This window comes from Thermobia domestica, chromosome 16 (assembly GCF_964235325.1).
Source record: "Thermobia domestica chromosome 16, izTheDome1.hap1.1, whole genome shotgun sequence".
NCBI lineage: Eukaryota > Metazoa > Arthropoda > Insecta > Zygentoma > Lepismatidae > Thermobia > Thermobia domestica.
In genome coordinates this window covers 53,792,487-53,936,665 of record NC_137469.1, presented here as the reverse complement: position 1 = coordinate 53,936,665, position 144,179 = coordinate 53,792,487, and positions in this window count along the sequence as shown.

Genomic DNA, 144,179 nt, shown 5'->3' with positions numbered 1-144,179 from the left:
CGGAAAATAGCGGAATTTCAGTAAGGGTAGCGGAACGTAGCGGAATTTTGACTGCACAGTAGCCACTTTTCGAGCTTTGGACCTGGCAACACTGTACTGTGTTTACAATATCTGCACATCTTGTAAACTTTTGTAGATGCTTCACACAGAGTTCTTAGCTCTTTCAGTCTTTATGTTCATACCCAATCAACAAGAGGTTTATCTGATTTCTTCTTATACATTTAAATTCAGGCAAAGAATGAAAAAATAATTCAAACAGAAATTTAAAAAATGGTGGAAATGCTCAGGAAAGTGCCCGAATGACATATTAAGTCACCAGAAAGCCCAGCGGTGGAAAATTTTTCTGACGTCATCAATATGGCTACCGTCGCTAAACGAGTTACCCAGATAAAATGAGTTATCCTTCAATATGGGAAAGTAATTTCAGTATCAGTTTTAAAAAAAAACGTAGAGAAGACAGTATTTTATATAGAGACGCAACTTTTCGTAAAACACATACGTTTAGAGGTATTTAGCTCCAAAAAATATTTTTCCTCCTTAAGTTTGAGCTTTTCTTCTCGTCGGAAACTCATGTGGTTCGCATACCGCATTAAGCTGTGGGTCCACGTCTCACATAGACTAACTGCTAAGCAGGACGCTTACTCAAATCTAATCCAATCCAATTTTGAACTTTAAATTTTTCATAAACGACGAGAAATATAAAAGTTTGATTTGAAATAAACCTAAAACACCATTATATACAGGGCTGGATTTAGCATTTTGGCGCCCCTAGGCCCAATAATTTTTTCCGCCCCCTAGTCTGGTTAAAGTTACTTTCCTAAAAACCTTTATTATTAAAAAATTACAGATAGTTCTCCCGTGTTTGAGATCAATGTTGTAACGAAGTCTATGCATAATGTTGAAAAATAGTTTAACTTTACCAACAATTATTTGTTCCAATGAACTTCAAAATCAGAATGCTTTATTAGCCTGATTTTTTTTAGTCAATTCAAAAAATATGTTAAATTATGGCTATTTTATTTCTAGATATTTTTTTTATTTTTTCTCTCGGCCGTGCGCCCCCTGGGAGCTTGCGCCCATAGGCCCGGGCCTACCGGGCCTATTGGGAAATCCGGCCCTGATTATATATATATATATATATATATATATATATATATATATATATATATATATATATATATATATATAACAATGGTGCTTTTATATTTTATAAGATGAGTTCCACTGATTTAAAAAAGCACAATCACGATCTAGCATAAATATACAGCTTTAGTGTCGTTTTAAATTACATTATTTGAAAGAGAACGTTTGAAAGAACATTATTTAGTGTAAAGAAAGTTTTTCTGTATAGCATATAGAGTATTTTCTTCGCCCCCAAAAGTCCTAATTTGCCTGAACGTAAGAACTCCTTGGATAGGTAAACTCTACTTCATATTTTTCTTACAATATATTTGATATGTCACCTATTTTCAGGTATGTTCGGTTATCTGTGTCAGATTTACAATGCCTCCATCAGGGTGTAAATGAACTTCTGTTTTCCTCTTTCAGTGTTAAAACAGGCAGTTCTACTACACTGTCTACTTATCACTGAGCACCAAATACCTGTTCATCTGCATCCACATCAGCGTGAGCTTGCAGTGTTACAATTACAGGTGGTTACTTGTAGAAAGTGATTTAAAGTTAAAGACTTTTCTGTTTTAATGGGTACTAGAATATTTCCAGGGGATCACCCTTTCAACCCCCGAGTTCAGCTGGCAAGCAACATCGATGCTATGCTGATGACCTTGCTGATACCCAGGTAAATGATGCTAATATGCGGTTTTAGATGTAGGTGGAAGTGCAGCTAACTGCATTTCATTATGTACTTGGACACAAACAATTGCTTTCTCAAAACATAATAGTAACTAAATTCATTCAAGGATGTGATATTGTGTGATGCCTTATATAGAGGTAGCAGAAACTATTATCCCCCTTTGGAGATGGTGTCATGTGAAAATCCAAGAACATTGAATACAGATATCCAATAGTATAATATAGGCCTTTTTCTTACTCTGTCGAAAGAATGTCGGGTTGTACCCAGTAACAGCGTGGAAAAAAAAAGCAGTGATTGCTTAATTTTACCTATCTCCTGTTGAAGATGTTGACAACTGTACTTCTGAGAAGGTATTCGACCTTTATTTATTTTTAAAAACAAGATAGTTTTGAATGAATTGGCAAATTTAACAAATAGAAGAAGAAGATCCACAACTTTACCCAGAATACACATATTGTCGTACCACGTGATATTAACTTGACAGCAATGCTGCCTTTGAGTGTGTCTGAATCAATATCCCCCTGTTTCGCTGTTACATAGGCATTTGGAAATTTCTGAAGCAACTCTGTTATTAGTCGTGTTTTGTTGTGAGCATTGGTAACGGACATATCTTCGATATATTGGTTTAATCATATATTATGTCTGCACACAAACCTCGTCTGATCGACGCAAATATTTAGCTGATTTTGTGTGTGGAGTGTTGATCATATAGCTATAATTCTTTTCCCTTCTGCATGAACACATTGTCAAACACTGACATAAGATTAGAGGATGGATCATACTGCTGGCATTCAAGGAAGTCTTCATCTCATATTATGATACACAGTATGCGGTTTAAAAAAAAAAGTTGAGAACTGTTCAGTAGCATAATTTCATCTGATACTGTTGTCCTTTCTCTTAATATTTACACCGCCGAAACTAGCTCCTGTCACTCTCTGTGTCAGTACTTTTCCAACATCATCAGCATAGTCACGATTAATCTCACTTCCACCCGTCAGTCTTGGTGTGAAGTTCTTGCTGAATGAAAAAGGTGGGCGCAGCCTAAACTAAACTAAATCATTGTCATCTCGACAACCTATAAGCTGCTCACTGACTACATAATTTTTCTATGCATTCATAATAGTATCCACACGAGGAATTAAAAGTATCCACCGTGGGAGCTCACTACAGTGAGTTCTCTATGCGTTAACTTCCTCGCCCTCCACAGGATCCATTAATGTGTCCTCCACTGTCATATCAGACCACCCACTAGACCAAAATTTATCGTGCGTCTGTTTATGAAATATCCTTGCAGGCAAACTGCTGAAATTCCTGTACCTTCATCTTTTCCTTAAAGTTGGCCATCTGCTGCAAGTACCGATGGCTGGATTTTGCATAAACAAGAGCTGAGTAGAATTCTAATAAGGAATTATTTCAGTAATATATTCCAGAGGTAATGACCAATCTCCTTATCGTTTAGCTCAAATAACTTCACGAGGAATACTCACTTGGTGGAAGTGCTGCCTCCATAGCTTAGTTGTGCGTCCACGAAAAAGTATATCTTCCAGAATTTTTCCCATCTCTGATTTTATGCTCTGGGTTATTGTGTTTTCGTTACCATTCTCTAATACATGCTTTGAATCATGTGACTCTGTGATGAATTTAAGTATCTGTTCGGTAAGATGATCATTTTGGGCTTTGACAACAGATACTTCATCCAGCATGACCAGTGCTAATGTAGAGTGTCTAAGAAGATTTGTTCGCACTGCTCAAGCATTTACGTGTACGATAACACAGTCACACAAAAATAAAAGTTCTGTGCCCCGGACCCCAGGATATGGTCTCAATGTTACACAAAATCAAAATTTCGAAACCCCAGAACGATCGATCGTGTCGATTTTTTTAAGGGCAAAAAACTTTAGCGATTTTAGATAGGAAGGAAAGACGTAACATAGCCATACAAAAAACTAAAGTTCTGTGCACCGGACCCCAGGGTATGGTCTCAATGTTACACAGAATCAAAATTTCGAAACCCCAGTACGATCGATCGTGTCGATTTTTTTAAGGGCAAAAAACTTTAGCGATTTTAGATAGGAAGGAAAGACGTAACATAGCCATACAAAAAACTAAAGTTCTGTGCACCGGACCCCAGGGTATGGTCTCAATATTAAACAGAATCAAAATTTCGAAACCCCAGGACGATCGATCGTGTCGATTTTTTTAAGGGCAAAAAACTTTAGCGATTTTAGATAGGAAGGAAAGACGTAACATAGCCATACAAAAAACTAAAGTTCTGTGCACCGGACCCCAGGGTATGGTCTCAATGTTACACAGAATCAAAATTTCGAAACCCCAGTACGATCGATCGTGTCGATTTTTTTAAGGGCAAAAAACTTTAGCGATTTTAGATAGGAAGGAAAGACGTAACATAGCCATACAAAAAACTAAAGTTCTGTGCACCGGACCCCAGGGTATGGTCTCAATATTAAACAGAATCAAAATTTCAAAACCCCAGGACGATCGATCGTGTCGATTTTTTAAGGGCAAAAACTTTAGCGATTTTAGATAGGGAGGTAACACGTAACACAGCCATACAAAAAACTAAAGTTCTGCGCACCGGACCCCAGGGTATGGTCTGAATGTTACACAGAATCAAAATTTCGAAACCCCAGGACGATTGATCGTGTCGATTTTTTTAAGGGCAAAAAACTTTAGCGATTTTAGATAGGAAGGAAAGACGTAACATAGCCATACAAAAAACTAAAGTTCTGTGCACCGGACCCCAGGGTATGGTCTCAATGTTACACAGAATCAAAATTTCGAAACCCCAGTACGATCGATCGTGTCGATTTTTTTAAGGGCAAAAAACTTTAGCGATTTTAGATAGGAAGGAAAGACGTAACATAGCCATACAAAAAACTAAAGTTCTGTGCACCGGACCCCAGGGTATGGTCTCAATATTAAACAGAATCAAAATTTCAAAACCCCAGGACGATCGATCGTGTCGATTTTTTAAGGGCAAAAACTTTAGCGATTTTAGATAGGGAGGTAACACGTAACACAGCCATACCAAAAACTAAAGTTCTGCGCACCGGACCCCAGGGTATGGTCTGAATGTTACACAGAATCAAAATTTCGAAACCCCAGGACGATTGATCGTGTCGATTTTTTTAAGGGCAAAAAACTTTAGCGATTTTAGATAGGAAGGAAAGACGTAACATAGCCATACAAAAAACTAAAGTTCTGTGCACCGGACCCCAGGGTATGGTCTCAATGTTACACAGAATCAAAATTTCGAAACCCCAGGACGATCGATCGTGTCGATTTCTTTAAGGGCAAAAAACTTTAGCGATTTTAGATAAGGAGGAAACACGTAACACAGCCATAGAAAAAAACTAAAGTTCTTTGCACCGGACCCCAGGGTATGGTCTCAATGTTACACAGAATCAAAATTTCGAAACCCCAGTACGATCGATCGTGTCGATTTTTTTAAGGGCAAAAAACTTTAGCGATTTTAGATAGGGAGGTAACACGTAACACAGCCATACAAAGAACTAAAATTCTGTGCCCCGGACCTAATGGTATGGTCTCAATGTTACACAGAATCAAAATTTCGAAACCCCAGGACGATTGATCGTGTCAATTTTTAAGGGCAAAAAACTTTAGCGATTTTAGATAGGGAGGTAACACGTAACACAGCCATACAAAAAACTAAAGTTCTGTGCACCGGACCCCAGGGTATGGTCTCAATGTTACACAGAATCAAAATTTCGAAACCCCAGGGCGATTGACCGTGTCAATTTTTTAAGGGCAAAAAACTTTAGGGATTTTAGATAGGGAGGTAACACGTAACACAGCCATACAAAAATTAAAGTTCTGTGCACCGGACCCCAGGGTATGGTCTCAATGTTACACAGAATCAAAATTTCGAAACCCCAGGACGATTGATCGTGTCGATTTTTTAAGGGCAAAAAACTTTAGCGATTTTAGATAGGGAGGTAACACGTAACACAGCCATACAAAAATTAAAGTTCTGTGCACCGGACCCCAGGGTATGGTCTCAATGTTACACAGAATCAAAATTTCGAAACCCCAGGACGATTGATCGTGTCGATTTTTTAAGGGCAAAAAACTTTAGCGATTTTAGATAAGGAGGAAACACGTAACACAGCCATAGAAAAAAACTAAAGTTCTTTGCACCGGACCCCAGGGTATGGTCTCAATGTTACACAGAATCAAAATTTCGAAACCCGAGGACGATCGATCGTGTCGATTTCTTTAAGGGCAAAAAACTTTAGCGATTTTAGATAAGGAGGAAACACGTAACACAGCCATAGAAAAAAAACTAAAGTTCTTTGCACCGGACCCCAGGGTATGGTCTCAATGTTACACAGAATCAAAATTTCGAAACCCCAGTACGATCGATCGTGTCGATTTTTTTAAGGGCAAAAAACTTTAGCGATTTTAGATAGGGAGGTAACACGTAACACAGCCATACAAAGAACTAAAGTTCTGTGCCCCGGACCTAATGGTATGGTCTCAATGTTACACAGAATCAAAATTTCGAAACCCCAGGACGATTGATCGTGTCAATTTTTAAGGGCAAAAAACTTTAGCGATTTTAGATAGGGAGGTAACACGTAACACAGCCATACAAAAAACTAAAGTTCTGTGCACCGGACCCCAGGGTATGGTCTTAATGTTACACAGAATCAAAATTTCGAAACCCCAGGGCGATTGATCGTGTCAATTTTTTAAGGGCAAAAAACTTTAGGGATTTTAGATAGGGAGGTAACACGTAACACAGCCATACAAAAATTAAAGTTCTGTGCACCGGACCCCAGGGTATGGTCTCAATGTTACACAGAATCAAAATTTCGAAACCCCAGGACGATTGATCGTGTCGATTTTTTAAGGGCAAAAAACTTTAGCGATTTTAGATAGGGAGGTAACACGTAACACAGCCATACAAAAATTAAAGTTCTGTGCACCGGACCCCAGGGTATGGTCTCAATGTTACACAGAATCAAAATTTCGAAACCCCAGGACGATTGATCGTGTCGATTTTTTAAGGGCAAAAAACTTTAGCGATTTTAGATAGGGAGGTAACACGTAACACAGCCATACAAAAATTAAAGTTCTGTGCACCGGACCCCAGGGTATGGTCTCAATGTTACACAGAATCAAAATTTCGAAACCCCAGGACGATTGATCGTGTCAATTTTTTAAGGGCAAAAAACTTTAGCGATTTTAGATAGGGAGGTAACACGTAACACAGCCATACAAAAATTAAAGTTCTGTGCACCGGACCCCAAGGTATGGTCTCAATGTTACACAGAATCAAAATTTCGAAACCCCAGGATGATTGATCGTGTCGATTTTTTAAGGGCAAAAAACTTTAGCGATTTTAGATAGGGAGGAAACACGTAACACAGCCATACAAAAAAAAACTAAAGTTCTGTGTAGCGTACCCCCGGGTATGGATTCGATGTGTTTTGGTCTACAGAACCCAAATTTAGAAAGGTCAGAACGATTGTCCATGTCAATTTTTTTGTATGGGAGAAAAACGTATGTGCTGTCTTACGTACCAAAATTCACACGAAAATTCACTGACGTATTTGACACCAACAAATTATCAGAGTAACAGATTATCAATTGGTTCACTCTCGACAAAACTACCTGCATGGTATAAAGATAGTCTTTAAAGAGGCCTGTGAAAACTACTTGTCAATTTATTTTAAAATTAGAAACCATAGACGTACAATAGCGACGGAATTATAATTTTACCGGATAAATGACGGAAGATCATAGAAAAAATAGTGCATAATTGTTTCATAATGTTACCTTAAAATCAGAATTAATGTATTCTCAATTTTGATATACGAAAGCTCATTTCGTTTTAGACAACCTGCTATAAAGAAAGAGGAAATGTACAAAAGTGAACATCGTTTTCCATGGTGCTGTGGGTTTTGTTTCTTTTCGATATATAAAATTATATTTTGTGATTTATTATTGTTGATAGATTGAATTATATAGCCTATATATGGGAGCAGGGATTGAGTTCTAGTTGTCCATACCTCGAGTTCTGTAAATTTATTCTAATTTTAAGGGTAAGTTTTACAAGTCTTATTATAACTTATCCTCAGATTGACCTCGGACCCGTGAAAATCTTTGGACTTGTTCTACAGGAAAATTATTGATGTAGCATGAAAATTTGATCTTACAATTCATCTGTACTCTTTCTCTTATAAAAACATATATAGGTAACCAAAAAAAAAGTTCTGTCGCTTTCTGTGGAGGTCTGTGTTTCATCGCCCTCACACCGTGAGTTGAATGCGAATGGAGATAACCCGAAGGTCAATTGTTGGAATGGGAATTTCCAACATACTACCTGGTCTGGCAGTTCAGTTACACCGTGAACTCGAATAAGGACAGAGTGAACATGTGACCTCCACAAAGTGTCATAAGGACGTGTATGCTGTATGAATTCAACATTGAGGTCAAACGTCACTGCAGCGTGGCGGAAGATATGCCAGGCCTTTGGTGAGGGTGTTGTGACTACACGGACAGTACAGCGGTGGTTTAACAAGTTTAAGGACGGTGACGAAACACTCAAAGACGCACCACGTGCCGAAAGACCCACATATGTACAAAATGAAAATTTTCGGTTAGCAATTGCTGCGAACAGTGGCCAGACATATGAGGAACTGGGGCTACAATTCAGAGTGAGTGAACAAATCATTCGGCAACACCTCCATCAACTTGGGAAGTACCACAAGTTGGATCGATGGGTCCCACATGATTTGACTCCGGGCCAGAAGGCAACTCGAGCAGACACTTGTGTTTGTTAGTGTCTCGTCTGAAGAAGAAACCATTTCTGGACAAGGTGTTGACATGTAATGAGAAGTGCGTCCTGTACGAAGCTCCACGGCGCCGTCATCATTGTTAACATCCCATGAACCGGTTGAAAAACAGCCGAAATCAACACTGCATCAGAAGAAGGTCATCCTGTATGTTTGGTTGACTGCTCACGTCATGAGCACCGGGTACTGCTAACAGCGGGTCAGAGCATCAATGCATCTATACACTGTCATCAGTTGAGCCATGTTGAAGAAAACTCAGAACACTGGAGCCAGCACTTTTGAATCTCAAAGGGGTCCTCCTGTTACAGTATAACGCTAAGCCCCACGTGGCTAAGATGACTCGGGATACCATTCTACTCCTTGGATGGGAAACACTACTGCATCCGCCATACTTCCTGGACATTACACCGTCCGATTATCACCTGTTCCATTCCTTTGACAATCACCTTAGAGGATGCCTATTCAAATCTTTAGTAGACGTGCAAAATGCACTTGATATCTTCTTCGCTTCATGGTCCACCAATTTCTACCGCGATGGAATCCATGGCTTTCCAGAATGTTGGCAGAAGGTCGTGGATGCTGATGGAGACTATTTTTTTTTTTTTTTTTTTTTTATCTTCTAAATACGTCTTAGGTGACATATCAATGTTCGAAGGTGGTGGTTAAAAAAGCCACAGAACTTTCTTGGTTACCTTTATAGTTCTATCACGTTTATCTGCAAATATAGGTGGAAGTATTTTACAATTCTTTATCGTCCTTTTAAGTGCAGAATAATACCCGTTCAATACCACATAGACGTAGTGACTTGTAGTATTGGACATTACCACTGAAGCTTGGACTCCTCGCAACAAAAATTTCTAGGTGCATGCTTGATTGGGCTCCGAAATCTCTTAACTGCTTATGGTATCTGATTGCCTTATTGTTAGTCCGTCCAGCATATAGCTAATATAGGGACACCATAAGAAAGTTTATATAATACTCTTTTAGATTTATTTCTAATAAAATGTTTATGTTAATCGTTGTTTATTAGAAATTGAAAGTTCAAAATTGAAAAAAAAAATATTTTCTGAATTTTAAAATTTAGAGTTATACATCTATTTTATGAAAATTTGTGTCTGTAAAAAGTACTGTTTTCTCTATGTTCTTTAAACTGTCACCAAAAATAACTTTCCTACGTTGCTGCGTAACGAAGATATCGTTATTTTTATCTGGGTAACTCATTTTTCAGCAGCCACGACGCTAGGATTTCCGGAGACTTTTAGTTTTAATATGTTACTTTGGGCGCTCTTCTCAGAATAAAACCTGAGAGTTAAAAGCTCAATTACGTTATGGAACCTAAAACTGCTGGAGCTGTAGCTACGGGAATGTATGTTATAAATTCTTATACCTTGGAATCGAACCAAGAACTCCTTATATGAAAGATAAATGCTCTACAACTAAACCTCCAAAGGCCAATCATCCATAACTATATAGTACGTATCGTGGAATTTCTATTTTAAAAAAAAATACATAGGAAAATATTTTGATTGAAAGTGGGAACGAAAAAAAAAAGTATCAATACAAGTTAATATCTCAATTTCTGAACGGCTTTTCCTCAAAGTATCGGCCGTTGACATATTTGATCAACGTTAAGTCAACTTTTCCTCCCGAACAATGTACAATAAGACAAGAAGAAGAAAGCCTGTCGACTTTGAAAGTAAGTTCTTCCTTTTCTTTTTGCAAGTAACTAACACACACATTTATACATGTATACACACACACGCATTTTATATATATATATATATATATATATATATATATATATATATATATATATATATATGAAAATCGAAAGTTTAGAAAACAAAGACAAAACTTTCAATCTTCAGTTGACGTCGGTAAGGGTCAAAGTAAAACAAAGCAAAAAGAGAAGAACCATCCCTCAATCTTTTTTTTTTTTTTTTTTTTAAATATTGATCCCAGAAAGTGACTAAACAGAATTTCAAGTAGCAACTATCCATCATACGTGTAGCGTCTGTATGGAAGTCATTTTCCATTGTATTGTTATATGCGAGTGTGTATATATAAAGATCGACCGGTTACGTCGACGGAGCGTCTTTATTGAAACCTACAAACACTGTTCACTTGCTTCTCTTTTCGATTCTATTATGGTACAGTCAACAGCAAAAGTATCTCCCCTTCTGACTACTTTAAGCTCCTCAGACCTGAAGGCGAATTTTGGTAGCTGGAGCTACCGTTGGCTACGAGTTCATTGTTCAACACTGATACTAAGAAACCTCTCCAGGTCCGAATGGCATCTCACCTGGATGTCACTTACTTCTAGCAACCATCTAATAAATGTTAGTAATACTTTGTCTTTCGAAAGAAATTAACATACACCCCTGGCGCAAATCCCGGGGAAATGAGGGGGACATGTCCCTTCCAATCTTGGAACTGGGGGAACTGTCTCCCCCAATAATCCGATTTGAAATGTGTTTTTTGAAAAAAAAAATGTGATGATTTGTGTCCGATTGCTACAAAGGAAAGCGAGATGAAATTGATGTCCCCCCAGAATAAGCCTCAAATCTACCGACCTCCCAATGTTGAAGGCAACTCTCCTCACTGATCCTCCACAGGATTGTTCTTCAACTTCACAAATATTTTGAGCATCGCTTAACCAAAACAAAAAGAAAGGAAGAAAAACAGAAAGAAAGAATCGATCTTTCTTGTCCCCCCCCCCAATGTTGAAGACAGATTTGTGCAACTGACAGACACATCTATAATTGACAACTTAACTCGACTTACACGAGCACGTTTTTCAAGCTGGTGTTCTTCCATCTCGAAAAGTGTTGTCATCTACAAATATTTTTTTGAAAATTTTCAAGTTGTCTACGATTCGTTCAAGGTTAGGTAAGATGCCATTCGGACCTGGGAAGGTTTCTTAGCATCACTGTTGAGCAATGAATTCATAGCCAACGGTAGCTCTAGCTACTAAAATTCGCCTTCAGGTCTGAGGAGGATAACTTCGTTAGGTTGGATCCAGTACTTTTTTTGCTATTACGAAACCCTTGGACAGATGTATCCCAATTTGCAGCTAACATTTCAACCAGTAGACGACAGTTAATAAGCCTGTAAAATACTGCAACAGGTTATTGCTGAGGACTTGTTGCACGATGAAATATCTCCATTTTTGGAATTAATCTTTATTATTTGGAACGTGTTGTCCAATAAGTGTTACATATTACATGTGTTATAATTTATTGTGGGCATAATGTATTAATTGACTACATTCTATATTTAAGGAGAAAGGAAAAAGCACTGATCCAACCTGAGTTTAAAATGGTTTAAACTAACTAAAAATATCAAATCTCGAACGATCTATATATTAAAATGCTAGGTATATATGTTTGTGGTCAAGAAAAGTTTATATGTTTGTGGGCGTTTATATGTTTGTAGCCAATGCTTTTGACAGTGGTATTTCGGAAACCACAAGCTTTAGAAAGATGCCGTTTCCACTGATCGATTGCAAATTCTGTGCAGATTGTTCTGTTCCAATTGAATATTTTAAAAATGGGTGTTTTCTCTTCGTTACATTTCTAGGGATACACTGGAACTATTGAAATGTTAAAAATTAAAGCATTATAGCTTATGAGTTATACATTCCAGCATCACATATTTGTATACGAGGTTAGTATATCTTTCCGGAGTTTGTTTCATGGCCAAATGATAACAAAAAAAACTATGGAGAACCATTTCTCCAGTCTAAGATGAATCTTTATTGTTTGAAGTGTTTTGCCCAATAAACACCACATATCACTGACATTATAATTAATTGTAGTGTAATGTATTTGCTTATTACATATTGCATGCAGAAGAAAGAAAACATTAATTATACATGAATTAAAAACTCCAAACGGAAGTAGACTCAAATCTTGCAAACGATGCGAGATATTGAAAAAATCTTTCTTTTATCAAGTCGTTCTTCACTAGTATCTATAAATGGACAGATGTTGTGAGGAATGACAAAAAGATTCATGCTCATAAGTGAATATGTAAAGAACACAAGTTCTGCTAGCGGAAGAAAATAAGTTTGCATATATAAATCGTTGTCTACATTCATGACTGCACTTCTATTTCCTGTTATCCTCGTCATTCGAACGTCTCTTTCTTTCTCTAAGGAGAACAAAATCTTACATAACACACAAAGTATGAATTGAAATTCCAATTGCAACATGTTAAAAATTTTTGATCTGTGAGGGTTCGAATCCGAGCCGCCTTCGTAGGAAGCTGATGCGGCAAACACTTGCCAACACAGATTACTTAATTGTTGTTACACAAAAACTGTTAGCTAGTTGAAAACCTTTCATATAAGACTAATGCCTGTATGGAAAGACGATGATTAGTTGAGATACTCATCTCTTTTTTTCTTCATAGACGGGTTAAATAGATCTTTCTGAATTGGGAAAATGTTTCGAAACGTTGCTTAAATTGTCCGGCTAGTTTAATAAATAGTTGCAAAACAGTGGCGTCGGCAGGGGATGCACAAGAACCTGGAAAGTAGACTTTCGCACGATCTTTCTGTATTTATGAATATGGGTCAATTCAAATTCGGGTTTCAGTTACTCTGATCTGGCAACGCTGCCATGGAACGACGCCTCGGCTGTGGACCCTCTTCCAACTATCCTGCAAGCTCTGTGGGAAACAGCGTTGCCAGATCTAGCATAATGATGCTAGAACTAGCATAATTTGCCTGTCTTTAGCACCTAGCATCTTGCTTTTAGCATCCTGCCCAAATCTAGCATAATTTCAGTAAGTTTATCAAAAAGCCGTAAAACCTGGAGGTGAGAAAGAAGTTGGTCGTGGGAAGAAAAAGAACGGCAGAAATGTATCCTCTCCCATTGATTCATACAGTCGGTAAACCATACAGGCAGTCTTATTTTCCGAAGTAGGTTAGAAACGGCTTTGAACTTTTTTTTTTGTGGCTCCACCCAGGGTTTTCTAATCCTTTAACTGCGAGGCATGGGCGGAGATATGGGGGCCATTCTCCCCCAACTTTTTGACAACTTCACTATCTTTATTTCTGACTTCATGACCATCTTTATTCCTGAAATGAAAGGTCCGAGACCGACCAAAAATTTGTCCCCCAGCAGACAATTCCCTACTCCGCTTATGCTGCGAGGTAATTTTCTTTCAAAATATGTAAACAAACACTTTGCATTCCTTTATACGATATATACGCCATTGAGTCTGACAACGACTGCACTAGTTTAGTTAGGTTAAAGCTTTGGTGCGTGAAGTAATGAGTTCTATCCACGCATTCTTGCGCTCTGCGTATTTTAAGTTACGTTATCGTATCTCAGCTTCGTTTTTTTTTTCTTTTAAAACTCCTGAATTAGTAATTATGAGGATCTAGCATAATTTGACCGAATCTAGCATAATTTCCATCAGGTTTTGGAATAATTCCGAGCTATGAGTCTGGCAACGCTGGTGGGAAACTTTGCAGCAGATATGGATTGAGATTCCACAACAACACTTCAGGTGCCTCGTGGAGTCCATGCTGTGACGAGTACCCGCCGTTATCAAAGCGAAAGGTGGTATTACACGCTATTAGGTAGGTGTGTATAATTCAACTGGTGATCAGTTTATATTGTCTTCCTATTTATAACTACAATACTTCTAAGTTTAACAGTTTAATAGATGCGCAGAAGAATCTAAGCACAATTATGAAAGCTAGTACGTATAGTGAAATAGTGAAAATCAGGAAACAGGATATGATGGTATTTTTACTGTAAAACGGATACAAAATGCATCTCAAATAATTCCGGTAAGTATATTTTCCTTCATTTTAAATAATTAATCCCTTGTTTAAATCACCATTTTTATTTTTCCTAAAGTTATATTTTCAAGCACTAATAGGTAAAACTTTAAGGTACACTGAACTTATAGTAACGAACGCAGAGAAAGTGATCACTTATATAACCTATAATATTAGAAGCTTGATAACGAAACAATGATACTCTTACGTTTATTGGCTTAGGAGCCATAACGCAGAAACTACGTGCTGGGGGAAATTTCGAGAGGCGTACTGTTTATTTAAAATATCGGGAAACCAGCAACTAGAGTTTTGGGACTGTTTTAGTATAATATCAATACATATAACATATTCTAACAGTTTAATCTTTTCTTTTTAAAAAAATATTTAAGTTTGATCGATTTTTGTCATAATTGCACTGGACTGGGGCTATTTATTCAAAAAGGCAGAAAACCCGCAACTGGATTTTTTACAGGACAACATTAGTAAAACATATTCAAATAGATTTCATCTTCTTTTTGAAACGTTTATCTCAAACAATAATTTCTATGGACACATAGACATAAATGCAGAAAGATAGCGTGAAAGTCTACCTTCAAGGTTCTTGTGCACCCCCTACCGACGCCATTGTTTACGAATTATTTATTAAAGTAGCCGGACTTCCAAACTTGTTGGTACTTATCGGAAATTGCAATGAAAAGCCGTCTCAAATCACTAAATATCTTTTTCTTCATGTTAAATGATTCATTCATATGTTTCTTCAGAAATTGTGCGCAGTCCGATGATGTTTGAAGCTTCTTCATTACGCACCTCAACATTATTTATAGTGACAATATATACATCGTTTTAAAGCTTATGAAATTTCCAAGAAGTTTTATTCGAGCACATTTTTCATATTTCTACTCTTAAGTTTTATGAGGCAATGAAAAGAATATGTCCCCTAATAGAGGTCGCAATTTTTCACTTTATCCTAAAATTATGTAACAATGGTTACTCGGAAGAAAGTGATAATAACTTGTTGCATTGCCTATAATATTAGAAGTATAATAAAGAAAACATTATCCTTCTACGTTAATTAATTTAGAAGTTATGTGAAATAAACTAAGTGCATGTGAGAAATCCAAGATGGCAGACTATTTATTAAAAATGGCGGAAAACCCGCAACAGGAATTTTTTTTATTTTCTGGAGGTTATTGAGGAAGAGATCACGAACGAATTCCAGAAGGTTCCATCTTTGTATTCTAAATGTCTACCTCAACCTTATTTTGACTGCACTATTGGAGATATTTTAAAATACGCTTAGTGAACGTATTACCTAGTACTTTAATTGTAAGTGATTACCAAGCGGCAGACTCGGGTGCAAATTAATTTTCTTCATCAAATTTTATTCTTTAAGTAATTGTTATTATAATTCTATTACTGTTCTATTACTATTAATCATCATTCCAAATCCTAATCAATTCGCGGATTCTGTTTCACATAAGTTATTGTGATGTAATATAAAATGTGGTTTCACAAGTCATTTTTTTTTTTTAATTAACCTAACACCATTCGTGTCGCCACGTTTGGCCTAATCCTCGTTTCGCCTAACCAATTATCTGACACTTTTATGACAGATAAATGATAAGATTTGTGTCCGCCATTTTAGGCGAAAAAAGGATCCTCGTTTGGCCTAATCCTCGTTACGCCTAAAATGGCGGACATTAAGAAAAAATCGTGGAAATTCAACTAGAGGGAAATTATATAAGAGAAAATTCCCTAGTATATAAAGAACTAGCAGCGTTCACCCCGCTTCGCTGCGGTCACCCCGGAACGCAATAAACTTTGTTACTTAGATAATTTTTACTTTTTCGCTTTCAAATTGCAGTAAATGTTAACATTATAGCGCCTGTCATTTATGTTAACCCGCCGAGTGACCCGCTTCGCTGCGGTCACCCCGGAACGCAATAAACTTTGTTACTTAGATAATTTTTACTTTTTCGCTTTCAAATTGCAGTAAATGTTAACATTAAAACGCCTGTCATTTATGTTAACCCGCCGAGTGACACGGTCATGCGGGTTGCATATAAATACGTTTATTTTTACCTATGATGAACTAATAACAAAGGATTTGTACGTATGGACACTTGAATGGTCAATTATCTCAAGACACTGGTAATTAAAAATTAAAGTGATATGATAAAAACCATCTAGGGTCCAAATCCTAATAACCCCCCAAAAATAAAAGAAATTGGTTCAGCCGTATTAGCGTGATGAGGGAACAAAGGTTTTGTACGTTCTCTTTTATAATATAGATTAAGAAATGCAAAATATATAGATTAATATTTTATTAACTATTTTCGAGGAGTTAGGATTACCAAAACTTCTTTATGTAGGCCTATTTACTAGGACCACGGATATATACGAATATATATGAGTAGGTGAATAGCAAAACCCGTTAAAGTCACATTTTAAAATTTGTGACAAATCGGAAAGAACTGTTTAAACACATCATAATTGTAAAATAACATTAGAAACTAGAGAATATTAAAAATTAAGAATAATGTGAGTGTTGGTCTGTCGAAAGCTGTATAATCACACTAGTCTGTGAATTGCGTTATTGAAGAAAATAGTTTTGATTTAACAGGTTTTGCGTAATAACAGCTTTTGCATCTGGACGAGCGGCCATTTTTGTTGAGGCTCAAGATACAAAACCTGTCAAAAAGAAAGGGAGTCAGAGTCAGAAATCAGTATTATGCCTACTAAAATATTAGGTGGGGGGAAAGGTGTATTATCAACTATACATTGCACAAGATTGGCACAAATGAATATGGATACATAAATGCTATATTAATTTTGTTCTAAATTGAAAACAGTGGATCCAAATGTGCAAAAAATTGAATTATGTAACCTCGTCTCCATCATCATCTACTAAATGGAAATCCATATCGTCGTCGTCCTCTGGTGCATCACCATTTTCTCGGTTTTCTATTCCTCAAAAACCTCTTTGTAAAACGTGAGCTTTGAGCTGCTTTCAATCGTCAAACCCTTCGTAACTACAAGCGGTTAATTATACCTATTCGTATACATTTCTAAACCGAATGACTATATTTTGGAAGAGTTTGTAATCTTTTATAGACTAACATAGGGTGAATATTAATTTGCCAATTATCCCAATATATGAATTTGAAATATAACAAAACAAAATGTACTAATGTTGAGTTTGAGCAAAACAGTGGCAGAAAGAGAATCAGAAATGGTAAATAAGTGGCAAAATTTTTTAACATGTTGTACCAGAAGCATGTTATAATTTTGAATGATAATTGACACAAGACATTTTAAGAAAGAGGTTCTGCTGAAGCTGAAGAGACCGTTTACAGAAGAACCTAATCCAACAATGTTCTGTTCAAATTAAAGAGTTACCCTGAAATACAAAACAAACGACTTTTAACCGTAGATAGTCCACTCACCTTGTCTTTTTGGCTACATTTCGTTTCCAGTTTTTTGGGTATCTTGTACGTTTTCTAGACAATTTTGGTGTTGTCTGATAACAAAATTATGATCATTGCTGCTTAGAGTATCGTTTTCTTTCGATTTTGCGTGCATTTGTCTAGTAATATTACAGAAAAGCAAATAAGCACAGAAAAGTTTCACGAACAGTTAGGTTAAGACGTATAGTGTCTCCATTTTCAGTCCAAGGTGCGTGGTGGCTCAGTAGTAGAGCGTTCACCTCCGGTGCTTGGGGTCCCTGGTTCGATCCCAGCTCGCTCCATGTGGACTTTTGGTGGAAAAACACCGTGCTCGTGGGTTTTCTCGGGGTTCTCCCGTTTCCTCTCACTTTCTTCATTCCACCATTTCATTCATTTCTCATCATCACCGTCTCCTTTAGCTTAACCGGCATAAGCGTGGGATGTAAAACTAAAGATTTCATTTTCTTTTTTTTTCAATTTTCAGTTCAAAAATAAAAAAAAAATAATGAAAGCACACACATCAAATTCTGCCAAATAAAATTTCGAATGATTTACGAAGACTTGCAATAAATATTCAGATTACTAAACTAATCCTATACAGTACGAAACCTCAAATTGTTTGAAATATGGAATTAACCGGGTTTGATTCTGCTTTTCTCATTAGGTTATTTGCAGGTTTGGGATTTAACAGTTTATGAAACTGAATATGGAAGAGGGATTTAACTGGTTTTGCATCTGTATTTCCCAGTTCTTCACATAGTAGGGAATATTTTTTTTCGAAAAATTTCCCTCGTTTTATCTCTGCGATTTTTTTATAGTCCACCATTTTAGGCCAAACGAGGATTAGGCCAAACGAGTATCCTTATTTCGCCTAAAATGGCGGACATAAAGCTTATCTTTTATCTGCCATAAAAGTGTCAGATAATTGGTTAGGCGAAACGAGGATTAGGCCAAACGATGCAAGATCAACACCATTCAAGGAGTTCTGCAAAGACTAAAACAAACGAACGGTTCCAGGTTCCAAGTTCAATGCTATATAGTGGATAAGTTAAAACCTACCAGCCAAGTTCCCTTAAATTGCTTTCGGATCGTTAAAGATGTATGCTGTCTGCCGCTCTCAGCTTGGCATACGAGTGATACGACACACTTTCTGTTGATTAGGTCCCGGCTTATCTTGTAAATTGTTTGGTGCGTTTGTGCAAATTGTCTGCAGGACAGGTCCGAGACTATCGTTCTGCCTGGCGGCGGCAACTTGTGATGCACGACCAGGGCCGGATTTAGCATTTTGGCGCCCCTAGGCCCAATAATTTTTTCAGCCCCCTAGTCTGGTTAAAGTTACTTTCCTAAAAATCTTTATTAAAAATTATATCAGGCTTGTGTGTTGATTGCTTAAACACCACTCCACGGTGCAATTTTATCATTGCAAGTTTTTTGAGGAATTTACTTGGTGCTGGACTTAACAAAATACCGTTAATGTATTAACAAAAGATTGGTGAATAATTTTGGTTTTGTTCAATTTAGCCATTTAGGCAAATAAATAATTAAAAAAAACTGTAATACATTATAAAATAGTTTTAATCTCAGAAACACAGCTTACATGAAGTATTTTGATAACGTGACACAAAAACTTCAAAATCAGAATCCTTTATTAGCCTGATTTTTTTAATCAATTCAAAAAAAAAGTTAACACTTTGAAAGCCGGTGTGTTTGTTTTAAAAAATTCTCAGAAAACCAGCCATTTTTGGTGTTTTTCAATAAAGAATAAAAAAATATTCTACAGGTTAATATGTGTGTTTATTACACCACATGAAAGGTCAGTGCTTCCTCTACATTCACATACAAACATTACAAGCATACACGCGTCATAAGGCGAGCTATAATGGTTTATCTTAGATATGATTTTCGATGTAGGAAAAAAAGTCCATACTTTGAGTTCTTAAATGTACCTAGCCTTGGTAGGATAGACACGGAAACATTCTGGCATGCAGAGACCCACCGTTGTGTTCTTTCGCTTCCGTTTGCCATCATATACCTTTCCTACATCAGAACAGACCTTACAATATCTAGTAGGTTTCTCTTTTTTTCCGTAGCGGAAACCTTCTTTGCAAAATGTCTCCCGGTCAATTTGTTGGTTTCAGTTGAGGTTTGAGGAACTTGTTGAGCTTCAACACATGCTTTTTCACTCAAAGCTTCCCCCACTTTCTGCAGAAAGTCTGCTAAATGCACATTGTTCTTCTCTTGTCTACTTCTAGTTTTCTTGTATAGTATCCATGCATTTGCTCCTGGCATATTGAACAAGTGGACTAATAGTTTCTTCCACTTCTTCAGTTGCTTCCGATTGAAGGGGTAATACGCCACTAATTGATCACTTTTGTCCACACCAACTTTGTTTATATTGTAGTCTAACACTACGTTCGCTTTTATCTTCCCTACAGGTCCGTTCTTTGATTTCACGGCAACTTCAGTGGATGTAGCTTGATGTTTAGTTGAAAGCATCCCTTGTATCTTTCCATTTCACACACAAAAGATGATCTTTACGCTGAAACACCATATCACCTTTTTTCAGTTTCTTTTGAACAACTGTAGCTTTAGGCAAGTCCTTTCTATTTGACATACACGTTCCAACAGCCATTGTGTTCCTTTCCCACATATCAGAAACTTTAGGAGCAGTGTAGAACCGATCCATGTAAATAGTATGTCCTTTATCAAGATATTTCGCAAGATCAGGATCAAGTTCTGCATCGTCATGACCATCCTCAAATTCCAACTCTCCTTCTGATCCAGAATCAATATAAATTTCATCTAATAAATCGGCAATATTCTGGGCACTTAGTTTTCTTGCCATTCTTGTTCATTCAGTTTGCAGGGGGGAAAAACTCACGGAAGCACACCTGCCAAATAGCTCTCTGCAACATGCTACGAGCTCAAATGCGACTACTTATTGTTCTCCCTTCCTGCCTATAATGGACTTCATTTTTGCCTACCAGGATGTAGCAGCATGCTGAGGTATCCCTACAGATTCTGCAAAATCATCTTGCACGTCTCTGGCATGCAATAAGGAATCCCATATAATAACATTTGCTTGCACGTCCATAGAACGTGCATGGCCAGCTTGGCCAAAATACCGTGGTCGTACTATGCACGCGCATGGCGTTAAATGTGTTAAGTTATGGCTATTTATTTTTATTCCCAGATATTTTTTTCCTCTCGGCCGTGCGCCCCTGGGAGCTTGCGCCCATAGGCCCGGGCCTACCGGGCCTATTGGGAAATCCGGCCCTCTGCACGACCCCTCTCCATTCACACCAAACGCACAGCATAACGGTCTTGACCTTCAGTGTGGGCTTTCTCACAGATCTGAAGTTTTTCTACGCTTCGACGATGATTATTCTCTCACATCACTGTCATAGCTTATCCACTTTTCATCAAAATTCATGATCAAATACTTCAGAAATATCTCGATTTCGCAATTTCGTTACGATAACCGTTCATTGCTCCAATGTTAACATTGTAATATATACCTGTATTGCTCGATGTTCAACAAAACTCTGACCAACCTTTGAACACAAGAACTAGTTATAATGTCATGTGATCCGTCTTTATTGTGCAGAATATACATCTCTATTGAGTTGAAAGTTAAAGTTTAGTTTCGTTCCCGACTGTGCCGGACATTTTCATAACATGAAATATTCATAAACAAACACAAAAGTGAATATTTCAATTCTTTTATCACAATAACAAGTGCCTGTATCTCCTGCGAAGCGAATTTTCGGACACAGTATATAAATTTTTAATTTTGTTTATTAATACATGCTAAATATGATTAGAAATGATGGCAAGAAAGAACAAACGAAACCAGTAATCCTAAAAATAAATTGACCTTAAAAGTCCAAGCTGATAAAGATATCTTTTTGTTAAATTTGTATAGAAATAGTAAAAAAAAAATCTAATGGCGGTTCTGTAGGAAAATCACAACGGTAAAAATTTGAATCTTCAAACTAACTTTTCTAATGTATTAAGCTTCCTATACATTAGGTAATTAGAACATTAGAAAAGTTATCTTTCCTTAGTTGGAAACAATAAAAGATTATATTTTTACCAATGTGACATCCTCAAGAATACATTCTTTTTAAATTTTAAGTATGTCTTTTTATGCCTTATTTGCTCTCTGTATCTTCTTTAACCCATCATCAAATATATCAAATGTACGCTTTTTTTCTCAAAAGAATAATTATTAAACTGTGTTCAAAGGCTCAATCCTTTCGTTCATTAGTTAGAAACATTTTTTTTTTCAAGTTTAGAAAAAGCAAATATAAAAAGAAACAGGAGGAAAATAATTGGGATTTATCGATTAAAACTAATTTTCTCACACATTCAAAGACACACACACACTCACACACACACACAGAGAGAGAGAGAGAGAGAGAGAGTGAAATGATACATAAGCTCACAGACTGTAAATATAAGCTTTAAAATCTCATCTTTCTCCTCTTCTCCATCTTTTTGTATGTGGCATACCGCACCAATACGCTTCATAGAATAAATACATTTCTTTTTCATTTTCCAAAACCCTTCTTTTTTTCTCTGGATTAAACATGAGATTAGTAGTCAGAAATCTTTTCCTATTTTTTTGGCTAATCTATTGATACTATTTTCTCCCCCCTTCTTTTGACCAAAAAGAAAGAAAATATTTTTTTCCAATGTGTGGGAAAATAGGGACAGAAGTTCTCGGGGACAAACTCACGAATGATCCGTTGCAGCAGGAAAAATAATATAAAAGAACTTTTCTTTTCTACTTTTTTTTAGAAAAATAAAAAATATTTACTTCGTGGTATATATCTCTCTGAAGTTGTAAATGTCTGATATTTACTTTAAATAAAAGATACACCTTTCTTTAAAAAAAATCCTCTTATGTGCTGTACAACTAGATTTAAAAAAGGAAGACATAAAAACTGATACAAAGTAGAAGGAAATTGCATTGAACAAGCATTGCAACTATAGAATAAAAATAATACCTTATCATGAGTGTAATTCATTAACTTAAGTCCTTTGACGATTCCACACTTTTCTAATTTCACAAGAGGATTTAACAGTTCTAAAGATTCAGTTTTTGTCACATTAGGGTTCTGATAAAAAAAAAAAAAAAAAAAAAAAAAAAAAAAGTTTATCTCCATTGCATAAAGAAAACAATTTCGTGAGAAAATTATATTAAACGAGGCTTCATTCTCAGCTTTTGTTAGCAATTGTCTCTTGAGACACCATTACACGAAGGACAATATATGTGAATGCGAAAGCGTATGAATACTAATATGTGAATACTAATATATGTGAAAGCGTTAGTATTAATGATTGTTTTAGGGTTGGCAAACTTTAACCCACAAATCCCCAGTGTATCACAGGTGTCACATTGATTTCCTGTTGACCTTATAAAGTTAGTTTCAAACGTTTTACACAAATACCCATTGTACTTTATAAGCCACACATAAACCTTTGTAGCAAGCTTTGTTTCGTTCCTTTTCTTCAGGTTTTAGCAATTTTATTCAACTTTTCTTGTCAGTAGCTGCATGTGACTCATGGAGTTCTCGAGGGCCTTTCAGCTTCCGGATATATTTTATTTAAGTATTTAACTCCCTAATAATTTATTTTTCCTGTATCTAAAAGGGTCAGTAATTACTCTGGTAAAATAGTAATTGCTCATGTACTAAATTAAAGTTGTAAACTATGTCTGTTCCTCGTTGAGTCACAGGTGTCACATTGGGTTTCCAATTCATTCAAAAACATTTTTTTTTTTTTTTTGGACATTTCTGTTATCTAAGACCCTCATTTAGTGAACCATGAAAGTTTTGTTCAAAAATTCTTGCTTGAACAATGTTTGGGTTTTTGTGGGTTAATTTACTATTTTATTTTTTTTTTATTTCTGCTAAGGGCATTGTTTCCAGCTTCCTTCCTCCCGTGAGTTCGAAATTTATAGATTTTTTTCTATTTTACGTCCCACGATTATGCCGGAAAGACTAAAGGAGACGATGATGATGAAAAATAGATGAAATGGTGGAATGAAGAAAGTGGTAAGAAACGGGAAAACCCCTACAAAACCCACGCATACACAGTAAAAAATAGTTGTGGTAATTCAACTCAAATTTAACACAGGGCAGTGGTTCCAGCTTGACTACCACTATGCGGTGTTAATTCAACACAGACCCTGGGGTGTTAGCTTTTAACACAGGCAGTGTGTTACGTTTTTAACACACAACCATGTTGAGTGGTGTTAAATTCGGATCTGTATTAGTATTTTCGGTGTTGATTCGACATTATGTCAGGGTCAGTAAAGTGGGGAAAAGTGGGGAGTGTTACTTGTGGCGGTGTTGCACCAACACGAAGAAAGTAACACAGTGTATAGTGTGTTAATTATTTTGTGTTAATATTACACCATGTCAAGTATTAATATAACACAGTCCCTGTGTTATTTCAACATCATTTTCTTGTTATTTCAACACACAATCTGTGTCATAATTCAAGGTCAAAGCCGTATAAGCAACACCGTTTTGTTGTTAAATCAACACTCTATGTGTTAAAATTAAAGGTCAGACCACCAGATTAACACCGCTTTTGGTGTCAGTTCGACTCCAGTTCTGTGTTAGTATCACACCTATTTCGGTGTGGAAATAACTTCGTGTGTGGTATTGATGAAACCATTTTTCAGTTGGAAAAGCTAGTGGTGTGCAAGCTTACGATTACCGAAGATTCTACTTTTAAAATAAGAATAGTAAACTACAGAACACTTCATTTAGAAAATCTTCATAAAATTTTTGACGTCCTTCCCAACACTTATTGTAAAGTATTTCTTTATGGTTCGAAACACAACCTTCACCAACAACTTGTTCAAGAATGATAGGAAACTCTTACCTGCGGTATACCCTTATAGTATGTTTGACTCTTAATCGTGTTTCTAGTGGTTTTCCGCCATTTTTGAAACAGTCCCCGGTGAGCTCTAGTGCAGTATAGAAGTGACACAGTAATACGGTGTTGTTATTCGCTGTTAACATATTTCTTCAGAAACATTATGTAAAACAATTGAGAATACCTCGTGTGGTTTACACGTTGAAATTTTGCTTATTTATTAAAATATTTCTTTCTAATGTGTTTGACTGTAGCTTCAGACATAAGCTTTTATATGGCCAGCATATTTGGCAATTACGCAGAAAACAATACCGAAGATTCTACACTTGTGCTAGTTTAACACACAGGCTGTGTATTATCTCAACTACCGGCATTTGACACACAACCCCAAATGGAGAGCGAGTTGTTCTAACCACCTGTTTGTGTTATATTCTAACACAAATGTGTTAACACATGGGCATGTCGTTGAAATAACACAACGATTTTTTACAGTGTACCGTATTTCTCCATCACAAAGTTCACTTGCCTTGAGCGGGGATCGAACCAGGGACCCAGAGAGGTTTGAAATTTATAGAATCTTAAACAATAGTATAATAATATTCTAATATAAAACGTGAAACTTTTTCTTATATCGAAGAGTTTGCACCCCTTTCACTTCAAGAAAATACTGGAATAGCGATGCTATTTGCCACATAGATTACGCCACCTCTTAAGTATTCACAGCTTTCTGTATTATTATTATTATTATTATTATTATTATTATTATTATTATTATTATTATTATTATTATTATTATTATTATTATTATTATTATTATTTAACTAAAGTTTTAGATCTATGGACAATTCTTTTACATTCATTTAGTAACTTCGGTATTTGCCTTTATCACATCAGGAGTGCTAAAATTAAAAAAAAGAAAAAAAAAGAAAAGAAAGAAACAACAAACTAACAAATATTGTATCAAATATGAAGAAGGAAACTTATTAAATGATTATATTGATACTGTAGTACGGTTTTCCGAAATTACTTCTTATTATTACATATGTTAGTATAGTTTATGTGCGTGAAGAACAACATTCACTATTTTTAGCGTTGATACGGGGCGACGGCGGTTCTGATTTGACACGGTAACAGTGTTACCACCAATGTCAATAATTAAAACTAAATTTCGCCCGAGATTTTAGCGATTCCCAACTCGGGAATTTTTGTGGCAGCTCCAAAAACTCTCAAATACGGACATTTTCCTATTCCATGCTTTGTATGATACGGACACGGACAAGGACCTAAAAATACAAACAGTCCGTACAAAATACGGACGTATGGCAACCCTACTTAAATCTCCCGAAATTCGAACTTTTTTGGCCAATATCGAAGGAACGGTAGGAGAGACGCGAAAAATTCCATCACTTTTTCAGTTTTTGATGCTTTATCGAATGAAGGGCTCAAAATTGAAAAATTCGCAAATAACACACACACACAGACATACACATATATACATACACAAACATAGAGAATTCAATAACGAACTTTTTAAATTCGTTGAAAATAGAAACAAAAAAGAAAAAAGTGAACAGCAATGCTGAAGCTAAAGAAATATATAGGTGAGTTCCGTTTCGCAGTTTGAAAATACGATAGATTTCCAAACTACAAAAATTCAACACTCAAATTTAAAGCAATACATCCAGATGCGTACCCATGGAGGCGGGGCTCTAGTAGGCCCGGACCCCCCTCTTCCAAAACTTTTTTTAAAATTAAAATACATTTGTATAATTTCTCAATAAAACTATACTTGTTTAACAGGGAAATTATTGATGTAACATGAAACTTTGATCTTACACTTCATCTGTACTCTTTCTCTTATACAAACAATCTAGTTGTGAAAATATAGGTGAAAGTATTTTACAATTCTTTATCGTGCTTTTGGGTACCGTATAATACCCTTTCAATACTACATAGACGTTGTGGTTTGTACTATTGGACAATCCCCGCTCTCAAATCTTTGACCCCTTTCAACAAAAATTTCTGGGTTCGTTCCTCAATACATCTATAACTACTGGTTGCAATAGAGGAATAAGATCGAAAATCAAATCTGTTCCCCGAACGCTCAATCTATATCAAAAATCCATTACACGTTATCTTTTACGGTTTTTGCTGTATGAAGATTACTTTTGAAACCATAAGTTCTGATTGATGCCTATGACTTCTGTTTGCAATAGAGGGATAAAATCAGAGGTAAAAGATATTCTTGTGGTATTGAATACATATAAAAAAAACTGTTAGTCGATATCTATCCATTATGCGATCAGTAGTGTAATCGAAAATCTTAGATTTTCAACCCCCTATTCCCCCAGTTTGAACAGATAGTCAAAAGTCGAAACAAAAGGAGAAAAAGCGCTTTTCGATATCTTTCACGCATTTACTTCATGAAAATAAGTATTAAACAGGAAATACTAATAAATTTCAACCACTTTTAGTTTTGGTATAGTATTGCGGGTGATAGTGATATGTTCTCTTGAGCAAAATCGATAGCAAAAGATAGCATGCCGCTGTCGATTATTACCAGTTTTGTTTTACAACAATGAACATTGAAACCAGATACGGTAGATTTCTACCAAGCCCAGTTTGAATAGAGGATTAATGGAAGGGATGGACCCCTATTCTTGGGACTCTGAATCGATTGCAGAATTTGCACGATAGCTCACTCACTAGACTGCACTCGCGATCAGGTTCATTCTCGGTAACATGTTACATTTGTACCGTATACGGATGTCACTTATACCTGTGCAATACCCTATGCATTGAACGTACGGCTCAAACCCACATTTTATTGATAGACGACGTGTGCTCCGCTGGATGTCCGCTGGACATTGAGGAGGAAGCCAGCACTACCGTAACTGTTACATTATCCGTTGGTGTCTGCGGTCATTGGCTACGAAGTCTGTCCACGACTGTGCCCATCTCCTCAAGATTGGTTAATGCAACGTATGACGCAGGGTCACGTTGTGGATGACGTTGGTTGAAATCGGCAGTTCGTGTGTTAGCGCCTTGGTTCCTCGCCTGCAGGACCCCAACTTAAGATACGTGAAATCTGATTACGTATTTGACACGCTGAGAAAATTCTAGCCCATGGTGATACATCATACTACAGTCGATTTCATGCAACTTGTCCTTTCTGACAGTTACTTTCCTGTTTTCTCCTTTCTGCACGTGATCATAACAATCAGGCAAGAAGAACTGTTTCTATGGCAATAGCACGTTCAGCCAATTGAAGTGGCTCACTTTTCTCGCTCTTCAGTGGTAAAAATTCCACCCTTTCAGCACGTTGCCAATTTGAATATGAACAAATGCACATAGTTTTAGACGAATGTCAACTTGAGTACTGGATCTGCTGGTTATTGAGAGCATTCTTTTCAGTTCTCTTTTGTGTCATTTAATTTTATAAAACTGAGATTTACTTGCAGAGAATAATTTCGTGTTTTAATACTCGACGCAGAAGCTGGCAACACAGCATTGAGAATCACGTGCGCGAAACGAGCTGTCAAAAACGACAAGTAGTATGAATTGCAGTATAGTTACCTATCGTTCATAATTTAAAAAAAATGAATCCAAGATGGCGGCCATCCACGTGACATATTCTCAAATTACATCCATGTGGATTTTAAAAATAATGTAAGGGAATATATATATATATATATATATATATATATATATATATATATATATATATATATATATATATATATATATATGTGTGTGTGTGTGTGTGTGTGTGTGTGTGTGTGTGTGGAGAGAGAGAGAGAGAGAGAAATGCAAAGGAAGAAACAATTATGTTGCTATTTCCTTTTATATTTGTTTAAGATTTTCCTTGATTCGCCAACCTTTCTTTTCTTTGAAACGATTTTGAGCCTCCGCAACAGTGTCACGTCATTTTAGATAGAAAGCCTGAATAGCGGGGGGACAAAGGGAAGAAGAAACGGAGAAGAGAAGCTCCCTGGAAAAGGTTCCAGTTGGGGATCTGGAGCCTCCAGTCAAGCGGATTACTCAACCACTTTACCCGTGCACGTGGCTCGCATGATAATTGAGAATGATTTCTCTTGGTTTGGAACATTAAGCGAGAGGCGGTGGATGGGTAGATGCTTGATGAAGCACAAGAAAACGAAAACAATTGTTTGTTTCATCTCTGCTTCCCATTACGGTATTTATAACGCCATGAACAATACAGGTATAAAAACTGGGATATTCCCCACAGCATAAACATAAGCTTACGTAAACGAGGAAATTCTTTGTCTAGCTACTGATAGGAATAATGTTTATTACTCAATTATATCTTTGAGAAACAAGTACGTGTTTCAAGATTGCTCGAAGATCTTTGATTTATTAATTGAGTTTAACATCCCTTTCAGCAGCGAGGCTATATGAGGTGTGAACCTACAGCTTAACGTGGGATCCGAACCACATGAGCTCAGCTGGGAATCAAACCCGGTTCTCCCACGCCAAAGAGGAGGAAGCTCTTGATCAAAGATCGTCTGATTTCTCTAGGTCGTGTACAATATACAAGGTTTGTCCATTTAATTCGCAAACTTATGCTGCAAAAGAAAAACATTGGAATGCTGTTCTTGTCCTCTTCAAAGTACTTTATTCGTGCTTCTATATGCCGATTTCTACTTTACCGTCATTGTTGGAAATAGATCTCAAATGTCTGTTATGGAATATCCCGAAATTCCCTAGTTATGTTAGTTAACATGTTAGTCATCTTAATTGATTGTGCCATCTGAATATCCTAGATGATATCAAATCGTTGTCTTTTAAGATGAATTTTAGTGTAGTTAACAGTAAAAAGTAACAAGTAGTGGAACGGTGTACGACGGAGATGTTTCTCGTCAAGAAGTCTGACTCCATTCCTGAAATGTGGCATGCAGTATTGTCAAGGTCCAAACGCTATTGTTCAGATGCCCACTTGTCCGTCCGTTTATGATGAACGGAATCGCGTAATTATTGTAACACAACTGTGTAGATCCCTTATTGACAGTTTGACCACATGGAACAAACTCGTTGTGTACAATCTCAAACATGTGAAAAAACACAATCAGTACTTAAATTTGGAATCAGATCTTTTTTGGATCTTAGGGACCTCGGTGACTTCCATTGAGATGAAGTTACCTTGATTTAGAAGTCGTGTCCATAAACCCCGTGATACAACTATAATAATATGGGCCAGGAATGTTGGATCACTGACGGCTGTGTATTCCAATTCCCTTTTGATGGTGCCACATTCCCACAAGTGTCATTCTGGTTCTCTTTGAGAATGTTCAGCATGAATGTCACCAACACACAGTGTATCTGTATGTCTTCGTATAAAATACGGTGACATAAATCGATGGAAATGTTTAATTCTCCCACAGTTCCAGGGAGAGTAACTCAACGATCGGGTCTCACAAGTACACTGACCTGGGCAATTTTATCCTCATCCCGACTCAAGGATGGACAACCTGTACGGGGTTCTTCCTCTATGGACATTTTTTCAGCTTGAAAACAAGTAAATCACTATAAAGTTGTACGAATCATCGATGCATCAACGAATGCTACAAAGGGTGTTCAAAAATTTTTGCACAGTGGTCCCATTTTTTTATTTGTTGCAGGAGGAGAATGAATTTTTTTGTGAATATACTTGGAACATTTAGCTATACACTGAGCCTACGTAATATAGCGTCCATTAGCTGTGACGCATCTGGTCCAACGTTCTTTCCATGATGTAAATGCACTTTGGTAAAATTCTGGGGATTGAATTTTACACCATCGCTTGACACAGGAAATAAGGTCTTTCTCACTATAAAATGTTTTACCGCACAGGTGGGCCATCAGACGTGTTTTGCTCTCAGGTTCGGACAAAGACAAAAAAGTTTCATCCTGGGTAATGACGCCGTCAATACACTGTTTTCACTCTTCAGTAAAGGTCGTCATGAGACCCTCACACACATCCTTCCTCATCTTTTTCATTTCTCTTGTCAATAATCTAGGCACCCAACTTGCACAGATTTTTCTGTACCCTAGTAACTGTACCACTGATACCACACTACCCAATGAAAAACCAGTCATTTCAGCAAGCTGTCGTGTCGTCACACATCTGCCATTTTGGATGATTTGATTAATGGTATCCTTATTCACATCACTCACTACCGTCGGTGGTCTACCGCATGGTGGATTCTCCAGTAGAGAGAAATCACCTTCTTTAAACCTCTGCAACCACTGCTGGATACTGCTGCGATCCAATGTGTCCTCCCCATAAACAGGGAACAACTTCCTGTGAATCGATGTGGCAGAGTCATCGACGGTCTTGAAGAGAAACTCCATCACCGACCGTTGTCGCAACCTGACATCTACTTCACGGTCCATTATGGCTCACCTGCAAATAAAAGAAAATATTTTTATATACCGACTTATAGCTAAATGTTTCAAGTATGTCCACAAAAAATTTCATTCTCCTCCTGCAACAAATACAAAAATTAGAGACCACTGTCCAAAACTTTTTGAACACCCTTTGTACTTAAAATATTGCGTACGTATCTCTATCAATTTATGCCCCCGCCAAGTGAACTTTGTGGTGAACAAACACCGTGTGCGTGGGTTTTCTAGGGGTTCTCCCGTTTCCTCCCACTTTCTTCATTCCACCATTTCATTCATTACTCATCATCACCGTCTCCTTTAGTCTAACCGGCATAACCATGGGACGTAAAACTCAAAGATTTCATTTTTTTCTATCAATTTATGCAAATTTAAAACGAGCTTGAACAAAGATACAATATTTCTTTTGATCAGTTATTTCACAATCCGACACGGATTACACAAGACACTGCCTGCGATCACGTCTGAGTTAACTCTTCCTAGGCTCAGGTGAGTAATCATGTTGTGATTTCATCATAAGATGTTGCCACAAGAATCTGCAGTGAGGATTTCGAGATACAATTAATAGCTTACTTTTAAAAAAATCAGAATTCAATTTTCTACCCATGTGACTTTCCTTTTTTAGAAAAATCGAAAGAAGTGAGAAAACGAACTGAAGCTTACAGATTAGTACAAAATTAATCCTGCAATTTGAGAAAAGACAACTTTTTTGTGGAAAGATCCATTTAAGACACTTTCAAGAAAATTTTAGAAAGTCATAGAAAAATACATACGAGGGCGAAAGTGCAAAACCTCGTAACTTATCAAAACCAAATTTGTCAGGAGAATGAAAAAAGTTCTGCTTTTACATTATCTTATATGGGATACGAGGTTTTAAAAGTTAGTTTTTCACGATTTTTATTGGGATTTTGCTTACGAGCTTTTGCACACTAGTAGATTCAGATAGTGGGAATTGAATGCAACCAAAATCTAAAATTCCATAAAAAATAGAGATGCGAGGTTTTGCATTTTCACCATAACGGTAAGGGGAAATACCTCAGTCATGGACACTATTAAGAGCAGTTTTGACAAAATATCTCGTAGATGGAAGAGAATTGTAGTAATCATGTTGTTTCGTAGTGGTAGGCATAGTTTACACTTGCGTCTATTAAATCGTGGTCATTACTGCTATAGAAAACAAGTAGAATGTACTATTTGAGTTGTTTCTTGCATCCCTATTTTTGAAACCCAGTGATGGACATTAAAAAAGCGGATGTTCTAGTTATGGACACTCAGTGATGGACATACAAGGGAAATCTACACATTTTTGACATCTAACTTTTTGAGATGTAATTTAATACATAATCAGTATTTGTGCGTATGGTTTTTATTTATTTTGCACTTGAAAAAGTTTAACGAAACCAGAACTTGCGTGAAAACGAAATGAAAAAAGCCCAATTTTCATAAGAAATTGCATCTGTTTGGGAACAATTGGTCAAAATGAATACAACTTTTATTATTGAAAAAATTAACATTAAAGCAAAAGGCTATTCTGAAGGTTCCCGTACCATTTTCCGATACAAATGCGAAAGAAAAGTTGCTTAAGAATTTTTTTATGCCTCTGTTTGGAGTTCTGCTTTTTACGTTCCATTTTTATTTGTTCTGCGCGTCGCTTTTCTACTCCCTTTAACTCCATCACACGTTTTCCCTGTAACTTCTCCTGCTAACTTCTTGCTTTTTCTTTGTTTTGATTCACTATAAGTCGGTATTATTGAGATGTAACAACTGCAGAAATCCGTTCCTTCTTTCTTTTGGACAACTTCGGCCAAAAGAGAGCCAGCTCTTTTGAAAGGAGCTGGAACATCATGATCACATCATGCTGAATTGTGGGAGGTAGCTGATGAGGAAGCAACTGCTGAATTTTTGGCTTCTGTGGTTTCTGAAGAGGTGTCCCCTGTGTGAAATTCCGTCATCAAGGAAGCTACCGTACAGACGTCTTGATTTCTGGTTGATTCTGTAAGTGCAGAAGAATATTGAGCACGCATGGGCGTTGTTTCAGATATTAGGAACAAACTATTCGATGCATCATCTGCTGCGGTATTGACAGTTTGACTAGGGCCCAACTCTTTGAAAGATTCATCCAAATCTGTTTGTGTTGGATTTGGCAAAATATTGTCGTGGGTAGGTGCTTGAATTTCTTGGACAAGTTGAGCAACATCATTCATATGAGATATATCTTCGATTTGCACTGCCTTGTTGTAGCTTTGTGACTTTAATTCCTTCCAAAAAAAAACAGAGATGTATCCTCGTTGGGTCTATTCCAAGATCCCCTCCATACACACCACTATTGCTACTATATTGGTTTATTTCCGCAGAACAAAAAAAAAATTTAAGCATATATATTGGTCAGTGAGCGTGAGAATTTCCTTGGATGTTCACGTTTTATCTGCAAAACTATCTTTTTCCCTTTTTGCTAAATTTCCCTTCGAAATTTCCCTCCTCAAACTACGAACATTGCTCTGGTGCCGGTTCTGTCTCTGTTGCTGCTATACTCGTGATTCCAACGTAAAGAAGAAGGCTCTCCCTTTCTCTCGAAAGTATATAGCCCCTCGGCCGGTCTTTGTACTGCCACCTGCCAGGAAAGCTGAAGAACTGAAAACAGGGCTCATATTTCAGTGCGTGCCTTTAACTGAAATTGGGTTTCAATACATTCTCTAATATTTGTTAGTGGCTTGAAAAGATTAAGTCCTTGCCTAGAATTTTATTAATGAAACAAATAAAAGTTGAGCCACTTAGACAAATTTTATACGATAAGAAAATGTAATGATTGTAAAAATTGCAGGCTGAGTTGACCACTTGTGGAGGCAGAACAAAATTTTGCGTGACGACATACAGCTCTTCGATCCAATGACGTATGACGGTTGTGGTCCCTAGGGTCCTGACCTCCTTCCCGCTGAAATCTCAACTTCTGTGTAAATTTAGTCCAATCTTAGGAGAGATTTTACAACTTTTAATATAATTTGTATTTAGACTTCTTCTTCCCCCCCCCCCCCCAAACCTTTGGATCCCTCTCTAAACAAATTTCTGCATAAGTGTCTGCTTCCAATAGAAGTATATATAATTTCCGAGATGAGACAGTTTCAAGTCTTGTATCGTAGATAGTCCTGCTGCCAAGTTTTCGCTTCACAGAGACTTAGTCGTTTGTGCTGAAGAGTATCACAAGCTGTATCCGACTTCCATGTAGGATTGGTAATCCTTGATTATAAAATTACCAACTACATTGTGATCTTGCATGCTGCCTTTACATAGGCGTCAAAGAAAACAGTCGACATAATTTTCACTTTGTAGCACGCCTATTGTTCTGGTTTTGACTTTGAGGTTGAAAGTCGCCTAAAGATGGGTAAATCTCTGGAGTAGTTCTCACTTACACAGATATTTCTGAAAATTTGATGGGTATCAATAGTCAAGTGCTTCCGTCATTTCATTTCGATTTTTCAATATGGCAAATAGAAAATTCGGCTCGCACCGCTACACTACACTATTTTAATATCAGGGTGACCAGGAATTATTATCGCTCTCTGTAAGTGAAATTGAAGATGCATTACTCCACAACAGAAAAAAAAATTTCTATTTCAATAGAAAAAATGTTTTTGAATGTACCATTTCACTAGGGATTATATGTTATAAATGAATCATTAATTCAACACAATGATTCCTTAGTTGTGTTAAATTTTGACACATCCCTCTTAAATTTAAAAAAGTGAAGTGATAAGGTCAACTAACTGACATGGTCTTTATGAGTTGAAATATACCTAGAACAAGTTTAAGAAAACCGAATGCAGATAGTAGCAAATCTGGTAAAGTTAATTTGGTCAGAAAACTTATATATTCATAAAATTACTTACGTGAAAGCTTGGAGACAATATAATATGTTGTTCCGTTACTTGATATAAAGTCAAATAAACAGCGTTAAGCTTTAATAATACGCTGTTCAATAATTTGTATAAATGTCAAATAAGCAGCGTATAGCTTTTATAGTATGCTGTTCATTACTTCGTATAAATGTCAAATAAACAATATAAAGCTTTCAAAATACGCTGTTCATTACTTGATATAATTGTCAAACAGCGTAAAGCTTTTATAATACGCTGCTCGTTACTTGGTATATGTGTCAAATGAAAGGTGTAAAGCTTTCATAATACGCTGTTGGTTACTTGGTATAAAAATCAACAAAAGTTTTCATAATACGCTGTTCGTTGCTTGGTATATGTGTCAAATGAAAGGTGTAAAGCTTTTATAATACACTGTTCGTTACTTGGTATATGTGTCAAATGAAAGGTGGAAAGTTTTCATAATATGCTGTTCATTACTTGATATAAATCCCAAATAAATAACGTAAAACTTCTATAATACGCTGTTCTTTTCTTGGTGTATGTGTCAAATGGAAGGTGTAAAGCTTTCATAATACGCTTTTCGTTACTTGGTATAAAAATCAACAAAAGTTTTCATAATACGCTGTTCGTTGCTTGGTATATGTGTCAAATGAAAGGTGTAAAGCTTTTATAATACACTGTTCGTTACTTGGTATATGTGTCAAATGAAAGGTGGAAAGTTTTCATAATATGCTGTTCATTACTTGATATAAATCCCAAATAAACAACGTAAAACTTCTATAATACGCTGTTCTTTGTTTGGTATATGTGTCAACTGAAAGGTGTAAAGCTTTCATAATACGCTGTTCGTTATTTGATACGTGTGTCAAATGAAAGATGTAAAGCTTTCATAATACGCTGTTCGTTACTTGGTATAAATGTCAAATAAACAGTATGAAGCTTTCATAATACGCTGTCCTTTAATTGGGATAAACATCAACTAAAATTTTCATCATACGCTGTTCGTTATTTGGTATATGTGCCAAATGAAAGGTGTAAAGCTTTCATAATACGCTGTTCGTTATTTGGTACATGTGTCAAATGAAAGGTGTAAAGTTTTTATAATACGCTGTTCGTTACTTGATATATGTGTCAAATGAAAGGTGTAAAGCTTTCATAATACGCTGTTCACTACTTGGTAAAAATGTCAAATAAATAACGTAAAGCTTTGTACGTGGCTCAATATAAAAACTAATACAAATTCTCAATTTCAGCTCCTAAAATATTGCTTATGTCTTGGTTAAGGCTATGTGCACGCTACAAATTACAGTATAGGTATGTCTCAGGTACACAGGAGTTTGAAGTGACTGTGATAACTTTTAAGTCACCTTTCTCAGCAAATGAAACGTTTCGCTACTCATTGACAAATAATAAAGTTATCAATGTTTGTGCTTAAGAGTCTTCATCCCGGCGAAATTAAAATTCCGCTAATATTACAGTAATTATGTGATATCTTCAGATAGATAAAAGATAATTGAAATGTGGAACAAGAGCGCCCTAGACAATATTATTTTGCGTAAGGTACCGTTATCACAAGTCACCTAGTGGCTTTATGTTTTCAGCTGTTTAGAAACGCGAAAATAAATGCCGATTTCTCAAAATGGCTCGAAATCGAAAGCGGATAAGTGAGTCGTGATAACGGTTTCTCACGTAAAATGATATTGTCTAGGGCGCTCTTGTTCCACATTTCGATTATCTTTTATCTATTTGAAGATATCATATAATTAATGTAAAATTAGCGGTATTTTAATTTCGCCGGGATGAAGACTCTTAAACAGCTTAATGTTTACTATGTGTCTTGGGGTATTACAAATAACTCAGAGTGCATATATTGAAAGAACCTCTTGACGCTGTTCCTATTTTCATCTTCATTAGTTTATTTGCTCAGTTTAACACTGCCACGGTGTTATTTTCACACAGCTCTACACTGGTTCTGTGTCAAACCATTAACACTGGGTTTGTGTTAACCGCAACCCACCAAAACTTTAATGATGAAAGAACACGCTAAAGCAGGGTTTTCCAACCTATGGTCGGGACCCCTAGGTGGATCGCAAGAGGGTTTCATGGTGGGTCGCGAAGATAAGCGGAAGAGATAAATATAATTAGAATCTAATAGCGAATTTTTATACATACCGGTAGTGTAAAGAATAACAACAAATAGGTCTACTATATATTTTTGACAGTTGCAGAGTTGTTTAAAAATCAATTTAAATGAGAGAAGTAATATATAAAACTAATAAGAACTGCATATTGTAATACCAGAAAAACACAAATGCGACAAAACCTGCATATTGAAATACAATTAAAATTGAAAGCTAATGAGATGCCTGTGTTCGTTTGTTGCAAATGCCTTTGTTGAGTTTATTGATAAATCAACAATGGACAAATTTTTCTGTCGGCAATAAAAGGGACTCGTTTTGCTTAGGATCCTTTGTTGTTATTGGCAGAAATTGTACAATGTACACGTATGTGTGGACGAATAGTGTTTTTTTAAAAGCAAATTAGCCATAATGAAGGTAGATGTTTGGTGTGGGATTTTATGTTTGCCTGCAAACCTGCATATTGAAATATAATTAAAATTGAAAGCTAATGAGGTGCCTGTGTTCGTTTGTTGCAAATGCCTTTGTTGAGTTTGTTGATAAATCAACAATGAACAATTTTTTCTGTCAACAATAAAAGGGACTCGTTTTGCTTAGGATCCTTTGTTGTTATTGGCAGAAATTGTACAATGTACACGTATGTGTCTACGAATAGTGTTTTTTTTTTTAAGCAAATTAGCCATAATGAAGGTAGATGTTTGGTGTGGGATTTTATGTTTCCTAAAGTTTAAATGTAAACAAGTTGTTTTCAACAGTTTTGGTTATACTGAACACATACGCAACAATTTACCAAATTCACAACAATATGAGGTAACTCAAAGTGGTGGCCTCTCGAAAATTAAAATACTCAATAACTTTTTTTAACAACTGTTCAAGTTTCTTTAACTAAAATTAGAAATCACTATTTCTCTTGTCATGTGATCCAAAATTAAGGGAGTTATAAAGTTCTGAAATTTTCAAACGCCCTCTTTTTTAAAACAATATGACGGAGCGGATTCGGTTAGGTGGAATTTTTCCACTATATTTAACTGCACATTGAGCTATAAGTAAAACTGAATTCCTATAGAGAAAAGTTAGACAGTAACAAATTATAATTTTCCAATTAACTTTCGGGAACCGGAAGATTTTCTAATATTTCGAGTTGGCAAGTAAAAATTTACATAATGTTTCTCTCTTTCTCTTTCTGCGCGCGCGCTTGTGTGTGTGTGTGTGAAGTGCAGCGAACATAAATCAAGTTCATAGAGTACAAATATTCCATCCTATTGCCTAAAATGTAACAAGAAAGCGAAAAGAAACCTTTGTAAATTTATCAGTTATTTCAAAAACAGAAAATTCCACTATTTTTTCACACATACGCTTGCTTATGTAATGAAGTAACGTCATAAAGTTCCAGTTCCTTAAGAAGACTATTTTTCTAACAGAAAATAAGAAGAAATGCTTTGATGTTATTGTGTTTAAAGCTATGAGAATGATTTTGTAAGACCAAAGGTGAATTTTTAGGGAAGAATATATTAAAATTTTTGAAACCATTTTGCAGAAATGAAGAATCGTTAGATGTTCACTTCATGAAACTTCTTTCAGACAATATTCATTACAAATAAATTTTATGGTTAAACAACGATGCAGTAATAAGCAGAGCCGTAGCTAGAGATTTCGGCGCCAGGGGCGAAGTAAAATTCGGCGCCCCCTACACTCATTACACCAAGCTTTTCCTTCCTTCCTTTTCTCTTTTTCTTTTTGCCTATACGAGAAGCAGCTTTTGTTATTATGCTAGCAAAAAATCCTGTAGACCAACTAAAATTGTTATAGCCTCCACAATATAAATGCAACCCTTCCCCGAAGAAAGGGCGCAATCCTTTAGACGGGTAGACCGTAAAAAAATATTATGTCATGCTGATCTTTTAATCGTGCTATTTGGACAGACCATTGCAAGAGTCAAAAGCTATCATTTTGTATTCTTTTACAAATAAAAACTGTTTTCAAGAGGCGTTATTTTGAACTTTCTGTTAAACTTGACAAAACTAAATTTGGTTGGTATACAGATCCACTTGGAGATCAGTTATGGAAATTTACAGTACAACTATTTGTAACGTTTCAGACTATCGATAAGAAATGAAATTTCAATACATTAGAAACTATTCAAAATGGGTGACACAGCATTAATTTCCAGTAAAAAATTGTAAACTTTTGTTTTTTTATTTTGCATGTGACCACACAAATAGCATTTTAATTTCGATTGTTTTAATATCAGCAGCTAAACGGGTTGAATTTGCTAATGATAGATTTCTTTTATTACTTTTAAGTGTCGGTGGTGTGATATTATTGTTTCAAATGCACACGCCCCAACAGAAGATAAGGATGACGATATAAAAGACACTTTTAAAGAAGTGTCACAGGTATTCGACCAAGTCCCACGATACCATATGAAAATTCTATTAGAGGATTTCAATGCGAAGGTTGGGCAACAGGGTATTTTCAAACCGGTTATAGAAAAAAAAAGTCTACATAAGAAAAGTAATGACAACGGTGTTAGTTTCGTGAACTTTGGAACATCGAAAAACCTTATCGTGAAGAGTACAAAATTCCCACACGTTCATAAATACACATGGATCAAGCCAGATGGAAGAACACACAATCAAATTGATCATGTTTTAGTAGACAGTGTCTACAAGAAGCCAGTCTAGCATAATTGATGTTCACTCCTTCAGAAGACCCGACTATGACACTGAACACTATCTGGCAGCAGTGATAACAAGAATGAGAGATTATCGTTGAATAAAGAGAATATTCAACATCTGAAAACGGAGAGGTTTAGTATAAAGAAATTAGAGGAGAACCAGGCAAGAGTGGAATACTAGATTGAAGTGTAATAGATTCTCGTTTTTACAAGGTTTTAGAAAACTCTAATGTTGCGGGTACTTGGGTTTAAATGAAGGATAGCATTAAAACTTCAGCAAGAGAAAAAATGGGGCACGCGGAAATATGTAGGAATAAATTATGGTTCGACCAGGAATGCACCAAACTTACGGAGAAGGAAAAATAGAAGAAACTGCGTTGGCTACAAAATCCGAACGATATAACTACACTAAATTTCCTTGGCATCAGATGGAAAAGTTCCAAAATGCTTAGAAAAGAGAAACGCGATTTTTGAAAGCTTAAATTAATGAGCTTAAAGATAATAATAAAACAAAAAAAAAAAATTCGAGACATGTTCAAGGACATCAACGAATTTACGAAAAGGTGTCAACCTCGCGCGTATATAAAGTGGGACGACGGAACAATTCCTTCTGATACAGATAGCATCATGAATAGATCGAAGAAAGTCTTTGACGATTTGCTTAACACGCCGCCAAAAACTAATGTTCGTGTGGAAAGGGAAATGCACAGCACAAGAGTGGAAAGAATGAATGAGTGTTCCAATTCACAAGAAAAACGACAAAGCGGATTGTAATATTTAACGAGGCATTTCTCGTGAGTCAACATTCTATAAAATCCTCTCAAAGATTTTAGTAGCAAGATTGATCCCATACGCGAATGAAATTATTGGAGATTACCAGTATGGGTTTACACGAAATCAATCAACTATGGACCAGACATTTACCATTCGACAAATACTCGAAAAGAAATGGGACCCGGTACATCAATTATTTATTGATTTTAGAAAGGTTTACGATTCTATTAGGAGATACATATTACACAACATTCTTGCAGAATTTGGAATACCGAAAAAGCTAATAGGAAAATCAAAGATAAGAACCAGGGCCTAGAGCTGAATAGTATTTACCAGGTTATGGCGTATGCTGATGATGTAAATCTGATAAATGATAGGAGAACAATAGAGAAAAATACAAACATTATTAAATACTTGCAGGTTTAGGAGTACATGCAGAAAAAATTAAATACATGGAAGTTTACTAGAATCGCAATACTGCAAATTATGGATGCGTCAAAGTATCAAATAATATTTTTGATAAAGTGGATACTTTCAAGTATCTAGGATCAATATTAACAGACCAAATTTATATCCACGAAGAAATTAAATGTCAACTGAAAGTAGGGAATTCGCGTTATTATTCAGTTCAAAATCTTTTGTTGTCGCGAATTTTGTCCAGGAATTTGAAATTCAAAATATACCCTTATAGAACAACAATCATGTTTGTTGTTCTGTATTGTTGCGAAACATAGCCGCTTACTTTAAGGGAGAACGCAAATTGAAAGTATTTGGGAATAAAATCCTGAGACAAATGTTCGGACCCAGGAGGAACGGCAATCGGGAATGGCGAAAACTTCATAACGAGGTACTGCATAAAATACACTATTTAATAAACATTGTTAGAGTAATCAAGTCTAGGAGGCTCCGGTGAACAGGTCATATAGCGAGAACGAAAGGAAGTACGAACGCTTTCAAAGTTTTGACTGGACATCCAATCGGAAAATTACCGTTAGGAAGACCTAGACGCAGATGGAAGGACAATATTAAGATGAATCTCGTAGAAATAGAAATACAAAGTAGAAACTGGATTCAGTTCGGTTAAGGGCAGAAGTCATTGGAGAGGTTTTATGTATGCGGTATTGAATCTCGGGTTTCTATAGAGCATAGAGTGACTTAGTTTTTTCTTTTACGATAAAAATATTTTGTGAAATATAACAGAAATTCAGAAGGTTTGTGTTTTGTCTGTGTATAGACAGATAAAACAGAGCAGCACTGATACGTATGCACATAAAACATATCCTGGCGATACAACTAGTTGACAAAGAAGTAATCCCACTAAATTCCTTCAAATTGGAAGCATTTCATATGTCAAAATGGAATATAAAAATCACTGGTAGTGATTAGTCTTTGAAAAAGACGAAATTCATTGGTTCTGACCAGGGTTGGCTGATTTAAACCAAGGTGATTTAAACCATGGTTTAAACCTTGGTTTAAACCAGGTGTTTTTTTAAAAAAAAAAAAAACAACTGGTTTAAACAAAAAAAGAACGAAAAATGCTTTAAATCGTATGAACATGGTAACGTTTCCACATATCAAACAATCTGTATTAGTTTTATCTCCTTTTCACCTTTTAATCAAGGCGTCACATGTTCAATTCTCGTTGAACCACAACCCTTCTTTTAAGTGTAAACCAAGTAGAGGCTCGGATGTCACTTTAAGTGAAAGTCTTCTTCTGCTCTCTGTATTACATGAGGATATTAAGCTTAAACATATGTAACGAAACCAAATTGTATGCCTGAATGCCTGTTGTTCAGGGTTGCTTAAATATATTGATAGAAATTGGCAAGATTTATCGACTGCCTATGTAGCTTCCAACATGAGCTCGGATTGGACTTTCAGTTTTAATTTAATTGAATACTGAATTTGTAATTTAATACCTCAGTTTTGGCATACTGCTTATGATACGTGGACCATAAAATTTTACATGTCAAGCAATAACGAAATTTTTCTGTTATTGCTTTGCATTTACAAAGGATTTTCCCAATGGTTAAGGCAGGAGTTTCCCGATTTATATATAATTCTGTACAATGGTTTCATTTGTGCAACTATTTACCTTTTTGTCCTTCTGAAATTACTCTTGACAATTATATTAACAAGTATGTCAGGATCAGTACAACGTATTTTTATCAAGAGTCCTTCGTGAGTGAGTCGGCAGATTCATCGCATTTGTGGCCAATAGTCCCGGTTTTGAGTCCAAATGAAGAATAATTTCTCTCGAATGTAAGCCGAGAAGCGGTTTGGATTCCGCTTTACGCTTATGTGACTCCTTCCAGCACAATCTCATTGCTGCATAATAACACCAAGGCGAAACAAACTTATTTCTGTCCATATGTAATATAAATACATAGACCAAATTATTTATATGAAAAACACCTGGTTTAAACAAAAAAACGGGTTTAAACCCAAAAAAGTGTTTTTTGGGTTTTTCAATAAAAGTGATGGTTTTTGCCAACCCTGGTTCTGACCCTTTTAACCCTACTCTAAGATTTTGAATATGTTATTATTTCCCTTGTTTACCTTCATTTTTAATATTCCCGCACAAACAGCAGCTTGAGTGTATCTCTTCACTCCTCTCATTTTCATACCTTCATTCTCACCATTGTGATCAATCCGATTGGGTAGAATTGCGTGATTAACTGAGCAAACTCATCACCATCACAACGCTGAACACGTATTTCAAACTTTGACCGTTTCTGATTTTAAAAGCGCTCCTGCGTACACAATAAGTCATTACTCGATACCTTGTATATCACGTCGTCATTAACAAATCGTATATAGTAACTTTCTTTAAGTAATAAGTAAAAATTTGTTGTGACTCTCAATGAAAATTTTGGGTGCGAGTGGAGAGGGCAAGAAAATTTTTAATGAATGTATTTCTTTGCAGACTGACAATAATATTGATTTAATAGGGCGCCAATTCTTTTACGGGGCGCCGCGTAGTTCACTCTTTTCTCACACTTTTTTCTTTCTTCTTGCTCGTTCGGCTCTCCCTTGCTATCTGTGCTCGGCCCGACCGCCCCGCTGGCTCCCCCTTAGCTACAGCTCTGATAATAAGTGAATTATATTTTTATGAATCGGAAAATTTTCCGGAAAAGTTACATCACTAAAAATTATTCGGCGTAAGCTCTAAACTGTGATAAACAAAGCAACGTGAAACTAAATCTCGCTGATTTGCTGCTGTCCTACTGACGTTTGTACTCCTCCGCAAAATAGTTCATGTGATTGGATTATTACTTTTACTATGAAGTTCCATATAAAACTGCTCCATTATTATAAATGACAAAAATATAATACGGATTATTATCTAATAATACTGCAATCGATTGTGGCTAATGAAACAATAGAAATAAACATTAAGCATGCGCAGTAAATATGGCGCCAACTCAACTGTGGACGGGTGTTCTGCTTTTAAAGTCTGAAAGATGACTGGCATGAATCCCGGTTCCGCGAGTGTTGTGGTGAAATACCAACAAGGTAAACCTTTACTCACTAACCAACAATTGTGCGAAATTCAAATACTTTTTTTTTTTAATCTTTCGAGTTTCTTTTCTTTCTTTTCTGCTGCTGCTCTAAGTATCTGGACAACACGAGACAGAATTGTCAAAATGCACGTGTATAATTTGCTCCTCCCCGTGGGGATTGAGAGTGATACATCACTAGCCAATCGTATTTGTGACAAGCGGAAGGATACAAATATTTTGTTTATCGGAGTTTAGAGCTTACGCTGAACAATGTATAGTTAATAGCTATCTATTAGTAAAATAAGATTCATTACAGTAACTTCTTTATTCTTTTTTATTTTAATTTGCATGGAATAATATCACTTGTAAGCAGTGTGTCAAATGGTAAGAATTGAAGCTAATTTTGAACATGATTTTCTAAAAAGATATTTTTCTTTTATGAGCAATAAAATACTGTCTTCAAATAGCGTGGTCTCTGCGAAACAATAAATATTGTGCTAGCACAACTGTGCTTCTATGCTAACTTCAGTTCACGCTAGCCATCTAGAACTCTATGCAAACACAATGAAGAACTTGCTGCCAGAAAAACACGATAGTAGACTGCAAGTCTTTATTTGCAAACTATAAATGAGTTATACGTACTAAAGTTTCTTGTTTATTGGAGCTTATCAGTGCGTATAAGGAAGGCAAGGGGAAATATGCTTAGATTAACGTTTCCTAGCAACTATTTTTTTTATTAGAAATATAGATGTTCGATAAAGATTTAAAGTAAATTTAAAAGAGCGATAATAATAAATAGATGGAAGTACGTTCTATCTATTTTTTCAATATATTTTGTATGGAAATTTAAAAGAGCGCTAATAACCAATAGATGGTAGCACGTTTTATCTATCTTTCCAATATTTTTATGGGAATTTAAAAGAGCGCTAATGACCAATAGATGGAAGCACGTTTTATCTATCTTTCCTATATATTTTTATGGGAATTTAAAAGAGCGCTAATGACCAATAGATGGAAGCACGTTTTATCTATCTTTCCTATATATTTTTATGGGAATTTAAAAGAGCGCTAATGACCAATAGATGGAAGCACGTTTTATCTATCTTTCCTATATATTTTATGGGAATTTAAAAGAGCGCTAAGGACCAATAGATGGAAGCACGTTTTATCTATTTTTCCGATATATTTTTACGGAAATTCAAAAGAGCGCTAATGACCAATAGATGGAAGCACGTTTTATCTATCTTTCCTATATATTTTATGGGAATTTAAAAGAGCGCTAAGGACCAATAGATGGAGGCACGTTTTATCTATTTTTCCGATATATTTTTACGGAAATTCAAAAGAGCGCCAATAACCAATAGATGGAAGCACGTTTTATATTATATTTCCTATATATTTTGTATGAAAACTTACAGGAGCAGTAATAACGAATAAGTGGAAGCATATTTTATCTCTCTTTTCAATATATTTTGTATGGAGTGACAATACTCAAAATAATTCCTCGATATTAGAGTGATCAACATTCTAACATTACCCAAAATAATTAAATTATTAATCAAATAATAATACGTGCAGTTTCTTCATATTTTTGTTTGTTTTATATATATTAATTTTATATTGACACTCCATGCAAAACACATTGGAAAGATAGGGATGTCGTGTCGCCATACAAAGTCAATAGGCGAGCCTTTACACACAGCTTACGATATCGATTCAGTGTCACTTTGTACTTTATAATCAAGTGTTAATATCATGATTTATCCGTGACATATTTCTCAGCTGTAAATGTGTCTAACATTTTCATGATTCTTTAGTATTTTGTGGTACACTAGTAAAGGTGCCCGTTCTTCGCAAGATGGTGATCTCGCGTAACGTAGTTGCTAACGTTCTCGTTTTTGTTGCGAGAGGTCCCGCGTTCGGTTCCCAGTGGGGACAATTGGTGGAAAAAGTGGAAAAGGTTTTTCAAGCCAGCCATCCTGAGTGAAGTTTTGCTGAGGTTTCCTCATGCACACCAGGCAAATACCGGGATAGTACCAAACATATAGGTCCCAGGCTGCTTCCTTTTTTTCTTTCCCCGGATAGTGTTATCGCCGAGGGACGTCATCCCTCATACGTGAAGGCTACCAACATAGATGTCCTCATTGAGAAAGAACGTAAGTGGCGTACGTAGAAACGTAGGTTACATGTGTAAATGTTGTAGTTTTTAGACTTAACGAACAGCAAACGTATGACTGAAAAAGTATATTTTATACGTACTTTAGTTACAAGTGTTCTGAATAAACGTACTTTCATACGAACGAAAGAACTGTATATGGGTGGTCATGATCTCACATACAACTAGACGTATGTAACATACGTATACACAGGTAATATACGGAAGATCGTTAAATATCAGACATCCTGCAACAGCATGACGCAGCGTTTCCCAACCGGTGTGCCGCGGCACACTGGTGTGCCGCGAATGGGCCGCTGGTGTGCCGCGAGGAAATGAGAACAAAATTATTAATTATATAGGAACCTAATTGCAAGACAGGAAATATGCGTATTTAAATTTCACACTACTGTGAACCTCTACAATGAAAAAATACTGTAATTGTAATATATTATTGTACATACATTACTACTACATAGATTGTATTTCGAAAACAGAATTTTATTAATATTTAAAATTGTCACTTATATTAACCATGTTAATAAATTATGAGTTTCACACTGTGTTACTTATCTGTTCATTTTTAATGTTGAAAAAAGTATTAATTATCATTGTTATGATCATTATTGTTTCTTTATTGTTACAGATTATTTCGTAATTTGAAATTTTAAAATCTCATTCTATCCTTTCGACAAAGCAAACACTCATACAATTTACCGCAATTCTGTTTTAAAAGTACAAGAGATTTGTTTGTTCGTTCGTAATTTAGTGATCTTCCTTGTGAAAGGTTGGATACATTCTTCGAAAAAGAAAGTGTATTTTTTAAAAGACTGAGTTCTATATTTCATTGGAATTGTTTTCTATTTTTTAATTTGAATGAAAAGTAAGTATAATGATTTACAATGGAGGAAAACCAGTGATCGAGCTTTCTTCTTTGTGAGAAGGAGGTCAGTAATGAAAGAAAACAAATACGACGGTATTTTCTATTTACAAATAATAATAATAATAATAATACCTATGAGTGTGCCGCGAGAATTCAAGTTAGACCCGTAGTGTGCCGCAAGTTGAAAAAGGTTGGGAAACGCTGGCATGACGTAATACCTAAGGGCAGTGCGTATGTAGCATACGGATAACTAGAGCAAACCACATTATGCTTTATTTTTAGTTTAATTATGCTTTATTTTTCTTTCAAATTATGCTTTATTATTCATTTCAATCATTGTTTTACATAAATCGTGTATAATGTATAATATTTACTATTCATTAAATGTTCTAAATATCTTGATCTATTTATTTATATTTTATGCAACCAGTTTCTTTCACATTTAATGAACTTTCTACTTAATGCACTGTAAACAGACATGCTTTACTCAAGTCAGTTTTTTTGGGGCCGCGGTGGCTCAGTGGTAGAGCGTTCACCTCTGGTGCATGGGGTCCCGGGTTCAAACCCTGCTCCCGCCAAGTGCACTTTGTGGTGGACAAACACCGTGTGCGTGGGTTTTCTCGGGGTTCTCCCGTTTCCTCCCACTTTCTTCATTCCACCATTTCATTCATTTCTCATCATCACCGTCTCCTTTAGCCTAACCGGCATAACCGTGGGACGTAAAACTCAAAGATTTCATTTCATTTCATTTCAAGTCAGTTTTTCTTTATCTCTTGTATGCGCCTTAGAGGTGCACATATACAGAAAGGGAAAGTAAAAGATGCCGAAGTTCAAAAGGTACACATAACAATATAATGTATAGTTTTTGTGTACTTTTCATTGTTGGAGGAAAGTTTTTCTTCTATTCCTTTTTTCTTTTCTCCATACCAAAGGCTTACATAGAAAAGTTTACAGAAATAAAAATAAGCTTTTCATTGTTGCATTGTTAAGCTCTCAATGATTTTGCATTGTAAATATTGGTTTTAAAAAATATTAATACAGTATGTTATAGTTAAACAGAATTTTCCAATAATTGTGCTATATATTTTAAATTATGCTTTATGCTTTATTTTCTAAGATTATGCTTTATTATGCTATTAAAATTAGTTTCTTCTGGACCCTTAAGCAACCACAACCATGTTCAAGGTACCAACCATATGTGCAAATTGCTATTATCCTTTTTATGCTTTTTATGCTTTTGGGTTGCCCTATGGATAACATATGCTCCGTACTGATATATATAGTAAATATAAGGATTCCGTATATTTATACGATATACCGCTATCTTGATAACGGATATTTCTCAGTGCAGAGCCTAGAAATTCAAATCCTAATCCTATCTTCGCACGAGGTGAATCGTATGCCGTTTAGGATGTCTAACTTCATGGGCCTCTGACATGAGATATACAGTAAACTTTGAATCTTATCCTTAAGGATACACATACAAGGGTGCCCATCAGGGGGGTAAGGGGGCGCTCGCCCTCCCCCCTAAGAGAAAATCGTACTTGGGAATATCGAAAGTCCAATAGAATTTTTACATTAGTTATAGCAAAATTTGAAACTATATTTGAAACCTCGCTTATATTTGCCCCCCCCCCCCCCTTGGAAACCACAACATGAGCGCCCTTGTACACATATTAAAAATTGAAAATTATAAATACTCTACGAATCTTTTCCTTCAGTTTTTTAGAAGTGTGCCAAGCCAACGGTGTGAATTTGTATAAAGGAAGAAACTAACATTAGGGCTTTATGTCCAACATTCCAAGTCCTCAGAACACCATGTTCTCCGAATATCAATCTTGCGTTTGTTATTCTACGGTTATTTTCATCATAAGAGAGTTAAAATGCTGCTAATCTTTTTTTGTTGATATTCCTCTTTAATTTTTTTTAAATGTGTTTTTTTTTTTTTTTTTCATATCATCGATCCTTGTACCATTTCTTTAAAGCTTCTATCCAAAGACACGGTGATATTTTCCAGCTAATGATCGATTATTAAGTTCTAATATATATATATATATATATATATATAAATGTGTGTGTGTGTGTGTGTGTGTGTGTGTGTGTGTACACATTCAAGAGTTGCTTCTTCTTGGGCAAGACTAGGGAGAGAGAGAAAAAGATTTTTTTTTTAGAGAGAGAGAGAGAGAGAGAATAAAAGTGAAAAAACTCGTTGCATTTCTCATTTCATACGGAGAGAACCCGAAAAAGGGAGTAAGCGAGGAAGTATTTCTTTGCCTCTTGTCCGGATTCATCATCATCGTGCTGTCTGTCCCCCTTCTCACCCCACCATACTCTACCCCACCTTACCCAGTGTCTGCCTCTTTTCTCGTCTATCTCACAACTTTTTTTCCTTCCCTTTTCGTTTTTAATTTTCCTTTCCCGATTGCTAATTTCCTTTTCTATCTCTCTCTTTTACATCTCTGTTCTTCGTTTCCTCTTCGTACATCTCAATTTCTGGTCCTCTCTTCTTCTTCTTCTTCTTCTCTGGCGTTCCAGCGTTCCACATTTTCTTCCTACCCCCACAGTGTAGAAGCCCCACCGTGTAGTGTATCCTTGATGGCGGTCGTGCAGGAAATTAAAAAGGACTTCAAGAGGCGCCAACTCCCGCCGAGTGGTTGTCGTCATCCTAACCAGGGTTGCTAGCCGTATTCCAAATGTTTTGTTAATAGAAAATTTAAAAATAATAATATTTCAAAGGAAAAAAAAAAGATTTGTAATTTGAAGAGAAGTCCTTCTAACAGACCACTGTATAAATAGAAATTGAGGAAGATCGTAGTGGGATAAACGTCTTGTAACGCAATGTTGTACGGGTTTCAGGTAATAAATAACCGTCTCCTGTTCACTCCATTCTTAAAATATCGGTGTATTTATTAGATTTTGAAACCATACTACACGTACGTATGGGAAGTCTAAGAACGGCTATATCCGTCAGTATGTTGAAGGCAGCAAATCAAAAACGATAAAAGATGGTGAAAAACGTTACTTATGATATGATTTCACAAGAATAGGTTTCATATCCTTCCGTAAATCTCTATTCAAACAGGAGGTGACAGATACACAACTAGCCTAGTTGTGACCCGGAACAGAAACTCGCCTTAGCCCCCCCCCTCTCCCTGACCAACCAAATCAAAACACTCGCCGACTACTCCTAATATTGGCATGACACCTTCAAGTGATAAAACTTGATTTCAAAATTGCAGTTCATAATTTAATTTTTAGTACACGATAAAACGCCAAATTAATTAGTATTTGATTGCAAAATAATCTGAGAGTAGCATGTTTGGTATATTCTTTGAGTCTTATCATAACAACATCAAATTACAAAGTTTTAGAAACTATATCGGGCTGTGCATATGTGCACAATGAATCAATAACCTGTTGCTTTAGAAAAGTTACAGTCAAGCTGTTGTCTTCACTCTTATACTCGGACAAATTGATGTAAGTTAAATGAAAGCACAAAAAGGCTGAAACTAAAATTTAACTTTGTAGGCTCTTTTGGCTTCAAAACATTTTGCAATGTCCTGAAAAGTTAGCTTTGAAGCTAACTTGTGCTCTATGGTTATGGTCCTAAGGTTGGTGAGTCGTCATGGTCCTGTTAAGTTTCTGAGGTAATTTTTCATGATCTTCAGATAATTTTCCATGATCGTGATAAAATTCGTTTCCTTGCCTTATAGTGAAAATAAATATTTGCCTAGTTTTTGCGCCCCTTAATCCGGCTCCCGGGGTACAAGTCTGGTTTGCGCCCTTTAGTTACATCACTGGGAGGTGATAGAAATCAACCATTTGCCAGTTTAAAGTTGATTATCACAGAATAATGGTTTTCAACCTTGATTACTTGACGTTCCCTTCGTAAACCTTACGTATTTCATACTGCTCTTCCTTCTTGCTCGTTGGTCTTACATATTTCTTGCTGGACCCCATTTGCGATTTCAGATTGCAGCATTAAATTCTTAAAATCTTCAATAAAAATCATACCACTTAGCGTAACAACCCTTTTTGGGGTCCGGAGCAGCTCCAGCACCATCTGTTAGCGACCGGCTGAACTATGTGGTTAACATAGCGACGAACATGTGGTCAACGCGCTGCATCGCCCCGTCTTTAAGAGTCTTCATCCCGGCGAAATTAAAATACCGCTAATTTTACAGTAATTATGTGATATCTTCAAATAGATAAAAGATAATTGAAATATGGAACAAGAGCGCCCTAGACAATATTATTTTGCGTGAGGTACCGTTATCACAAGTCACCTAGTGACTTTATGTTTTCAGCTGTTTAGAAACGCGAAAATAAATGCCGATTTTCAAAATGGCTCGAAATCAAAAGCAGATAAGTGAGTCATGATAACGGTTTCTCATGTAAAATAATATTGTCTAGGGCGCTCTTGTTCCACATTTCGATTATCTTTTATCTATTTGAAGATATGACATAATTACTGTAAAAATTAGCGGTATTTTAATTTCGCCGGGATGAAGACTCTTAACAGATGGACCAGGAGCTTTCTAGACATAGTGGCCGTCACGTCTTTTGCTCACTGACTCCCCAGTTTGCCTCACAACGCTGGGTGGACGCCGAGAATTGGGAAGCCGGGAATCAAACCCGAGACCACGCGGACAGGAGTTCAACGCTCTAACCACTAGCCCACTATGTCTCCAATAATAATAATAATAATAATAATAATAATAATAATAATAATAATACCAAGGAATACGGAAGACAAAATGTCAAATATGTAGCGTCTCTGAAGTTTTCTAAAATTAAATATAAATTATAATTACAAGTAATCTCATTCATAATTTTACAGTTTATTTCTGTCATTAACTTGCACCCTCTTGCTCGCATCTCACGCCTCCTCAGGAGGGTGCGCCGCTTAGGTTGAAACCATTATCATAGAGGAGAAATGGTATCGAAAAGCTGATTTTTTACATGAATTAAGTTTCCCAAGAATAGATCTAATCTCCACCCTTATTTATTTACTGAAACCGGAGCTGGTAGAAATCTGCTACCATTTCTGGTTTTAATATTAAACTTTATAAAACAAAAAAAAAATGGTAATAGACAGCGAGAAGTGGTTTCTCTAAATAAAATCAGTATCCTAAGAATAGATTCTATCTCCTCTCTTAACTCTACGTTCTACTCAAACCGGAAATGGTAGAAATGGAATTGGTAAACTCGAATCATGTGCTAAAATTATTGAGAAAAGACAGCTATTATGTACGAGAAATCGTTCAGTGGTTGCAGATATCAGTCGGGGCAATGCGTCATACTATTGAAAGACAAATATTGGTGTAAATATTGCGTGGGAACAAATTGGTTTTCCCCAATTTCTCGTAGGGACAAATTCATTAGAACAAGAAGCAATAAAACTATGGAAGAGACGTTTCCAATCAGAATCAGATAGGACGGTAGTCCGTAGCCTGCAGATTTATGATCTTAGGAGTGCGATTCCAGCAAAGAAACTACACCTTCCAGCAGGAAAAATTTGAAAATGATATTATTGTGTTATAACATAAATACTGGACCGACGAACAATATAAGAGGTTGCTCTGCACCGACAAATCAAAATTTCAGGTGCGTAAAGTTGGCCCGCCACTTGTCGCCAAAATTCACCAAATTTTGACCAGCGTTAGTGCTACGTTAGTGCTGTTTTCTGCCGTAAAAAGTTTCGTTAGTGCTGTTAAACTTCACGAATTAGAGCAACTTCAAAATGGGCCCGGCCAACTTCACGCAGCCCGCCACTAGTCGCCAAACTTCACCAAATTTTCACCATCGTTAGTGCTACGTTAGTGCTGTTTTCTACCATAAAAATTTTCGTTAGCGCTGTTAAACTTCAAGAATTAGAGCATCTTCAAAATTGCTTTAGCGTGAAGTTGGAATGCCACTTGTCGCCAAAATTCACCAAATTTTGACCAGAGTTAGTGTTACGTTAGTGCTGTTTTCTGCCGTAAAAAGTTTCGTTAGTGCTGTTAAACTTCACTGATTAGAGCAACTTCAAAATGGGCCCGGCCAATTTCACGCAGCCCGCCACTAGTCGCCAAACTTCACCAAATTTTCACCATCGTTAGTGCTACGTTAGTGCTGTTTTCTGCCACAAAAATTTTCGTTAGTGCTGTTAAACTTCACGAATTAGAGCATCTTCAAAATGGGCCCGGCCAACTTTACGCAGCCCGCCACTAGTCGCCAAACTTCACCAAATTTTCACCATCGTTAGTGCTACGTTAGTGCTGTGTTCTGCTCCAAAAATTTTCGTTAGTGCTGCTAAACTTCACGAATTAGAGCAACTTCAAAATGGCCCAGCCAACTTCACGCAGCCCGCCACTAGTCGCCAAACTTCATCAAATTTTCACCATCGTTAGTGCTACGTTAGTGCTGTTTTCTGCCATAAAAATTTTCGTTAGTGCTGTTAAACTTCACGAATTAGAGCAACTTCAAAATTGCTTGAGCGTGAAGTTGGCCCGCCACTTTCGCCAAAATTCACCAAATTTTGACCAAAGTTAGTGCTACGTTAGTGCTGTTTTTTGCCGTAAAAAGTTTCGTTAGTGCTGTTAAACTTCACGGATTAGAGCAACTTCAAAATGGGCCCGGCCAACTTCACGCAGCCCGCCACTAGTCGCCAAGCTTCACCAAATTTTCACCATCGTTAGTGCTACGTTAGTGCTGTTTTCTGCCACAAAAATTTTTGTTAGTGCTGCTAAACTTCAAAAATTAGAGCATCTTCAAAATGCCTTCAGCGTGAAGTTGGAATGCCACTTGTCGCCAAAATTCACCAAATTTTGACCAGCGTTAGTGCTACGTTAGTGCTGTTTTCTGCCGTAAAAAGTTTCGTTAGTGCAGCTAAACTTCACGAATTAGAATAACTTCGAAATGGGTTCAGGCAACTTCACTCAGTTAGCCACTTGTTACCAATCTTCAGGAAATTTCGTCCATCGTTAGTGCTACGTTAGTGCTGTTTTCTGCCATAAAAATTTTGTTAGTGCTGTTAAACTTCACGAATTAGAGCAATTTTAAAATGTGCTCGGACAACTTTAAGCAGCCCGCCAGTCGTCGCCAAACTTCAACAAATTTTGACCATCGTTAGTGCTGTTTTCTGCCATACAAATGTCATTAGTGCTGCTAAACTTCAAGTATCATAATCAAAATGGCTTCAGCATGAAGTTGGCCCGCTACTTGTTGAAAAAGTTCACCAAATTTTAACCAGCGTTAGTGCTGCGTTGGTGCTGTTTTCTGCCGTAAAAAGTTTCGTTAGTGCAGCTAAACTTCACGAATTAGAATAACTTCGAAATGGGTTCAGGCAACTTCACTCAGTTAGCCACTTGTTACCAAACTTCACCTAATTTTGTCCATCGTTAATGCTACGTTAGTTCTGTTTTCTGGCATAAAAATTTTCGTTAGTGCTGTTAAACTTTACGAATTAAAGGAACTTCGAATTGGGTCCGGCCAACTTAAAATCTGGTTTAACGTCCCACGATTATGCACCAAGGCTAAGGGAGAACGGTCGTGCGGCCAAAGATTTGGGCCGTATAACAATACGGGAAGAGCAAATTACTGTGTGAGTTCAAGTCTGTACTTCTGTCAACACTAATTGAATATGTATATTCTGCATTTATAAGTAGCAAGATCTAGAATGATGGAAAAAATAAAACTTTCTGTGCATGCCTTGAAACGGCAATCCTACCCTGTAGGCTTCCCTTCTGTCACAGTTGATAAAAGTGATTTATTTGACGATTTTAAATGAAAACAGGCATAGTATTACATCCAGAGGAAGAATCGAATCCTTCTTGAGAAAAATCAGATGAGATTGTATAACTTACCAGAACCAGAGTATTAGATCTGAAGAAAGAATCGTTCTTTCAATCTACTGAAAGTAACCGAAATAGAACCAAACTGCTTATCTATCAGTAACACCAAAAGAATTTTAATTGTTGGAGTCGCAGATTTTGCTCTGGCTAGAGAATAGATTATTTTGTTTTTGTTTTCATTATTGGATTACATGTGAGATGAACGAGTTCAGTTACAACCAAATGATGGCTACAGAGGGGCGCGATAGGGGCGATCTCCCCCCCATATTAGGAAGCTTTCTTATTTTATATATACTGTAATATCCTATGTGATGTTGTAGACAAACAATTCCACGCATTGGTGTTTACAAACACCACCACGTGGTTTGCAAGAGGATCTTCCACCAGATGGATCTACAGTCACATGCAGACGACGGCTTCTGGCCCCTCCCACGGAGCAGAAGACGACATCGCAGCAGCAGCGCCACCACCACCCTAAGGACCCTATAAATTGGATGGACAAAGGCAATTCAGTACCAGTTTTCTGGTGACCCTCCTCTAGTCTGCTTCGGGACTTTAGGAGTAACCTAACCCTAGGGCCTCTAGTCTGCTCCGGGACTACGCCTATCCTTTCTCCTGGCTTAGCCTGCTTCGGGGCTCTGACTGGGAATCCTAACATCAGCCACCTAGCCTGCTTCTGGGCTCTGTTGGCCATCTAACCTACCCACTGCTTGCTTCGGAGCTTTGGGCACCTAATTCCATTCCTCTTAGCCTGCTTCGGGGCTCTGTTGGAGATCCTGTCTGCGACCTTACGGTCAAAGACAACCTATAACTAACCTTGGATATTAGAGAGATTAATTTGTACAGTATTTTGTGGAAATACTTTTATAGTGGAAATTATATAATAAAATTGATAGTGAAAGATCGATTCCGGACGCTCTTTTTATTAAATGCTCTACCCACAAAACCTATATGAGACAAAGTTTTATAATATAAATAAAATTCATCCCAAAGTTTGGAGCTGTTAAAAGTAGCAGTATGACAACCTACTCCCCCCGGTGATCGGTCCTGGATCCGCCCCTGGGCTACATTGAGTTCTTGGAAGACACACGTACTTAAATTAGATGCAGCTTGAATTAGAGGTCTGCACGGGACTGAATTTTTAGCCTGGGTCCGGCCCAGCCGGTGAATTTATAATGTGATTCCCGACCCGAGTCCGAAATATATTTTAGCATTTCGGCCCGAGCCCGGCCCGAGTTCGTGTGATAACCAAATGAGCCCGAAATAAGCCCGAATTACAGAAACAAAAATTAACGTAAAATTGTATTTTTATTCACAGCAATTAGAGGCTTTATTTTGCAGTTGTGCTTTAAAAGTTCTTCAGAAAGAACGGTGCAATATATATCGTTGTACAGTATATTTACAAAGTTAGGCCCGAGAAATATGGTTATATATTTAAAAATTTATTGTCCGAGCCCGGCCCGAAGTGATATATGCTTTATAGGTCCGAATCTTTTCTGCAGACCGGGTCAGGCTTAGGAACGCGGGCTCGGCCCGAGCCCGTGCTGACCTCTAGCTTGAATACAGTGCTGAAAATTGCAAAGTAATATGTAAAGTAACTCTTTCAATAGCAATATGTTTGTTGTGTATTGATTCTTAAGATTATAATAAAGCACTTTGATTTCCATTGAGGCAAAAAAGTACCTTCATCTCACATATTGTTCAAACTTTGTATATAAAAACCACAGGTATAGACCAATGTGGTTTTAGTGGACACGTACAGTACTTTGTATTTTCTAAGGAAGTGTTATTTTTGTTTTGTAAAAAAAAAGTTCTTGCGAAATATTTGGACACCAAAGATAACAAGTAAAAATTATGAAGTGAAGCCAACACGGAAATTAGTTTGGAGCCCTAGCATTCAGCTGTGGAGACTGGTAGTTATACTTCTTGTTGTGCTATGTGTGGTACGTACGGATTGGCCCCTCTAACGTTTAATTTTTAAATTGTTTTTATATCAATCGTTTGATCAGGTATGATTAACAATCTTTAACGTTTGATCAACTTTACTAACATAAATATAAGCTATATTTTGTAGCGGTGGTTAACTACACGCTAGCCCTCTTCACGCCAGATCAAAAAATTTCGATGCCAAGCGTTTGATCAAGTTTCGAAGATATATAAGGGTTAGAAAAGGGAGGCAGTCCCCTACACCTCTGATTCAACTTTTTCTTATGTCAGTCGTTTGATCATAGTTTGATCAGGTGTAACGAATAATTTTTAACGTTTGGTCAGTTTTTCAGAGATAAGCTATATTTACTAGGGGGGGCTAACTACGCGCTAGCCCCCCATCACGCCGATTCGATTTTCTTTTAAATAATCGTTTGATCAGGGTTGCTCAACATTTCATCTACTTTTCACTAACATCATCTACATTTCCAGCATTTCACTAACAGAGCAATAAAGGTCTCAAACGGGGGGCTAGCCCACTACACCACCAATTCGACTCTATTATGTCAATCGTTTCATCAGGTACTATCAACAATTTTTAACGCTTGATCAGCTTTACTAAGACAAATATAAGCTATATTTAGTAGAGTTGGCTAACTACTCAAAATCAAGCCAGAATCGAAATATTTCGATGTTAATCGTTTGATTTTCGTTTGATCAGGTATGGTTAACAATTTCCAACATTTGATTAACTTTACTAACAGAGGTATACAGGATATAAAAAAGAAGAGAAAATGAAACAATTCTACATTGCTACTTACTAAGAGAAACATTCTTTTTGCACACACACACACACAAACACACACACACACACATATATATATATATATATATATATATATATATATATATGCTACGAGGACACAATGTCTTCCCTGAAGGAAAAATGGATGGAGAGAGTGAGTGTATTTATTTATTTTATTTTATTTTATTTTTTATTTATTTATTTTTTTTTTTTACTTTCAATAACAAATTTTTAATATACATATTTTTGGGAATTACGTTACAAATGCATCCAAAAATGCGTTTACATCACCATTTAGAGTGTGTGCCTTATGTCTAAAGTAATCTGTGATGTAGTTTTTATGTTGATTAAACAATTTTGCTGGTAAGGGGAACATAATGATATGTCACATTGTCTAACCGAGTACACTGCAAAATAAGATTCAACATTCCCATGCAAAACAACGCAATGACACATACCAAACAAGCCTCCCCTCTTCAATGCAGTTAGATTACCAAAACTAAACTACCTACATTTTGTTCGGGGTTTAATTCCAAACGATTTCACTTAATAATTCAACTTCTTGGAAGGGGGGGCTTACAATTACGTTCGGCCGAACCGCTTAGGCAAGCAGCAAATCTATGTAATTAGAACACAGATACGCAGCATCAATGCAATATCTGAAAAGATACAATTTCTCAGTTCCTCGATTCTGAAATTTAAAAAAAATCTAGTCTCTAAAAAACCTCATACAAAGGAGTAAATGTCATTCAACTTGCTAAGAAATATAATCATGTAATTTATCACTACTTAATTTTACTATACTTATCTAACGTTAGTTTAAATATTCATATTTACTTTAAGTATCTTAATGTCACTACCTGGAATTACAACATAAAGGAAACACTTGACTTTCAAGATTTAAATCATCATTAACGGTGGGCAAATTTGCTGAAGTTTGGCAACATGTAGCAGACATGCGTAAAGTTCATCGGACCTATTTTCGGGTTCCTCTAACTCAAGAATTAAGTAGCACTAACTAAAGATTTAGGGCCTTATGTAGACTCATACTGATTCGTGATTAGTGTCATACTAAAGAGTTTCACTAACATATGTTTCCTGCAGTAGTCAGGCCTTTAGTATGACGCTAATAATACGCCAAAAAGACTGCATAAGGCCCTTAAGGTACAAAATAATAATAGCATAGAATAGAGCTAATGATGAAAGAAATATCGGTTAATTTTTCATACAAGTCACGGGCTAACTTCACGTTGGTGCCATTTTTAACCTGCTCTAATTTATGAAATTAGCCGAACAAATGAACATTTGTTGGCAATAAACAGCATTAATATAGCAATAAAGACGGACGATATCTACTGACGTTTCTTGAAAAGAAGCTTGCATAAAGTTACGCGGAACCGTTTTGAAGTTGTTCTAATACATTCAGCTTAGCAGCATTATCAAAAATTGAAAACAGCACTAACGTAGTACTAACGATGGACAGATTCTGGTGAAGTTTGGCGACAGGTGGCGTGCTGTGTTAAGTTGACCGGTCATATTTTGAAATTGCTCTAATTCTTGAAGTTTAACAGCACTAACGAAACCTTTACGGCAGAAAATAGCACTAACGTAGCACTATAAATGATAAAATTTAGTGAATTTTGCCGACAAGTGGAGGCCAAACATCACACTGACGCCATTTGAAGACGCTCTATTTCTTGAAGTTTAGCAGCACTAACGAAAATGTTTATGGCAGAAAACAGTACTAACTTAGCACTAACGCTGGCCAAAATTTGGTGAAGTTTGGCGACAAATGGCGGGCTGCGTGAAGTTGGAAAGACATGTTGAAGTTGCTCTAAGTCGTGAAGTTTAGCACCATTAACTAAGATTTTTCCGGCGGAAAGCAGCACTAACTATAGTCAAAATTTGGTGAAGTTTGGCGACAAGTGGCGAGCACACTTCACGCTGACGCCGTTTTGAAGATGCACTAATTCTTGAAGTTCAGCAAAGCAGCACTAATGTAGCACTAACGATGGTCAACATTTGATGAAGTTTAGCGACAAGTGGCGGGCTGCGTGAAGTTGGCCGGACCCGTTTTGATTTTGCTCTAATTTCGTGAAGTTTAACAGCACTAACGAAACATTTTATGGCAGAAAAGAGCTCTAACGTAGCAATAACGATGGTCAAAACTTGCTTAAGTTTGGTAACAAGTGGCGGGCTGCGTAAAGTTGGTCGGACGCATCTTGAAGTTGCTCTAATTCGTGAAGTTTAGCACTACTAATGAAAATTTATACGACAGAAAACAGCACTAACGTAGCACTAACGCTCCTAACATTTGGTGAGTTTTTCAACAAGTGGCGGGCCAATTTCACGCTGAAGGCATTTTTAAAGATGCTCTCGTTCTTGAAGTTTAAATGCACTAACGAAAATTTTTATGGCAGAAAACAGCACTAACGTAGCACTAACGATGGTGAAAATTTGGTGAAGTTTGGCGACTAGTGGCGGGCTGCGTGAAGTTGGCCGGGCCCATTTTGAAGTTCCTCTAATTCGTGAAGTTTAACAGCACTAACGAAAATTTTTGTGGCAGAAAACAGCACTAACGTAGCACTAACGATGGTGAAAATTTGGTGAAGTTTGGCGACTAGTGGCTGGCTGCGTGAAGTTGGCCGGGCCCATTTTGAAGTTGCTCTAATTCGTGAAGTTTAACAGCACTAACGGTACTTTTTACGGCAGAAAACAGCACTAACGTAGCACTAACGCTTGTCAAATTTTGGCGAATTTTTTCGAGAAATGGCGCGCCAACTTCACGCTGAAGCAATTTTGAAGATGCTCTAATTCTTGAAGTTTAACAGCACTAACGAAAATTTTTATGGCAGAAAACAGCACTAACGTAGCACTAACGATGGTGAAAATTTGGTGAAGTTTGGCGACTAGTGGCGGGCTGCGTGAAGTTGGCCGGGCCCATTTTGAAGTTGCTCTAATTCGTGAAGTTTAACAGCACTAACGAAAATTTTTGTGGCAGAAAACAGCACTAACGTAGCAATAACGATGGTGAAAATTTGGTGGCGACAAGTGGCGGGCCAACTTCACGCACCTCAAAATTTCGACTGTTAGGTTCCCTACGCCAAAATGTTTGTGCGTCGCCTTTCCGAAAAGCGCTTTGATTTCGATGTATAATACCAAAAGTAAAACAAGGAAGAGGTAGTGTCACTGTGTGGGGGATGTTTAACAGGCACTTAAGCTCAAATCAGCAGAATAATGTAGAAAAACGTGTGTGCGTGCCCAAATTTAAGTGAGGCACACAATTCCATTGGAAACGCATATTTTGTGTCATAACTTTGAACTACAACAGGATAACGATCCCAAACGCTCTTCCAAGTTATGTAGGAATTATCTATCTATAAATTAAAGATTAGGCTCACATAATCACAAAAATGAAATAGCCGACATAGTCTCAGGATTCGTGTATATGCTACGAATACTGAAGATATCCGGAAGGTTTTCCAAAGCTGTTGGAGTTGCAGAGCTTCACAAAAGTGGGAGAAATTGATCAAACAAATGCCTGGGATTTTTAAAGCTCTTATCAAGTTTAAGGATCGGGATTTCAATGAATCCCCCCCCCCAAAAAAAAGTAAAAACTTTATACTTTGAAACACCTACTTCTCAAAGAATGCCTGAGTTCTCTGTAATTCAAATATATCATGTGGGCAAAGCACAATAATTATTTGCAGAGCAATTCTTTCATAAATAATAGCCGTAAAAATGTTTAAAACAACGCTTTTATAAAATGCACTAAACAAGAGAATATATATATATATATATATATATATATATATATATATATATATATATATATATATATATATATATATATAAAGGGTGTTCTAAAAATTACACCCACGAACAACAGAGTGCTATTCTACAAGCCAAAATAAAGCGAAAATATATATATATATATATAATTGTAAGCCTTTCGGCTCCTCATCTTGAGACGCGAATTGCACCATGTGGCTACGTCGCATGTATAGAACCACAGAGTAGATCTACCAGTCTTTAAATAGTTACATCGATAGTTTTCCAGATAGAACTTAACGTTGATAGACATTAAAACTAGCATCATCTTGTAGCAAAATAATCGATGTAACTGCTTGATGGATTTGTAGACCAATACTAATGTTGCCATATAGAGAAATTTTTGATTCTCCATAGCGACTGAATGAGCCTTCGGAGAGTATACTACTAACGAGAATTTTCGCTGTATTTTAGCCTGTAGAATAACACTCTGTTATCCATGGGTGTCATATTTAAAACACCTCGTATATATTATTCTGTTTAGTACATTTTATAAAAGCGTTGTTTCAAAACTTCTTACGGATATTATTTACAAAAGAATTGCCCTGCAAAGAACTATTGTACTGTGCCCACATGATATATTACGGAATTACAAAGAACTTAGGCATTCTTTGGGAAGTATGTATTTCAAAGTATAAAGTTCTTAATAACTCGAGAAAGAAGTAAGGTATCAGGTTATTGATTAATGCTACAGTGTAAGAAGAAAAGTTATAACACGTAGCGCAACGTGGAAAGTTTTTGACGTATCAACCTTTCTTCTATGGCTTATTTTCTTCTCAAGTAATTATAAGTTAATAACCAATTAAGAGACATTGATCATTTTCTCTAGACTAACTCTTCTGAACTAAATTATTTTATAGTCTAAATTATTATGTTCTACAATCACCAAGATGTAAATATGAAGAATGACTGTCGATAATGTGAATTTTAAAACTCCTGTTATATAATGTATGTAAGCTAATGGGCAGAGCTGGATCTGGAAGGTGAGAACTGGGAGACAACTGGAAGCCAGACTATGATAGGTATATCATGAGTTTACTATGAACTTTCAAAAATATGTAAATAATAGCTTCAATTATTATTGTCACTCAAAAACTTCATAGAGGTCCCGGGTTTGATTTCCGGTGGGGACACTCGGTCGCAAAGTGTAAAAGGCATTTTGAGGGCAGCCATCCTGAAATGAGGTTTTCCTGGGTTTTCCTTATTCACACCAGGTAAATGCCGGGGTGGTACCTAACTTATAGGTCCTAGGCCGCTTTCTTCCTTCCCTTCCCCCGAATAGTGTACTCGCCCATCCCTCACACGTCATGGGCTAAATGGCCATAGATGCCGGAAGCCCAGAAATCTAAATCCTAATTCCCAAATCCTAAAAACAAAAACTGAGGGACCTAAGCCCCCCGAACCCAGGCCAGATCCGCCACTGCTAAAGTGTGAATTTACAATAGCATTATAAAAGATAACAGTTGATAATTTCGAGATATAGGTAATATCATGATATGATATACAGCTGTATTAACAGCTGCTATGATTTCACCGGTAATGGAGTTCACAGGTTTACATGTCTTATATGCCTACTATGAGCATAATTATTGCATCACAAAAGCTTGGGAGACACAATGAGGAGAGATCGGAACCGAAAAAAATAGCAACGTAAGTTAGCATCTGAATATTCAAAACTACAACAGAATATCACTGCTCCAATTCCAAGGACGCGTATACTAATCACATATTCACCAGAGCTCTGAATTGAGGAATGAAAATCGACATTGTTACACAGCAAATACAAAATGCAATGAGAATGATGTTGCAGGACAATTGCACTGTATACAAAGCTGCAAAGACACATGGTGTATCATGAATCACGCTAAAGGATAATGTTAGTCAAATACTTAAGAATGAAGTTACAATGCACAAAATGATGACAATCACATTCCTACATTCGATTGACATTCGTTTGTTGTTGGCAAAAAAGTAGAGTGTCGTACTTTATTCGCATGCACGAACTAAGATGTGGACTAGCTGTCTTACAAGTGAAACAAATAACGTTAGTGTTGTAAAGCGACATCTCAATATATATAATGGAGTGGATAAAATGTTAGCTCTGTAGCAATTGGATCCACCTGAAGTGCACTGGAACAGATTATCTGCAATTTGTTTGTGATGAATGTGTTATAGCCGATGATGATTGTCCCAATAAAGATAACTGTTTGAAACACGTAATAACAAGGATTTTAGGAAAACGAAAAACAATGGATCAAAATCTTGGCCAATAATTAGTTTTTTGGATCAGGGGCAATTTGAACATCCCCTAAATTAAGTTTTCGTATTTTCTACGAAATAAGGACATCATACTAAATTAACTGATAGTTTGGGTTTGGCAACACTATATGTAGTTCTCCAGGTATAAGGCCTACAAGAAAATTTTTGATTGAAATATACCGGATTTTTTTATCCAAAATTGAATCACGGTCCACGAAATTTTTGAACGGCCCCTAAATCGAGTTTTTGTATTTTTTTTTTTTTCGGAATAAGCACATCATACTCAGTTAAGTGATAGTTGGGTTCCGCTACACTTTATGTAGTTTTCCAAATATAAGGCCTATAAGAAAATATTTGATTGGAATATATTGTATCTTTTGATCAAAAAATACTAATTTTCCCATATAAATTGGCAACACTGATTCTGGTATTTTCAGTTTAGTTCTCTTCAGTATATGGAATACAAGCGATACTTTCAGAAATGTGCATGCACTTATTAACAGAAATAGTGATATTTCTTCACTTTTCGCTGTATCACAGAATTAACAACTACTTACCACGATATCACAAATAATACAGTATTGCCATAAACCTACTCATAAGTAGCGACGAATAATATCCACAAAAATCTCATTGTTATAACTGTAACTCTCTTTCAAAATGCTAATTTTAGTTGTAGTCTTAACTATGTACTATCTTCATTTTCTAATGCTTATTCTTCCTGGCTGAACTACTTTTGGGGAGTTTAAAAATTATCACGAAAATACCAACCTTCACCCTATCTAGTTGGTAATCAAGGGATGGTGATTTGATTTGAACGTAGTCAGCGCCGCAACTTAATTTTTTTTCTGAGGGGGCAAGCATTAATACGCGTATTTGAACCCCGTAGAAAAAGTTGTTTTTTCTAATTCTTGGGCTCCATCTTTCTCTTACTCTTTATTGGTTCCTCGGAACCTGTGGGTCCACCCGCACGGCAAGGTCTTCGGGGCAGTTAGTTACGCTCCTGGGCCCATTACACACATGACAAATTAATTAAGGTGACATATTTCAAAGAAATACGATTGAATATTATTTCTAGGGCTCCTAATAGTAGACTTTTTTCTTTTTTTTTTTTTTTACTGAAATGGGCCCACAACTCACTTTTATTTTATTTATCTTTTGTGTGATGTTTTGTTTATGTAATGTAGTGAACCTGTTTGATGCTTCATTTATAATTTCATGTTCGTATCGTATATTGAGTAAGAAAATTTTGTCTTAAAATGGACCCCTTCGAACGGGTCCCTGCCCCCCACAAGTAACGGTTCTGAATTTAGTGTGTGTAGTTTCGTTAATAAGCTTACGATAATATGTGGCCTTCACTTCGTCTACTTGTAACCTAACATATTAGTTTCGCATTCTTTAATTAGAGAAAACTTAAACTTTATAGGCGTTTCACAACATCCAAAAAATTGGTCGGACTTAGGAATTGCACCTTCTCTCTAGCAATGATTTTTTTATAGGAAATTTAAAAGTAAACTTATATACATATTATAGTCTGGATTCGGTTGTCCCCAGTTGTCCCCCCATTCTTGATCCGAAACTGAGCATGAAAGATTGTGAAGCAATTATTATTATTATTATTATTATTATTATTATTATTATTATTATTATTATTTTACGTTAGGCGGGAAGAAAAATGGGATTTGTGACCTATTTTATAGCCCATGGTTTCTCAACTTAGGGGTCGCGAAGGTAAGCGGAAGAGAGAAATATAATTAGAATTTAATTCCGAAAAATATTTTTAAATATTATTTTGAATTTTGTTCTGATAGATATATATTTTTTTTATTTTTATACATACCGTTAAGAACAACAAAAATAGGTCTACTAGACCTTTTTAGTAGGTGCAGAGTTGTTTAAAAATCAATTTAAATGAAAGAGGCACGATATGAAACTAATGAGAACTGTACATTGAAATACCAGAAAAATACAAATGCAACGAAACCTGCATATTGAAATACAATTAAAATTGAAAGCTAATAAAATACCTGAGCATGGTGTGATTTCACTGGTGCGGCACTTTTCTGTTCAATCTTCGTGACGCACATGATCAAGTCATTTTCAACTGATAAGCTTTCTTTTTTTTTAACGTTTACTATGGAAGAAAAACTAGTTTCGCACAGATACGATGTAGCAAGTGGAATTATTACTTTTAAAGCAGCAGATACCAGACCAGGATCTTTTTCTCTCCTCTTCAGCCACAACTTGTCCAAGTCCTCGTTACAGAAAACCAGTTGCAAGGAGTTTGTCGCACGATAATTCTATTAGTTGGTCAAGAAGTTGTCGGCTTAGGTCAGCTACTTTGAAATGAAAATAAAATGAAATCTTTAAGTTTTACGCCCTACGCTTTAGCCTGCTAGGCTAAAGGACACGTTCATGATGAGAAATGAATGAAATGGTGGAATGAAGAAAGTGAGAGAAAACGAGAGAACACCAAAAACCACACGCACATGGTGTTTGTCTACAACAAAGTTCACTTGGCGCGAGCTTTGATCGAACCAAGGACCCCAGGTGAACGCTCTACCACTGAGTCACCTCGGCCCTCGTCAGCTACTTTGATGGCCTCTTTAATGAAGAGTTTAATATCCACCTTTAACCAGCACTTTCATTGTAGGGAATATATTACTGTTGCTGTATCCACAATATACAAGAAATAGATTTTACTATTATGAAAATAGATGGATATCATGACATCTCTGCAATAGGTAGGGTCTGTATTAAAAATTCCCAACAAGCCTATTACAAACTAGTAGACCTAATTATAAGTGGGTCGCTGGCAGGAGGATGTGAAAAAATGGGGACCGTGATAGGAATTACGGCTATTGTTTAGCTTTGGGGGGCCAGCTTTCTCACCTACTTTTTTGCGATATTCTATTCCGATTCGGTCGTTTTATAGTTTCATACGTTAAATTAGGATCCATTGTATAAGTAGTATTAGTATTAGTATTAGTAATAGTAGTAGTAATAGTAGTAGCAGCAGCAACAGCAGTAGTAATAGTAGTAGTAGTAGTAGTAGTAGTAGTAGTAGTAGTAGTAGTAGTAGTAGTAGTAGTAGTAGTAGTAGTAGTAGTAGTAGTAGTAGTAGTAGGAACGGGTTAGAAGCCTCGCAGGGGTTCGTTGGGTTCTGTTCTCGACATAAAATGGACAATCACGTCCACTTACCTTTACCTACTGCCTTTAAAAAAATGTGTACGATATTTACTCAACATTATCAACTCATTTCTCCTGTAAATCATCCTGTTTTTCACTAATTTTGTGCCCCCATTTCTAAACAATTACCGGAATTAAGTTGAGAGCCACTGTTATAGCCCAAGAAACATGCATCCTTTCTTTTTTCATATGTAGTCACTGATACTCTTGGCCAGATCTCTACCACTAGATAGAAACAGTAAAATAAAAATGTTTTAAGAGTATTTTAAGAATTTTGCACACATTTTAAACATATTGTTCTTGTTTTTTTAATTACTAATTCAGTCTAATGTTAATTGGCATCAAAATACAATTTAGAATTAGTGAATATCTGGAATCAGTGACGATTCTTGAGAGAAGTCTCATAAGTAAATAAAGAAATATTTATATATAAATAAATAAATTTTATCATAACATGGTAAGACGAATAAGCTTACAATAATTATCTTGTTTGAAACTATATGAAGTTTTGTTTCTTAGCTTGAAGTTATAGGGATTACTTTTTTGCTGATATAACTTCTCTCGAAAGCTGCCGAAATCGAAAATCATGAAGTGGAATCTTTGAGTTTTACGTCCCACGCCTATGCCGGTTAGGCTAAAGGAGACGGTGATGATGAGTAACGAAAGAAAGGGTGGAATGAAGAAAGTAGGAGGAAACGGAAGAACCCCGAGAAAACCTACGCACACGGTGTTTGTCCACCACAAAGTTCACTTGGCGGGGGCTGGAATCGAACCCGGGACCCCAAGCACCAGAGGTAAACGCTCTACCACTGAGCCACTGCGGCCCCGCTACCAAAATCGAGTTATCCTTGTAAATTTTGAATTTATCTGCAACTTTAGATGGTTAATTCTGAGCGTTAAGACCCATTTGGAGCACCAACCCTTTTAAAAATACTTATTCCTTGTCAGGGGCGGATCCAGGACTGACTTCTGGGGGGCGGTGGGTTGTAATACTGCTACTTACAGCTACTTTTAAGAGCTCCAAACTCTAGGATGGGTTTTATTTATATATAAAATTAAAAAAAACTTTGCCCTTCTGAAGGGCAATCGTCCCGATCGCCCCCCCCCCCCCCCGCCTGGATCCGCTACTGTTCCTTGTGGTAGTAAATTCTACGAATAGAAGCTAATTTGGAAAATAAATGAAATATGAGAAGCTAAAATTATATTAAAAATATGAGAAGTGCAAACAGTAATTCTCGAAACGCTAATCGAAAGTGAAGGATTAAAATTGGCATGAGTGAAAAAGAATATGAAAGCAACATTGATCTAAAAATTTCATTGGAATCAATTCTAGGAATCAATTCATTGTTCAAATAGCAACTCACAGATTATAAATGTTGTTTTTTTAAAAATTGCTTTATTAGAGTCTTGTGTCGTAATTTCTGTTGGATTTATTATGTGGTAATGATTTTCCATTTTTCAAAGATAGTTTTTAATGCACGTTAATTGGAAAAGCATATACTTAATTTAGTTTCTTGGTATTAAACTTAACACTCTCGTTGCCAAGGAAGTTGCTTATGGATGTTATTTTCAAGCCAACATCAATAGTGCAACACTTATTTTCAACGTTGCAATTATCATACTTTTCTCCTAGGTTAATGTGTTTCATGGACACACTATTTCTACTAGAATCTACCTTCAAGTTTATTGAATTTATGTCCTGGAGAAAAAAAATAGAATGAATTGAAATCTTTCAGTGTTACGTCTTATGGTTATGCTGGGTAAATTAAAGGAGACAGTAATGAGAAAAATAATTGAAATGGTGGAATGACGAAAGTGGGAGGAAATGGAAGAACTCCGAGGAAACTTCCATTATAAGGCCCACTTGGTGCGAGCTGGGATCGAACTGTGAACCCTACGCACTAGAGGTGAACGCTCTACCCTTTAACCACCGCAACCTTCTCCACTGGTGGATCAGGAAGGTGAGTATGCACCAGGTGCTACAATTAGCCCATAAAAGCAGATTCGGCGTGTCCACTGATGGCACATGCAAGAGCGAGAGAATTAAAAATCCTAAGCTGACTGCATATTCTGAGTAAAATTCATTTACTGATTTATTTTTCAAGTCACTAACTAGATCAAGACTATAAAAATTTGTTTGAGATTATCCACCTTTCGTGTATTGGCTTATAGTTCACAAAGGGTCTTTCCTAGTAAAATAGTGAAATCGGTTCTTGATCCAAATTGGGTCGCTATTGACCCAAAAGGTTACCCTTGACGTAAAACTACCTCAAAAAATTTGACCCCCTAACCCCTCCCTTTACCGAATTATCGTATTATACATGCTCAAAATTGAATTTTTTTAAAATTTTGGTCGGGGTGGTCGAAAAATTTTGAAAGTTTCACAGATTGTAGATACTGTCTACATGTAAATGTGCAATTTTTTTTTCAAAACCATCGATATGCATCTTCTTTATTTTTTGCGTGTTGAAAATTTCAAAAAATTGTAGTAAAATGTTTTTTTCTTTTGGGGGGGGGGACATGACGCTGATTTTTTGGTTAAAATACTGTGTTATATACTTAGGTACAACATTTTTTTTCGGGGCCTGAAAGTGATGGCAACATTGTCAGAAAGAAATAAAATTGAAAACAAACATGTTTTTCGCACAGTTTTTCCACCATTTTAGGGCCCCTTCAAACAATCCATTGCCAGAGTTCACAGTTTTCCTTTCTCTTGTGCCCTTCCCCTTCTGTCGTTCTTCGGCTGCTTCGATCGTGTCCATTTCAGAACAGAAACACGAAATATATTTCCGTAACAGTGCTTCCACTTCAACCGACTCTTGCATAACCAAATTACACACACTTGGCGTCGGCTCCTCGTATTCATCAGTGCTTACTTCACTGGCCGCACACAGTGGCGCTCTCTACCGCGAATTGTGTGTAACTTTGTTGTGCAAGAATCGGTTGAAGTGAAAGCCCTAATGTTTAAAATTGGACAGTATGAGTTTTTACTAAAGTGAAATATGTATTGTATATGGTGATGTAGGCAGTGGCGGCGTTGGGACTTTAAAAGTGGGGGACAAGACATTATCTGAATATTTGTATATTAGTGTTAGTTTTCCTGGTTGTTTCGAACACTTTGTTTGACGAAAGGCTGTATAACTAATAGGATACTATCTTTTTCAGCTAAAATATTGTACATCGTATTTCGCATTTTATTAAGTAAATTAATAAGAGCAACGCAAATAGGTACTAGCCCTTTGTACTCTTAAAAAACGAAGGTGTAAGAAGGGATTTGATTGCTTGCTGATGAACATTTTAAAATTCTATCTGGGAAATTGTGTGATCAGGTTATTTAATAACAAATTTACAAAACAAATAAATAGAAAGGATAATATTAATCATAGTAATGAATAATGAGGCTTGTTTTGTAGAAGTTACATTGAAACTAGGGAACTGAACAACTTATATTTTTAATTCCACAAATCTCATTAAATGTATGTTACTACTCTAGAAAATGAAAGACACTAAATACTACGAGCATTTACAAGTTAAATACTACGACATTTAAGGAAATACGCAATTGCAATATTGGTTATTGCAATTAAAACGCATTTTCTGTAGCTTTCTTAACTCCACGGGAAGACAAATAACCAATACGATATTATATGACAATGGCAAATATTATATGGCACCATTTTTTTCTACGAGCCAGTAATACATATAAAAACTTTATATTTCCAAATGAAACATTAAAGAGTCACTTCAAAAAGCAGGGGGCAACTGCCCCTCTTGCTTCCCCCCGAATCGCCGCCCCTGGATGTAGGAATGGGTAAGAATGGAGAAAATGAAATTCAGAGAGATATTGTACCCTCCAACAAATCATGGACCAGATGTCCAACCTATGATGCTTTAAGCCGTTGATGATGTAGGCGATTTAGCAATACGGCTGGCTTCTGTTTCAGGTTCTGACTCCTGATTATTCATAGGTAATAGATGATCATTATATCATAAATGTAGTGAATGTTGTCATATTACAGAATCACCAAATAATAATACTTAAAGTAGCTGATAGAATCCATAAAAAAAAAAAAAAAATAGTTGAGAGTGCTCCAAGAGTGTTGCCAGAACGAACCTAAAAAGACTGGAGATGGAGCGAGAAGGATAACTGTGATTTTTTCTACATGTAAAAGTAAATTTTTTTATCTGCAACTTCTGTTTCTTGCAAAACTTTGGAAAAATATCATCACTATAACTTTCATTCCCGAGATATAACTCATTAAATCTCCCGAAATCAGAACTATTTTTTTGGCCAATATCTCGGAAACGGTAAGTCAGAGAGATTATGTTTGTGTTAATCAATATCTAAGAGGATGGTAAACATCTGGTACAATATTAACTGGTGACCACTGGCGAAACCAGTGGCCACCGGTAACTATTTGTTACCAACGGCGCCGATTTTCCAAAATTTATGAGGGTGCATATCAATGGCTGGATATATTATATGTTTTCAGGGGAGTCTAGATGTATTTTGATTGATTTCCTTTTAGTTAAAATCTTCCATGAATACTGTCATAAAGGGCTGTGCTGTGATAAAGTAAAATATACCGGTACTATAAGGATAAGTTGGGACTTACCCAGCCCAGTCGGTAACACGACCGACTTAAACGCCTGAGAAACGGGTTGAAACCAGGATCCAAGGTTAAGGAGAAGTTATTGTAATGTAAGATTAGAAATTTTAACTTTCATCTCTATGTTTTAATTGATTATTATTTTTTGATAATTACAAGCGAGAAATATCTATATTTTTTGACTCTATCAAAATAAAAATCTTGTGGGTGCTGAAGTCTCGGAGCACCCAAGTAGTCGGCGCGCATGTTTGTTACCAAAATATTCACCATCCTCTTAGGTATTCATCAACACCAATATCATCTCTCTATAACTTACAGTTCCCAAGATATACAGTTAAATCTCATAGCCGTAAATCACAGAGTTTGATTAGAGCTGTGAGACTTCTGTTATCGTTTTTCTTTTAATACTAGCTTTCAAACGATATGCTACTTACATCTCTTTTCAATTGCAAATTTTGAGTTAGACCCCACCTGGGACCCTGCGGAGACCCTGGGGCAAATATTTTCACTTCCTAAAATTATGCTTTTACAATGATGAAACAGATGTTTTGAGGTTTTAGCATAGGTTTCAACTTTTAGGGGTAGCAACGTACTTAATGTGCACCTGCTATAGAAAATAGGTCAAAATGTTCTATATATATTTTAGCCCCTGCAAAGGCGGGGTCACTTCCGGGCACGAAACGAACACCTGTTTTGGAACTTGCTCGAGATGTCCTATCAGGAAATAAATATGTTGTCTCCCAATTCAAGGTGCAGTTTCGATATCATCCCTGGTAAGTTACCACGCTGTATTGAGGGTTAAAAGAGCAAGCTAAAAATCGAGAAACGTGGAAGAAACATTTTCAGGTCCAGAGTTAAAATTAAAAAAAAAAAAAAACTCAGTTGTCCCAGGACCTCCCAACAGGCAAAATACTTAATAATAATAATAATAATAATAATAATAATAATAATAATAATAATAATAATAATAATAATAATAATAATAATAATAATAATAATAATAATAATAATAATAATATCAGCAACATATTAGACAAGTAAATTAATCGACGTAGCTAGCAACACTGAATATGAAAATATTCGGGGTTTCTAAACTCTATATGGGTAGAATTCACACAGACATGTATATTATCCCCATTACATACAGCATATTTTTCCCATATATATATATCGTATGAGCACCAGTACACCAATTACAGAAACACACATCAAAATAAAAATAACTATTATAGAGAAAGGAGTCAGCGGGGGTAGGAGACAAAGAGAGACGCCATTGAGACGCCAGCGGCTACCAATAGGTAACGAAGTCATTAACACAGCACAAATTAAAAGACAAAAGGCAACCCTCGACTGGATAACAATCAACAGCAACAGAAACCAAAATAAGGACGACAAACAACAAAATTAAAGTGCTGATGAAATACAGAGGAAAACGAAACAATAGAGGAAACTAAAACGTTAAATGAAGTAGATTGGTAACGAGAAAATGAGGAAAAACAATGTAAAGCAAGCATTTTAATGTCAAGTGTTTAGTTTAATCATTTAATTAACGTTTTGTATCCCAAGAACAATTAATTATATGTATATAAGTAATATTGTTCACTATAGAAGCTACTTTACTTTTTTTTTTTTTTTTTTTAAATGGAGGATTTCGTCACTTCACCTTAACCGATTTCAATAGAACATAAGAGAGTTTCATTTCACATTTTAGAACTGAAGAGTACGGGGGAGACGATCATAATCACAAAACTGATAAAATGGGGAAACTCACAAGAAACGAACATGAACGTGTCTTCCGGACTTCCGAATCTAACCTAGTCCATTCGATAAACATAACAAAAATATGTTCATTCAAAAAAAAAAAAAAAAAAAAAATAGGTTCCATGGACAACCGAGTAAGCCCCTGGGACTCATTAACCCTATTAATATAAAGAAAATCATAGACTTGCAGTGAACTAGCTATTGCATCACCACTGTTCATTGAAAAATCATGGCTTTTAGCATGAAACAAGCTTTCCACGAATGCTATGTATTGGTGCTCATAACGTATCTGAACAGGGAAAATTGGGAGAATGTCGGGAAAATTCCCTCCAAAAATCCCTCTCATCAACTTAGTCTCCCCGTCGCTCTGAAGTGGCCCCTGTGAAGTTGTGCGTCCTCTGAAGCGACACTGGAGCCGGTAGGAGTCAGTGTGCGAATTAAAGGACATTTTAAGGAGGGATTCGAGAAAATTAACACGAAGAAGCTCAAAACTTATGGAAGACATTCAATTCTTCAGAGGAGGACTTTGGAATACAAGATTCCCCTCATACCTATGCCGTCTATCAAAACGAAACTTTGTACTCCCATTTCCTATACCCTTTTAATATTTTCCGAGATACATTTGTAGTGTGTGCTTTTACCCAGGGCCATACCAGAGGAGGCCAAAATTGATGAGAGGGATTTTATGGGGAATTTTCCCGACATTCTCCCATTTTTTTTCTGTTCAGGTATGTTATGGGCACCAATACATATCAGTCCTGGAAAGTTCGTTTCATGCTGAAGAGAATGAACTATAAACCATGACTTTCCAATGAACAGTGTTGATGCAATAGCTATTTCACTGCGAGTCTACGATTTTGTGTATAATAACAGGGTTAATGGGCCCCAGGGGCTTACTCGATTACCCATGGCACCTAAATTTTCTTTGTGCATGTACATATCTTTGTTATGTTTATCGAATGGAGTAGGTTTGATTCGGAAGTCCAGATGACACGTTCATCTCCGTTCCTTGTCAGCTTATGAATACAGCCTATGCAATAGTTTGCCCACGTGCTAAAACCACACATGAAAACCCAACATAGTTCTCTGTACAAACGGCTAAAGATATTGTATACAGCGGGTAACTACCTAGTCCACATACTCCACAGTTTCAACGAAAAAGCAATCCGAGTCCGGAGTGTATATAATGGGGACAATAGTTACTTAACTAGTGTATGCAATGTAACGACACTATGTCCAATATATTTACATTCAACATTGTTTATTTGAGTTGTTATATTACATTTTCCCCTGTATTGTCCTACGTACTTTTGGTACATTACAGATGATAAACGATCATAGTGTATGCACACAGGTTTTGTGATAACATAATAATCATAGTGTTTATGTAGCTATAATATTCCCCTTCTGGCTATAGTTTCATGATAAGGCCAAATAAATGTCCATGAGGTTACAAACAATTTACAATACGTCTACTAAATGGTGTGAGTCTTTAACCTTTAAAAACACTCTCATGCAAAGTTTTGGTTTTGTGACTATGAACGTCCCCCCTTCCCCCCCTTGCACCCTTCAACTATGATAGACTTTCAAATTGTAGAGGTGCAATGCTTTAGACAAGATTTTTCTCAGTTTCAGTTTCAGTAGGTGGATAAAGGGGAAAACTGAACCCATTCTAAAGATATATAAATATAGATACCTATTGTGTATTTCAGATGTAAAGCATCACGGGCAATAGCCAATGGTGCGCGATATTCCGCGCGGTGTTGCCGGATCATGGACTCCCCTTTCCCTTCTCGCTCTTCCTCCAGTTGAGATTATGACACATACATTGGAAACATTATTCGCAATGTAAATATACTATTCCAGCAAACTCAAGAATTTTGACTGTGCATCCTAGAAGTATATATAGCAATTAAATTACTTACCTATTAACTTTTCCAGTGGATATGCTAAACACTCGTCTTCAACACTACTTTCACTATCGTCTATGTCAGTTAACATTTCGTCATTGTCTGAATCTGAGTCTTGTAAATTTATTACCATGGGCTAAAAAAAAAAAAATTAAACAAAAAATAATTCTTCGAGCCTGATTTCGTAGCACTTTATTTTTTATTTTTTTATTTTTTTTTTAAAGAAAGCTTCGCACTTGTACTCGGTTTGCTTAAAGACATTGTCAACTATAATTTTGGAGAAGAAACGAACTAACACGAAAGAAAGTAACCCAGACCTGATGAATTCTGTTTATGCTAGAAGAGAAATTACGTTCCAACACAACTAGCATCTTTGTTTCCTTCTCAGTTTTCATAACAAATAACATTCTTGGGCTTGCTCTAGGTCACACAAAAACAATCCGTCTGATTCCTAAGCAAGTCCATATGATCGAGTTTGTTTTGGGTTACGATAATTTACGACACCATTCAGACGCCTGGTGCTTTTGAATCCCTGCTGGAAGAGGAAAGAGGGAATAAGTGGTCGTATATATGTAAGGTAGTGAAACGTGAAGGAAAAAAAAACATACTGTCGAGGAAGGAAGAATTTATCCCGAAGTAAATTTCAAAACAATATTACGAACTTCCCATACTTTGTTCTTACGATGTTAGGCATATATATAAATGAATCAGATTCCAAAGGCGTGTAGGCACGGGGGAAAAGGGGGCCCTGTCTTTCCAAACTATTTCCAACTCCAAAATGAGGTTCGTGGTATGTGTTGAATAAACTTATTTAATAGTTAATGCAAATGAGGGATGTTTATAATAAAATATGAAAATTAAAAAAAAATCAAACTCATCAATACGGTTTCTGTACCTAATTAAAACAACTAAAATTAACCATATGCTTTATATTTTCATTTCCCTAACTGGGAGCACACCGTATGAACTCTCTATTAGATTATTGCATAATAATATCTGAGTTGATATTTTTTCGAGTTTTTTTCCTATACTGTTTTAACCCATATAAATACAAAGTCAGATAAACAGACTGCTATAAACAGCATTTGTTTTCTTATGAATAGGTTATTGATTCGTCTACAATCCGGTTTTCAACTCAGTACTGTCAAGATCCGTCTTTTGATAAGGTAGCATCGTGAAAATATAACATGTGTATAGTATGTATGGTGAGTTAAAATGCTTTCATATTCTGAAAGAGATCATTTGTTCTCTTTTAAATGTGTGAAAAGCTTTCCTCCCCCTGAAAGTAATGTTCCCCTAGAACAACCTGCTGATTACACCCATGATTATTCTGTAATAAAAGTTGAGTTCTATTTCCAAATTGAAGAAAAATCCACTGGAAATTAGACGCGGGAATCATCGCTCGTTTTACTAATTGTTTTATATGGAAACCTTTAAAAGCGTGTATCATAACAACCAGTTGACATAAAAAGATGTAGTTTTCACGTATGTGTTCGTAATTCTTTTCTCTACTTCGTAAAGTGAGCAGTTGATGTGCTAATACAATATTTCTAATAAGCGCCTTTGGTATTGTCAAGATTCGCAGTAGCGCAAAAAGTCAGCGTGCAGGACTGCTTGTCGCGAATTGTCAACACCGCTCAAAGCCAACTGGACGCCGCGTGAAGCCAACTCAAGGCCATGCCGCTTATCATTTGAAATCTGCTGTAGAAATTATATACAGCTCACAGATGACGAGAAGAACCTTAAAACAGGGGAAGCGGGGAAAGTTCAACGACACGGTCAAGTCCATTTTCGGTTTTTGAGATGTGGTCTATACTTAGATGTCGTCTGCTACTCCGGGTAAAGTTATATGTGTGCTATTCCGTCGTGTCATTTGAAACCCCCGTGCGAAAAGTGGGCGAGCCCATACCTACGTCATACTATTTCTGCTAGGGCTCTTCTCCTCATCTGTGAGCTGTACTACATACATACATACATACATATATATATATATATATACAGGACCGGATCCAGGATTTCTTGAAGGGGGTGTGCCAATAACTACCACTACATTTGATTTAAATTTTAAAGTTTTTAAATGCCTTTAGGCATCTGTGGTGTGAATGAGGAATATTAGTTTGTTTAGAGAATCCTTTTCCTTCAACTTTCAGAAAATCGATTTAAACTATTGCTTTTGCGAATCTAAGCTTTCTTTTAAGCCTCAAACAGACACATGACAGCAGAAAGTTTCGGAAAATGTTGCTTTTTCACTGCTAGGTTCTCATTTTAGATAGTGTATATTTACAGTCGGACCTATATATATATATATATATATATATAAATTATTGAAAATAGATTATATTTGAAAATATAAAATATTTAGGTCTTTAGGTTTGTGGAATCCTTAGCTTTATTTTAGCTCTGTATCCCAGGGACAGATTAATATTTTTAATCCTAAGCAGTACACTAACCTGCTAATCACAACAGCACTGTGGGAAGTCAGTCAAGCAAGGATGATAACCATAACTCTTAACACAGAAATACAAGAGTTGTTGAGTTTTTGAGTTTAACGTCCCTTTCAGCAGCGAGGCTATACGAGACGGGATCTACTGATTAACATGGAATCCGAAACACATGAGCTCCCGCCAGGAATCGAACCCAGGTCTCCCACGCCAAAGGCTAACTATTTAGTCATGAAGGATATCTCAGGAATATAAGGAGAAGCGATTTTTGAAAATAAAGTCAAAATTATTACTGCAATTTTCCTATTTCCAATTGCTAATTAATTTAAAGATATATTGAAAGAAAAGTGATCACGTAAAGTTTAGTCTGTTTTTGGTGGGGTAATGTCTCGTCACTCAAAACTGTTAAGACTCTTTTAAGTGAGAATATGTGTTTCAATGCGGGGACTCCCTTATTTCTCAATATTTCTTCATCTGCTATTTTCCAACTCTCTAACCTTAAAAATAAGCGCTAGAATGAAAGAAAGGGCTTATCTCATTTGCCATAAGGACCTGAATGTTTCATGTGATCAGCTCAAAAGTCACGTTGCGTGCTAAATCGAGCCTTGAGATTCCTAATCTACATGTGACATATTTCAAGTATATAACCTTTGCCTGGTTCGCCCTGGGTAATGTACAGAAGATGCATGTATTTTATCATTATTAATGATTTACTGAAACAAGTAGACTTTTTATAATGTTCTATTCATATTTACCTTAATTGCTATATATAGTTCTTAAGCTCTTCATTATGTTTTTGCAACAAGCTTTGAATTAGCCACTTCTTTATTATAGTTTTTGAGATATGTTGACTTCATTTTTTTTTTTTTTAATTTTTCCATTGACTTTAATGTTCATGTTTCGTGCTCTTTGACTATGTTCTATCTATTTTAGGACAATATGCTTTTGAAATATAGAACCTACGTTTTCTCTTCTACATTTGAGCTGAGTATATCAGTTATCTCCCCCAAAGTCTGTTCACATTATTGGAACCGGATAAGCCCTTTCAGACGGATTCAGAGGCGATAGAGGCAAAAAACCCTTCCTTCCTTAGCATTTTTAAAAATTATTCTGTGTAGAAAATGAGAGAGAACTTAAGCAAATAAAGAGCTGATTATTGGAGTGAATGTGAATATTTGAAGAAAAAAAAATAGGAATTGCTGAAGTCAACTAGGGTTTGTTGCCTATGAAACATGAAGTTGAGACTGTCTCGTCTCGAGAATGTGCCTGCGGAAACGATATCTCATCACAGAAAGTGTCTCTATTTTTATTTTTTTAATTCTGCCTCGTTTCGTCTCGTAAGTAACTCTACGGTATTACGGACATTTCAGCTCTATTTCCCTTCTCGAAAATCTAAACTGCCACCAACACACGGGAGACAATACAGCTTGAATCAAATCATCATCAAAAACGGTAGACGACTAAAAATTAACTGATGTGAAATTGAATAAACCATATTTTGTAATTTAATTGAATACCATTAATATGAAAATAGATATTATTGCGTTGTTTGTTCAGTCAATATACTAAATTAATTGAAAAGAGACAATATATAACATACAAAATAAGCGACTTACAAATATATATATATATGTAATAGGGAGAGAGACCAGATCATCATGATTACATTACGGTACGGTTTTTTTGGTTCATGAATAATGTTTCTCTTCTTGTTGATAGGACGTATGTTATCGCACTCTCTTTATTCATACCTCATATTCACATGGGAACATTTACACATTACATGAGTGTTTAATTATGTCACATCGGTCCCGTGCTAATGATGGTAGCAGATGGGTGATACAGTTATGTTTTGTAGGGTTCATATAGATAGTAAAACATGTTTGTCAACCTGTTTGAGTACACATATGTATATGACTATATACATTATATAAGACTATATATATATACACACGCACACACATGTATAAGCTTGCATATATGTTTATTGTGATGCTTGCTGTGTTATTTAATGTTAAGTACGATCAACAGATTCTCAGAATCAATTACATATCAAACAAGAAAATTATATGTGTGTATATATATATATGTAATGTGTACCCTCTCCTTTCCTAGTTCATAATGAAAATACATAGATAGCCTCTCTGTCTCTCTCTAACAGTTGTAATGCAATCATACAGCACGACAGATGTGCTTATAATTTCTGTTTTTACTCCGCTACATTAACTTTATAACATTTTAATGAACTTTTAGTGTACAGAACTAATGAGTTCAACTTACGTGTAAATGATTACATAAGTTTTTGTGCTTATATATATATGCATCTCTCTCTCTCTCTCTCTCTCTCTCTCTGTGTGTGTGTGTGTGTGTGTGTGTGTGTGTTAGCAGTACATTACTCTAGAAAACCCGAATTATTTTAACCTTTTGCAACTAGTGAAACCCTACTCTTTATTACTGTAGGTTAATTTAAAAAAAAAATCAAGACAGAGTGAGAGTTACGTAACTCAATACAGCGAAAGTAAATATACGTACTACAACGTAGAGCTGATAACTAATATTTGGTTTCGCATTTTGATTATTTTTTTAAAAAAAAAAGCTTCTAATAGTAATGGATTTTAATTAACATTTAAACTCCACAAATTTTATTAGCGTTTAACAGGAGAAAAGATTCTAAAGACGATATATACGAGGGTAAGTCAAAAATTATTCGCAATGTAGCTATAACTTTTGTTACATTTTTCATATTGACCTATGTCCTCGTTTGTTTTTATTGTTATGCTATTGTGGTCATGCTATGAAAGTTTGATGTTATTTCTTCCATTTGTCTTCCTTTTGTTGCAGATAGGCTGATGGCTGATCCATTAGAAGTTTGCACAAAAGAGGAACGAGACTTTATGAATTCTAAGTCTGATGTGGATAATTTGCACCAGACGATATCAAGTGCACGCTCAATATTGTCATTAATTGTGGGCTTAGATGATCATCCGGCTCCTTCCATGTGCGTAATGATTGGACGACTTTTTTTTTTTTGAATTCTTCAATATTCATTCGTAGGCACTGTTCTCGTATTGTGCCGTAAGTCTTTGATGGATTGTGGCCCCTAATACACCCTTCTGACCACAAAAACCGGATCACTGTACGTTTTTCCCTATTTGGAGCAAACTTGTAATACAGTGGCCATGATCTATCTGCAACAAAAGGAAGACAAATTTAAGAATTAGGATTAAACTTTGATAGCGTGACCATAACATGTAACAATAAGATAAGCGAGGATATATAATCAGTATCAACAATGTAAGAAAAGTTATAGGTACATTGCGGATAATTTTTGACCTATCCACGTATATATATAAATATAATTGATAGATCAGATTGATCTAAACAAAATGATATGCGTGAATATTTAAATCCTCATGTGTAGTTTTCGAGAAAAACGATTTTTTGTAAATCTAAAGTTGTTGCCGTACAATAACCATAACATCAATTGAAATGAAACTAGTATTTTAGTATACGAGTATACTAATCATACATTTCTTTAGAACACTAGGTATATGAAAAATACTCTATATAGTATATGGTTAAGAGATATAGCTCTAAAATTATTATTACAATTTTTTAACATTATTTTTTGTTCAACAATAATATTGCCCAAGGATAGATTATATACAAAATGTTCAACTAAAAAAAATAGTAGTCTTGGTAGTAAATTATCATGCGTAGTTTTCGAAAAAAATATTTTATAGCATTAAAATGTGTCATTTGTTACCAATTTGATGCGACTTATAGTTTTTTTAGTCTCTTCGAATACATTATTTATTTTTATGTACTTTATTTACGCACACACACACACACACACACAGAGAGAGAGAGAGAGAGAGAGAGAGACAGAGAGATTGTATTTATTGTTGTTATATTTTTTTCAACAGTAACACACTTAGTACCGGTGCTAACTGTGACTCAGCCACTACTTGAAATACTAACATATTCAGAAACATTTGAAAGTAGAAGTGGATATATATTAATAGAAAAAATAACATGTTATCCAATTTTTAAAAATTTTTAAAATGTATTCTTTGTTCCTGTTTCTTACTTCGGGATTCAACAGACGCTACTACAGAAAAACTTGACTGAATAATACAAGTATTTCCAGAGCTGAATTTAAGTTTGATGAAACCTTAAACCATTGAAGGTAATAGGACTCTTTACGTGTCCAACTGCCCTTTGTTGATAATAAGTTATCGTTTAGGGTGTGTGTTTATATATATGTGTGTGTGTTGAATGTATGCTATATGGTTATTTATGGACATGTTAGATAGCTAAAGCAATTTGCACATGGCAAAATATGTATTTTATCAAGGACATTGTTAAGCGAGAGATGCCCCATTACTTACATTATAGGGGCCTAAGGAACATAAGGTTGGAACTCAAAACACAACCACGTCCCCGTAGTGAGTTTCTGGACTGTATCCAGAAGCGGTTCGCGGCTATTCTCTCGCTCGCATATGCTCACCCAAATTAATTTATAGTACTTATAGAATGTAGGAAAGATTTGAAATAAGTTTCATAAAATATCCGCATAAGTTTCATAAAATATCCTTAAGAAAAATCATATAGTAAATTTTGACGTGCAGCGTAGGAGTCCAAATACTTTTCGTTCTTTTATACTGTGGCTGTACTATCTCTTGAAATTTGAAAGCAAAAAAAAAAAAAAAAAAAAAAAAAAAAAAAAACACTCAAGATATCTAAGAGGTGGAGGCTAGAAGAGAGTAAATACGTTTCAGTGGAGAATACTTGCTTGGAGTCAATATGTTTCATTGGAGAATGCTTGCTTACACTAAGTTCAACGAACGATCCCGCACATGTCCAAGTGTATTACATTCCTCAAGAATCAAGGCATTTCTGAAACCAGTGTTGCCAAATGTGGGCGGGAATTGGACCAGATTGGTCCCCCGCGTGCGTGCGCTCTTGCCGCTTATTCAGCAATCTATTAGAACGAACTTCAATTTTGATCTATATGTCATTAATCATATTGTGTACGATTGCCTTGCTATTGTCATAATCAAAAGCTTTGTAAAGGTGTACTTTAGTTTCAGTTTAACCTCACTAGGTGGTGTGGTTATCGTATAGCATATTTTTTTAGGTTTCCAGAAAATTTACTTTCTCTCAAAAACTACGCATGAGAATTTACATTCACCCATACCATTATGTTCAGCTTAATGCGAACTATCTATTGGTAGGCCTATATAGTTTTATCTTCGGACTCTTTTTCGCTATGTAGTAAAACTTGAAAATGAAAAGAAGAACAAGGACGGAATTACTGCTTGTTGCAAAATACTGCCTTAACTCTGTTTTACACAAGACCCACTGGGAAGATCAGGGAATAAATATATTTCTTTTGCGGGCAGAATTGTGGTTTTTCAGAGAAGTCACATCGGTATAAATAAAAATTTTATAGCTGGAAGCTAAGAAAAGAAACCCTATCTAATATTCTAATTCTTGTATATAATTTTATCACTAGAAGCTAAGGAAATAAAATTTACCTAATGTTCTAATTCTTGTGTGCAATTTTATCACTACAAGATAAGGGAAGAAACCTTACCTAATGTTCTAATTCTTGTATATAATTTTTGTCGCTCCAATCTAAGGAAAGAAATTTTAGCTAATGTTCTAATTCTTGTATATAATTTTATCGCTAGAAACTAAGAAAAGAAAACTTACCTAATGTTCTAATTCTTGTGTGCAATTTTATCACTACAAGATAAGGGAAGAAACCCTACCTAATGTTCTAATTGTTGTATATAATTTTTGTCGCTACAAGCTAAGGAAAGAAATTTTAGCTAATGTTCTAATTTTTGTATATAATTTTATCGCTAGAAACTAAGAAAAGAAAACTTACCTAATGTTCTAATTCTTGTGTGAAATTTTATCACTACAAGATAAGGGAAGAAACCCTACCTAATGTTCTAATTCTTGTATATAATTTTTGTCGCCACAAGCTAAGGAAAGAAATTTTAGCTAATGTTCTAATTCTTGTATATAATTTTATCGCTAGAAACTAAGAAAAGAAAACTTACCTAATGTTCTAATTCTTGTGTGAAATTTTATCACTACAAGATAAGGGAAGAAACCCTACCTAATGTTCTAATTCTTGTATATAATTTTTGTCGCTACAAGCTAAGGAAAGAAATTTTAGCTAATGTTCTAATTCTTGTATATAATTTTATCGCTAGAAACTAAGAAAAGAAAACTTACCTAATGTTCTAATTCTTGTGTGAAATTTTATCACTACAAGATAAGGGAAGAAACCCTACCTAATGTTCTAATTCTTGTATATAATTTTTGTCGCTACAAGCTAAGGAAAGAAATTTTAGCTAATGTTCTAATTCTTGTATATAATTTTATCGCTAGAAACTAAGAAAAGAAAACTTACCTAATGTTCTAATTCTTGTGTGCAATTTTATCACCACAAGATAAGGGAAGAAACCCTACCTAATGTTCTAATTCTTGTATATAATTTTTGTCGCTCCAATCTAAGGAAAGAAATTTTAGCTAATGTTCTAATTCTTGTATATAATTTCATCGCTAGAAACTAAGAAAAGAAAACTTACCTAATGTTCTAATTCTTGTGTGCAATTTTATCACTACAAGATAAGGGAAGAAACCCTACCTAATGTTCTAATTGTTGTATATAATTTTTGTCGCTACAAGCTAAGGAAAGAAATTTTAGCTAATGTTCTAATTCTTGTATATAATTTTATCGCTAGAAACTAAGAAAAGAAAACTTACCTAATGTTCTAATTCTTGTGTGAAATTTTATCACTACAAGATAAGGGAAGAAACCCTACCTAATGTTCTAATTCTTGTATATAATTTTTGTCGCCACAAGCTAAGGAAAGAAATTTTAGCTAATGTTCTAATTCTTGTATATAATTTTATCGCTAGAAACTAAGAAAAGAAAACTTACCTAATGTTCTAATTCTTGTGTGAAATTTTATCACCACAAGATAAGGGAAGAAACCCTACCTAATGTTCTAATTCTTGTATATAATTTTTGTCGCTACAAGCTAAGGAAAGAAATTTTAGCTAATGTTCTAATTCTTGTATATAATTTTATCGCTAGAAACTAAGAAAAGAAAACTTACCTAATGTTCTAATTCTTGTGTGAAATTTTATCACTACAAGATAAGGGAAGAAACCCTACCTAATGTTCTAATTCTTGTATATAATTTTTGTCGCTACAAGCTAAGGAAAGAAATTTTAGCTAATGTTCTAATTCTTGTATATAATTTTATCGCTAGAAACTAAGAAAAGAAAACTTACCTAATGTTCTAATTCTTGTGTGCAATTTTATCACTACAAGATAAGGGAAGAAACCCTACCTAATGTTCTAATTCTTGTATATAATTTTTGTCGCTACAAGCTAAGGAAAGAAATTTTAGCTAATGTTCTAATTCTTGTATATAATTTTATCGCTAGAAACTAAGAAAAGAAAACTTACCTAATGTTCTAATTCTTGTGTGAAATTTTATCACTACAACATAAGGGAAGAAACCCTACCTAATGCTCTAATTTTTGTGTATAATTTTTGTCGCTACAAGCTAAGGAAAGAAATTTTAGCTAATGTTCTAATTCTTGTATATAATTTTATCGCTAGAAACTAAGAAAAGAAAACTTACCTAATGTTCTAATTCTTGTGTGAAATTTTATCACTACAAGATAAGGGAAGAAACCCTACCTAATGTTTTAATTCTTGTATATAATTTTTGTCGCCACAAGCTAAGGAAAGAAATTTTAGCTAATGTTCTAATTCTTGTATATAATTTTATCGCTAGAAACTAAGAAAAGAAAACTTACCTAATGTTCTAATTCTTGTGTGCAATTTTATCACCACAAGATAAGGGAAGAAACCCTACCTAATGTTCTAATTCTTGTATATAATTTTTGTCGCTACAAGCTAAGGAAAGAAATTTTAGCTAATGTTCTAATTCTTGTATATAATTTTATCGCTAGAAACTAAGAAAAGAAAACTTACCTAATGTTCTAATTCTTGTGTGAAATTTTATCACTACAAGATAAGGGAAGAAACCCTACCTAATGTTTTAATTCTTGTATATAATTTTTGTCGCCACAAGCTAAGGAAAGAAATTTTAGCTAATGTTCTAATTCTTGTATATAATTTTATCGCTAGAAACTAAGAAAAGAAAACTTACCTAATGTTCTAATTCTTGTGTGAAATTTTATCACCACAAGATAAGGGAAGAAACCCTACCTAATGTTCTAATTCTTGTATATAATTTTTGTCGCTACAAGCTAAGGAAAGAAATTTTTGCTAATGTTCTAATTCTTGTATATAATTTTATCGCTAGAAACTAAGAAAAGAAAACTTACCTAATGTTCTAATTCTTGTGTGAAATTTTATCACTACAAGATAAGGGAAGAAACCCTACCTAATGTTTTAATTCTTGTATATAATTTTTGTCGCCACAAGCTAAGGAAAGAAATTTTAGCTAATGTTCTAATTCTTGTATATAATTTTATCGCTAGAAACTAAGAAAAGAAAACTTACCTAATGTTCTAATTCTTGTGTGAAATTTTATCACTACAAGATAAGGGAAGAAACCCTACCTAATGTTCTAATTCTTGTATATAATTTTTGTCGCTACAAGCTAAGGAAAGAAATTTTAGCTAATGTTCTAATTCTTGTATAGAATTTTATCGCTAGAAACTAAGAAAAGAAAACTTACCTAATGTTCTAATTCTTGTGTGAAATTTTATCACTACAAGATAAGGGAAGAAACCCTACCTAATGTTCTAATTCTTGTATATAATTTTTGTCGCTACAAGCTAAGGAAAGAAATTTTAGCTAATGTTCTAATTCTTGTATATAATTTTATCGCTAGAAACTAAGAAAAGAAAACTTACCTAATGTTCTAATTCTTGTGTGAAATTTTATCACTACAAGATAAGGGAAGAAACCTTACCTAATATTCTAATTCTTGTATATAATTTTTGTCGCTACAAGCTAAGGAAAGAAACCCTATCTAATATTCTAATTCTTGTATATAATTTTATCACTAGAAGCTAAGGAAATAAAATTTACCTAATGTTCTAATTCTTGTGTGCAATTTTATCACTACAAGATAAGGGAAGAAACCCTACCTAATGTTCTAATTCTTGTATATAATTTTTGTCGCTACAAGCTAAGGAAAGAAATTTTAGCTAATGTTCTAATTCTTGTATATAATTTTATCGCTAGAAACTAAGAAAAGAAAACTTACCTAATGTTCTAATTCTTGTGTGAAATTTTATCACCACAAGATAAGGGAAGAAACCCTACCTAATGTTCTAATTCTTGTATATAATTTTTGTCGCTCCAATCTAAGGAAAGAAATTTTAGCTAATGTTCTAATTCTTGTATATAATTTCATCGCTAGAAACTAAGAAAAGAAAACTTACCTAATGTTCTAATTCTTGTGTGCAATTTTATCACTACAAGATAAGGGAAGAAACCCTACCTAATGTTCTAATTCTTGTATATAATTTTTGTCGCTACAAGCTAAGGAAAGAAATTTTAGCTAATGTTCTAATTCTTGTATATAATTTTATCGCTAGAAACTAAGAAAAGAAAACTTACCTAATGTTCTAATTCTTGTGTGAAATTTTATCACTACAAGATAAGGGAAGAAACCCTACCTAATGTTCTAATTCTTGTATATAATTTTTGTCGCCACAAGCTAAGGAAAGAAATTTTAGCTAATGTTCTAATTCTTGTATATAATTTTATCGCTAGAAACTAAGAAAAGAAAACTTACCTAATGTTCTAATTCTTGTGTGCAATTTTATCACTACAAGATAAGGGAAGAAACCCTACCTAATGTTCTAATTGTTGTATATAATTTTTGTCGCTACAAGCTAAGGAAAGAAATTTTAGCTAATGTTCTAATTTTTGTATATAATTTTATCGCTAGAAACTAAGAAAAGAAAACTTACCTAATGTTCTAATTCTTGTGTGAAATTTTATCACTACAAGATAAGGGAAGAAACCCTACCTAATGTTCTAATTCTTGTATATAATTTTTGTCGCCACAAGCTAAGGAAAGAAATTTTAGCTAATGTTCTAATTCTTGTATATAATTTTATCGCTAGAAACTAAGAAAAGAAAACTTACCTAATGTTCTAATTCTTGTGTGAAATTTTATCACTACAAGATAAGGGAAGAAACCCTACCTAATGTTCTAATTCTTGTATATAATTTTTGTCGCTACAAGCTAAGGAAAGAAATTTTAGCTAATGTTCTAATTCTTGTATATAATTTTATCGCTAGAAACTAAGAAAAGAAAACTTACCTAATGTTCTAATTCTTGTGTGAAATTTTATCACTACAAGATAAGGGAAGAAACCCTACCTAATGTTCTAATTCTTGTATATAATTTTTGTCGCTACAAGCTAAGGAAAGAAATTTTAGCTAATGTTCTAATTCTTGTATATAATTTTATCGCTAGAAACTAAGAAAAGAAAACTTACCTAATGTTCTAATTCTTGTGTGCAATTTTATCACCACAAGATAAGGGAAGAAACCCTACCTAATGTTCTAATTCTTGTATATAATTTTTGTCGCTCCAATCTAAGGAAAGAAATTTTAGCTAATGTTCTAATTCTTGTATATAATTTCATCGCTAGAAACTAAGAAAAGAAAACTTACCTAATGTTCTAATTCTTGTGTGCAATTTTATCACTACAAGATAAGGGAAGAAACCCTACCTAATGTTCTAATTCTTGTATATAATTTTTGTCGCTACAAGCTAAGGAAAGAAATTTTAGCTAATGTTCTAATTCTTGTATATAATTTTATCGCTAGAAACTAAGAAAAGAAAACTTACCTAATGTTCTAATTCTTGTGTGAAATTTTATCACTACAAGATAAGGGAAGAAACCCTACCTAATGTTCTAATTCTTGTATATAATTTTTGTCGCCACAAGCTAAGGAAAGAAATTTTAGCTAATGTTCTAATTCTTGTATATAATTTTATCGCTAGAAACTAAGAAAAGAAAACTTACCTAATGTTCTAATTCTTGTGTGAAATTTTATCACCACAAGATAAGGGAAGAAACCCTACCTAATGTTCTAATTCTTGTATATAATTTTTGTCGCTACAAGCTAAGGAAAGAAATTTTAGCTAATGTTCTAATTCTTGTATATAATTTTATCGCTAGAAACTAAGAAAAGAAAACTTACCTAATGTTCTAATTCTTGTGTGAAATTTTATCACTACAAGATAAGGGAAGAAACCCTACCTAATGTTCTAATTCTTGTATATAATTTTTGTCGCTACAAGCTAAGGAAAGAAATTTTAGCTAATGTTCTAATTCTTGTATATAATTTTATCGCTAGAAACTAAGAAAAGAAAACTTACCTAATGTTCTAATTCTTGTGTGCAATTTTATCACTACAAGATAAGGGAAGAAACCCTACCTAATGTTCTAATTCTTGTATATAATTTTTGTCGCTACAAGCTAAGGAAAGAAATTTTAGCTAATGTTCTAATTCTTGTATATAATTTTATCGCTAGAAACTAAGAAAAGAAAACTTACCTAATGTTCTAATTCTTGTGTGAAATTTTATCACTACAACATAAGGGAAGAAACCCTACCTAATGCTCTAATTTTTGTGTATAATTTTTGTCGCTACAAGCTAAGGAAAGAAATTTTAGCTAATGTTCTAATTCTTGTATATAATTTTATCGCTAGAAACTAAGAAAAGAAAACTTACCTAATGTTCTAATTCTTGTGTGAAATTTTATCACTACAAGATAAGGGAAGAAACCCTACCTAATGTTTTAATTCTTGTATATAATTTTTGTCGCCACAAGCTAAGGAAAGAAATTTTAGCTAATGTTCTAATTCTTGTATATAATTTTATCGCTAGAAACTAAGAAAAGAAAACTTACCTAATGTTCTAATTCTTGTGTGCAATTTTATCACCACAAGATAAGGGAAGAAACCCTACCTAATGTTCTAATTCTTGTATATAATTTTTGTCGCTACAAGCTAAGGAAAGAAATTTTAGCTAATGTTCTAATTCTTGTATATAATTTTATCGCTAGAAACTAAGAAAAGAAAACTTACCTAATGTTCTAATTCTTGTGTGAAATTTTATCACTACAAGATAAGGGAAGAAACCCTACCTAATGTTTTAATTCTTGTATATAATTTTTGTCGCCACAAGCTAAGGAAAGAAATTTTAGCTAATGTTCTAATTCTTGTATATAATTTTATCGCTAGAAACTAAGAAAAGAAAACTTACCTAATGTTCTAATTCTTGTGTGAAATTTTATCACCACAAGATAAGGGAAGAAACCCTACCTAATGTTCTAATTCTTGTATATAATTTTTGTCGCTACAAGCTAAGGAAAGAAATTTTTGCTAATGTTCTAATTCTTGTATATAATTTTATCGCTAGAAACTAAGAAAAGAAAACTTACCTAATGTTCTAATTCTTGTGTGAAATTTTATCACTACAAGATAAGGGAAGAAACCCTACCTAATGTTTTAATTCTTGTATATAATTTTTGTCGCCACAAGCTAAGGAAAGAAATTTTAGCTAATGTTCTAATTCTTGTATATAATTTTATCGCTAGAAACTAAGAAAAGAAAACTTACCTAATGTTCTAATTCTTGTGTGAAATTTTATCACTACAAGATAAGGGAAGAAACCCTACCTAATGTTCTAATTCTTGTATATAATTTTTGTCGCTACAAGCTAAGGAAAGAAATTTTAGCTAATGTTCTAATTCTTGTATATAATTTTATCGCTAGAAACTAAGAAAAGAAAACTTACCTAATGTTCTAATTCTTGTGTGAAATTTTATCACTACAAGATAAGGGAAGAAACCCTACCTAATGTTCTAATTCTTGTATATAATTTTTGTCGCTACAAGCTAAGGAAAGAAATTTTAGCTAATGTTCTAATTCTTGTATATAATTTTATCGCTAGAAACTAAGAAAAGAAAACTTACCTAATGTTCTAATTCTTGTGTGAAATTTTATCACTACAAGATAAGGGAAGAAACCTTACCTAATATTCTAATTCTTGTATATAATTTTTGTCGCTACAAGCTAAGGAAAGAAACCCTATCTAATATTCTAATTCTTGTATATAATTTTATCACTAGAAGCTAAGGAAATAAAATTTACCTAATGTTCTAGTTCTTGTGTGCAATTTTATCACTACAAGATAAGGGAAGAAACCCTACCTAATGTTCTAATTCTTGTATATAATTTTTGTCGCTACAAGCTAAGGAAAGAAATTTTAGCTAATGTTCTAATTCTTGTATATAATTTTATCGCTAGAAACTAAGAAAAGAAAACTTACCTAATGTTCTAATTCTTGTGTGAAATTTTATCACCACAAGATAAGGGAAGAAACCCTACCTAATGTTCTAATTCTTGTATATAATTTTTGTCGCTCCAATCTAAGGAAAGAAATTTTAGCTAATGTTCTAATTCTTGTATATAATTTCATCGCTAGAAACTAAGAAAAGAAAACTTACCTAATGTTCTAATTCTTGTGTGCAATTTTATCACTACAAGATAAGGGAAGAAACCCTACCTAATGTTCTAATTCTTGTATATAATTTTTGTCGCTACAAGCTAAGGAAAGAAATTTTAGCTAATGTTCTAATTCTTGTATATAATTTTATCGCTAGAAACTAAGAAAAGAAAACTTACCTAATGTTCTAATTCTTGTGTGAAATTTTATCACTACAAGATAAGGGAAGAAACCCTACCTAATGTTCTAATTCTTGTATATAATTTTTGTCGCCACAAGCTAAGGAAAGAAATTTTAGCTAATGTTCTAATTCTTGTATATAATTTTATCGCTAGAAACTAAGAAAAGAAAACTTACCTAATGTTCTAATTCTTGTGTGAAATTTTATCACCACAAGATAAGGGAAGAAACCCTACCTAATGTTCTAATTCTTGTATATAATTTTTGTCGCTACAAGCTAAGGAAAGAAATTTTAGCTAATGTTCTAATTCTTGTATATAATTTTATCGCTAGAAACTAAGAAAAGAAAACTTACCTAATGTTCTAATTCTTGTGTGAAATTTTATCACTACAAGATAAGGGAAGAAACCCTACCTAATGTTCTAATTCTTGTATATAATTTTTGTCGCTACAAGCTAAGGAAAGAAATTTTAGCTAATGTTCTAATTCTTGTATATAATTTTATCGCTAGAAACTAAGAAAAGAAAACTTACCTAATGTTCTAATTCTTGTGTGCAATTTTATCACTACAAGATAAGGGAAGAAACCCTACCTAATGTTCTAATTCTTGTATATAATTTTTGTCGCTACAAGCTAAGGAAAGAAATTTTAGCTAATGTTCTAATTCTTGTATATAATTTTATCGCTAGAAACTAAGAAAAGAAAACTTACCTAATGTTCTAATTCTTGTGTGAAATTTTATCACTACAACATAAGGGAAGAAACCCTACCTAATGCTCTAATTTTTGTGTATAATTTTTGTCGCTACAAGCTAAGGAAAGAAATTTTAGCTAATGTTCTAATTCTTGTATATAATTTTATCGCTAGAAACTAAGAAAAGAAAACTTACCTAATGTTCTAATTCTTGTGTGAAATTTTATCACTACAAGATAAGGGAAGAAACCCTACCTAATGTTTTAATTCTTGTATATAATTTTTGTCGCCACAAGCTAAGGAAAGAAATTTTAGCTAATGTTCTAATTCTTGTATATAATTTTATCGCTAGAAACTAAGAAAAGAAAACTTACCTAATGTTCTAATTCTTGTGTGCAATTTTATCACCACAAGATAAGGGAAGAAACCCTACCTAATGTTCTAATTCTTGTATATAATTTTTGTCGCTACAAGCTAAGGAAAGAAATTTTAGCTAATGTTCTAATTCTTGTATATAATTTTATCGCTAGAAACAAAGAAAAGAAAACTTACCTAATGTTCTAATTCTTGTGTGAAATTTTATCACTACAAGATAAGGGAAGAAACCCTACCTAATGTTTTAATTCTTGTATATAATTTTTGTCGCCACAAGCTAAGGAAAGAAATTTTAGCTAATGTTCTAATTCTTGTATATAATTTTATCGCTAGAAACTAAGAAAAGAAAACTTACCTAATGTTCTAATTCTTGTGTGCAATTTTATCACCACAAGATAAGGGAAGAAACCCTACCTAATGTTCTAATTCTTGTATATAATTTTTGTCGCTACAAGCTAAGGAAAGAAATTTTTGCTAATGTTCTAATTCTTGTATATAATTTTATCGCTAGAAACTAAGAAAAGAAAACTTACCTAATGTTCTAATTCTTGTGTGAAATTTTATCACTACAAGATAAGGGAAGAAACCCTACCTAATGTTTTAATTCTTGTATATAATTTTTGTCGCCACAAGCTAAGGAAAGAAATTTTAGCTAATGTTCTAATTCTTGTATATAATTTTATCGCTAGAAACTAAGAAAAGAAAACTTACCTAATGTTCTAATTCTTGTGTGAAATTTTATCACTACAAGATAAGGGAAGAAACCCTACCTAATGTTCTAATTCTTGTATATAATTTTTGTCGCTCCAATCTAAGGAAAGAAATTTTAGCTAATGTTCTAATTCTTGTATATAATTTTATCGCTAGAAACTAAGAAAAGAAAACTTACCTAATGTTCTAATTCTTGTGTGAAATTTTATCACTACAAGATAAGGGAAGAAACCCTACCTAATGTTCTAATTCTTGTATATAATTTTTGTCGCTACAAGCTAAGGAAAGAAATTTTAGCTAATGTTCTAATTCTTGTATATAATTTTATCGCTAGAAACTAAGAAAAGAAAACTTACCTAATGTTCTAATTCTTGTGTGCAATTTTATCACTACAAGATAAGGGAAGAAACCCTACCTAATGTTCTAATTCTTGTATATAATTTTTGTCGCTACAAGCTAAGGAAAGAAATTTTAGCTAATGTTCTAATTCTTGTATATAATTTTATCGCTAGAAACTAAGAAAAGAAAACTTACCTAATGTTCTAATTCTTGTGTGAAATTTTATCACTACAACATAAGGGAAGAAACCCTACCTAATGCTCTAATTTTTGTGTATAATTTTTGTCGCTACAAGCTAAGGAAAGAAATTTTAGCTAATGTTCTAATTCTTGTATATAATTTTATCGCTAGAAACTAAGAAAAGAAAACTTACCTAATGTTCTAATTCTTGTGTGAAATTTTATCACTACAAGATAAGGGAAGAAACCCTACCTAATGTTCTAATTCTTGTATATAATTTTTGTCGCTACAAGCTAAGGAAAGAAACCCTATCTAATATTCTAATTCTTGTATATAATTTTATCACTAGAAGCTAAGGAAATAAAATTTACCTAATGTTCTAATTCTTGTGCGCAATTTTATCACTACAAGATAAGGGAAGAAACCTTACCTAATGTTCTAATTCTTGTATTTAATTTTTGTCGCTACAAGCTAAGGAAAGAAATTTTAGCTAATGTTCTAATTCTTGTATATAATTTTATCGCTAGAAACTAAGAAAAGAATACTTACCTAATGTTCTAATTCTTGTGTGCAATTTTATCACCACAAGATAAGGGAAGAAACCCTACCTAATGTTCTAATTCTTGTATATAATTTTTGTCGCTACAAGCTAAGGAAAGAAATTTTAGCTAATGTTCTAATTCTTGTATATAATTTTATCGCTAGAAACTAAGAAAAGAAAACTTATCTAATGTTCTAATTCTTGTGTGAAATTTTATTCACTACAAGATAAGGGAAGAAACCCTACCTAATGTTCTAGTTCTTGTATATAATTTTTGTCACTACAAGCTAAGGAAAGAAATTTTAGCTAATGTTCTAATTCTTGTATATAATTTTATCGCTAGAAACTAAGAAAAGAAAACTTACCTAATGTTCTAGTTCTTGTGTGCAATTTTATCACTACAAGGTAAGGGAAGAAACCCTACCTAATGTTCTAATTCTTGTATATAATTTTTGTCGCTACAAGCTAAGGAAAGAAATTTTAGCTAATGTTCTAATTCTTGTATATAATTTTATCGCTAGAAACTAAGAAAAGAAAACTTACCTAATGTTCTAATTCTTGTGTGAAATTTTATTCACTACAAGATAAGGGAAGAAACCCTACCTAATGTTCTAGTTCTTGTATATAATTTTTGTCACTACAAGCTAAGGAAAGAAATTTTAGCTAATGTTCTAATTCTTGTATATAATTTTATCGCTAGAAACTAAGGAAAGAAATTTTAGCTAATGTTCTAGTTCTTGTGTGCAATTTTATCACTACAAGGTAAGGGAAGAAACCCTACCTAATGTTCTAATTCTTGTATATAATTTTTGTCGCTACAAGCTAAGGAAAGAAATTTTAGCTAATGTTCTAATTCTTGTATATAATTTTGTCGCTAGAAGTTAAGGGAAGAAACCTTATCTTGTATACATTTTTATCGTACAAGCTAAGAGAAGAAAATTTAAGTGTCCTAATTCTTGCAGACAAGAAGAATTAGAACATTAGGTAAGGTTTCTATCTTAACTAGTAGCGATAAAATTTTTAATTTTTTACGGGTGTCACTTCCCGCAAGAACCGCCACTGTTCTTGAGAGAGTCTACGTTGAAATAGTAATGCAACTGAATGGAATATTCTCTGTCTCTCTGTCTCTCTCTCTCTCTCTCTCTCTTCTATATATATATACTGTAAGTTCTCGCATACACATAGAGAGATATAAACAAGTACCTCTAAACGCACACCTACACAGCAGAAAGCGGAAGAGGGCAAATTTCTTGCCGCAACTAATGAAAAGTCACTCTCCGACTTACCTTGCTATCAATTATGAAACGGTGACTTAAAAGCAAGGTTGCCATAGCAGCAGTGACAAAATGTTATAAGTTCCCAGAATTTATACAGTTCGCAGGAGCTTCAAATGTTTCCTTTGTTCTATGAAATCACTTAGAACAGAAGCCCGAGAAATATGTGTTGTGTTTAAAAAATTATTCGAATGTTTTGCTGCCTTCCTTGAGAGTGTTATATCCTAAGTAATAACTGAAGAAGTAGATTGTGACTTGAATAATAAAGGTTTAATAGAAAGCGTGAAATACCTTTAAAATTTATGTAACATACTGTATAAGTGAAATTCGGGAAAGTGTGGTTAGTACATAAAGTCCTACAGAAAACTAAAACTCAATAATATAACTGTTATGTTTATAAATATTTGGTCTAGGAATTAATTCGTGCTGGTGGACAAGAGATGGCGCAACGAACGGAGTCTTCCACAGTTCCGTGTATCCACACATGTGTTGCAAACCCCTGTCATCGCGTATCGTTCGTAGTATAGGGCAGTGGATTAAAGCGTCAACAACACCAGTTTGTAGTTAAGTGAACATGGCGCAATTTGTGCCTGATAAAGTGTTTTTGCGGGGTGTCCTGTTGCATTACTTTAACATGCAGAAAAGTGCGACTGAAAGTCATCGTATTTTGGTGGAAGTGTATGTTGACCATGCTCTAGCTGAGCGAACGTGTCAGAAGTGGTTTGCACGGTTTAGAAGTGGTGATTTCGGCTTGGCAGACCAAGAGCGAGCTGGACAGCCAAAAAAATTTCAAGACGAAGAATTGACAGCATTGCTCGAGCAGGATTCGTGTCAAACGCAGGAACAACTTGCAGCAGCATTAGGCGTTGATCAAACAACAGTCTCCAAACGCTTGAAAGCCATGGGAATGATTCAAAAGATGTCACATTGGGTTCCACATGAATTGAAAGACAGAGACGTTGAAAGACGAAAAACCATTTGCGAATTGCTGCTTCAACGACAGAGCAGAAAAGGGTTTCTGCATCGAATTATTACGGGTGATGAGAAGTGGATCCATTACGAGAACCCTAAACGAAAAAAGGCCTGGGTGAAACCAGGTCCATCACAACCAAAACGAGGTATTCACTGTGCAAAGGTTATGCTGTGCATATGGTGGGATATGAAAGGTGTGGTGTACTATGAGCTGCTGCAACCGGGTGAAACTATGAATGGAGAACGTTATCGACGACAATTAATGCGTTTGAAGCAAGCTCTGGCCAGAACACGACCAGAATGGGAGAACAGACATGATAAACTTATTGTTCAACATGATAACGCTCGCCCACATGTCGCAAAACCGGTCAAAACCTATTTAGAAAATGTCGGATGGGAAGTTTTACCCCACCCGCCGTATTCACCAGACGTTGCTCCTTCGGACTACTACTTGTTCGATTGCATGAACAACGATTTGATTGGACAGCGGTTTACTTCTTCAGAAGATATCGAAACATGGGTCTCTGACTGGATCGCTTCCAAGGATGAGGACTTCTTTCGCCACGGAATCCGTACATTGCCTGACAGATGGGCGAAAGTGGTGGCTAGCGATGGACAATATTTTTCTTAAGGTATTTATGTATTTTGTGTTTGTACTACGGCTTCAATGTGTGCGTACCAACCGCACGAATTAATTCCTAGACCAAATAGAAAACTGTTTGGTGAAGAGAAGAAAAGTTTGAAATTTTGTTCTGGCCACACTACTTAATGACACTTGCACTGATGATCACGTTATTCGGGGCCACGGTGGCTCAGTGGTTGAGCGTTAATTTCTGGTGCGTGGGGTCCCTGGTTCAATCTCAGCTCACGCCAATTAGACTTAGTGATGAACAAACATCGTGTTTATGGATATTCTCGGAGTTTTCCCACTTTCTTCATTCTATCCTTCCATTCATTTCTCATCATTACCGTTTCCTTTAGCCTAGCTAGTATAATCTGCCAGGATATACTGGCAGATTTCATTTCATTTTCTTTAGGAATTTTCGATACATTTATACTGTACTGTATTGGACTTTTTATTATCCTCCAATCTTGTTTTAATTGTTGTAGAAAATAATGCATTAAAGTCTCACTTTAGAAAACTATACTTTTTTGAAAACAACAATGATTTACACAAGTCGAGGTGTGTACACACGCACTTTGCTCTGCATCGTTCTATCTCAAAGAACGTCTGTCAATCGATCTTTCTCACACAACGTCATCAACTCCTTCGCGAGAACTCTTAGAAAAACGCTTAAATGTTCCTGAAATCACTTACATAAACTTAAAAGTGAGAATGAATCAGGATTTTCAGATCAATACAAGTACCGTCAATTGCAATCCGACAGAGGAATCACTAATCCACCAGGAGGGAGGACAGGATGAATCAGTGGTATGTGTATCTTGTTGAAATATGCTACTTATGATAATAACTTCTTGCAGCTTTAGAGACTACAAAACCATGGATATTGAAATTATGGGTGGGCATTATCTTTTTTATTGTCATTTGTTGAAGTAAAGAGTTCCTTTTCATCACGATGACTATGTGAGACGTAGACCTATACTTTAAGATGGAGTCCCTCTTCCTGTGATGATCAAACAGAAAACCTTGATGTTATTTCTAAATATTGAGAAAATAATTTATACAAATTACCCCTTTTCTCCTACTTAAATCCTGAATTTTTGAAAATGTTGAGACACGAATCCGCTGATTTTTACATGCTTTCCTTTAACTTACGACAGTCCATGTCTTACAAGGTATATTCGCGAAGTGTCCCCTCGGGATTCATATAAAATTGATAGAAATGCGAAGTTCTCCGCGGCCCAATGTGTATTGTACTAATTATGGCGGCCCATATATTTGCATATTTATGGGTTGTGGCGTATTTAGGATTTTGTTTTGGGGGAGTTTTGTTAACTTTAGTCCTGGGAATGTGAAAGTTCTACAGGATATTTTATTTACTTTAGTATGGTAAATAAACTTTCGGGGGGCTTACGCCCGAAAGCCCTCCTAAATACGCCACTGTTTATGGGGTTTCATATATCCGAAATTCAATTATACACTACTATAACGTTCGGATACAAAATTTCTTTTAGTATCTTTAGATGTAATTTGACATGAATGTGGGTATATGCAAAACAAATTGGATCAAGTACTGCTTCTTTAACACAAGTTACCTACTCCGGCCGCCATATTGGATTCAACTTTCGGGCTTTCTAATTAGAATAGGTGCAAGTGATACATCAAATTCATGTACATTTTTTTTTTTTCGAAAATTCACTGGTGAGGTGAATTTTACCGTACCCTGTACCGTTTGGAAGGTATTACATGTTAAATCCCTCCAGGCACTTTATGAATAGAAATTGCAGTGTAATATCAGTTACGCTTACGTTTTTGATGTTGACAAATTAAAACAATTCTTAACTGCAAAAATTTTGTAGGTATAAGTAAACTCTTTACAACATTGGTGTTATAATATTATTACATTTCGGAAAGTCATTGTCATAACTTCCAAGAAACTAACTATACTGTAACAAGAAAGTGTTGTATTACAGTAGAAATGCCTAATATAAATCCAGCTACGACCAGATTTGGGTGAAGACCTACTATTTCCGTATTGACGTCTGTGTATCTGTATGTATTTACATTCAGGGAATATTTCGTCAACGATAAATCACGTAAATATTATATATACACACGGGGCCCTGCACAACTTTCTATTTGGTTCAATATTCGTGAAGTGAACGACATTTAACACGCAATACTTTGCAAACGGTACAAGCTACGGTAAAACTCACTACACCAATGAATTTCCGAGAAAAGTTTATATGAATTTGATGTATACTTTACACGTATTCCCATTTGAAAAACTCAAAGTTGAATTCAATATGATGGATTCAAGATGGCTGCTGGGGTGGTGGCTGGTGGGTCAGAGAAGAAGTACTTGATCCAATTTGTTTTGCGTATGCCCACATTCATGTCCAGTTACATCTAAAGAAACTGTTAGGCGTGTTTACTTTTGGTATCTTCTGGGAAGCAAAGTACTGTATTACTTTAATGAACTTTCCTATCTTACTAATAATTACTAATGAATGATGATATCTCTTTCTTTTCACTATCAACTTTTAATCGACTTATACCAATACATCCACTAAACAGGAACCTTCCTGTATCCCAAAAAACTGTTCCAATCACGTAAGCCACACCTGGCATTACTATACACTTAAAATATCAATAGCCACACTTGCCTCTTCAACCTACTATATCAATAGCCACTCTTGGCTCATCAACATCAAATATGAATTCTCCTATTAGGCTCTAACTCGCCTTAAACGTACAAATAATTTTAGCCACTTATGGCTCCATTCCTACATCCATACAATTTCACACTATTATTTATACACAGTAACGTCCTTCATTTGTCATTACAATTTTCCAACACTTTGTCCGATTATATTCAATATCAACACCTTGTCCGGCTAATTAACATAACCCAACAGAAACTAAACGCAATTTTGTATCCGAGTGTTATAGTAGTGTATAATTGAATTCCGAATATATATGAAGGCCCATAAAGATGCAAATTACCTGTATCGGCCACTAAAATTAGTACAATGCACATTGGAGCGCGGAGAACTTTGCATTTGAAACAATTTTACATGAATTCCGAGGGACACTTCGCGAATATACCTTGTAAATTCAACTGTGTATTTCTCGAGTTCATACAATAATGATTTTTTTGCACATTGACGTAAATTGGATGACAATATAAGATACTATTGTTACTTTTATAAATGTATATGTATTTGCTCAATTAATTCAATTATTATTAATGTTATGTTTTACTATGTATATCCTATTATGTTATGCAACCAAAAATCCTCTGAATGTGCATGTACTGTATAACACCCAGGGGACATTCGTAAATTATAATTGCGGATGGTGACACTACGGTATATTTCAGGAACTGATTGAATGTGAAAACAATACAAAGTGGAAAATAATATACTTATTGTTTTGTTTTATAAAGATTTATGACTCTAGCTTTAATTTCTTGGGTGACGGGGAAATGGAGGAGCAAATAAATTTTAAGGGCAGCTTTTTTATGCCGAAAATAATAGCTTTATATTATTTGACCTATCTTACAGCATAAGATTTATGCGGAACATCCCCGTCTTGTTCCCTCTAACATCCTCATGGGGATAAATTAATTCCCTCATTATTGACTGATTTTAACTCCAAGCAGTAGGAATCGTGATAAAGTATTATGAAACATACACCATACTCTATCAAAATCAAATATTTTTCAAAAGGGAGTAAAATCGCAAAGGGGAGTAAAATTTACTCTCCCACTTTTGTCTGATTTTAAACACAAGTAATGGTCATAATTTGGAAGTCTCAAAAAATATATGTCATATTTTAAGAAAACTAATTCAAATGTATATTCTACAAATATTATCGCGGAACAGATTTATTTTAATGTGAAATTAAATACGCTTTATACGTTAGTAATACAAAATAAATGAATGAAGAGAAATAAACAAACTTCTTGATTAACAATTAGATTAATATCTTTCTCAATTAAAGGAATGAGTATCAAATGTAAAGAGTATTGGGTAGTTTCTAAGGTGCCGAAGGATTGGACCACGGACAGATACAGCCGATAAAATGCCTAATGGGCAACTACGTAGAATTATAACCGCAAGCTCCACTTAATTACACTATCATATTTGGATTATCTGAGTTTACTCTGAATGCAGAACAATGTTCCACACCAGCTATCCTGAGTCGAGAAAACATTTAAGACAAAAGATTTGTATGTACTATTTATCGCTAATTGATTCTGGAACAAAACGTGGCGGCTCCTATTTGGGGGACCTTAAGGTGGATCACCACCCGGAAGTCAATACATATTTTAGCTTATTTCCTTAATAACTGCGCAATGAAACGTTACATATTATAAATATTGTACTATAAGATAAATTTATGTTTCAGCTACAACACAAGACACTAATTCATTTGGCTGTGTCTTCCGATATCGAAAAAGGTGACAAATAAAATAAAATATTTGATTCGTTTTACAATGTGCACACAAGATGGCACTAGCTGTTAGATCTTACTAGAAATGCTTAGTTTTATGAAATGTTCATTTTTACGTGTAAAGTATTTTAAAGTAACGATCTTGTCACGAAATAGATATATTGTTTGACCGGTTTTCGTGATATGTTTCACATTTTATTTAAATATTAATATACACTTAAGGAAATAGATTTTGAGAAGAAACTTGCTCAGAACGCCATAATGCGTTGTTGCCAAATTTGTACGTTTACTGTGGTAGTCACAATAAGAAAATTCCTGGATTTTGGAGTTGCAGTCCGAGAAGCGGAACTAAGCTGTGAATTGCGGTAGGGGCCGAAAACTAATTTCTCCAGTAAGTATCCAAGCAGAATTCCATCATTACTTTCTTTATTATCTGACATCAGTAAGCATTAAACACAATCTGGCAACGCCGCACTATTCAAACAGTGTTTAGCATAGCACCGACAACACCTAGTGATCCACCTTTAATGGAACCAGGTTTTACTGATCACAGCGTTATCTGTCACCAATCGAAAAAAAAAATCGAATAAAATTTACTTACTTTTCTCCTTAAAACCCGAATCTACAACAAAAATGCGAATCCGCATTTAAGTTTTCAAAGTTTCCTGCCATCAAAGGAGGTGGGGAAACTTATTTCATCACAAATAAGTTTCATCCTTGAAAATAACTTTTTCATTTCGAATATTTTTTTTTTGTCCGACGCTTATTTCATCAGATATTTTGCAGTCTCAAGTTTTTTTTTTTTTTAACACACCCTTTATATGCTGTAGTGTATCGAACGGAGGATACAGTATTTCATAAACATATCTCATTATCTTGAAATGAGAATTTCTATATATTTTAGAGTTTTGTTGAAGTAACACTCAGGAGCAGAAAATGCGACCGGGAGTGCGCATATGTCCTTGATAATGTAAGTACTTCTACTACAGACCATGAGTCAATGATTTTACAGATCATAATAAGAAACTTCCCGTTACCAAAAAAGAATGAATTCTTTAAGTTTTACGTCCCACGGTTATGCCGGCTAGGCTAAAGAAGACGGTGATGATGAGAAATGAATGAAATGGTGGAATACAGAAAGTGAGAGGAAACGGGAGAACCCTGAGAAAACCCACGCACACGGTATTTGTCCACCACAAAGTTCACTTGGCGTGAGCTGGGATCGAACCAAGGACCCTATGCACCACAGATGAACCCTCTACCACTGAATCTTCTACCACTAACTCGTAGTCTACTGTAGTTTTTCTATGTGAAAAGAGACTTACTTGTTGGACCAAAGAATTTTTAACGTAGACTCAGAATATTGATGTAATTAACGAGATATTTAGGTTAAGAAGTAGCGGAATCCAGTTTAAAAAAGACAAAAAGAAGAAGAAAGGAAAAAAAAAGAAAGGAGAAAAATAAAAAGAAACAATAACCCGAAATCACATAATTAAAAGCTTTCTAACTCGTCATGGTTCCCATTGGAAAACTAGAAATTCTAGTCCAATATTTCTGTTTCGAAACATCCAAAAAAAGAAACATTTGACTAGATCTCCCATATATTATTATTATTATTATTATTATTATTATTATTATTATTATTATTATTATTATTATTATTATTATTATTATTTGGTCTAGGAATTAATTCGTGCGGTTGGTACGCACACATTGAAGCTGTAGTACAAACACAAAATACATAAATACCTTAAGAAAAATATTGTCCGTCGCTAGCCACCACTTTCGCCCATCTGTCAGGCAATTTACGGATTCCGTGGCGAAAGAAGTCCTCATCCTTGGAAGCGATCCAGTCAGAGACCCATGTTTCGATATCTTCTGAAGAAGTAAACCGCTGTCCAATCAAATCGTTGTTCATGCAATCGAACAAGTAGTAGTCCGAAGGAGCAACGTCTGGTGAATACGGCGGGTGGGGTAAAACTTAACATCCGACATTTTCTAAATAGGTTTTGACCGGTTTTGCGACATGTGGGCGAGCGTTATCATGTTGAACAATAAGTTTATCATGTCTGTTCTCCCATTCTGGTCGTGTTCTGGCCAGAGCTTGCTTCAAACGCATTGATTGTCGTCGATAACGTTCTCCATTCATAGTTTCACCCGGTTGCAGCAGCTCATAGTACACCACACCTTTCATATCCCACCATATGCACAGCATAACCTTTGCACAGTGAATATCTCGTTTTGGTTGTGATGGACCTGGTTCACCTGGTTTCACCCAGGCCTTTTTTCGTTTAGGGTTCTCGTAATGGATCCACTTCTCATCACCCGTAATAATTCGATGCAGAAACCCCTTTCTGCTCTGTCGTTGAAGCAGCAATTCGCAAATGATTTTTCGTCTTTCAACGTCTCTGTCCTTCAATTCATGTGGAACCCAATGTGACATCTTTTGAATCATTCCCATGGCTTTCAAGCGTTTGGAGACTGTTGTTTGATCAACGCCTAATGCTGCTGCAAGTTGTTCCTGCGTTTGACACGAATCCTGCTCGAGCAATGCTGTCAATTCTTCGTCTTGAAATTTTTTTGGCTGTCCAGCTCGCTCTTGGTCTGCCAAGCCGAAATCACCACTTCTAAACCGTGCAAACCACTTCTGACACGTTCGCTCAGCTAGAGCATGGTCACCATACACTTCCACCAAAATACGATGACTTTCAGTCGCACTTTTCTGCATGTTAAAGTAATGCAGCAGGATACCCCGCAAAAACACTTTATCAGGCACAAATTGCGCCATGTTCACTTAACTACAAACTGGTGTTGTTGACGCTTTAATCCACTGCCCTATACTACGAACGATACGCGATGACAGGGGTTTGCAACACATGTGTGGATACACGGAACTGTGGGACGCTCCGTTCGTTGCGCCATCTCTTCTCCACCCGCACGAATTAATTCCTAGACCAAATATTATTATTATTATTATTATTATTATTATTATTATATTCAAGTAAGATCATCCTCATTAGAAGAAAGAACACTGGAAAGTTATCTAACCAACTATTACAGTAAATAATATGACAAAATTGTTTCATCTGACTTCCTTGAAGCTATTAAATTAATTAACTGATTGCTGTTTAGTAACAACACATTTAATAGGTGTAATTACGAGAGAATTTTTTTTTTTGAATGATTTCACAAGCTAATATATTAATTCAGTTTACTGCTTGTTTGTTTGTTTATATTTTGGATATTTGCACTTCCATGGTTTGTGGACTGGAAAACAAAGGTAAATGTAATAAACTCATTCAGTATTATCTCGAATACAAAATGGCAGAGTTCGTATTGCTTAGTAATTATCACGTCAGGCATAAATATTTAACAAATATTAAATTACTGAATATTATTAAATATTTCGTACTCAAAATAATTAACTCTGTTATAGTAATTGTAATTCACAAAATTTATATTTTGATTGTGTTTCTTTATTTTATGAAGAGTATATGCGTCCCTGTCTGGAGAATTCCAGGAATAAAAAATACGATCTGCTACTTAATTATGATCTGCTACGTATATATTTTAGATATGAATCGCTGATTTGAGAAACGTTATAAGTCAGCCATATGCCGAAAATGAGTTGACATGCAGTTTTGATTCTTGAAGGGTAGTTACACTGTTGGGTTGTGATATATCAGAAGTTACTCTATTAGTTCGTACGATATCGAGCAGCAACAAGTGTCCTTGAGTTGAGAAACGTCACAAATCATTGACTTACGACATTATTGACTTATGACGTTTCTCAAACCAGTGACTCATATACTAGTTCTTGCCCTCAACCCTTGTGCTCGACTATTACGAATATTTAAATATTACGCCTAGGTGCTTATGCAACCTATAATTCTTTTAATTTTTCGTAGTTTGCATAATATTGTAGGAATTAGCCCGACTGGTAGACAGAAATAATTTTGTGTTATATCTAAATATAGAAAGCGAAATAATTAATTAAATAAATAAATACAGAATGAAAAGTATTAACTGTGTCAGATTAGCAAGGAACAACATACTTTCTACAAAATAGAATTTTTCTCCCTATTTTATCGAAAATTAAGCATGAAAATTTACTCTCAAGCAAGTCATATTGCTCAGCTCAATATGAACAATGATTTTAAAATATTTTCTCCGAGAGAGAGGGAAAGATTTCAATAAATTAAGGGTGAAGAGTAGTATTACGAAAATACAGAGAACCTACATTGATATATTATCCCGGGGGAAATTTCGTGGCTCCGGTGGGTAAAATTCCCCCGAGCCACTCCCTCAAATCATCGCTGAATATGAACTGTGGATTCCATATGCCTCATCTTTGGACACTGTTGATATATGCCTCATCTTTGGACCCTATTGATATATGCCTCATCTTTGGACCCTATTCATATATATGCCTCATATTTGGACCCTATTGATATATGCCTCATCTTTGGACACTATTGATATATGCCTCATATTTGGACACTATGGATATATGCCTCATCTTTGGACACTATTGATATGTCTCATATTTGGACACTATTGATATATGTCTCATCTTTGGACACTATTGATATATGTCTCATATTTGGACACTATTGATATATGCTCATCTTTGGACACTATTGATGTATGCTCATCTTTGGACACTATTGATATATGCCTCATCTTTGGACACTATTGATATATGCCTCATATTTGGACACTATGGATATATGCCTCATCTTTGGACACTATTGATATATGTCTCATATTTGTACACTATTGATATATGTCTCATATTTGGACACTATTGATATATGCTCATCTTTGGACACTATTGATGTATGCTCATCTTTGGACACTATTGATATATGCCTCATCTTTGGACACTATTGATATATGCCTCATATTTGGACACTATGGATATATGCCTCATCTTTGGACACTATTGATATATGCCTCATATTTGTACACTATTGATATATGTCTCATATTTGGACACTATTGATATATGCTCATCTTTGGACACTATTGATGTATGCTCATCTTTGGACACTATTGATATATGCCTCATCTTTGGACACTATTGATATATGCCTCATATTTGGACACTATGGATATATGCCTCATCTTTGGACACTATTGATATATGCCTCATATTTGGACACTATGGATATATGCCTCATCTTTGGACACTATTGATATATGTCTCATATTTGGACACTATTGATATAGGGGAACGTGGGGCATAACGGGGTAGGGGGGCATAACGGGGTTCGGTATTTTTTGAACTGTAATTAACTGCAATCTAGCGATAAGTACCTAAACAAGATTCTCAAGGACGAAGGGCTGTTGCGCTTGAGCAGCGTTCTTATCAGTTGAAAAGGAACAGTGCTGTGTGTCAGTTCTTTGTTTTCGCGCTATGGCATATAACGATTGGGATTTTACTTCGGTCAAGGTAAGGCAAGTTATTTATTACACACTTTTAAACTATTGATATGTTGAAAGAATATTTCTTCTGTGTTTGTTGTGTGTTTTTGAGGTTTACGGATTGTAAGTTATAACAGAGATACTCGTTGATTTAACACTACAACTCATTTGGGGCAAAACGGGGTGGGGCAAAACGGTATTGCAATCACCCCATATTGCCCCATTACCCCATTATGCCCCGTAAGAGTATCGATTGTGTAGTTTACTATCCAGCTCGAAACATTTCTTGTTAATGCTGGGATTGCATTTGCGCAGTTTTGTTTAAGTTCTTCATGCTGAATTTTCAAAATTTGGTTATGTTGATTTGATGTCAGGAAATATTAAGATTTAACTGACAATAATTCGATGTAATCTGCAAAAACTTTGTAGTACAATTCCCAATGATCACATTTTTTCTTTTTCTTAATAATGCCTAATTCAGAATGTACCTTTTGAAGTAATTATCAACATTTTTTTTTAAAAAAAAAAGAGTACTCATCTTTTGTTATATCTGATTATTGAGTCTAATAAATATTTCATAAAATTCAAGTTGTGTTGTATAATAGTAATCATATATTGTTGTTTTATGATAAGTCTATATTAGATCTGGATATTATAGATGTAATAGTGTACGGGGCAGTATGGGGTAGGGGCATAATGGGGTTGACTGAATCCAATGTTCCATTATGCCCCACGTAGGGGGCATAATGGGGAAAAGAACCATTTTTGGAATAAGCTAAGCAAAAAGGTGCAAAACAATATTTTTGAAAGGATTTGCTGGTTGAAATATCACAATAAATGTCCAACGTGTCTACCGCAGAAAAATTACTGCAATTGAGATATTGGTTACCAATTTAGAAAGGCAAATATCTTAGCTTCCCCATTATGCCCCACGTTCCCCTATGTCTCATCTTTGGACACTATTGATATATGTCTCATCTTTGGACACTATTGATATATGTCTCATATTTGGACACTATTGATATATGTCTCATATTTGGACACTATTGATATATGTCTCATATTTGGACACTATTGATATATGTCTCATCTTTGGACACTATTGATATATGTCTCATCTTTGGACACTATTGATATATGCCTCATCTTTGGACCCTATTCATATATATGCCTCATCTTTGGACACTATTGATATATGCCTCATATTTGGACACTATTGATATATGCCCCATATTTGGACACTATTGATATATGTCTCATATTTGGACACTATTGATATATGTCTCATATTTGTACACTATTGATATATGCCTCATATTTGGACACTATTGATATATGCCTCATATTTGGACACTATTGATATATGTCTCATATTTGGACACTATTGATATATGTCTCATCTTTGGACACTATTGATATATGTCTCATATTTGTACACTATTGATATATGTCTCATATATGGACACTATTGATATATGCTCATCTTGGGACACTATTGATATATGCTCATCTTTGGACACTATTGATATATGCCTCATCTGACACTATTGATATATGCCTCATCTTTGGACACTATTGATATATGCCTCATCTTTGGACACTATTGATATATGCCTCATCTTTGGACACTATTGATATATGCCTCATATTAGGACACTATTGATATATGTCTCATCTTTGGACACTATTGATATATGTCTCATCTTTGGACACTATTGATATATGTCTCATCTTTGGACACTATTGATATATGTCTCATATTTGGACACTATGGATATATGCCTCATCTTTGGACACTATTGATATATGCCTCATATTTGGACACTATTGATATATGCCTCATATTTGGACACTATTGATATATGTCTCATATTTGGACACTATTGATATATGCTCATCTTTGGACACTATTGATATATGCCTCATCTTTGGACACTATTGATATATGCCTCATCTTTGGACACTATTGATATATGCCTCATCTTTGGACACTATTGATATATGCTCATCTTTGGACACTATTGATATATGTCTCATCTTTGGACACTATTGATATATGTCTCATCTTTGGACACTATTGATATATGCCTCATCTTTGGACACTATTGATATATGCCTCATCTTTGGACACTATTGATATATGTCTCATCTTTGGACACTATTGATATATGCCTCATCTTTGGACACTATTGATATATGCCTCATCTTTGGACACTATTGATATATGTCTCATATTTGTACACTATTGATATATGTCTCATATTTGGACACTATTGATATATGCTCATCTTTGGACACTATTGATATATGCTCATCTTTGGACACTATTGATATATGCTCATCTTTGGACACTATTGATATATGCCTCATCTTTGGACACTATTGATATATGCCTCATCTTTGGACACTATTGATATATGCCTCATATTAGGACACTATTGATATATGCCTCATCTTTGGACACTATGGATATATGCCTCATCTTTGGTCACTATTGATAAAGTAAACCTATGTTGGCCACCATCAGTTCCATTGAAAACTGGCCAACTTAGACAGGTGGCCAACTTACAGAAAATAAGTGTGATTGGTGTATTTTTAGAATAGTTTTATTCCCGACCCTTAATAATTGAGTCCCTGTTTTTATTCCGTAGATTTTGATACCCCAAATTGTAGATATTGAGTGTTGACTCACATCTTTTTCTATCAAATCTAACACTTCCTTCTTCTTCTTTACTCACAATTGATTCAACTTTCTACGTTTTGAATCTATTATGAATTTATGAACTCAACACGTCCCCTTCCACTGAACACACTCAAACCGAAAAGGGGAAATCGCTCTTTGCTGTCTGTAAAGTAAGAAACTTCCATCTGAACTGACTAAACAGTGACAAATGTTTTTTGTAGATACCTTTCGAAAAATAGCGAATCAATTATTAATAACAATTTTATTCATGGTGGTTCATTCTAGACGTATTTACTTTATTCTTTTTGGCACATACGCACATTCTAATTTTGTAATTTTTACTTCATATTAATGAGCTACAAGTTTTTCTCTCTTCTAAGTAAAATATGTTTTGAGAAACTCTTAAGGGAATTCTTATCTCAAAACCTCTGCTATTTTTCAACAAGCCGTCAGGTGCCGATAGTTGACAATTGAGATGGTTAGCTTTTTAACCTCGAGAATTTTCCGGAGTTACTAAAGCTCTCCACTGATGAAAGGAGCCAATATAGCTAATGGTTTAGTAAAACAGACAGGGTAAACACATACATACCACCATTTCCTGAATTCTTGTACGTGTTTTTTTCTTGTACACTTCTTTCTTCAACTATCCCTTTATCAGGGTAGTGTTCTGGCCATTGACCTCCAAGAACAAATCGTGGGAATTCATGGTTCTTTGTCTCCAGTCATAAATACAGAATATCTGCCTCTCATATGGAAATACGAAAGAGTTAAGAAAAATAACAAAACGGTATTTTGAGTGACAAAGATACACAGGTAAATTTATCATTATGAGGTAAAATTATCATTACACAGGTAAATTTAAATTTTATCTCACGGTAAACATTGCTTTAATGCGGGCAACATCCAAGATAGACAGATGGCCAATTTACAAAATAATAGTAACGAATATCTTATGGGAAAAATGCAGGTTCAAGACAAACCAGGCCAAAATGAGCAAGTGGCCAACTTAGAGAGGTGCCTAAGTTAACAGGTTTTACTGTATATGCTTCATCTTTGGACACTATATTAGAAAATTTAAGGTTTAAGAGTTAATAATAATTTTGTACTACACCCTATTGATGATATACTGTCGTATTGCTGTTTGCAATAATGGAAGGTTATATGACGGCACAGACCCGTATCCAAGGGGGTCTAGGGGAACCTGCCCCAATTAAATTTTTACCGCCTTCCTAAAATTTTCACGGTAGGCTTGCAAATGAACTATGATATGGTTATAAACTATAATATGGCTGGATCCCCCCCCCCCTAACTTCTACCAGGCCCCGTACATTTTTGAGCTGGCTACTGGCCTGCGACGGCATACTTCAGAATCAGTGTCAGATGGCGTGGTTATTGCATTTAATAAACTTCTAAGGTATTTGGTTTTACCAAAACTCTCTTATATATTTACTCTGTCTCTCCGGAAGACACAAAATCTCAAGAGCTAGTCCGATATTTTTCATTGAAAAATTGCACCGAGGAATTTTATTTTTCTTTGCATAAAACCAAAATAGGTTTTTAAGTTGCATAAATTCTTTGATGACTAGGAAGACCCTTAATCATTGGTATCAAGGTATAAGCGCTACCGGTTTTAATATTTGACCTACTTGGAGCGAGAACAGTAGAATAATGCGAGAGAAATAGATTTTGATATTGATTCACTGTGTCGGTAGCAAGCAAGGATCTTATAAAATAGAGGATCTGCCCTTACAACAAAATCTTGAAGCCATACGTCACAGTTTCGCTACCCCTACGCTGCTCACTCCGCCCAATAGGATCGCAAGGTTTTGAGCCAACAATCATGGCGGGAATGAAAGTAGCCAATCAGACGATGGTAGAAACGAGAGTAGCCAATCAGACGTGCCGATGCTCGGTTGTTTTTTGGTTTCATCGATTTAATAGGATGAAGATACATATGGGCAGATCCTCTATTTATAGCGTCCTTGGTAGCAAGTTCCATCCTGGCATTTCTTTCTTTATTCAAACTGGAAGTGGTAGAAAAACTACCATTATAGAGCAAAAACAGTATGGGATAATGAGAATTGATTTCCAATACAGCCCTTATTCAGCTTCACAAGTATAGAGTTGATATCAGTAATTTTCCTTTAAAAAGAGGCAAACGTGGAACCTCGTACTTCAAAATTTTTAATAAATTTATGCTTTAAATTTTCAATTTCCTTCTTGACGAGAAACTGGAACAATCTTTGTTGTGGATGTTTTAGAGCACATCATGTCACCATAGTGATTCTTAACAGGGACTTGAAATATTTAGCTTCACCCCCTAACTTCGAAATATTAATACAAAACTAGGATTGAACATTGTTACAATCAGAATCAAAAGCAATTGAATCAAAAGGAGTCTAAAAACATAAGTACCCTTCTTCCAAGAATATATTTTTTCTAATGAATAGTATAATTCAGTACTTCCCAGTCGTTTTCGGCTAAGGACATACTTTAATGAATATCTAAAGACATCTTGACACACTCAGGTTAGATTAAGTTAAACTACAATTAAATGTTGTGGTTATCCCTTTAGGATCTGTCACAAAATTGTCACGATACAATATGTCACAAAATTGTTTCTACTTTAATAAAAGTCTTCACGGTAAAAATCGCGATACACTTACCTCAGGATACAATAGAATTGAGCATGCGTACTTCTGTTGCAGATGTTGACTGATACAGTCTGTGATAAAAATCAATTTTTACTTATTGAAGGTGTTTTTGAAATACCTCTATTGTTTCATGGAGTGTACTTAATTTATAGTATTATTACATAATTTGTACCTCATTATCATCTCTAATAGTTGTGTCTCTACGTTTTCGATAACAGTTTTATAATGATGTTTTATAGTGATGGAATTTTTTTTACGTTAACAGTACACACATCACTACAGTACAGCAAAAAAATCACTGTGCTTTAGCGATATGTGAGTTTGTTTGCTGTCGTTTAGAAGAGGTAGAGATACTAGCTATGGAAACAACCTCCTTCATGATCCTCTGGAATAAAATTTGTGATAATAGGTTTCCTTGACTTCGAGTGTAAATTGTATATTTTTCCCGTGTTTGTCAAGTCGATGACGAAACTGTGTTACCTGATTTACGTATTTCTTATCATTTGCAAGTATAAGATCTACACTTACTTGACTATTGACGATTTAGAGGCAAAATGTTGCTTAGAATACGAGAATACAACAATCATCATCTCAAAAATTGAATAGAATTGAACTTAAAGCTTCAATATGATACTTATTTTCACAGATGTTCTCTCGCAACAGTTACTGTACATATTTTGATGGTAATAGACTTCAATAAAACCCTAAGAAAAGACAAATATAACCCTTTCAACACGGCGACAGTCATGGCTTCGTTGAGAACACTAATTTTCTTTCTTCTTGTACGCGCCAAAATGGACTGTCAGAAACCAAAACAACTGAAAATCGTTGAACGAAACTTACACAATCACTGCACGCCGTTTCGAACCCCAAAAGTAATGGAGAACACTTCTACATCGATTTTAATCAATCCGCACAATTGTGTTTCCCCGTGTTGAAAGGGCTAAGCTTTTCTTTGCTTAGGAAGTAGCAATAGGGATGTTAGAGTTCCAGTAATATGTAAAACTTAAATTGTCTTTGAGCTATGATAAAAAAAAAATCTTCATATTTGTACAATCAGGAAACCATGGACTAAAAGAATCTGCGAATCATTGATTTAGTGTTCGATTTTTTTTTCACTGAAAAAAATGTACAGTTGGCAATACTGAAGATGAAATATACCTGCCACACAAAATAGCTTGATGTACGATTGAAACAGTCCGGTAAAGAAGACGCTGGGTTTTGGAAGGAGGTAACGAAGAAGAAACGGCGTTGCAATAGTTTCCAAACTGGACGCAACGAAGATTTGTAGGATTGAGCGGATAGGAGAAAGAGAAGAAAGACGAGAAGAAGAAGAAGAAGAAGAAGAAGAAGAAGAAAATATAAAAGGGAACAGACAAACACACTTGCACAGTTTCCATGAACGGGATAGGCAGTGTGTATCACGCCCACACATATTGCAGAAATGCAAAAATAGAAAAAGGAATAACAGAAAAGGGGGGGAATGTTACTCAGACTTGTGCGTGGTAGAAAAAAAGAAAAGTTGTGGTCGCCGTTATACTATTTGTGGGTGGAAGGGTGGACCACCCTTTAACAATGATGAAGGGACTTTACTGTAAGGACAGAAACACACACATTTACATACATACATACATAGAACACGTGTCTACAGAGAGCTTAATACCAAAGAAACCTACAATGACGATAGTTTAGGACACGTCTTTCCCCCCTCTCTTACTCCTCCCTCCCCAATCTTAATGACTGGGTGTACACAAGCCGACTCAAATGATAATGATCATTACATACCATTCACCGTCCTTCAATTACCTCGGTGTCTTACAGGAAGTTGAAACTGTTTTGTGAATATTTCTGGGAAGGTAAATTGGCCGAAATGAAGAGAAAAAAAAAGGGGGGGTGAGTTCTCGTGCATGAAGAATGACACAAGGGAGAGAATTCAGACAGTAATAATGTCAAGAAATATGAGAAATAAAAGGAAGCAGGAAATGGAAAACAAGACATGAGAAATTGTCCCCCTGAATTTTCAATAGAATACTATAGAAGAGATCACACCGAGATATGTATTATTCAACCAAAGAGATTTAGAGAATTAAGTGCAATTTGTATGACAATCTTTTCTTCCTTCATTATCTCTCATTCTTACACTTACAATTACTTCTAAGTATGTCGAACAAAGGAGAGTAATTTTAATCTTTCGAAACAATATAAGCGAGACTGTTTCATTCAGTAAGGGGTTTGTATTCACATCATGTAAACAAAATGGTTACTTTAAGTTCATTGCCTAATTTGCTTTAAGTGAATAGATAAGTATTCCTAGAATTTGCTCTCCTATAATTATTGCAAATTATAGTATTTCTTCTAATTTCTATAAGAATTCATCATACCCTGTACTGCAAGGAGGGAGTGAGCTTGTCTTATAACGTTCGGGAGCTTCCACTGCTCATGACGATAGGCAGGGGCGTACGCAAAGGATGGGTCCTGGAGGTATGAGCCCCTCTCCCGAAATCCCGACTTTTCTGAAAATTTACTCTAATTTTAGGCGGGATTTTACAAATATTAATATTCTTTGTTCTCAGATTGAATGTTAATTCCCCAAAAGCTTTGGATGATTCCCAAAATAAATTCCTGCGTATGTGTCTGATGGTACGACGTAGACATCTACTCACTAAAGCTCCCTCTACCAGTTGGCACAACTGATAGGTACAGAGCTAGGGATGCGCACGAGACAAGATTTGTGGCTGTCTCGTCTCGAAAATGTGCTGTAAAAGTGATGTCTCGACTCGAAAAATGTATGTTTCTCTATTGGAAGAGCCGTGTCTCGACTCAAATGTTGTCAGGGAAATCCTGTCTCGACTCGTCTCGTGCGTATCCCTATACAAAGCCAGCCTAAAGTGTGGCAATTTGGTTACTAGAGCCAGTGGTCCCCATCCCACTCATGTCCATGACGCACCCCCCCCCTCAATTGTCTATCCGTAGGTGTTCTTCCATGAAAAAAATCTTTTCGATTAATTTTTACACCCCCTCAAACATATTTATATAGATTTTTAACCCCCCCATATTTCAATGACGCAGTTTGCGTCATAGCCCCCCTTTGTGGGCACCCCTACTAGAGCCGTCGAGTTTGCTGCACTTAATCCATCAGCTACCTTCGCAGAAGAGGAGTAGTAGGTAAGCTCTTTGAGGGCGGAAGCATTTCTAAGCATCCCGGCACTGTTACAAGTACTCGACAATGCAGCTACGGATTGGCCATAAATATAAGACTCATTAAGGGAGTAAGTAACTTACCCAGCCCAAAACGGCAAAACAAACGTATACATAGGCACTTGAAATTCACATGTCCCTTCAATTTAACTTGTGATGCATGGAATGGACCCATCATAACATCGGTTCTGATGCTGGCTGTTCTCTGAACAAAATATATTTTCGCAAGATAAAGCATAAATATAACCTGCGCAGGCCGGTAGCCAACCCCAAAATTTAGGGGGGCCGGTAGAAGTTAGGAGGGTTCGATCCAACCATATTATAGTCCATCACCATATTCTAGTTCATTTGCAAGCCTACCGTGAAAATTTTAGAGGGGGCCAGCAAAAATTTAGCGGGGAGCCGGCCAGCCCTAGACCCCCCGTGGATACGGGCCTGAACCTGAGTTATACTTTAGTGAAACTAAAGGAGTCAACTGTTGCTCCTAGATGTAATAAAAATGTTTATTATAGTTTTTAAGTTATAGACGGGCTCCTATTTCACATTCTTTTAGTGGGCCCCAAATATTAATGCCTGCACCTCACCGAAAACTTCCAGATTACGGCACTAAAAAATGTTCCTGTATATCTATCTGTTTACGTATGTGATTACTGAAACTCCATGCCAATTTGTACTACAATACATTAAAAAAAAAGTACAAGAGCAAAATTAACCGGAAATCCGGACAGTTTAAGGGCCCGAATAAATCATGTTTCACTACATAATAAAATTTATCTATCTCGTATATTAACATGATAAAGATGAGAGAATATGCAAACAACAAGTGAGTGAAATCTAATACTTTAGTTATAAAATAACACATTCAAATAAAAAGAAAGAAAGAAATGGTGAAAGCACTTGTAAAAACAATAAAGATAGTTTTATTTTTCAGCACACTTTTTGAATGTTAATTAAAAATTCGCATACGCTGAATTCAACAACTAGAGAAAACATTCTAGGTACTTCTCAGGTATGATATTGCAGACACTTTAGTTTTTAATATATGAGTAAAAGATAAAAAAAAAAGTCGTAAATTTAAAACGTAGTACTTGCTTTATTGTAGTACTTCTGTTCTCTTTCTTTCTTTCTTTCTTTCTTTCTTTCTTTCTTTCTATCTTTCTTCATATATACACATTAGTATACAGTCTGGTCCGTAAGTTTCCGGGCTAGGGTAACAAAAAATAAATAAAATGGATAGATATCTGTTCAGGGGTGTAGCCAGCAAGTTTATGTAGGAGGGGCCCGTCGTTTTTAAGGGGGGTCAGCTACAATGTACAAAGCCCAAAAAAATGTGTTGCTGCTAGTCTCTTTGAGGCCTGAAAAAAAAGGAAAATTTTGGTTTCCTTCTGGAAAACTAAACCAATATTTTAGCTTATTATTATTATTATTATTATTATTATTATTATTATTATTATTATTATTATTATTATTTCTCCGTAAATTATATTCAAGGTATTTTTTATTATGCTTAACCAAGAACTACTGCCCGGGACCAAACGCTTTTGTGCATAACCATAAAGGTAACCAAGAAAGTTCTTTCTGTTTTCGTGGAGGTCTGTGTTCAATTGGACCTCACACCGTGAGTTAAATGCGAGTGGAGATAAGGTGAAGGTCAGTTGTTGGTGTGGGTATATCCAAAATACAACCTGGTTGTGGCAATTCAGATACACCGTGAACTTGCGTAAGGACAGAGGAAATATGGGACATCCACAGAGCGTCATAAGAGCATTTATGCTGAACGAGTTCAAATGCAGGTCAAACGCCGCTGCAGCGGGACAAAAGATATGTCAGGCCTTTGGTGAGGGTATCGTGACGACGCGGACAGTGCAGCAATGGTTTAACAAGTTTAAGGACGATGACGAAATTCGAAAACACCACATGCCGGAAGACCAACACATGTACAAAATAAAGATCTTCAGGCAGCAATTGAGTCGAACAGTGGCCAGACATTTTAGGAACTGGTACTACAATTCAGTGTGAGTGGAGAAACCATTCGGCAGCACCTCCATCAATTTGCGAAGCACTACAAGTTGGGTCGATGGGTCCCACATGTTTTGACTCCGGGCCAGAAGGCAACGCGGCAGTCGCCTGTGTTTATTTACTATTTTGGAGCCATTTCTGGACAGGGTGTTGACATGTGATAAAAAGTGGGTCCTATACGAAGCTCCACGGCGCCGTCGTCATTGGTTAGCATCCCATGAACCGATTTCAAAACAGCCGAAACCAGCACTGCAACAGAAGAAGGTGTGTTTGGTGCATCGTGCATCGGAAACTGCTAGCAGCTGGTCAGAGTATCAATGCAATTGTGTAGTGTCAGCAGTTGAGCTGTGTTCAAGAAAAACTCAAAACTCTGGAGGCATTACTTCTGAATCGCAAACGGGTCCTCGTTTACGGGACAACGCTAAGTTCCACGTGGCTAGGATGACTCTGAACACCATTCTACGCCTTGGATGGGAAACAATATTGCAACCACTATATTCCCCGGGTATTGCACCGTCCGATTATCACTTGTTCTATTCTTTGGACAATCACCTTAAAGGACGCCAGTTCAAATCCCTAGTAAAAGTGCAAAATGCACCTGATACCTTCTTCGTTTCATGTCTTACCAAGTTCTACCGCGATGGATTCCATGGCCTATCAGAACGTTGACAGAAGGTCGTCGATGCTGATGGGGACTATTTTTGATCTTCCAGGTATGTCTTAGGTGACATATCGATACTCGAAGGTAGTGGGTGAAAAAGCAACTAAGCTTTTCTTGGTTACCTTTATATTTAAATTTAAGACCTTGTATACAGAACCTATCTACACAAGATTGATTTTCTTTGAAATTTCACTTGATTTCTTTAGGTTTCCTGACAAAAATATTTATTTATTATTCTAGACTAAAAAAACAATTATTTTATTACATTGAGTAGAAATAAAAGAGAGAGCGAATGGAATCCAAACTGAATAAAAACATCGTTTCTCACCAACTTTTCCATCCTCTATGTGTTTTAAAAACACTTGTTAAAGCATATAAAAATATACTGTACTTACAAATCAATTTAGTACCTTTGTTTTATGGCTATATTTATAGTACCTTGTTAACACGTTTGTCTTCAAACTGTCAAATATAAATCACAGTAAAATGTGTAATCTGCTGTCACAAAAAGTATCCTATTTTTCGATCGGTATGAAAAAACAAAATTTTTCCATACTATTTTACCGTAAATTATTAATTGTCAGTAAACTTTGTTACTTTTAAATGACTGAAGCGAGATAATTTTACTATGATGTTTTAAAAGCTGGTCATTTGGGTGGGGACAGGAAATCATTTGGGGGGCCTGGCCCCGATGGGCCCCCCCTTGGCTACACCCCTGTATCTGTTTCATATTTTCTTAATAAGGATCCATTTGACCTCCACGTTAGTTGCCGCGTATTGGTGTTGGAAATGTTTTCCGTTCAGAAATCTTTCAAACAAACGTTTGATACTCTTTGGATATCGTCATGCGCACGAGATCAATGTTTCTAAACTTTGGCTCGCAGACCGCAAGTTGGCCTCGAGGTCTGCCCTTATTCGAATGTGCGGATAAGATTGTGATCGAAGCGAGGGGAAACTCCACTGTCTGTGATAAAACCCACACTGATGACCAAAAAGGTTATGCTGTGCATTTAGTGGGACTTGAAGGGCATTGTGCATCAGAGCTGCTGCCGCCGGGTCCGTACTATTGACAATTAGTTCTAGTGTATCTAGAAATTCAAAACAAATGGCTTGAGTTGGTAAACAGAAAAAATGTCATATATCGTGCTGAGGACGCCAGAGCGCACACATCTTTAACGACCAGTCATAAATTGAAAAAACTTGGAAAGTTTTAATGCGCCCGCCATATATCTTGGACCTGTACCAACAGAGTATCAGTTGTTTCTGTCTGCAAAACTCCTTGAATGGTGTTTTAAGTTAGTTACAGAAGAGGCCTATGAAAACTACGTGTCACAATTTTTTGACCAGAAACCACGGAAGTTCTATAGCGACGATATAATGTTGCCGGAAAAACGGCAGAAAGTTATCAAACAAAATGGTGCCTATATACGAGGGCCATTCGGAAAGTGGTACCCGTTTGCGCCGCATGAAGCGCTGACGACTCGGGGAGCCGCTGGGCAAGGTCAGACCGCGTCAGTGGCTTATCTGCCTGCTCTGTGCGAGGTTGCGTAATTGTAGCAATGCCTGTGTTGTGTCTGTGCTCGTTTATAATGATTAAACGAATTGAGAACCCCGCCAGTTGTGAAGTGAGGGCCGTGATTAAATTTCTTAATGCACGAAACGTTCGATCTTGTGAAATTCATCGCCAATTAAAGGAGGTGTATGGAGACAATGTGATGGACGAGTCGTCTGTTTGGCGCTGGTGTCGCAACTTCAACCTGGGGAGGGGGAGTACACACAACAAGGAGCGTTCAGGCCGATCTGTCATTACAAACGAACTGCTGAGGCCAGTAGACGAATGCGTGAGGAACGATCGGCGCGTCACCTTTGATGAACTCTGTGAACATTTTCCTAATGTGTCTCGAACAATTGTTCAAGAAATTGTCAAAGACCATCTGCATTATTCAAAAATCTGTGCAACGTGGGTCTCTCGCATGCTCACAGATGAGCACAAAACCAAGCGCATGGCTGTAGCACTTACGTTTCTGGGACGTTATTCGGATGAAGGAGACTCTTTCCTGAATCGCATCATTACAAGGGACGAAACATGGGTTTGTTATGCATCACCTGAGAGTAAACGACAGTCCATGGAGTGACATCACGCTCATTCACCAACCAAACCAAAAAAAATTCAAGACAGTTCCGTCCACCAGGAAACTCATGGCAACCATATTCTGGGATCGACTAGGTGTACCGCTCATTGATTTTATGGCCTGTGGAGACACAATTAATGCTAATGCGTATTGTGAAACATTAAAGAAATTGCGGCGGGCAATACAAAATCGACGGCGAGGTCTGTTGTCTACAGGCGTCATTCTCCTTCATAACAATGCCAGGCCCCATGCAGCTGCGAAAACACAACAACTTCTGCAGCAATTCAAGTGGGAAACCTTCGACCATCCACCGTATAGCCCGGACTTGGCCCCTTCGAATTTTCATCTCTTTACGAAGCTTAAAGACTTTCTGGTGGGAAAAAGATTTGACAGCGATGAAGAACTTAAACGGGGCGTGACTACGTATCTCAATACGCTGGCGGCGGAGGACTACGACGCTGGAATACAAAAACTCGTCACACGGTATGACAAATGCCTCAATTTGCTTGGTGATTATGTGGAGAAGTAGTGTAAAGTATGCTCTTTCCAATAAAAATGTGTATATTTGTTAATATGTACTACTGTGTCTTTATTGCACAAACGGGTACCATTTTCCGGATGGCCCTCGTACTTTCATAATGTTATTTTCAAATCACAGTAAATGTATTCTCAATTTGATCTACATTTTAGGCAACCTGATGTTGTCCTTTTAATAACTGAACACTCTATTTAATAAATGAGAGTTCGCATAATCTTATAATAATCTATTATTAGTATAATGTAGACTTGTACCTGTTTAAAAATCCTCTAGTATATTGTGTGTTAAGCAATTCACTTGAATTCTACGCTTTCTATCTTTTCTTAATTAATGCTCAATCTAAAAGGACTACAAGGGCAGGCTTCGAGGAGCAACTTTTGGTCCGTGGACCACAGTTTGAGATTCTCTGTCTTAATCCCTAGCGTTATCTAAGCGTTATGGGAAGCGTTATCTACTTTGGCAAGAAATTTTATACTTCTGTCTAATTAATTCTGCACTTTTTAAAACTCACTGGTAGAATTAATTAACTAGAATGTTCAGCCTTTAGGAGGTTGGTAAAGCAACTGACACATATGATGATAACAATGAGTTAGTGTGCTACTCATATTCTATTCGTATGTGTGTATTCATATATGAATGTATCAATGCGCATGTGCTTCTTAAATACATATTTGTTGACCACACCCACCACTAAATAATATCGTTATCCTGGTTCTGTTTTTGTAACCTCATTGTAATGGACTTCACACATATGACGGATGATGTATGGAAGGAAAATGGCAATTGTACTTGTTTCTTTAAATGTGTTAACCGCATGAGTGCTGATGTATATGCCATTATTTTTGTGTCTCGTAGAGAAACACTGAATGAAAAAATAAGTGAGATGGGGATCGATAAATGGCGTTAAGAAACTTTATGATAAGTACCGTTTCAACGAACTTAAAAAGTTCATTACTGAATTCTCTCTCTCTCTCTTTCTCTCTCTCTCTCTCTCTCTCTCTCTCTGTGTGTGTGTGTGTGTGTGTGTGTGTGTGTGTGTTATTTCCGAATTTTTCATTTTTGAGCCCTCTGTTCGATAGAGTGTAAAAAACTATCTGAAAGAAGTCATGAAATTTTTTGCGTCACTCTTACCGTTCCTGACAAGGAACACTTGAGTGCGAGGTTGCGGGTGCAATCTCTAGTAAGGTTCATTTGAAAATGTAGTGTGAACAATGATGACAGAAAAAATATTATCTGCTAATGACTCATCATATGCATCAGGAGGACGACAGAAAATGCGTGTCCGGGACGTGCAGAGATCAACCTGTAAGGGTCTGTCCTGGTTCGTATTTAGTAATCTTCAAAATAATTCAAACGTTTTAACACTTTCTTAGCTGGTTTTTAATACTAAACCATGAGAAGCGTACATAATCAACTTTCTGCATATACAACAAGATGTCTATACCTTTATACATACACTTATTTTCTCGACAAGATGTCTACGTACATGTACATTTATTTACGACGTTGCTATAGTAACCACTCTCTTATTTTAGTTACCGATTACAAAAAAAAAAAAAATAGTCTCGAAATCTCTATATGTCTTTCTTTTCTTTATACATAATACTGCTCAAATAATTCGCCTCTGATCCCTTTCTGTAAATTGGCACAGATTGTTAATATTACATACAACGTTATCGTTGTAGATGTCGCTCGGACGGGACTTCCATAATAGTTCTACTATGAAGGAAAGAACCCTGGGTTAAATATCATGAAACATTTACCTTTTGAATAGCCCTCGTATATTTAATATCACCTCTAATACACATATTCTACTTTTCCATTTATATATAATATATTATAACATAACACATTTTTATATTTGTCAATATATCTCAATATTAATAACGACGAATTACAATTATCATGAATAAGGCTATTCAAAAATTAAACCTAACTGATAGTTTCCTTCTAGGGTACAAATTAACTTCATATACAAACAACATTATTTACAAAGAAAGATCTTCGTAATATTAAATATTAGCAGGGTCAGAAGGCAACAAAATTAGAACAGATAAACACATTGATGATTATCATTTAATACATTAATAAACTTTGAAAAATTAAGAGATTCGGTATTCATTATCCTTATTCTTTCCATATAATAAGGTGCATCTATTTTATATAAGTCTGTCATTACCTTCATAAGTTTACATTAAAATTATGATCTTTTATTTTTAAATATCTATAATATTCATATAAGTTATTATGAGAGAACCTTGTAAAAGACATGAAACACAAATTAACATTTCCTCAATTAATGCTATAAAAGGAAATTGCAACAAAACTAAAAGGAATAAACCAATAGCTAATTGCCATAAATTAATTTTATCACTTTTTTAACTGATCTTATAATTGCATATGTTTTCAACATACATTTTAATAATAAATAGACTGAAGAACATATTAACCATAGACGTAAGCAAAGGTCAATTTAATACAAATCTGTCGGACGCCTTTTTGACAGTTCAAGTTATACGTTCGAAGGGTTCATTTAAGCAACATTGTATGACACAATCTTGTGTACGTTCTTGTCTTTCATAGGATGATACCATATTTTGACTCCTATTTACAAAAATCCTGCCATCTGCAAATTGATTTTGTGAAGATCGGTGGTAACTACTACTTCTACTGAAATTCCTGTTGTTATTTCTGAAATTCCTAGCTCCATTTCTATGGTTAGGTTGCGTTTGATTTCCGGTACCATTATAACTACTCATTCTATTATTGAAACTACGAACATTAGAATCATTTTCAGGTTGTATATTTACATTACGAACAGAAGCATATTGTGTCTGATTACGTGCATAATTACCCTGACCTCTATCATGCATTTTGTTGTTATTCTGAATTGCAGACTGACTCTCATAACTCTGAATGAGCATAATTAAATGGTTGAAGTTAATGCACTGTGCCGACATTAACAACTGTTGTAGTCTAAATGGCAATAAGATCCTAATGGAAGCTATAATTCGGGATTCCGGATGGTTTGGATTTAATGATCTTAACTCATGATATGTAGATACTACAAATTCAGTAATACTCCGGTGTAATTTTGGATTGTAATGCTTCGTTCGCAAAATGGCATCTCTATTCGCTACCATAAAATCGTTTTCATAATTTGATAGAAGAGCATTCTTAAAATCTGAATATGTATGAAGACTACCTCTAATAGCTTTAAACCATGTTAAGCAGGGTGGTAACAAGATGTGCGGTAATAATTTTAAAAACTGAGACTCATCTACACCCATGAGCTCACATTCATCCTGAATTTTTTCGAGAAATGCCCTAGCGGGTATATCTTCTGGCACGCCACTAAATTTTGTAAGCGACTTAACTTAGCTAAATCGCAATTGTTTACCTGTGTTCATCTTCATGCCTCTACTGGAGATGTGTTTGCGCCTGGATGTTTGCCTCACTCTTCCTTCCCTTTCAGTACTCTCTGCACCACTCGAAGATCCATCAAGTTCCAGAGTTGGTCTAGGAGGACGATCAGGTACCCAACCTGTAGATGTTGGATGACTCATGCATCCGTTATCCTGAAATGGAGTTTCGGGAATACATCTTTCCTTGATGAAATTTACTTCATCTTGCAGTAATTTAATATGATTTTCATGGGCATTAATCGTTGATTCTAGAACATCCATTGATTCTTGAATTTCTGTGCTCCTTTGTACTACTTTTTCTATTTTCTCATCGTACTTCTCAAATTTTTCCACTACATGATGGTTCATCTGATTTAATTGATGTTGAACACGATCCCATCTGTCTTCATTGCATTGATTCAATTTCGCTATTTTTTCGTCAAAATCATTAGCTAACTGTGTTATCTTCTGGTCCAATTTTTCATCAAACTGTTGAATTTGCTCTGACTGGTTCCTTATTTGTTCAGACTGGTCTCTTATTTGTTGGGCTAATTCATCACTTTTTCGTACTTGATCCTTAGTTTGCTCGGACTGGTTCCTTATTTGTTCAGACTGGTTTCTTATTTGTTCGGACTGGTTTCTTATTTGTTGGGCCAAGTCTTTTAAAATGTCTGTCAAATTTTCACTAGGAGTCAATTCAGGATACACACTCTGTTCACCATTTATATTATTACTTGTTGTACTCATGGCCATATTTCGATGAATTACTTTTCCACTTCTCAATATAGTAATACTAAGGTCGCGTTGAAAGCTTGCCGTTTTTACTATCCTTCAAAACGACACTTATATAACTCCCTTCTATGGGATATACGTATTACAATTCACAAAATGGACATCGTCGACATTCACAAAATGTTCAAAACAAATCATTAACTTGCACCATGAACACCGAACGAAAAATGACATGCTATAATGATTACAAATGTTCGCACCATCAAGATCGAAGGCGAACTTCTTGGGAGTTACAAACTGTTCTGGACGTTTAGCTAGGTATTCACTTTTAAATAATGCATATAGAATCATGTTGGTATAACGGGGAGATGAAAACTGATAGAATATGATGGCACCCGTTACACCAATATGATTCTATATGCATTCTTTAAAAGTGGATATCTATCTGAACGTGCTGAACGGTTTGTAACTCCCAAGGAGTTCGTCTTCGATCTTGATGGTACGAACGTTTGTGATCACTGTGGCGCATCATTTTTCATTCGATGTTCATGGTGCAAGTTAATGGTTTCTTTCGAACACGACACTATAATTAGGTATTAAGCCTGTTGTATTGTTTTCTAAATAAATAAATAAATTTCTGAATGTCAACGATGTCCATTTTGTGAAGTGTAATGCATACATCCCATAGAAGGTTGATCTCTGCCCCCTCGGACACGTATTTTCTGTCGCTCTCCCGATGCACATGGTGAGTCATTAGCAGATAATATTTTTCCTGTCATCATTGTTCACACTACACTTTCAAATGAGCCTTACTAGAAATTGCACTTGCGATCTCAAGGGGTTCCTTGTGAGATATTGGCCAAAAAAAACTTCCAATTTCGGGAGATTTAAGGAGCCATATCTCGGGAACCGTAAGTCATAGAGAGATCATATTGCTGTCGATCAATACTTAAGATGATGGTAAACATTTTGGTAGCAATTAGTAACCAGTAGTCATTGGCTATATCTGCATTTTCAGTATATATATATGGTGACAGAAAATGACAGCTCAATATAGCTAATTCTAGATCCTCTAACACGCAGGTTCCAAATATGAAAGTGTATTATCTATTGAATTTAATCAAATATATTTAACACACAATTTCATATAAATTTCGAAAAAAAAATAGTTTTTCTAAGTTTTTTCTGTCAATGCTCTTGGAGCATTTTCATTTTTTTTTTTACATAATATACAAAGATTGAGAACTTTATAAAAATAATTTCTGATTTTATTAAATACTTATACTAAAGATTTAGATGTTAGCACTAACAGAAGGTTTTATTTATGTACTTCTAACTTAGTTTTGAAGAATTATCTAAGCCAAAATAAGAATTCAGCTTACGATAATGCTCAAGATTTAATAATCAGCAAATAGTAGATTAAACAAGTTAAATCATTGCTAAAATAGAAGATACTATTTTACTTAAAATATTTTTCCAAATTGGTTTATTTAATAGTTTTTCTTCAACAAATTTAGTTCAATATTTCTCTTTGAGCTTTATTAATTATACTTCTGATTAATTATACTTCAGTTGATAAACCTACTTCTGATAAAATTAGCAAAACTGCTAAATATATTAAGTAACGGACAATTAACTATGACTGACTTCCATTTGCAATTTACCATCAAGTAACTAATCTCAAACCCAGACGTTCCTCAAATCAGCGGTTCACACGTCTGTTTCTATGGTAACTTTTACGTTAAAGCATAAGGAAATATAAACATATACGAGACTATGAATGAAATTCGACTATTTTTAGCAACCATCGAATTTTCTGGGTGAATAATTTTGAAAATCTTTCCCAATTAAAGAAATCGAATATTTAGAATATGAAAATACTAAAATTATATAAATTCACATAATTCAGAAGAATTTTACTAAATATATGGATTTCAATGGTTAGTGAACTGACTCATTAGTATCACTGCGCCCTCACATATAAGCTAGTCAAATTAAAACATAACTAAATGAAGTAAACGAAAATTTGGAAAGATTGAATAAATATTATGAATATACAAAATTTGTTAAAGTTATATTATAGTTGAAGAAAGAGACTATTATAATTAAGTATAAGAGCTAATCATAAGTTAGAGTTATATCTCAATCACCATACTGAGTTAATCATAATTTTGGACTATAGCTCGTTAATCATACTATGAGTTAATGGTAATTTTGGGCTATATCTCATTAATCATGCCGGGTCCGCAACCAGACACAGAAGTTTTGGGGGGCATGAATAAGATAGGGGGGCTAAGTCATTAAAAAATCTCTTTCAAATATCTAAATTGTGATTTTTGTATTAATAATAGCATTTTGTATTGAGGTCTGGAGGGGCCATGAAAAGTTTAGGTCCCTTCTAGTTGCGGACCTGAATCATGCTATGAGTTAATGATAATTTTGGGCTATATCTCATTAATCATACTATTAGTTAATTATAATTCTAGGCTATATCTCATTAATCATACTATGAGTTAATGATAAATATTGGGCTATAGCTCATTAACTTTACTATGTGTTAATTATAATTTTAGGCTATATCTCATTGATCATAATATGAGTTAATCATAATTTTAAACTATATCTCATTAACTATACTATGAGTTAATCATAATTTTAGGCTATATCTCATTAATCATAATATGAGTTAATCATAATTTTAGGCTATATCTCATTAACCATACTATGAGTTAATCATAATTTAGGCTATATCTCATTATTTATAATATGAGTTAATCATAATTTTGAACTATAACTCATCAACCATACTATGAGTTAATCATAATTTTGGGCTATATCTCATTATCATAATATGAGTTATAATTTTGGGCTATAACTCATTAATCATATATTAGTTAATTATAATTTTTGTTTATATCTCATTAACCATACTATGAGTTAATCATAATTTTAGGCTATATCTCATTAATCATAATATGAGTTAATCATAATTTTGAACTATAACTTATTAACCATACTATGAGTTAATCATAATTTTGGAATTATTTCTCGTTAATCATACTATAAGTTAATGATAACTTTGGGCTATATCTCATTAATCACTCTCAGAGTTAATTATAATTTTGGGCCATATCTCATTAACCACACTATGAGTTAATCATAATTTTGGGCTATATCTCATCAACCATACTATGAGTTAATCGTAATTTTGGGTTATATCTCATTATTCATGCTATGAGTTGGTCATAATTTTGGGTTATATCTCAATAACCATATAGTGTACTGTCGTTTTGCTGGCGTCATAACGAAAAGCTTAATTAGTGAATACTTCAGTGTCAGTTACATCTCAATAGGTGGCTTGGTTGTCGTACATAGTATTGCCAACCCGTGGGAAAAATCGCATTTTGTGGGATTTTTTATATTAATCATTCGGAATTGGATAAAGGGAATTTTTCTTCGAAATTGGCATGATATATAGGATTTTTCACTATATGTACAATCCACGCCATCAAAAATTCTGTGCAACAGGGAAGTAAACATAGTAAACATAGTAAACATTCTTCAATAAGCGTGTCAATGTTGCCAACTTTTAGTCTCAAGTCTTTTGTCTTTTATCGGCAACGTTCATGTTAGTGAAGAGTTACTTAATCATATGTGATTCTTAAAAATCAAGTACGAAGAAACGAAATTTGAGCTCTGATATTTGAAGAAAGAAGAAAAGAAAAATAAACGAATGAAAGAAATAAAGTAAAATATCGTCGCTGCGCCTCGAAGAATCCCTATGTGTTAAAACCACAACTTTTCAGGAAAAGCAAAAAAAAAAAAAAGAAAAATCCAACTCTTAAAATTTTCACAAATACACTGAAACACTTGAAAAATATAATAAAATTGATTCTTCGTATATTATGCACTGGACATTGTTGAAGTTTGCTTCAACAGTATTATATTACTATTTTTGTGTTTACCTAGCAACTTTTGCGCCTTTATAAGCATATAGAGGATTTGTATACATTAGTCAATGCATACTGATGAGAACCAGAAGCCTTTATAATTTTTCATTCTTGTGGCGAAACAATTGAATATTAACTTATGACATTATAAGGGACGCAGCCTGACAGCTTTGTGGTTCACTTGCACGACATAGCTCATTTTCGACAAAAATGTCACATAGCGGTTCTTCGAGGCGCAGCGACGATATGTCACGTGGAACAATCAATTTTCAAACGTTCCACAGGATATGTGTGGAGAACAAAACTTTTCTAGTATCAATGGGTTCAGTATAAGGTGATAGTACAAAGTTGTGATTCAGGCACTGCATTTCTGACAACATAACATCTTTTTTTCTTCGATTAAGGAAAATAGTTATTTTATAAATGTGGAATATCGAAATTTATTGATAATTCATCCAGAAATTCAAAACAGTAACACACGAGAGACACAACTTTCATTTTCATATATTATTATTATTATTATTATAACTAGTAGTAGTAGTAGTATTGGTATTAGTATTAGTATTGGAGCCGCAGTGACTCAGTGGTAGAGCGTTTACCTTTGCTACATGGGTCCTTGGTTCGATCTCAGCTTGCGCCAAGTAAAGTTTGTGGTGAACAAACCGTGTGCGTGGGTTTCTCGGGTTTCTCCCGTTTTCTAACACTTTCTTCATTCCACCATTTCCTTCATTTCTCATAATCACCTTTCCTTTAGCCTAGTCGGCATACTCATGAGATATAAAACTTAGATTTCATTATTATTATTACTATTATTATTAATATTAATAATAATAATACTCGTAATAATAATAATAATAATAATAATAATAATAAGAAGAAGAAGAAGAAGAAGAAAATGTGGGAAATTAACATGCAAACTAAGAGTTTTTGCCTCTAATGATTGGATTTTATAACGTTTCAGGTTGGCATCACTGATCTTACGTTATCAAGTTTTAGTTTTTTAAAAATAAAATCTCGACTTTCTTGGAAAAGAAATAAGTAAATATCAGCCTTTTTCTCGTCTATGATACTCATAAAAAGTAAAAAAGTTCTTAAAAGCAAGTATATTGTACGAGTATGACGTAAAAACATTAAACATTACATCTCTGTAAGATGCACATGAAAAATATTGTAGCAAGTCGTATAATGAATTACACAAGCAGAACATGGTTGATATTTTACCAGTTTAGATGTTTCTTTTTTTTAAAAACTTATAACTATAATTTTAATATGAGGTGTTTCGTGAACGACACTATATGAATGCTTGTTGATAAGCGTATTAACTTCAACCTTCACGGAAACAAGAAGTATAATGCTTCATGAAACAATTCATACTAAAATCGAAAGCGAACTTCGAAGAAAGAAATATCTAAACTGATAGAATATCAACAACTATGTTTTTGTTTGCATGGTTGTATACGTGAATTGTTACAATATTTTTCATGTGCATTTAAGAGATATATAACGTTTAATGATTTAAGTTTTCAATCATATGATATACTAGCCTTTAAGGACATTTTTACTTTTCTACGACTGCAATAGGTGAAAAAACCCCGATCTTTACCCACCTTCTTGCTTATGAAGATTACATTTACAAAATGAATTTTATCTGAATTTAGTCTGAATTTTATATATATATATAATTCATATTTTATATATATAATGATCGAAAATGACCGATATTAGTATCGAATCCATAGTTTTCGGTGTCACTGTGATAAAAAGTGACACTTCCAAAGCCGTTTAAATCCAAATTCAGCCCCGCAACGATCGAGAATATCCAGTATCAGAGAGCGCTTCAATGATAGTAACAAGTGACTGATTAACGGAACATATTATTGTGCTGTCAAAATGTCTTGAGACGTGGCAAAAATGTGAATTGAAGCTCACACCCTCACACACCCACGCGTTGAACCAATAATGGTTCAGCTGTTGCTAAGCGAGAGAAAGCGAGTGGAATTCCTTCAGCCGATAGCAGCGCTTTCAACGGAAGACTAAGGGTCAAGTCAATGTGGTATATTTTTAATAATTGTTCTTACTTTAACCCAGCAAACCAGGTAATTGACAATAGTACGTTCTTTAAATCTTAAAATAAAATTAAAATCTTAAAATCTTTAAATCTTCTGGAGTTCCCCAGGGCTTTAATCTAGGTCCATTATTGTTCCTTTTATTCATTAACGATCTCCCTGATCATATATTATTAAGCAACAAATTGCTTTTTGCTGATGAACTCAAAATATACGGTAGAATAAGGACCATCCATTACTGTCTCGATTTACAACGTGACATGGAAAATATTGCTAATTGATGTTCTCTTAACAAACTTAATGTAAACATAAACAAATGTAACATTTTATCGTTTACCAGAAACAAAAGTCAAATAGAGTTTGATTACTCAATGAATCAGATCTTACTAAATAGATTAAATTCAATCAAAGATCTTGGAGTTATATTTGATACAAAACTGACATTTAATATCCATATAGAGAACATTGTTAACGAATCTCTCAAGATGTTAGGGTTCATAATTAGAACTGGAAAGGAATTTAACAATAGTACTATAGTAACAAAAATGTATTATACCTATGTCCGATCAAAACTGGAATATGCTGCTGTGATTTGGAACCCATCACAACAGCAATACAGACACCAACTGGAAAAGGTCCAACCTAAATTTATCAAATACTTGACGTACAAGACAACTGGAGTCTATCCATATTATGAAAATTATCTAACATTAATAGACAACTTCTGTATCCCTACACTTGAACAAAGGCGAAATGTGGCAGATTTGATTTTTCTCCATAAAATAGTACAAAATGAATTTAATTGTCCGGATCTCATATCAACATTAAATTTTCATGTCTCGACACTTAAAACTCGTGCTAATAACTCTGGTCTGTTTTATTGCAAAAAAGCAAGGACCAACGTATTATTGAAATCACCAATTTGGAAAATGTGTTCTACTTATAACAAAATATGTATCAAACACAAAGAAATTGACATCTGCAATATGAACTCTATGTTTAAGAAAACTGTTGTAAATGTATTATGTAATACACCAACACTATAATTGGGCATATGCCTGTTGTGTTGATGGCAAATAAATAAATAAATAAAATATAGTTGTAGACAATAGAAAATGAAGAAACCTCATATACATGTGTAGGTTTTGTTTCACCATATATATTATATTTAAAAAATACAAGTCTCATTGTTTGTAACAAATGAATGCGTTTGCTGTTTGTTGATTTTGGTCCTCTGTTCTTGATATCATCAGAGAAAGAGAGAGAGAGAGAGAGAAAAGGACTTATGTTATACGGCTTCCACGTTGGAACAATTATTTCAAGGCACATTGAAAGAAAAAAAAGAAGAAAAAGAAACGCCGAAACAGAAAAAAAAACAAGAAATGGGTCACATTATTGTATGGGTTTTAGAGGGGAGAAAGACAAATAAAAGAAACGGTAAAGAAGAAAAAGAATTAGAAGAAGAAAAACCAATACTAACGAAGAAAGGGAGAGAAAATGAAGAGAGAGTATTTGAAAACAGATGTTGTGGTTAAGAAAAAGGATTCCTTGAAAGGAAATTGTTTATTGGGAGTCCCTTAAAATGATGCTGACTAATTCAGTTAGACACAAAATGGCGGATAGGATTGGGTAACAGCTTACTATTAACGTTATAGAGGAGGAAAACAAAGGCAAAATGATTGCTACGTTTGGTACATAGAAACTCGTATGAGGAAAAGTATACCTATCTGATATATATGCTACAAAATGAATACTCGTAACAGTGGAGCGAAAGAAGAAGGATTTAAGAATGGGAAAGTAAGATTATCCAATTGTTCACAACCCTTTCTATTACTTGAGAACGATGCCACCCCCTCTCTTTTACCTCCAGGAAGCCAAAATTGGATGAACTGTCTGCAGATGAGGAGGAAACAAAGTTAGTGAAATTGACGTGCAAAGAAGAAAAAGAAGAAGAAGAAAAGGAGGTAAGGCAGAAGTGTGGAAAATAACTTCCCTCTCTCTTGTGTTGAGTTGCTAGTGTAATGGTATACTGTTGCGAAATTTCAGTTGAAACTTGAAAAAGACAAGCGAGGAAAGTATGTAACCGTATCAGTATTCATTCATACAGCACTTCTCCTTTGTTAAAAAAAAAATAATTAAAGGGCCTGCGACACATCCATAAGATTGTAACGTCGTCAATCCTGCGGCGAGGACCACCAAAATTATGTATAACGACAATCGCAATATTTTATATGACGACACTTTTACAAAGGCCCTCAGTCATATTTATATTCAGAACAAGCTACGAAAAGCACATAAAACAGTATATATGACATTTAATTTTCCTTCTTTTTATTGTGGCACACAATTACTAAAATAAATACACACCTTTAAAGATTATGTGTATATCCTCCTTTTAAGATGGATCCGGAATTATATCATTTATTTACAATTCGTTGATATGACAACCTAAAGACAAAAATTAATCAAATCACAATCTCTACATAATAATCTTCTTCTTCGAACTGGTTAGTGCCTATTTTAAAATCATACATTGCCCGGAAATATGAGAAAAGATATTTAAAAATTATACATGAAATACAAGATATCGTTACATGATGTCGCCCGAAATATGGTACTTTCTTTTATTGAATTACAAATAAAAGAAAAGAATCCTGGAATATTAAGTAATACCGTACATATTAATCATTCGAGTTTTCAAATGCATCTCGTATATATATAAAATTACAATTCAAATAAATATATATCATATTTATTTTAAGCTTTATCATTGACTTCATTTATTTACATATTTTAGCGGTGATCAGGCACATTCGAAAATCGATTTAAAGTTATTTAATTTTATTTAATTTTAACTCCACTTCGGGTCCATTCAAATGTCCGTTACAAGTTAATAATTAATTACTTGGGCATAATAAAGAAGGTATTTATGATACTCATATGGTTGTTCTTTGAATGAGGAAGGTTCAAGTACATATATTTTCAAAAAAATATATCAATGGTATTCACGATAAAACATGATGATTAACATCATAACAAAATTGAAGTTACAATTTGAACAAAAGAAATTCTTATCAAGATCATAAATGTACGAATGAATTATCATTGAATCCAAATGAAATGCAAATAACAAACAACATCATAACGGTATTTATAATGAAATAAAACAAAAATCAATTGAATATATTCTTTCGGACGCCACAACATTAGGTTAGCTTACATGACCAATTAATTCGTTTAAGTTGCATTGAAAGTCATAAATCGGAATACAGTCTTGAGCGTTATTTACTTCTACAGTTCTTTTTTCTTACTTTGAGAATTTGTACCATCTATGGAATTTCTACGGAATCCAATTCGAACGAAATTAGATCTAATGAGTACATGTTTCTTAAGAGTACGATTACTATTACTGTTGCTACCAATATTAGGTTTGGTTACGCGATTACTATTACTGTTACTAATAAGGTTAGGTTCGGTTATCTTACCGTTAAAATTAGGTTCAGTTCTCATTCGTTTTACTGGTGGCGAAATGTCGTGTCTTCTAACGGATCTGTACTTGTCCTTTACACGATATCCACGGTAGTCTGTCCTACCACGGTTTCTGTTTTTTCTGTAATTAGGTTCGGTTACATTTCCGGTACACATGAATTTAACATCACCTTTTACATTGGTATCATACTTTAATCTCACATGGATGTTTCAAATTTGATTTAGATTAAGGTTAGTTTGGTTCAGGTTAGTACTGTATTGCACCATTGATGGATTTTCAAAATTTTGCAATGTCATACCTAGATGATTGAAGTTAACGCGCTGCACCGCATTCAGTAAAAGCACCATCTGATTGTTCACTACTATCATTTTGGTCTTTTCGTTGAATGAACAATTCAATAGCTCTAACTCAATCGACCAATCATTACAAGCATTGGTGGGAACACACGTTCTCTTTCTGAATTTCATGAACACTGGTATCAATTTTCTTTCTGCTACATGAACCATAGTCGGGTACATATCATTGAACAGTTCTATTATCATTACTTCATCTCCGGGATTAATATCATATTGAATATATTGTGAATACAAGCAGTCAATAGCATTCACTACACGAAGATAACCATAACTTTTCAAATATTGATGCAAACTAAAATCTTCATTACACACAGTATCGGTAAGGCAATCAGAAACATTCGAATGAAGAGAAAAGTTAGGATAATCTGAACCAACCAATACAGCAGTGCTTTTTGCGAACAGTCAGTAAATGTCACCAATGCAAACTCAGGGTCTGCATTTTCTGTTGTTTCTATGGAAGGTTCAGGTTCATTTGTTTGGGTAGTGTAATCATTAACTATAGTTTTTACCACTTCGATAGAATTTTGTATCTCAGTAAACCTACGTATAATTCGTTCCATTTTAAGGTCACTTTGTTCAATTCGTAAGTTTGTCTGGTCAATTTTACCATTGAGTTGTGTCATTTGTTCCATTTGCTGATTCATGCAATCACTAAAATACTGTTTTAATTGTCCCATCTGTTGATTCATTTGTTCACCAAAATCAAGCTTTAATTGTCCCATCTGTTAATTCATTTGTTCACCAAAATCAAGCTTTAATTGTCCCATCTGTTGATCGATTTTACTATCAAGTTGGTTTATTCGTTCCGTTTGCTGATCCATTTTACTATTAAGTTGCTTCGATTGTTCCATTTGTTGTTTAATGAGATCGGCCAGGTCAGAAAAGCTCATTTCCCTGTTGCCATCTGATACAGATGTATTTCCGATATCAGGAAGACTCATTTTGCTATTTCTAAGAATTTTTGTGCCACTCCTTAACAAAGTATACTCCGTTTTGATACCGCTTTTAACAAAATTACTATGTAGCCGTAAAGTCAATCTGCACACTTGGGTTTTACTGTTTAGGAGATTGTCTACTAAACTTCGTCAAAATCTCCTAAGGTTCCTGGCGGCAAACCACCAAAGTTTATATAACGTCGTCAATCCTGCGGCGAGGATCACCAAAAATATGTATAACGACAATCGCAATATTTTATATAACGACACTTTTACAATGGCCCTCAGCCATATTTATATTTAGAACAAGCTACGAAAATCACATAAAACAGTCTATATGGCACTTAATTTTCCTTCTTTTTATTGTGGCACACAATTACTAAAATAAATACACGCCTTTAAAGATTCAGAGAGAATTCGTAAATTCAGAAAGATTGCTGGATGCTTATCTCAACACTATTCATGAGCTGACAAATCGCAACTCTTAAAAAAATGTAATAAATTTAGAAAACATGAGCCATGGAAACAATTGAAAAGTGCCAGTTGGAATCTTAAAACATGCGATGAAAATTAGGAGTGTTGCCAATTTGGAAGATCGAATAATGGACGTTTCGTGCACATTAGAAGAGTCATAAATGCATACTGGTTAACTATAGAACAAAAATAAGCATACCATTGGCTTTTGGGGAAAATTTACTATTAAAATTTGGTGCCACATGCTATGGTTTTCAGTTTTCAAAACTTCATTTTAATTCAAAATGGCGGTCCCAGCCCCGCCAAGTGAACTTTGTGGTGGACAAACACCGTGTGCATGGGTTTTCTCGGGGTTCTCCCGTTTCCTCCCACTTTCTTCATTCCACCATTTCATTCATTACTCATCATCACCGTCTCCTTTAGCCTAACCGGCATAACCGTGGGACGTAAAACTTAAAGATTTCATTTTTTCAAAATGGCGGATTTCAAGATGGCTGCCGTCAATGATACCCTTATCGTACCACTTCCCTCTAGGCATAATATGTATTACCGAAACCTTTATCCACTTATTATCATTAATACGCGGGTTAGAAGCGGAGATAAGGGACTTACACACATAGTAAGTATAAACAATTAATATGCCTGTAACTTTTCACCAAATGAGCGCATCTTAAAACTAACTTCACCATTGTCTTTCTGATTAAATTCTAGCTCGAAATTATGTATCATATTACCCTATTCCCATTTAAAAAACTTGACCTTAATTCAAAATGGCGGATTTCAAGATGGCTGCCGTCAAGGTCATACGTACCATACGACTTCCCCCTAGGCCCTATATGTATCTACATGGTTGTTCTTTCATTAACACTCCGTTTACAAAGGGTAGTAAGGGACTTCTGCAGTAATCTCTATTAACCACATCACAACCTTTAAAAATTATTAAAAAATAGAAAACATGCACGATGGCAAAAATTTCTGTCATCACAAGTAATGAATACATGTCCTCTATCAGCAACAAAAATTTCATTAAAATTGGAGCCGGACAATTGGGTGATGTCCCTTGTTAGAATCAATTTGTAAAATCTTCTTCTTCTTCGAACTGGTTAGTGCCTATTTTAAAATTACACATTGCCCGGAAATATAAGAAAATATATTTAAAAATTATACATGAAATGCAAGATATCGTTACAAGGTGTCTGGGCCACAACAACTGATTTTGATGAAACTTGGTAGACTAATAGGACACCTTGCAAAACTAATGTAACTAGCAGGAATTTGTCGAAAAAGCTGTAGTTTCTGAGATACAGTCGATTCATTAAAATTGACATTTGTAGTGATATCTTGAGAACGGCTCCACTTAGATCATGCAAACTTTGCGAGCCATAATAGATATATGATAGATTTAAAACGAAATTAGAACGAATTGTCTGCACCTGCGCACAACTGCGCATAATGCGCAAATAAAGGTGCGCATGCGCATATCTCGAAAACGTGAACACTGTTATATATTTTTCTCTTGCTTAGTTTGAACTACATGACGAGTATTACATAATGCAAGAAAAAAAAACTAGACTCAAAGGTAAGCGTTTTCGAGCAACTGAGGTGAGAAGATGTTGGAGGCGGTCTGCCCCCGGATACCACCCTCTAGTTAGCGCACTCTGTCTGGCCTCTCAGTTATACATTTCAATTACACCTCTGTAAAAGTCATAGTTAACGTTAATAGTCACCATATTCGGGTCGTAGTGATATCAAGTACTGTAAGTCATCAATGTTGCACAACAATAACACAGTATTAAGAGAGCGTAAGGATAAACTATCAGGCCTATAGTCGCGATCTATTGGAACTAGTGGTAAGGAACGGGAACAAAAAAAAAAATTCCCGGGCCCTCGGAACTGAACCCAGGCAGCCCAATTGGTAGTAGCTGCCTCACTGACTACTCTACACCAACTTTAGTAGTAGTAGTATGAATACATTTCATGCAATCTGTTTTTCTTTCCAATAGTTGTAAATATATATTTTAGAATTTTACTTTTTGAAGTATTGAGATACATGTAGTTGAAACTTTTAATACCGAGGAAATACGAGTTTCCATTAATTTCTATGTTTGAAAAGAGAAAGAGAGAGAGAAACGAAGTTAGCGTTATTCCTTTTAAGAAATCGATAACAATTCGTAAGAGCAGAACGGGGAAGAAGAAGGAAGATATCCAATGACCTTTCCCGAAACCAAAATCAACAAATATTACTCTTTCTTTTTACCCGTTATAACAGGACACGTGTAATGTGCTTCTTTTCCTGAACAAAGGTTATTTATGTTATGGGCTACAGATGATATCAGAAAAAAAAGGCTTAATGGAAGAATTACCAAAAGAGTATATTCGAATCGGCTAGCGAGAGTATCGCAAAGGTAGACCTATGTATTTTGAACAACTACTTGTAACTCAAAAGCCTTTTCGCTGATCTAGTGACCAGTGTTTCTTTCCGACATGTTTTTTTTTGGGGGGGGGGTACTGCCCCTCGGAGCTCTGAGAGTGCCCTCGGAGGAGACCAAAATGATATGTCTTTAATATAATATTAAATAGAATAGTACCTGGTGTGCTCTCCGGAATAGTAAGTGTGGCCCCCGAAAACTATTTTCTGAAAGGACGACTGCTAGTGACCAGTGTCTGGGACTTAAGTGCATGGGATCTCGGGTTCGATTCTCGGTCGGAGAGCTTTAAAATTTCAGCAATATAGTTGCTTGGACTTCTCCTTGAGCTGTAGATCTACGTTTGACATAACCACGGTGTTAAAAGGGGACGCTAAAATACAACCCAACCAAGCAATCGTACTGCCAAAATGATCGTCCGTGATCGTACCTACATAACCATTGAACTGTTGATTACCACATATCCCATATCAGTTTAAATCTAAACACCGAGCTTGTGCACAGTGGTGATCGCTGCATTACAATTCGCCATAATAGTTTTAATGATGGGTAAAATATATTACTGTTACTGATGCTACAGCATACCGCCTTCATCCCCAACGTTAGTCGATGTAAGAAAAATACGTTTATTCTACTTTCGAATCCTTTATTCATTGCGGAAATGTCAAGCAAATAGGAGTGTGCCACTTGGATAACATTGCATGTTAGTATGATAAGCAAGATCTTCTGCTGTGAAGAAGAAAAGAGATACGTGAATGGAAGGGAATCAGAGTAGGTACATGAACGAAGAAGAAGGTTTACAAACTTATTTCCCTTAATTGTTCCACATTTGATATTTTATTTCAACTCTATTCTAAATCATGAATAATCTATGTTTTTTCTTCTCATTACAGTATGTAGTGAAAGAATACATTATACACATGAGTTTTGATGTCTTTGATATATGGCACTGATTGGACAAAACTGTCCCAACAATAGAGATTAATCTTTAAAAAAAATGGAGATTTTTTTTCCTGCATCAACTACGCAGCAAAGGCCTGCTTCAGTGCTACACAGGCTCACCAACTGTGGTCGACTACTTAAAATGTTATGTATATGTTGGATTGCGACTGCCCAGACATTTGTGATATCAGCAAAAATACTGGGCCCAACCTAATGATGTTACAGCAGTGAAGGGTGTACATAGTTATGTGGGTGGCTGTGCATATCGAAATTGATTGCGAAAATGATGTGATCGCCATAATATCTATTGTACTTTGGAACTATTCCTCCTTGTCTAACACTTTTACGAAAAACACCTAAAGTAATCTCTAGAAAGTTCAATGTCCCTGTTTAGGAAGGTAAGGCTGAAAACGAATAGGTCAAACAGGAATTCCTCTTTAGTTTATGTTGAAGTAGAGATTACTATATAAAAATTGGCAACAGTTCTGTAGGCAAAAGAGAAATAGGCCAAACAGTAATTCTTGTGTTGGCTATATCTAACTGAGAATTATATAAATTAAGAGCTGAGTCGAAAGCCGAATAAGCCAAACTGGAATTCCTGTTTTGCCTATATTTAAGATGAGATTAAGATAATTATATAAATTGGTAGGAGGACTGTAGCCAAGAGAAATAAGTCAAACGAGAATTGCTGTTTTGCCTTCTTTTAATATAGGATAGAAATAATAATATAAATTGGCAAAAGGGTTGTAAGCAAAAAAAAGAAAAGAAAAGAAAAGAAAAGAAAAGAAAGAAAGAAAGAAAGAAAGAAAGAAAGAAAGAAAGAAAGAAAAAGAAATAAACCAAATGGAAATTCCTGTTTAATTTACATCTACGACAAAGATAGAGAATATGATATAAAATAACAACAGATCTTACGATAAAAGAGGGATAAGGTAAACACTAATACCTGTTTACCTTCCATCTAATATGAGATAGTGATAATGATATAACTTGACAATAGGACTGTAGATAAAAGACGAATAGGCTGTACAGGAATACCTGTTTGGCCTAGATCTAAGATGAGACAGAAAAAATAATATAAATTGGAAGCAGGAATGTAGGCAAAATATCAATTCTTGTTTAGCCACCATATAATATGAGATACTGTTAACAATATAGTTTGTAAATTGACAACAGGTCCATAGGTAAATGACGAATAGGCTAAATAGGAATACCTGTTTAACCTAGATCTAAGATGATATAGATATAATAATATAATTGGCAGCAGGGCTGTAGGCAAAAGAGAAATTAGCAATACACTAATTCCTATTTAGCCTACGTCTAATATGAGGTTGAGATAATGATACAAATTGACAACAGATCTGTAGACAGAAGACAAATAGGCCAAATAGGAATACCTGTCTTGCCTGGCCTAAGAAAAAAAAGAATAATTCCCTAGGCCTTGCCTAAACAAAATACTAATTATTATTTAGTCTACATCTAATATGAGATAGTGATAATGATATAAAATGACAACCGATCTGTAGGCAAAAGACGAATAAGCCAAATAGGAATTCCTGTTTAGCCTGAATCTAAGATGAAATAGATATAATAATATACATTGACAGCAGGGATATAGGTAAAAGAGGAATAGGCCAAATATTAACCCCTGTTTAGCCTACTTCTAAGATGAGGCCGAGAAAATGATATAGATCTAAATGGATAACAGAGCTAGACAAAAGAAGAATAGGCAAAACAGTAACACTTGTTTAGCCTAAGATGAACAGATATAAAGATAAAGACGAAAAGGCAAATTAGGAATTCCTGTTTTGCCTACATCTAAGATGTGATAGATATAATTATATAAATTGCCTAAGGAAAAGTAGGCAAAACCGGAATATATCAAGCACGAAGATACCGTTTAGCCAGGTTTAAAATTATTTAACTACGGCTATTCTTAATAGAGCAATCATCACTTGTGTACAGGGTCGCAGTACGTTGGGTTCCAGCTGATATCATTTTTGTAGCAGAGCGCATTGTTGGAAATAAAAAGATAGCTGCGAAGAATGTCGAAGACCCCCCTCCCTCTTGGTCCTATCCTTATATTTCTCTGTGGTGTCGTTTTTCTGTATACGATTTAGCCTACCTGTAGTTCTTCCAACAGCCCTTTTCTCTGAAAACAGTGTTTGTACTCCAACGTACAAGCCTGTTAAGGAAAAGCAGCACTTTACACGTGTTCTAATAATTAAAAAAAAAACTTATAATTTGTTGATTTGGTTTCGAAGAAGGTCATTGGATATTTTCATTATTTTTCCCCGTTTTACTCCTACGAATTGTCGTTGGTGTCCTGTTGTTATCGATTTCTTGAAAGGATTAACGATACTATCTTTTTTTCTAAAACAAAAACACAAAATAAACTTGAAGAAAGTTCGTTTTTCCTCAATAATGAATGTTACAAATATCTCCAATACTTTTTCAAGTAAATTCTATTTCCTATAAGTAATGAGAAAAGAAACTCACTACATGTGTTAAGGCTCAAAATAATAATAATAATAATAATAATAATAATAATAATAATAATAATAATAATAATAATAATAATAATAATAATAATAATAAACTGCATTCCACATTGTAAAACTACAGAGAATTAATTGTTTTGATTTGATTTTGATTTAAGGTCCCGTTCAGCAGAGAGGCTATATGCAACGTGGACCTATAGTTTAAAATGAGATCCGAACAACATGAGCTTCTGCCGGGAGTCGAACCCAGATTCCCCACGCCAAACACTAACCGCTTAGCCACGAGGGAGCTCGTGACGGAAACCGGAAATGAGAGATCTGTCACATCCGGTTTGGATAGAGAGAGAGATATGGATAAACAATTTCTTAAAACGCTGAATTCATAGGAAAAAGATTTCGCAACCTATTACCGTTTTTTTTAATATTTTTTTTATTTAAGGAGGTTAGAATTAAAACCAGAAGTTGTGAAGATTTAAACACTTTCCTGTTCTTCTCGAAAGATAAGGTCGGAAGTTGAACCTATTATTGCAATGCTGAACAAACATGAGGAAACCACCTCTTATTATTTATGATCTTTTTTCTTTACGGAGATCAGTTTTGAAACTGCAAATCGTATAGTCTTACCTCTGCCCATTCGAATAGAAAGATATTGATGAAGATGATATATACGAGAAGCGTTCAAGTTATAATCGGAATTTCTTTTTTTTTTTTTCTGTTACTTAGAGAAGAAAACATGCGAATCAATTACAGTTCTTTTTCAAGGTACTTCCCATGTACACGATCAAAATTGTTCCATCGGTGTGGGAGTGCCCATAGCCCTGCAGCATAGAATTTTTTGGGACGATCTTTCACCCGTTTCAGCACACACGTTTTGACTTCGTCGTTGGTGTGGAATTTTTGTCTTCCCAAGTACTCCTTGAGGGGACCAAAAAAAATGAAAGTCGCAAAGCGACAGATCGGGTCTATATGGCGAATGGTATAGGATATCGCAACCAAACTTGGTGATAACTGTGACCGTTGTCGTGGCGGTATGAGGACGCGCATTATCATGCACGATGATGACGCCATCCTTCACTGTCTGTGACCGTTTTCTTCTCGAAATTTCTTTGAATTAGTCCGGAGAAGGTTGCTATAGTACGTAGCATTGATTGTGGGCCCACGTGCCAGGAAATCAGTGCATATCACTCTGTCTTTGTCCCAAAATTCCGTCAGTACCACTTTGCCAGCGGACGCTTGTGTCTTGAAAATATCAGCGACTGCGAGTCTGGATACTTTCACTCCAGGTTGGAGTGCTTTGACTCTGGAATGTAATGATACACCCAGCTCTCATCGCAGATGATCATCTTTGCAAGGAAGCTGTCACTTGTCCTCTGAATCACTGCAGATGCTGAGATTAGGCGTTTTCCCTATACTGCTTCTGGTTGAACGTTACCATTTGGGGACCTTTCTGGTTGTGATTTTCCGGAAGTGCAAGTGTTCGTGGAAATATCTTTTCCACACTTCCCACTATGATGTTTGTTTTCGCATTCAAATCTCTCATATTGATTCTTCGTTCACTCAGAATAAGCTGCTGCACCCGACAAATGTTGGTTTCGCTGATTGCAGTACCTCGGTGCGGTGTGGAGCAACGTTGAGAACGGATTATCTTTCTTCCTTGAATTTTGAACACCGCTTGTACATTTGCATCTCAGAAAGAGTTTCTTCGCCATATTGTGCACTTAATATTCTGAATATTTCAGTACGTTCCACGCCTTCCTTCAGGAGGAACTTGATGACGCAGTGCTGCTCCACTTTGGCTGCCAACTTCGTACTGCCAGGTTTGTTGCTATCGTCCATCGTTGCTCTTGAAACTCTATTTTCTCAACTTCCTGTTGTAGTTTCGAGGAATTTCCTATCACAGGATGGAGTACAGATGCCAAGCTTCGCACAGCAAACAC